General features: G+C 59.3%; 3 protein-coding genes across 15 annotated transcripts; all 3 read right to left on the bottom strand.

Moving 5' to 3' along the window:
* Positions 1 to 1,448: 1,448 nt before the first annotated feature.
* On the bottom strand, positions 1,449 to 12,443 carry MFRP (membrane frizzled-related protein). 6 transcript variants are annotated; one of them, XM_075909518.1, is made up of 13 exons: positions 12,282 to 12,443; positions 11,306 to 11,426; positions 10,667 to 10,807; positions 9,070 to 9,183; positions 7,876 to 8,110; positions 6,322 to 6,452; positions 5,853 to 5,978; positions 5,324 to 5,400; positions 4,355 to 4,488; positions 3,630 to 3,760; positions 3,305 to 3,439; positions 2,826 to 2,953; positions 1,453 to 1,753 (listed from the first exon to the last, which is right to left on the bottom strand). In XM_075909518.1, exons 1-13 carry the CDS (start codon positions 12,426 to 12,428, stop codon positions 1,529 to 1,531), a joined length of 1,845 nt encoding a protein of 614 aa, XP_075765633.1. In that variant the 5' UTR covers positions 12,429 to 12,443; the 3' UTR covers positions 1,453 to 1,528. The 6 variants fall into 6 exon arrangements, with proteins under 6 accessions (XP_075765636.1, XP_075765635.1, XP_075765633.1 ...); XM_075909516.1 differs by having other exon boundaries at positions 1,454 to 1,753; positions 4,355 to 4,503; XM_075909517.1 differs by having other exon boundaries at positions 1,454 to 1,753; positions 4,355 to 4,503; positions 10,667 to 10,795.
* A 4,524-nt stretch (positions 12,444 to 16,967) lies between these two features.
* On the bottom strand, positions 16,968 to 75,094 carry USP2 (ubiquitin specific peptidase 2). 8 transcript variants are annotated; one of them, XM_075909508.1, is made up of 16 exons: positions 74,944 to 75,094; positions 71,706 to 71,803; positions 69,043 to 69,123; positions 68,722 to 68,795; positions 60,979 to 61,760; positions 41,792 to 41,842; positions 35,234 to 35,357; positions 23,044 to 23,155; positions 22,832 to 22,942; positions 21,550 to 21,614; positions 21,071 to 21,174; positions 20,912 to 20,992; positions 20,206 to 20,284; positions 19,875 to 19,982; positions 19,025 to 19,145; positions 16,968 to 18,522 (listed from the first exon to the last, which is right to left on the bottom strand). In XM_075909508.1, the coding sequence occupies exons 4-16, from the start codon at positions 68,783 to 68,785 to the stop codon at positions 18,435 to 18,437; spliced, it is 1,890 nt and encodes a 629-aa protein (XP_075765623.1). In that variant the 5' UTR covers positions 68,786 to 68,795; positions 69,043 to 69,123; positions 71,706 to 71,803; positions 74,944 to 75,094; the 3' UTR covers positions 16,968 to 18,434. The 8 variants fall into 8 exon arrangements, with proteins under 8 accessions (XP_075765623.1, XP_075765626.1, XP_075765624.1 ...); XM_075909511.1 differs by lacking the exon at positions 68,722 to 68,795 and having other exon boundaries at positions 74,944 to 75,093; XM_075909509.1 differs by lacking the exons at positions 71,706 to 71,803; positions 74,944 to 75,094 and adding an exon at positions 71,859 to 71,995.
* A 288-nt stretch (positions 75,095 to 75,382) lies between these two features.
* THY1 (Thy-1 cell surface antigen) lies at positions 75,383 to 87,204 on the bottom strand. The gene is made up of 4 exons (XM_075909525.1): positions 87,055 to 87,204; positions 82,272 to 82,356; positions 81,604 to 81,939; positions 75,383 to 77,709 (listed from the first exon to the last, which is right to left on the bottom strand). The coding sequence occupies exons 2-4, from the start codon at positions 82,306 to 82,308 to the stop codon at positions 77,597 to 77,599; spliced, it is 486 nt and encodes a 161-aa protein (XP_075765640.1). The 5' UTR covers positions 82,309 to 82,356; positions 87,055 to 87,204; the 3' UTR covers positions 75,383 to 77,596.
* Between the last annotated feature and the right edge of the window lie 50,954 nt (positions 87,205 to 138,158).

Raw genomic sequence — 138,158 nt, 5'->3', positions numbered from 1 at the left:
AGAGCAGGCCATTGAGACAAGGGCTTCCTGGGTTGTGTGCTTGGCCTTGCTCCTGACCCTCAGGCAATTAAGGTCCCAGCTCCGTGCCTCAGTTTCCCCAGCGCTGACATGGGGATAATATTGACCTATCCCCCCAAGACAGCATGAAGCCCAATGATTATTTCAGAGGCTGTACAGATCGACCCTCTCTAGTCCAGCAACATCGGTGGTCCGGCGTGATTTTAATTAGCCGGCTGTCCGCTTAGCATGGGGGTGGCCGAGTTTCCCGCGGTCCCATAAAGTTTGTTTACAGCCCCCAGTCCTGGCTCTCGGGGCATGTCGACACTGGGGAGTTATTTTGAAATAACAATGCCTGCTTGTGACGAGGAATCAGCTTATTTCAAAATAGTTATTGTGGGAGTTGTTATTTCGAAATAACCTTGTCGGGCAGACGTAGCCTCAGTGTTCTGTGCTGTTATTTAGCTCTTATGTACCCAACATGGCTTCAAAGAGCCCAGTGAGCAGTGGAAGTGCTGGAAATGCTGCTAGACAATATTGACCTCCCGGGGTTTGGCAAATTCTCTGGTTCGTCACCTCTCAGGTCCCGAGGGGGCCAGACTAGAGAGGTTCAAGCTGTAGCTGCAAAATGCGGCAGCTGTTTGTTAGACGCACAGAGCCGTGCTAAGACCATGGAGCCCGCCCTGCGGCTCTGGGCAGGACGCCAGGCGCAGGGTGCCCCAGGCACGGCCAGCCAAGCGGAACACAGTGTGCCGGGCCTTCGCCCACGTGTCTGCACAGTGAGACAATCCACTCTTTACCCTGTGCACAAGTGGCATCTGAGAAAGGTGGAAAGGGCCGTCCGGCACCGGAACCGGGCTAAGGACCTGGAGCGTGCCAATGGGCACGATGCCCTCAGCTGCCACGGCCACGGGGAAGCAATGGCTGCCCAGCCAGGCCCAGGCATGTCTTTGGTTGGAACCGGGGCCATTAGGTGAAAGAGGGGCCCTATTGTCGGAGGTGGCGGGGATCAGTGCTTTTTTTGTAAAAAAAAAACCCCAAAAATGCCGGTACTCCAGGGGAAAAGCTGTTGAGCTCTGACTGGAGGTGCCAGTACAGCGTCTGAGGTGCCGGTACCGGGCAGAGCCGTCACAAAAAAAACACGGCGGGAACCATTTCGGGGTCAGCCGGGGGGAGAGGGGAATAGTTCTGAGCTGCCACCTTGCGGCAGGAAGTAGATGGAGTGGGGGGAGCAGAGAGGGGCCTTCCCCTCTGCTAGGGCAGCGGAGGCCACGGGGTGAGAGGAAGACTGACTCCAGGACTGGGGCCAAAGAGGCCAGGCACTCGCATTCCAGCCCACAGGGCCAGCACTGGGGGGCTCCCTTTGGGGACTATTGGGGGGATACCGTGGGGCGTGATGGGGCAGCAGGCTCCCCGGGGGTAGTTTCATCGTCAGCACCTTTATTTAGGGGTCCTGAGCCCCACAGGCAGAGCTCGGAGGAGGGGTTGCGCCCCCCCAGTCACACTGGTTGCGTCTCGGGCTGGCCTCCTCTCACGGCTGGAAGCACTCCACGGGGTCGTTGGAGTCGGGGAGGACGTTGCAGTTGATGGGCCAGAGGAGGCTGAGGAGGCTGAGGGCCTGCCGGCAGCGCTGCTCCGCCACGAGGCACACGGCCCGGCAGGGCTGCAGGACGCCCCCGTCCGGCGTGCACTTGGGCACGAAGAGGCTGCAGATGAGCAGACGCAGGTGCTGGTAGCAGGAGAGCCCCATCAGGGTCTGGGCGGAGAGAGGGAGGCCGTGAGCCCCACGGGGCCGGGCGTGGGGGCCCTGTGGTCAAGGCCCTGTTTCTGGGTGCACGGCCCCCCGGGATGTGAGCGGCAGGACGACTATCCCATAAGCTTAGCGGATGGTCGAGTGGTGACTCGACTAGTCGCTCCCTGCCTTTGCTGCCTCTTAGAGAGAAGCAGCAAGGGTGGGGGGAGCAGGAGCCGGTGCTGGGGGAGCCGTCTCCGCGGGGGTCGGGGAGGCAGAGGCGCGCGGGGGAACGGCACAAGCGGGGACAGTCCTCCCGGCTCCCGCCCGTTCCCACGGCTGCAGCTCTGCTTTCCAAGCGGAGCCGGGGCTCTGGTACGTCCCAAAGGCTGACGCGGCCGCAGGGAGCGCGGGGCCCGCAGGCGACTGCTTGAGTTCCCCTGCGGCGCTTCTGCCTTGGAAACGCAGCAAGAGCCCCTCCGCTCTTCTGCCTTTTCAAGGTAGCGAGAGCCGCCGGCCGCTCTTCCTCCATTGAAATGCCTGCGCCGGGGGCCCCCTTCGCGACTAGACGATGGACATTCCATCGACTACTCGATTCGCGGATTCATCGAGATGTAACCTCCCTACTCGGAGCCCCACGGCGCCGGCCCCCTGTGTCCTCACCTTCCAGCCACAGCAAATCCTCCGCCCTCGTGGGAAGCAGGTAGAAGAGGCAGGAAAGGCAATGCCTTCCCACACGGCCTGGCTAGCCCGCCCCCGCCCCCGCTCCACCCCAATCCCCCATTCAGGAGGCTCCCCCAGTCTCGTGCCCCACCAAAGCTGGGGGCGTGCTGCCTGCCCTCCCTGTGTTCCCGGGGCTGGGGAAGGATGGGGCCATGTGCCTCCCACTGAGTGATCTGCCCCTACAGCATGTGGGGGGGGGTTGGCTCCCATGGGGGCCCTAGGCAGAAGGGAGGGTCTTCCCCAGCCCAAGCTTTACCACCCCCCACGTCCACCCTGCCTGCTCGCTTCCCCCAGGAGTTTCCCTTCCCGCTCAGCTGACCCCCCCGGCCGCCTGGGCAGCACAGTCTCCCCACGGCCTCTGTGCTGGGCTCGCCTTGTAGTCTTGGAGCATGGTAGCAGCGCCCTGCTGGTCCGGGATGGTCAGCCAGATGTTGGGGAAGGAGGTGGCGGTGTAGTTGAGGCCCAAACACATCTCCACTTGGATCGGCTGGCAGGAGGACGCTGGGGGGGAGGGCGGGGGGAGGAGGAGGAAGGCAGGTGATGTGATTGGCAGCTCTGAGCTGGGGGGATACACAGGCTAGGACCTTGCTGAAACGGGGTGTCCAGACAGGGATGCTGTTTGCAAAGTCCATGGGCTCCAAAACCTGGACCCCAGCCCATTCAGAGTTGATGGGCACATCGGTGCATATGGACAGATGTTTCCCGGGAGCAGGGCTGAGACCCACCAAACTCCTTCCACGTGTGACCTGCACCAGCTGGGGGGGGGGGGGGGTGTTGGAAAAGGCCCCTCCCACCCATCGGGCCAGCGTCGATCGTCGCAGGTGCCTGGCTGAGCTAGGGGCCGTCACTCACCGACGGAGGGGGGCGAGAACTCAGGGCAGTTGACTTCATCGCTCCCGTCTGGGCAGTCGTGCCAGCCGTCACACACCGACTCCAGCGCCTGGCACTCCCCCGTTCCGCAGGAGAACTCCAAGGAGCTGCACGTTTCTGGGCAGAGGAGCGAGAGAGACGTTGGGACCCGCAGGTAGTCGCCCGCGTACGGCCATGGAGCGACGGTCACTGTCGCACAGAAACGCCGCCCAGGCAGGTCCTACTGCTCGGAGATGGGCAACCCCGCTGCCCAGCTGCAGAAAGCCCGGGGCAGCAAGGAGGGTGCGTTTCAGAGCCAGGGACCTACTTTCCGTGGCGTTGCGGGCACGGTAGGTGGCAAAGAACCCATCATCTGCCACGCCCTCGTCTGCCACGAACAGGACGGTCATGACGTGCCGGGAGGAGGTCAGGACGGGTGGCAGCTGGGAGCCGCAGAACCTGTCGGGAGAGGAAATGTGATTGATGGCCAGGGGGCTGAGCAGGGGAGAGAGACAGGAAGGAAAAAGGTGGTGCGGGGGGGGGGGGAGGGGAAAATAAGAGAGAAGTAGAGATGGAGACGGGGATGGACGGTGTGTGGGAAGCTGTGGCCGGCCCGTTCCAAATGCCTCCAGATGTGTATGCCTCCCCCCCACGTGCAGGCCATCTTCCTGCATTGTTCAGACTAATGGCTAGCCCTGTTGCCTAGTGGGCAGAGTACTGGCCCGGCACTTGGCAGCCCTGGGGCACTTTCTCAGCTGTGCCACCAGCCTGCCTTGGGCAAGTCACTTATCCCCATTTCACACAGAGGATGCAGGCCTGCTACCTACGGTGCCTGGGGAGCTGTGGCGGACCACAGGCTGGGTCTGGCAGGGGAAGGGCCTGGCTCTCTCCAGTGCTGGCAAGGGAGGCATTCAGTCGGGGCAGAGAGAGGTGCCTCTTCCCCCCTGCCCCAGGAGGGGGCTTTGCAAGCTGCCCTGCTCAGGGAGTCCTGCACTCCCCATCCTGTCAGTCTCCTAGGCCCAGCTGTGGCTGCTGGGCGCCGGGTGCCTGTACCTGCCCAGGAGGCTGGGGGGGTCCGTGCCGGCGCTGTCGTGCACCTCCACAAAGTCGAAGGTGCAGTCCTCCTGCCACTCCAGGCTGAAGTTGTGGAACTGCAGGTCGATCACGTGGCCCCCCGGCACGGAGATCTGCCAGAGACACAGCTGGCAGAGAGCAATGCCTGTGAGCCTGCGCCAGACACCCCTGCTCCAGCCTGGCTGGGCAACTGCCAGCAGGGGGCAGGCCGGCGGGGACGGCATGGGAATGACTTCGTGATATTTTGAATGAGTCGTGTGCGTGCCTCAGTTTCCCCCAGGTGTGGCTGACACCTCGCTGCCCGGAGCCCTGTGCCCATGGAGAGGCCCAGAAGACAACGGCTGCTCCAGTCCCATGGACATTTGGCAGGAGGGTCCCTTTCCCTCCAGGGGTGTGAACAAGGACAAAGGACCGAGCAGCGGCCGGGTGGGGTGGGCTAGTGGGGGCTACTGGAAATGGGGGGGTCACGCCTGGGCTGGGGCTCCCAAGGGGGCCCCGCGCTGCCGGGGCGCACGCATCTCCTGCAGCTAGGCGTGGCAGCGGCAGCTCCCGGTGGGAAGCAGGGGGGCTGCTGGCTCCGAGGTTTGGTCCCAGCCAGTGGAAGAGCCCAGGGGCGAACCCCAAAGTGCGTGTGCCCCCGTCAGGGCTCCTAGGGACCGTTCCCGAGTCGGGCGACCTGAGCTGGGGCAGAGCCATTAGCCCCCTGCCCCCCATCTTGGTGGGAGACAGGACTTCCCGGTGCTCTGGCGTTTCAGACAGGATGGGGGGGCATCCCTCTGCGGCCGGGACAGCGCAGGGTCCCTCACCGCCCCCCGGACCCCTCACCCCGGACCCATTGCACCTCCCCCATCCTGGTTCTTTCTGGTGCCAACAGCTGCATGGGGGAAGGTGTCCTCTGTGCCAGCCGGCCACACGACGCCCCCCCCCCCCGGCTCCGCCCGCCCTCACCTGCCGGTGTGGGTACCGCTGGGGGTGGCGTGGGGTGGAGAACTGCCCCTCTATGCCGGTCAGCGACCCGCCGCATTCTGCAAGGAGAGCGACGCCGTGGGGCCAGCTCTGCCCCCAGCCCTGTGACCCGGGGGCTCGCCCCACACTGTCTGACCCAGCCCCGGCTTCCCAGCGCTCCCCTCCAGCCCCCGGGCAAAACCCGGAGGGATTTGCACTGAGCCGGCTAGAGGGCCCCCACCTCACCCCACCGCCCCCCCCATGCCCTTCTCTTCCCACGGCTCTGCCCACGCCCCTCAGCCCTGACCTGCGGCAGCCCCTGCTTTTCCAGTCCCGGGTCTCACTTGCCAGTGCCAGCCTGGCCTCCTGCCCCGCCAGCCTCGCCCCGAGCCCCCCTTGCGACTCCAGTCCAGGCCCCCGCCCAGCTCCGCTGCTGTCTCCTCAGCTCCGCTGGCCCAGGCCCAGTCCCCCCACGGCCCAGCCCCCGTGTCTCCGAGCCGAGGGGGGGGGGGGGCTGCCCGGCTGCCCCTACCCTGGTGCCTCAGGCTGCAGTTGGCTTCGTCGCTCCGGTCGGCGCAGTCGTGGAAGCCGTTGCAGACCAGCCCCAGGAGGAGGCAGAGCCCCTGGTCGCAGAAGAACTCGTCCCAGGCACAGCTCTCTAGGACAGACCGGTGGACCGGGAAGACATGCGGGGACCGGCGGCGGGACGAGGGCAGCGGCACCAGGCAGTAGCCTCCTGCCCCAGGCCCGGGCCCCCTCGCCTGTGGGTCCACACGTTTGAAGGCCAGAAGGGACCCCACCCTCCCTGTAGGGCAGAGCCCCCCCCACAATGGGACCCCTGCCTCTCCAGGCCAAGCACCCCAGACCCTGTGCTATTTGCACCCCCTTTCGTGCAGGCTGAGTCAGTGACCCCCGGGGGCAGGGCGTGGGGTGGTCCTGCAGCCGAGGGCCCCACGCCCTGGGCGGAGAAGCGGGGGAGGGGGTCCGCGGGCGGCACTCACTGTTGCTGGGCGCGATGGCGCGGTAGCGGGCGCTGAACCCCAGGGCCCCCACGCTGTTGTCCGAGACGAAGGTGACGCGCAGCCGGTTGGAGTTGGTGTTGATCGTCGGGGGCGCCACGTCCCCGCAAAACCTGCCGCGAGCAGCAAGTGTGGGCAGCCGGCACCCCTGCCCCCGAGAGCCTGGCAGGTGGGGCAGGGCGCAGAGGCAGGCGTTTGCCCAGTCACCCCCCAGCTCTGCCAGCGCCCCTCAACCCGGACCCACAGCCACCCTGTGCCCCCAGCTCTGCCGGCGCCCCTCAGCCCTGACCCACAGCCACCCTGTGCCCCCAGCTCTGCCGGCGCCCCTCAGCCCTGACCCACAGCCACCCTGTGCCCCCAGCTCTGCCGGTGCCCCTCAGCCCGGACCCACAGCCACCCTGTGCCCCCAGCTCTGCCGGTGCCCCTCAGCCCGGACCCACAGCCACCCTGTGCCCCCAGCTCTGCCGGTGCCCCTCAGCCCTGACCCACAACCACCCTGTGCCCCCAGCTCTGCCGGTGCCCCTCAGCCCTGACCCACAGCCACCCTGTGCCCCCAGCTCTGCCGGTGCCCCTCAGCCCTGACCCACAGCCACCCTGTGCCCCCAGCTCTGCCGGTGCCCCTCAGCCCTGACCCACAGCCACCCTGTGCCCCCAGCTCTGCCGGTGCCCCTCAGCCCGGACCCACAGCCACCCTGTGCCCCTAGCTCTGCCGGTGCCCCTCAGCCCGGGCCCACAGCCACCCTGTGCCCCTAGCCCTGCCGGTGCCCCTCGGCCCTGACCCACAGCCACCCTGTGCCCCCAGCTCTGCCGGTGCCCCTCAGCCCTGACCCACAGCCACCCTGTGCCCCCAGCTCTGCCGGTGCCCCTCAGCCCAGACCCACAGCCACCCTGTGCCCCCAGCTCTGCCGGTGCCCCTCAGCCCGGACCCACAGCCACCCTGTGCCCCCAGCTCTGCCGGTGCCCCTCAGCCCGGACCCACAACCCCCCGCACTGGGCGGCTGTGCTGGCGTGTGCAAACCCCACACTGGCGAGGACGGGGTTAAGCTCTGGGCCCAGGTGGAGGCCCCGCCCCCAAGCCTGCCCCAGCTGGGGGAGGCTTTAAAAGGGCGGGGAGGGGCTGGGGCAGGTGGCCAGGGCTGCACAGCAGAGCTGGGGACATCCCGGGGCAGGGCTGGAAATGTGAGCCTCGCTCCCTGGGGGGGCAGTGGCCTGGGGAGGGGGGCTGCTTAGCACCCTAAGGTGCAGAGCCAAGGGGGGGCTGGGCTGGGCCCACCAGCCAGCCGCCAGATGGGCCCACGAGAGCAGCTTCCCTTGGGAGCGAGCCCCGCTGGGGGAAGCCCTGAGTCTGGAAGATTTCTCGGTGCCGGGTGTGTCTGGGGGGGCTGAGCCACAGGCCCCCCTGGCAGGACTGTCACAGCCCAGGGGGACGTGCTGGGGGGGGGGGACTTCCCCCTGCTCTGCTGTGCCACCGCCCCTCCCCTGCCCGTCTGCAGCCCCTTCGGAGCCGGGCCTGGCCCAAGCAAGGGGGGTCCCTACCTGGATGTCCCTCCCCAAGGGGAGCCGCCGGCCGCCCCCTGCTCCTCGTACAGCTCCACCCGGTCAAAGAGGCACCAGCGGGTGCCCTCCACCCTGAGCGACTCCACCTTCAGCTGGACGGCCAGCCCCTCCGCCACCTGGATGCGCCAGATGCACAGGGTGTTGGGCGGGTAGGGGGCGGGGTACCTGGGGGAGCTGAAGGAGCCCTCGGGGCCTTGCAGGGTCCCCCCACAGGCTGCACGGGGAGACAAGACACACGGGAGAGGGAGGGTTACGGTGGGTGGCGCCAAATGGGGTTCCCTCCCCACATCACCATGGGCAGGGGAGCTGTGGGGTGGGGGCCCCTCTCTGTGCCCCCAGCCCAGGAGAGAGGGGGAGCTGCGGGGTGGGGGCCCCTCCCTGTGCCCCCAGCCCAGGAGAGAGGGGGAGCTGTGGGGTGGGGGCCCCTCCCTGTGCCCCCAGCCCAGGAGAGAGGGGGAGCTGTGGGGTGGGGGCCCCTCCCTGTGCCCCCAGCCCAGGAGAGAGGGGGAGCTGCGGGGTGGGGGCCCCTCCCTGTGCCCCCAGCCCAGGAGAGAGGGGGAGCTGTGGGGTGGGGGCCCCTCCCTGTGCCCCCAGCCCAGGAGAGAGGGGGAGCTGTGGGGTGGGGGCCCCTCTCTGTGCCCCCAGCCCAGGAGAGAGGGGGAGCTGTGGGGTGGGGGCCCCTTTCTGTGCCCCCAGCCCAGGAGAGAGGGGGAGCTGTGGGGTGGTGGCCCCTCTCTGTGCCCCCAGCCCAGGAGAGAGGGGGAGCTGTGGGGTGGTGGCCCCTCTCTGTGCCCCCAGCCCAGGAGAGCGGGGGAGATGTGGGGTGGGGGCCCCTCTCTCTGTGCCCCCAGCCCAGGAGAGAGGGGGAGCTGCGGGGTGGGGGCCCCTCTCTGTGCCCCCAGCCCAGGAGAGCGGGGGAGATGTGGGGTGGGGGTCCTTCTCTCTGTGCCCCCAACCCAGGAGAGCGGGGGAGATGTGGGGTGGGTGGGGGGTTCAGTGCTTAGCCTAGTCAGACAGCAGTGGGGGAGCCCCCTGCCCTTAGCTGCTCTCTCCACTGGGGTTACCTGGGGCTAGTCAGGGAGGTGAGGATGGGGGGGGGGCTGTGCTCTCCCCGGTACAGGGTGTCTGCTGAGGGGCTGATGCTCAGGAGGGCTGGAGGCCCCAGGTACTCACCGGGCTCTGGGGTGGTGGCTGGGGGGGGCGCAGTGGCCGTGCCGGTGGTGGCGTGCTGGCGGTGGGCGGGTGCTGAGGCGGAGGAGGGTCCTGCCGGGCGCGGGGGCTGCAGCTCTGCTTCCACCAGGGGGGAGAACCAAAAGCAGGGGGTCAGGCGCCGGAAGGGGGGTGTCTGGGCAGGGCGCTGGGACTCCCATGCAAGGAGCGGACACTTGGGGCGCGTCCCAGGCTGCGGCTGCCCCCTCTGCTCAGCACCCCAGACCTCTCCCACCCACCCACCCTCCACCTGGTGGGGGGCAGGGGGCTTGGGAGCCTTTTCCCAGCTTCAGTGGATTTCAGGCTGCGGGTGGCTGCAGCTGGCATGGGGCCAGAGTCTTGCTGGGGTAGCCGGAGCTAGCGCCCGCTTCGGTCCCCCGCCCCTCACTGCCCTGGTGTCACGTTACTGGAATTTGAGGGAAGCAGCCGGATCGTGGCTGCACCCATAGGTGGGGGTGCTGGCCCCAACAATGATACAGAAGGGAGCCATGTGGGGTATTGAATGGGAGCTTGTTGTTTGCTGATCCTGTGTACGCTATTTATGTGAGTGTAGAATGTCTGTGTGTGTAGATAGGAATCTGTAATCTGTGTGGAAGCTGAATATTTCTCCGAATGTGGTTGAGCATTGCTATGGACAGGCTGATTAGTGAAGCCCTGTGGAACAATGGCACTTGATGGCCCAAGGACACACCTAAAGCAGGAGGGCGGAGACCTAAGAGCTGCCAGCAGAGAGAGGCTGAGGACCAGGTGACCGGCTGAGACCAGAAGAGGCCGGGAAGGGGGTATAAAGAGGCCATGTGGTCGATGCCATTTTGGTTCTCAGCTCAGCACTTCATCCCAGAGGCAGCATTGCAGGGATTGAAGAGCCCGGAAGACCTGTGAACCCATCCTGGTCGCAGGATGTGCAACAAGACCTTTTAAACCAGCAGCTGCAACATCTCTGCTAGAGCCTGCATCGAGGACTGGGAGATTCGGTGCATGTAACTTACTGTACTTTAATAACCTTACTCTCAGGCTTTTCTTTCTTATGTTAATAAACCTTTAGTTGTTAGATGCTAAAGGATTGGCCCAGCGTGATTTGTGGGTAAGATCCAGAGGGTAAATTGACCAGGGATCTGTGGCTGGTTTCTTGGAACCGGACAGAACTTGTTCGGGGTAGGTGGGATTGGGTGCTAGGACCCCCCACCTGTGTATGAGGCCCGGGGCCATCTGGGGCACGGATATTGCTGGGGTGTCAGAGGGGTTTTGCTGGGGAGGCTTCAGGCAGGCAGCTGAAGCGCTCGGTGGGGCTGGTTTGTGGCCTGTTTGGAGAGGTCACCAGTCTGGGGGCTGTAAGGAGCCCTGGATTTGAGCAATTCGCCCTGAGCGGACGCCCTCAGCTGCGCCCAGACCCGGCCCGGTCCGTCACACCTGGTCCTGGGGCTTTTCTGGCGTGGAGCTGGGTCGTGCTGCCCCCCTCCCCCACGCCCGGCTGCCCCCCTCCCCCACGCCCGGCTGCCCCCCTCCCCCACGCCCAGCTGCCCACCTCCCCCACGCCCGGCTGCCCCTGCCCGGTACTCACGGGAGAAGATGATCCCCAGCAGCAAGGCGAAGAGCAGCAGGAGCAGGGCGCTCAGCAGCCCGGCGCACAGCCAGGAGAACTTGCAGTCTGGCCTGTGGTGCCCGCCCACCCTGCTCCAGAGCGGCTGGCCTGCGGGGAGAGCTGTGAGCGCAGCGAGGGGTCACCGGGGAGTGTGGCTGGGGGCCCCTCCTTCCTAGAGCCCTGGGGGGGAAGTCTGGGGCACCCAGCACCTTGGAGGACCTGGGGAGGGGACCCCGTGGGGTACACGGGGCTCTGGGTACCAGCCCAGGAGCCCTGCAGCTAAGGGAGCTGTGCCTTGGGACGCCCCGTCTCCTGGCCCTGCAGCCGCGGTGTTGGGCAGGACTGAGGGGTCACCGGAACCCAGAGTGCAGCTGGAGAGCTGCTACAGGGCACAGAGCCAGCTCCGTGGGGTGCATAGGGGACGGGGTGCCCCAGCTTGAGGGCATGGTCCCTGCCGCCCAGTCCCGTGTGCCACTAATGAAGCATGACCCCTTTGGGGAGCACGCCGGGGCCTGCTAGGCCCATCACCCCCAGGCAGAGGGGGGTCCCTGGCCTCCCCCTCCAGCCCTGCCTGCTCAGCAGGGCAAACGGATGCTACGGCCCCGGGAAGGCTGGTACCGAGGCCGTCCCAGGAGGATCCAGCGCTGCTCCCATTCTCCCCCTCCGCCTGGTGCAGGCCGGGGGGTGCGCAGCCGGCCCCCTCGCTCTCCGGCTCGAAGATGGGATTGCAAAACTCCGTCTGCAAGACAAAGAGCGGGGGGCCCCAGCCATACTCCCCGGTGACTGGGGTGGGAGCATGGGGCAGGAGTGCGAGGGGGGGGGGCTGCAGGGAGGTGGCTGTGCATTGCCCGGGCACTGGGAAGGGGAGCTCGGCCAGGGGGGAGGCTGGAGTGTTGGAGGGGGCCAGCCTGGGAAGAGTAGCACGTGGCAGGGAGGGCTCTGGGCTGGGGAGGTGAAGCAGGAGGTTTGGAGAGAGGGGGGTGTCCATCCCCACACAAAGCAGAGCAGGTGAATTCCTCCTGGGCTGCCCAGCAGGCGAGCCGGGCCCCCCGGAATGGCAGACAGCGTTCAGGCACAAAGCGGAGGGGCTGTGTGGAGCCCTGGAGCCGGGGCAGGAGGGGCGGCAGCTTCAGGGCCCTCAGGGAGTTGGGGCAGCACGCTGGGGGGGTGCGAAGGCATCAAGAGTGAGGGGGCCTGGGGCAGTGGGCAGGCCTGGCTCCCTTTCCTGCTGCTGGGAGACGGGCCCAGGGCCTGGCCTTGGAGCGGAGTCCCAGGAGCCCTGGAGAGCGAGGGGGGATGCAGGGAAGCAGATGCGGGACCTGTGAGGAGCGAGGCCCTAGGGAGGTGCCCCTCTGGTGAGGGGATCCCAGGATGGGGGCAGCACCAGGCATGGGGGATCCCAGGATGGGGGCACTGCATGGCAGAGAGGGCTCAGTGGTGGGGGGGCGGGGAAGCACGTGGGGGGCTCAGGGCGTGGGAGGTGACTCTCGGGGGGCAGGGAGGGGACCCCAGCCATGGGAGCTCCGGGCCAAAGGGGTTTGCTGCCAAGACCCCATGCAGCCCCCTCCCCCAGGGGTCCGCTCATCGTCCGTACCTTGCTCTGCTCCAGCCTCTCCGGGCGCAGCGTGATTTCAGTGAAGTCCTTCATCGCTGGGGGCGATGCCTGGCAGGGTCTGGCTAGAATTGCTCCCCTGCTGCCTCCCCCGCCCTCTGGACCTGGTGGGCCCCGGCTCCCTCCCATGGCCCCCTCACGGGCATGGCAGCTCCTGGTCACCGGGGCAGACTTGGTCCTTCCCCAGCAAGGTCCGTGCTGCTCTCCTGGGGCCACGGGCACAGCCCTGGGGGTCTGACCCGGCGGTCTCAGCGGTGGGTGAGCTGGCCGGTCACGGGGAGCGCCAAGGGCCAGGCTGGTACCACGCTATGGAAGCCTGGGAATGCAGCTTGGGAGGGAGCGCATTCTAAAAGCGTTGGGGGGGAAAAAGCCGAAGTACCTACCCCCCCCCATCTCTCTTAATCCAACTCAGCTGAGGCTCCTGAGGTCAGGTCCCCTGGCACGGCAAACAGGCGTCTTAAAGGGACAGAGCCATTGCGAGATCTCTGTGTCTTGCTCCCCAGCTGCCGAAGACCCCAGCGGCTCAGGCAGCCAGATCTGGGATGCACAGAGGGGTCCCCTCTCAAGTTGGTGGGCTCACCTGGCTTTGCTTCTGCTGGGCTGCGTGGCGGTACCGTGGGCTGGTAAGCGGCCATTGTGCTCCTCCCCAGAAGCGATTGCTGTGTGGAGTTGGCTGTGGCAGAAAGCTCCCCGTGTTCATACCCTGCATGGCGTGGAAGTAACCTGTGTACCAAGCAGGCCTGGGGACGGATCATTTGAAAACCACTCACTTGTTTGTCAATAACTTGCGGTACAGTCCTGAAACCCACCTGGATGGTGTTGGCTGATGTTCCAAATGCCACGGCCAAAGGAGCTAGGGGTCCCCGCTGTAGAAGGGACTGTGTTTACTTGTATGCACACTGGGGGAAGCAGGGCCCTCAACACCGCAGGGGAAGGAGGTGGCAGGAAGCAGAACAAATTGCAGTTCAGCAATCAAGAAGGGGAAGGAGCATAGAGCCCCTCTGCCCACCAGAATCCATGGGGCATTCCTCGCTTTACTTTAGCCATCAGCAGAACCCGCACCAGAGGGTCACTGGAGTAGGAATGGGGCAGAGAACTATGTGATCTCTTCTGCTGAAGGAGGCCAAGGCACCTGTGCTTTTGGGTCTCTGGGGGAAGAGAAATTGACTAACCCCAGTTCCTATCTGGGGGTCAGACGCTTGAAACCAAACTTGCCAGCTTGTTTGCACTTTTAGCTGTTCCCTCTGGTTTGCTTGCAGCTAATTTCATCTCTTACACTTGAATTCCCTTAATCCTGCCTCTTTGTTTTAACCTAAAACAACCCAGTGCTGTGTGTAAACCCAACGGTGAGCTCCAGTTAACAGAACCCGACTCTGTTTTACAGGGGCAGCAGACCAGAGGCTGTGAACTGTTTGGACGAGGGCCGGGCCGTGCAGAACACGGGTCTTGGTTGGAGGCGGGGTGTGAAATCTGGGACGGAGTATGGAGGGAGGGGTCATCCTGCAAGGAGGCAAGTCTTCTGGAAATCAGTGTGTGGCAGGACCTGGCTGCTGCTCTGCACAGACCCTTGGAGTATGAAGGAGAGTCTGTTGGGAGCATTGCATTGAGCGAGGGAACCGTGGCCACCTTTGAGACACCCAGCAGGGTGTCTCTGGACTTTTCCATAACTTTATGCGTTCAGTTTGTGCCTCCATTTCATAAGAACGGCCACACTGGGTCAGACCAAAGGTCCATCCAGCCCAGTAGCCTGTCTGCCGACAGTGGCCAGCACCAGGTGCCCCAGAGGGAGTGAATCGAACAGGTAATGATCAAGCCATCTCTCTCCTGCCATCCATCTCCACCCTCTAGGGCTAGGGACACCATTCCTTACCCATCCTGGATAATAGCCATTTATGGACTTGACCTCCATGAATTTATTTAGTTCTCTTTTAAACTGTTATAGTCCTAGCCTCCTCTGGCAAGGAGTTCCACAGATTGACAACACGCTGTGTGAAGAAGAACTTCCTTTTATTTGTGTTAAACCTGCTGCCCATTAGTTTCGTTTGGTGACCCCTAGTTCTTATATTGTGGGAACAAGTAAATAACTTTCCCTTATTCGCTTTCTCCGCACCACTCATGATTTTATAGACCTCGATCATCTCTCCCCTCAGTCTCCTCTTTTCCAAGCTGAAAAGTCTCAGTCTCTTTAATCTCTCCTCATACGGGGCCCGTTGCAAACCCCTCATCACTGTAGTTGCCCTTCTCTGAACCTTTCCTAATGCCGGTATATTTCCCCCTTATTTTGCCTGGTTTCTGGGGGGAGACTCCCATGGCCGGCCAAGCGATGTAAGCACGGATGACACCTGATTCAGAACCTGACTGAGCCCATAAAGGAAAGGCCAAGGAGGATGACCCATCCCCAGGACGTAGACACCTAGCAAACAATGCCCCAGAGGGTGATGGATTTCCCCACCTCTGCAGGGAAGCTGCGCAGAATCCCCCAGCTCTAGGACCAGGAAGGCCTGCAGGGAGAGAGGGGATAAGTCGCCTGGGAAGGCAACTGGGTGCTCACCCAGGAGATGCCAGAGTGTAGAGGGAGAGTCCCTACAGGCTGGTTGGGCTCAGCTCCTCAGTGCTGGCCTAGGGACTTGCTGAGCGGTGCTCCCGCTGACTAATACGTGTCGGGTGCGTCTAGACTGGCAAGATTTTCTGCAAAAGTGACTGATTTTGCGCAAAAACTTGCCAGCTGTCTACACTGGCCACTTGAATGTGCGCAAGGACACTGACGTTCTAATGTAAGAATTCAGTGCTTCTTGCGCAAATACTTTCACGCTCCCGCTCGGGAAAAAGCCTCTTACGCAAGAACACTTGCACAAGGGGGCCAGTGTAGACAGGGAAGAACTATTTTGCGCAAAAAAGTCCGATGGCTAAAATGGCGAGCGGGGCTTTCGTGCGCAACATCGCGTCTAGACTGGCCACGGGTGTTTTTGTGCAAAAGCATCCGTGCCAATCTAGACACGCTTTTGCGGAAATACTTTTAACGGAAAAACTTTTCTGTTAAAAGTATTTGCGCAAAATCATGCCAGGGTAGACGCAACCGTCCTGTTTTGACAGGGCTGCTTGAGTCATTGTAAATGCCTGGTGAGGTGCATGAAGGGTCCTCCAAGTCTCTCCCCGAGCAGCTCTCGGTGGGATGTGCTGAACCCAACTCCCGCTGTAGAGCAGGAGTGCGGGTGACAGACAACCGAAGGAGGGAGGTGAGGCTGGAAAAGTGAAACCCCTTTGGGGCTCTGTCCCCTTCCAGGCGTTGCCCCTAGAGGCTGTTCCACGACAAGGGCTGGAGCACAGAGCCCATGGGAGCTGCGCCAGTAGGTCAGTGTGATTGTCCCTGCATTGCAGAGGGGAAACTGAGGCACATATGGAAAATCCATCCAGGTTCCTTCCTGGGCTAACGTTTCCTAAGGGGCCCAAGTTAGTCACCAATGGCCAATTGGTTTCCCCCCAAAAGAGCTTTTGGCGCCATTGGCGAGGTCGGCTGTGAAGTCACGTGTGTGCTATAGAAGTGGGGGCTCCTCCTGCTTATTACGGGGGCATCTGTGCAGGCAGCTGAAGGCCGGGCCATAGGACCCAGCAGTCCCACATCCTAGCTCTCTGCTCGGTTGCTCTGGCGTGGGTGGGTGGGAACTGAGGTCCAGCTCAGGCTCTGTGCTGGAGTGCGTCCGTGAGGGGTGCTGCCTGGAACCCAGCACCATGGCGGGACCAACCACGGGGGCCTGAGAAGGGAGACGGAGCCGGGGGCTTCTCCCATGGTTGGTCCTACCCCACACCTGCTCCTGGCCCGTGAGCCGGACAGGCAACATGCCAGCTCACCCACGACATGGCCCATGCGTGGGGCCTGCACCTTCAGCCGGCTCCGTAGGGGAGAATACGGCTGGGGCTAGTCTCCAACCCACTTCTCCGTCCCCTCTTCCCTGCCCCCCGTGGCAGTAGGAGCCAGAGTCCTGCATGGCGCCCCCCCCCCTTAGTGGGCCTGCACGTTGAAAGCTATTCCCTGCCCCCCCCGTTTACACTTGGCTGTCTGGGTGCAGCGTTTCTCTGGCGCCAGGGCCCAGCCGGTCACATTCCTGCAGCCCCTCAAGGCAAAGCTCTTTCTCGGTTACTAGGCAGCACAGAAAAGGCTCATTGTTCGGTAGCTTGCGGGAGAGCGGGGCTGGGCTCCGGCCAGGGCTCCCGAGCAGGGGGTGCGTCACGGCTGGGCAGCCAGGGCGTGTGTGGGGATTACAGAGAAGGGCTTTGCCCCGGGGCCTAGATCTCTGCTTCCCTAGCCAGCCCTGAGTCCCTTGTGCAGTGGCCCCGGCGGTCACGGCGCCTGCTCTTTTGTGCTGCCCAAAGTGGGGTCTCGGGGGCGCCGGCGGAGAAACATGCTGCCTGCGGCGGGGCCGGGGTCAATGTTGGTCCTGGCTTGGTGCAGGCCTCGCTGGCCGACTCCCCCCGCTCCGAGGGCAATGGGAATCCAGGGGCTGTTGCTACCAGGGAGTAGCCAGTTGCAGGGGAACCTCGCCTGGCTGGCAAACCTGCAGCTGCAGCATCCCTGTGCAGGTTAAGGGCTGTGAGCTGGGCCTCTGGCGCTCCCGTCTGCCCTCCCGTCCCCTCCGCGGCGATGCACACAGCGAGGCCGAGTCCCCCGGGTGGTGTCAAGCTCAGATTTTATTCCTGTACAAATCTGCCTTGTACGCGTCCGCGTTCCCCCCTCTCGCTTACACAGTAAACACGCACACACCAGCACCGCTCTGCTCCGGCCTCTCCTGCCCCTTGCGGGCAGGCTGGCCGAGAGATCCTGCCCCTCGCCCCTTCCCCCGCAGCAGGCCCTCCCCTCCCCGGCGAGCAGCTGGAACGTCCCTTTCAGTCTGTCAGCCCTGGTGGGCCTGTTCCTGGGGCAGGGTGCAAGGAGTGGCGGGGAGAAGGCAGCAGGGACTGTGATGCTCCCCCCGGGCCTCCAAGTCTGACTTGGGACTAGCTCAGCCCCTGGGCCTAATGGGGTTTGTCCCCCTTGCGACCAGATGCCCTGAATGTGGGTAGGGGAGAATAAATTAGAAAAAAGACTAAAAAGGCTCTTGGGACTCCCTGGACAGCCCAGGGCAAGGCCGGTGGGGCCAGCTTCGCGCCCCTGGGGGAGAAAGAGGCTGCTGCCCACCATCCTCGGGGGGCTCATGAACCCCCAAACAAAGCTGCCTCCCAGAGAGCAGGGGCTGGGATGCCCCACAGGCTATGGGGAACGTAAGTTCCGCTCACACGTCCGTCCCTGCTCCCAAGATGTTTTAAGGCACGATGGAACAGGAAGCAGGTAAAACCCTCCCAGGCAGACGCCCCCTCCGCCCTGCTGTTCCCAGCAAGAGGTGGCCCCTAGGAAACTGGCGTGGGGACACTGGATGGCGAAAAGCGTCTAGCGTGTCCCCCACATCGCTCAGATGCAGACGAGTCACTCTGGGACCTGGGCTCTGCGTGCAGCCCTGGGAACCGTCCCTGCCACGGGGCTGCTGCAGCCTGGCCAGGGTGCTGCCGATCCGGAATTCATGGCCAGGACTGCGCGAGGCGCCGCACCGCCGGCCGAGCTGGTGCTGAGTCCGTTTCGGAGGGGCAGGGTTTCCATAGTGCAATTCCAGTCGGGGTCCCTCGGCAGCAGGTTCCAAGAGGCGCAGGTGCCCATACAGAGGCACTCCTGGGTCCCAGGCCCCACCTGTCTCTGCCCCAGCTGGCTGCTTGGACTTAACGGGACAGGCAGGCTCCTGTGCCCCTCGGCATTTATTACACACCAAAGAAAGAGCAAAACAAGCTAAAAATCCAGCCCCTGCCCCCAGACGACAGCAGCCGGCCGCGCCGTCCAGCCCCCCGTTGGCCTCTCTCCGGTGTCAGTGCGGCCCGTGGGCTTGCGGCTTCGCTTCTCTTCAGCCTCAGTGGCAAGGGCCCTCGGGCAGGAGCAGTCTCCCTGGCCAGAGCGCTGGCCCTGTCTTAGGGCTGGTTTCTCTTGCCTCTTCTGGGTTTGGTTTAGAAACAACCGGCTGCGTGGACACCCTGGCCCGCGCCGCGGCAGCCCTGCCTCTTCCCGTCTGGGCGTGGCCGTGCCAGGCTCCCGGGGCGCCGCGCAGGGGCTGGGAGCTACATGCGGGAAGATGGGCTGGCCAGCTCGTAGAAGAGCAGGTAGGCGTCGCTGCTGCGCACGTGGCTGGAGGACATGGGGGTGACGCTGCAGGGATAAAGCGACGGTCACAGCACGGCCCGGGAAGTGGGAGCACAGGAGCTGGGGGTGGGAGGAGGCGGCTCCCCGACTATAATCCACATCTGCAGATCTCCCCCTATAGCCCCCAGAGCACATGTAGCTCCCCATCACCCCACGTCTCCCCCCATAACCCGTACAGCCTACCCATCACCCCACGTCTCCCCCCATAACCCATGCAGCCTACCCATCACCCCACATCTCCCCCCATAACCCGTACAGCCTACCCATCACCCCACGTCTCCCCCCATTGCCTGTGCAGCTCCCCATCACCCCCACATCTCCCCCATAGACTGTGCAGCTCCCCATCACCCCACATCTCCCCCACAGCCCCCACACTCATGCAATGCCCTGTCACCTCAGACCACAGAGCTGCTCCCCACTGCAGCCCACAGAACCCCCTCCCCACATGCCCATGCAGCCGCCTGGTGACAGTGCGAGGTGGGACCGGGGGGCCCTGGGCCAGCCTTACCGGGAGTCGTTGAAAGTGTGCCACTCGCCGGACACGGGGTTCCTGCAGTAGGCTGTGTAGTGCCCCCCCATGGTGGTCCCGGAGTGGTTTGAGACGGCGTACAGGTTGTAAACAGCATGGTCTGCAAGGAGCGGGCAGAGCAGTTAGCGAGGGCAGGGTCCATCCGGACCCCCGCTGCTGGAATTCCCTGCCCCGCGGGTGCTGTGCCCGGGGGACCCCAGCAGCAAGGGAGAAGGGGCAAGACCCCCAGGACTGAGCAGGAGACTGTGGGGAGCCAGGACACTGGGGTTCTGTGCGCAGCGCGGGGAGGGAGGAGCAGGTGACCGGGGCAGCCAGGACGACTCCGTTCCGTTCATGGCTCTGCCACGGGCTTAGTGTGTGGTGAATCGCTTCCCCCACCCCCGTGCCTCAGTTTCCTCCCCTGAAGCCCACGGCGGATGATCCCGACCCGCAGCCGGCGAGGTCTCTGTGCTAGGGCAGTGGGCAAGGTGGCTGCCGCTCGGCGAAACCTACGAGCTGAAGCCTCTACTGGGGATTACGGGGCCGGACTGCTGGGCGGATGTGGGTCACTGGGAGGAGGTGGGCGGGAGGGGGAGGCCATGGCAGAGAAGCCCCGAGGCCGCTGGGCATCTGTTCTGTAAGCAGCAGCCGTCCCCCTGCGCGCTGTGGCCGAAGAAGAAATCGGCGCGGGCGCGTCTGTGGGGAAGGGCCGGGCCAGGCAGCGCGGCGCACTGGCTAGCGACGGGGGTGCTCGGTGACACGCCCAGGTGCCCCGCGGGAGGGGTGTGCCGCTGCCCTGCCGGCTTGTCGCCCATGCCAGTGCTCCCCGCCCCCGTCCCAGGGCGCTCACTGCAGCTTTGGGCGGCAAACTCCCGCAGGTCCAGGTCCTTCAGCTGGAAGCTGACGAAGGTGGTGAGCTTGCTGGTCCGTATCCTGGCCTCGGAGAAACGCTTCAGGTCTGGGGGCAGAGTCAAGGAAAGGGGGCAGGGCCAGGATGGATGGAAGGGTGGGGGGGGAAGGGCAGAGCCCTTTAGTCTCGGGGGGATGGGGCTCAGGTTGCTCTGGTAGGTCCCACTCAGCAGAAGCTGGATCTGATAGTGCCAGGGGGTGGGGAGGTGCCGCCCACCCACAGCCCTTTGCCCCAAGACCCCCCCCAATGGCACATGCTGCCCAGTGGATACGAAGCACCAGGATCTTGGGGAACCTCTGGATGCTGAACTTCTTGGTGCACCTCGTCCTGGCTTTGCAGCGACAGCACATCTGGGGGAGACACACCAGGGTGAGGGGGGACCCCAAGAGCGTCACTGGGGGGGTGAACCCAGAGTCCTGGCAGGGCCTGAGGGGCCCACCGGCAGGACAACTACAGCCAACAGCCCCAATGTCCTGTGGAAACGGAGCCCAGCCCAAGCGGGTGCCAACTTTGTCCGGAGCCAAGATGGTGCCGTTCCCATGGGGATGGGATGGGGAGCTACTGCTGGAGCAAAACTGTGAATGTGGGAAACGGCTCAAAGCCGGAGGGTGGGGAGCTCTGTGCCACACACCCCTGGTCTTTAAACAGCAGTCTGTCTGTCCCGCCCTCCGTCCTTCTGTCTGTCCCGCCCTCCCTCCGTCCTTCTGTCTGGCTGCCCCTCCTTCTGTCCTTCTGTTTGCCCGTCCGTCCCTCCCTCCGTCCTTCTATCTGTTCGTCCTGTCTGCCCTCCATCCTTCTGTCTGTCTGTCTGTCTGCCCTCCCTCCCACCCTCCCTCCATCCTTCTGTCTGCCCGTCCGTCCCTCCGCCCTTCTGTCTTTCTGTCTGTCCATTCATCCCATTGTCCCTCCCTTTGTCCATCCCTCCCTCTGTCCCTGCCCATCCATCCCACCGTTTGCCCCCCCCCAGCCCCCCTCACCGGCTTCTCGTCCCCGTCCAGCACGTCCTCCTTGGTGAAGAGCCGCATGCAGTCCAACAGGGTCACTTCACTGTAGCTCTTCTGCGGAGAGCAACGAGCAAGGGTCAGCGCGGGCCCAGGCGAGGGGGGACTGAGCGGCAGGCGGGGCGCGGGCGTTACCTTGGCGATCGGCAGGGACAGGTCCCAGAAGGGGTCGAAGGCCGTGGAGCAGTAGCCGCACTCGCTGCAGGTCAGCGAGCTCTTCAGCTGCCCGACAAAGAGATCTGGGAAGGAGAGGGGGCGGGAGAGGCTCAAGGTGCTGCATGGCCCGTCCTCGCCGGGCAGAGCTCTGCCCCCCAGCCCTGCACTGCTAGGAGCTGGATCTATGGGGTGTAGCAGACCCAGCTCTCTGTGTCCCAGCTAGAGCCAAGGCAGTTCTGTAATGTCCCTGGGCTGTCGTGCACTAAGGCCATGAAGCGTCCTCCCCCTCACGCATGCCCTCCCCACCTCCCGACGCGACTGCCCCATGGAACCCCCAAGCCCAGCCCTCCACAGACACGGTGATCCCCCTTCCCCCCACTTCACTCGCTGGGCCCTGCGACCTTCCATCCACCCCCTGCACCCATCCCCTCCCCGGGCGTGGCTGCCCAGGCACTCACCCCCAATCCGGCTATCCTCCCGCTCCTGGTATCTCCTCCACATCTGCCTCCCTTTTTCATCATCGCTGCAGGGGACAAAGAGGACAGAGAGCACGTGAGAGATGCCCAGCGCCTCGCCCAGCTGCACTGCAGGCTGCAGGCAGAAGCATCCTGCTGAGAGGGAGCTAAACCCTTTGGGGTCGGATCACTGGTCCAGGACGGATGCTGGGAGAGCAGCTCTGCTCCTGAGGTCCATCGGGGTTGGAGCAGCTGATGGCTAGCAAGCTGAGTGAGTGGAGAGCCCAGAGCCTCACCCCCACGCCTCCAGCCTGGGGACTCCATGGCTGTGTCTACACTGGCGCGATCTCGCGCAAAAGCGGCCGCTCTTGCTCAAAAACTTGCTGCCTGTCTACACTGGCCGCGTGTTCTTGCACAAGTAAACTGATGTTCTACTGTATGAAATCGGGGCTTCTTGCACCAGAACTCTGACACACCCGCTCAGGAAGAAGCCCTCTTGCACAAGAGCTCTTCCAGAAGACGCCAGTGTAGACAGGCAACATGACTTTCTTACGCAAGAAAGCCCGATGGCTAAAATGGCCACCAGAGCTTTCTTACGCAAGAGAGCGTCCACACTGCCACGGATGCTCTTGCGCAAAAGCACGTGCCAGTGTAGACGCTTTCTTCTGGAAGCGTTTTTGCGTGAGAACGCGCCGGTGTAGACGTAGCCCATGTGTTTAGGGTCTGCAGAGCACTAACTCCAGGGCTAGCGCTGCTCTCTTGCTGCTACGCCCCACGACCTCCCAGCGGGCAGGCATGCAGAACGCCCCCCGGCCCCCAAGCCCACCCCGAGCAGTGCTTGTGCCGTGTGGGGAGAAGAGCGCCTCTCTCACCATCAGGCCTGCTTGGTCCTTTGGTGGGCAGGGGGCAGCTAACCCCTCCAGTTTGGGATCCAGGGTGATTTTCCTTCCTCTGGGCTTGTTGCTTAGTCTCCCCTCCGTGCCTGCAGCCCCCACGCCCCGTCACGGGTGGGTTCTACCAGCTGGGGAGTTTGCTGCCAGTGGGGTCCAGCCGCCACCAAGCTGGACGTGCTCAGAACCAGCCCATGGAAAGAGCTGGCCACGGCGGGCACTGCAGGGTTTAGCAGCTGGCACCCCCCTCTGGGAATCCCCAGGCTGGCAACGAGCCGGCGGGGAGCGTCGCCCCGGGGTACAGCCTGGATGCTGCTCTGCAGGGACGGAGGCAGCTCCCCAGGGTGCTGTGAGAGAGGCACCCTGCTCGCGCCGCGCCTGCGCTGCCTACTCACGGGAGGTGGTCCAGGTTGTCCAGGTTGGATCGGGGCCGCACTAGCACCCGGTTCACCTCGCTGTGGAGCCCGTCGAGGAGGAAGCGCAGGAATTCCTGTGCGTCCTGCTGGCTGGAATAGACAAGGGAAGGGTCAGGAATCTCCCCGGGGCTCCCCACGCCGTCCCGGGCCCCCTCCCGCCCCGTCGAGCCGCGGCTGCGGCCGGGCCTTACTTGTAGCCGACAAAGCGGGGCGCGTATCTCTGGATCTGGGTCTTGAATTCCGAGGGGCTCACTGCTTCGTTGGGGGGCGAGGTCCAGAGCAGCTGGATCAGCTTTGCGAACTCTGCCAAGAGAGAGGGAAGGAGGGTTCCTGGGGTTTGCCGCTCGTGCCGGCTCACCCTTTGGGGGCATGGTCTGAACCACAGCCCCAGCTACAGGCAGGTCTCCTCCCGGGGGGGGGCCGTGCAGCTCCTCACTTTGCTGATCTGCTCCCAGCCCGTCGGCACAGCCAGACCTGCTGAGCAGAGGAGCGGAAGGCAGCCTGTTCTGTTCCACTTGTGAGCGCTGCGATGCTGGCACGACTCTGGCAGAGAGCGCTGAAGCCTACACCTCGTACAGGATCCGCAGCAAAGCATTCCCTGAGCTCCAGCCAGGGCAAACCTTGGTGTCGGAGCAGTCGGCCCGACAGATTTAAAAAGGGGGTCACATGAACGAGTTGGGGGAACCCATCAGCTAGATCAACGAGAAGTCCAGTGGCACCTAACAGATTTATTTGGGCTCGTTATTTTCGCAGAGGCAGACAAACATGGCCCCCCCTCTGTTACTTAGCACAATGCAAGCCAGAATCTGGAAAAATATTGTTGCTACTACATGTTGGGCACCCAGCTAAGGTTTTTGCAGCTGATGGAAGTGGCGAAGTTACTCTGTACCATGTAATGTTCAAATGTTACCGGGCTTCCAATGTAAAAAAATATCATAACATCACCCAAAAGGCCGTAACTTGAAGAAACACAGTTTGGCTACGTCTACACTGGCATGATTGTCCGGAAATGCTTTTAACGGAAAAATTTTCCGTTAAAAGCATTTTCAGAAAAGCACGTCTAGATTGGCACAGATGCTTTTCCGCAAAAGCACTTTTTGTGGAAAAGTGTCCATGGCCAATCTAGACGCGCTTTTGTGCAAAAAAGCCCCAATCGCCATTTTCGCGATCAGAGCTTTTTTGCGGAAAACAAATCTCAGCTGTCTACACTGGCCCTTTTGAGCAAAAGTTTTGTGCAAAAGGGACTTTTGCCCGAACGGGAGCAGCACAGTATTTCCACAAGAAGCACTGATTTCTTACAGTAGGAAGTCAGTGCTTTTGCGGAAATTCAAGCGGCCAGTGTAGACAGCTGGCAAGTTTTTCCAGAAAAGCGGCTGATTTTCCAGAAAAACTGGCCAGTCTAGACACAGCCTTTATGTTTGACCCAAATGGGCAGAAAGCTTCTAAATGTAATTGCCTGTGCAATTATGTACTCAAAATAATAATGTTGTGGAAAGGTTGGGAAGTATTTAGCTCCTGGTGAGATATTTTATGTATTTTCTTGTACTGATCTGCCTTTGGTTAAAGGGAGCGTTTGTAGTCACACGACACAGAATGCCCTTCTTTGTACCGTGTAATACACACAAATAGGTGTCATTATTTGTGGAATGGACTGACTGGAGAAGATTTTCTGTCTGCTGTTTATATTTTATGAGTATTGGCTGCGGTGCGCTGATTTCTACACCAGTAGCTGATATTCATACAGTGTACACCAGGGTGAAATATTTTCAGGGTATGTTCCACTCTCAGGGCCAAGCCTGGACTTATGGATGGGGAAGCAAACTACAGCAAAGCACAGCTGATTAAGTGGAGGAATCGAACTGAATTTGACAGGGATGGCTTGCACCAGGCAGTGAATTTCCTGGGTGACACAGGCAGTGTGATGCAGGAAAGTGGATCTGAAAGCATCCTTATGGTACTCAACGTCTATGGCGCGTCAGTCTCTCCTTTGCATGACTGTGGTGTTAGGCTCTGCCGCCCTATGAGGACTTCCTTGAAGTGGGTGGCAGCTCCATGGACAGTTGTATTCTCCCAGAAGATGAGAAGAGACACATTTTGGAGAGAGCTTGACCTTGCGCTGCGGTGCTCGAAGATGTGGTGACAGTCTGCATAGAAAACACCATGCAAGCCGAGACTGCTGTGGCAGAGTTCGTGAACAGACTTCCCCTGCTTCATGAGCCCTTGACTCACCCAAGGAAAACTGTTCGGATACACTTTTGCCCTGCGAAAACTCAGCCACAGATTTCTCCCAACTCTGGCGGGATTATATAGCCGCAAAGAGAGATGGCAGCCAGCGCTTGTAGCTTGGGAGGTTGGCAGTGACTATTCTGTTTGCCGGGGAGGAGGGGGGGGGGGGGGGGTCATATGAACTATCCTAGATGAGGTTGCATAAACGGAGGAGATGCTAGATATACGTCCGGTCCAGCAGACAGCCAGAGTGCAGAAAACCAGACTGCCACATGTTTCCATGGTACATGATCACGGTGCAGTCACTCAACATGAACTAGGGGAAGCAGTTAAAGTTGCTTGCAGTGGTAAACATAAAAGCATAAGAACGGCCATATTGGGTCAGATCAAAGATCCATCGAGCCAAGTATTGTGCATGGCTGTGGCCAATGCCAGGTGCTTCAGAGGGAAGGAACAGAAAAGGGAACATTAAGGGATTCATCCCCTCTCGCCCATTCCCAGCCTCTGACAAACAGAAGCTGCCTGTTCTGGCTAATAGCCATTGAGGGCTCTTTCCTGCATGAATTTATCTAGCTTTTTTTTTAACCCTGTTATAGTCTTGGCCGTCACAACATCCTGTGGCAAGGAGTTCCACAGGTTGACTGTGTGCTGTGTGAAGGCTGACTGTGCATTTGCTGTTGTGTTTGTCCCAAGATATCTGAGAGGAAGGGGGGTGTTTTATCGGTCCAACTTCTCATGGTGAAAGAGACAAGCTCTTGAGCACCAAGCAAACTTGGCCCAATCAAAATATGACTTCGCCCACCTTGTCTCCACACATTTTAAGGCAGCTGTACCATCTAAGACAAGGCAGTTGCACGGCATGCAGTCTTCAGCCACAGATCTCCACAAAGAAACAACCACAAGAGGGCACAGCTGTGGATGAAACTGCTGTCCAAGATATTATGACAGTAGTGACTGAAAGAATGACAAAGCCTTTCAGCTCTGAACCTGAAACAAGCTCAGACATCTGATGGCCACTTGTGAACATTGTGGTCCCACCTGAAATGGCAGAAAGTTTGCATGATGGCAGAGAAGGCACACAAGAAAAGCAGCAAGTCATTCGGTAAGCTCAACCTAACAACTGACCAAAAGAAGCAGCAGCAAGAGCTGGAGAGAAATCTGTCAGTGATTGAGTGACCAACTTTTGATGAGTCATTTTAGCTATTACTGACTTCATGATGCTTCTGCAGGTGGTATGCACGGCTAGAGCCCAGTGCAAAACTTTTGGGGAGCTGTCCAATCAGCTGTTCAACATTGTCCTTGGAGTAAAATGTCAATACCCAGCTGTTGTGGTGACAATTGTGCACATGAAGAATGAGTCAAATCTGGCAAGAGAGACTGCAGGGGGACCGACCAAAGGCAAAATGTTTGGGACCCGACTGAGTTAATGTCACCAGCGAAGCAATGTGACCGAATTCAAATAATAAATCTAGCACCGCAAACGTTCATGAAGTGCAGATAGTGACGTGTACACAGAGATAGTTGCCTAGTCGTGAAGCGTGTTACCGGTGGCTTTCACAACCTCGCACGATGACTGGCAACTATTTTGTAACCCCAGCCCTCGAGGTAGATCACGAAGAAGCTGATTCAGGCGTGTTCTTTGCATGTTGCTCAAGCAAGGCAAACACTGAGAGTAAACAAAGCGCTACCATGGTGCCGTGGCCTCTGTCGGGTTGAGATACCGCGCTGCTCTTGGGGGCCAGATGAATTTCATTTCAAAACCGGGGCTGGCCCAGAGAAGAGATTAATTCCCACGCACAGAGCTGGGAACGGACTCCTGTCTTATCTCGCCGAACATCTGGGCTGCCAGTGGATGTGATGCTACTTCAGCTTTCGGTGGCACGGGGGAAAGAGCTGGTGGAAGACCACAGCTGAGCCGCAGAGAGAAGAGAAACCAAAGAGGGCTTTTGTCCCCTTTAAGGTTCCACGGCAGTCAGCTGGCTTTCTGTGGGCAGGATGGAACACCTACACACCAGTGTTTCACACTAGCCGATTTCTTCCTCTTTGTCCCCCTTGCTCTGGAAGCTGTTCCACTTGAACTATGTGTGCTTGAGGCCACTTGTAGCTCCAGTGTCCTCTCCGCCCCGGGGGTTGAGCCGTGTGCCTGGGATCAGGGCCGGCCCGAGCCAGTCTTGTGCTCTGGGCAGCGGGCGTGCGGCGCATGCTTGGCCCCATCCTGGGCGCATGGCACCTAATTGACGTGTACGGGGCGCAGCCCCAAATGCAGGGTCCCGCCCCCGGGTGACAACCTATGGTGGGCGCCTGATGCGGCGCCCCTTACCACTTCAATCAGGCGCCCCCCATAGGTTGGCGCCCTGGGCAGCTGCCCCGCTAGCCCCCCCCTTAATCCGGCCCTGCCCGGGATGGTGCCAAAGGGGATTCAGATCTCCCCTGCAGTTGATCTTTGCGGTACCTTTTGGCCTGCGGGAACTGTTCCACTTCAGTGAAATGTGCTTTGGGCCAACCTCATCCTCCAGCTCCCTCGCAGCCCCATGGCTAAGCTCCGCGCTTCTACCAAGGGCTGTGTGGGTTCACGTCTGTCCTGAGGCCTGTCCCTTCCTGTCGTAGGCATAGGGAGCCGTCCCTCTTGCCTGTGGAAGCCGTTCCACTTGAGTTCAATGTGCTGCCAGGGCAGGCGCCCAGCTCCCTTCACACTCTAGTCCAGTGGCTGGGATACTCGCCCGAGTTGGAGGAGACCCCCAGTTTGAACCCCACAGCCAATTGGCAGGGGATTGCACCGGGATCCCCTGCCTCCCTGTCCTTTGGGCTGGGCCATCCTTGTCCCCACCCCCTCTTTCTCAAGAGGCCGTCTGACTTCTGGGGAAAAAGGGAGGGGGTGGGGATAGGGATGGCTCACCAGTGACTCTCCTCAGGAGGTGGCCACCCCCAGGTCACACCCCTCCGAAGAGCAGGGGAGTGCCCTGGGGTGCCTGCCACAGCCTGGGTGTGTAGCCTGATCATGGTGGACTAAAGAGAGAGGGTTTTACTGCTCAGCAGCAACGCCTTTTTCATAAAAAAACGAGCAAGAGGGGCTGCAGATACCCTCCTGATGCAGTTCAAGGTCTCTGATCTCGCACCTCTGGATCAGGTGGAGTGGGGAGTTGATCCGGGGGCACCTGCACACCAAAGAAGCACCCTACCCCGCACACCACAGAGGGCTCAGGGGCTTAAGGGGGTCTGGTTAATATCTAGGCAAAGTTGAGCACTTGCAGCATTCTAACAACGTCCCCCCCGCCTGACCCAAAGCAGAAAGGAGACTGGAAGCAGCCCCCCTACACCTATCAGGCAAGTACCCAAGCCACATGGCTCCAAGGGACTCGCCAGAGTGCGCTTGCCCAATTGTCATTCAATATTTACTGAACGTTGCCCACCTTCATCAGAACAAAGACGGACAGAGCCCTCGCATCGGCCACCCGCTGGCCCAGCACTCAGGCCATTCAGTGGAGAGAGAAGCCATCGAGGTTCTAATCACTTCCCTTCAAGAAAAAAGGGGGATTTGAAGCCCAGCCTGGCACACCACAGGCAGCTGCCCAAACCACTTGACTACCACGGGCTGGCCCTTTGGGCCAATCAATGGCTGCGTCTAGACTGGCATGATTTTCCAGAAATGCTTTTAACGGAAAAGTTTTCCGTTAAAAGCATTTTCGGAAAAGAGCATCTAGATTGGCACGGACACTTTTCCGCAAAAGCTCTTTTTGTGGAAAAGCGTCCGTGCCAATCTAGATGCGCTTTTCCACAAAAAAGCCCCGATTGCCATTTTCGCGACCAGGGCTTTTTTGCGCAAAACAAATCTCAGCTGTCTACACTGGCCCTTTTGCGCAAAAGTTTTATGCAAAAGGGACTTTTGCCCGAACGGGAGCAGCATAGTATTTCCGCAAGAAGCACTGATTTCTTACAGTAGGAAGTCAGTGCTTTTGCAGAAATTCAAGCGGCCAGTGTAGACAGCTGGCAAGTTTTTCTGGAAAAGCGGCTGATTTTCCGGAAAAACTGGCCAGTCTAGACACAGCCAATATGTAAGGAGAGTGGTCCTCCTTCAACAGCCAAGAGAGCGAGCTGCTGGTTAGACTTCTGGCACCATCACTATGTAATTCCAGTGGATCAGCTTCTGCAGAAAAAGTCACAGGGACCTATGCTCCCCACCAGATCACCTCTTCCCCCGGCAGCTGGACTGTCACAGAAGAGCAAGCACATGGCTGCTCCAGTCCCACCGCAGCAAGACGAGGAAGGAGCTGCACTAGGGTGATCTACAGGCTGGGTGACTAGCCAAGCCACAGGACTAGAGGGCGATTACAAGCTGCAGGCAGGAAATTCTTAGGTGCCTGTGTAACTCTCTGCAAAATGGTATAGGGGGGAGAAAGCCTCCTGCGCAGCCTTGATCTGGTGGTTAGAGCCTTTGTCACGTTACCGAATTTGAGGGAAGCAGCCAGATCACTGCTGCACCCATAGGTGGGGGTGCTGGCCCCAAAAATGGTACAAAAGGGGGCCATGTGGGGTGTTGAATAGAAGCTCCCTGTCTGCTAATCCTATATACGCTAGTCATGTGATTGTATAATGTCTGTGTATAGTTAGGAACCTGTAATCTGTGTGGATACTGAATATTTCTCTGCATGTGGTTGAGCATTGGGCAGAGCCCGGTCTATGGACATGCTAATTAGCGAGGCCCTGTGGGGCAATGGCACTCAATGGGCCAAGGACACACCTAAAGCATGAGGGCTGACACCTGAGGGCTGCCAGCAGGGAACACAGAGATAGGCCGCTGGCCAGGTGGCCTGCTGCAGCCAAGAAGAGACCAGGAAGGATGTATAAAGAGGCCATGTGGTCGACTCCATCTTGGTACTCAGCTCAGCACTTCATCCCAGAGGCAGCATTGCAGGGATCGAAGAGCCGGAAAGAACTGTGGACCCATCTTGATCCTAGGATGCTCAACAAGGAATTTTAAGCCAGCAGCTGTAACAGCTCTGCTAGAGCCTCCATCTAGAACTGGGAGATTCGATGCATGTAATGTACTATCCTTTAACAACCTCACTCTCATGCTTTTCTTTATTGTAGTAATAAACCTTTAGATGTTAGATGCTAAAGGATTGGCTCAGCGTGATTTGTGGGTAAGATCCAGAGGGTAAATTGACCAGGGATCTGTGGCTGGTTTCTTGGAACCGGACAGAACTTGTTCGGGGTAGGTGGTATTGGGTGCTAGGACCCCTCACCTGTGTATGAGGCCCGGGGCCATCTGGGGCACAGATATTGCTTGGGTATTAGAGGGGTTTTGCTCATGAGGCTTCAGGTAGGCAGCTGAAGCGCTCTGTGGGACTGGTTTGTGGCCTGTTTCCACGAGGGTAAAGGGATGTCTCGAAATAGCACGGTATTTTGAAATTCTGCACTGTGCAAATGCACCAAATTTTAAAATAAGCTATTTCAAAATAGATTTGAAATAAGATATGCAATTTGTGTAGAGCAAATTGCATATCTTATGTTGAGTTTAGGGTGCTGTGTGCACTTCTAGTCTTCACAATATCCTCTGTCAAGGAGTTCCACAGATTGATTTATGCGCTGAGTCAAGAAAAACGTCCTTTTGTTTGTTTTAAACCTGCTGCCTATTTATTTCATTTGGTGACCCCTAGTTCTTATATTGTGGGAATAAGTAAATCACTTTTCCTTATTCACTTTTTCCACACCAGTCATGATTTTATAGACCTCTATCATATCCCCCCTTAGTTTCCTCTTTTCTAAGCTGAAAAGTCCAAGTCTTTTTAATCTCTCTTCATATGGGACCCATTCACAACCCCTAATCATTTTTGTTGCCGTTTTCTGAACCTTTTCCAACGCCAATATATCTTTTTTGAGATAAGGAGACCACATCTGTACATAGTATTAAAGATGTGGGCATAACATAGCTTTATATATAGGCAATAAGATAACTCCTGCTTGTGAAGAGACTGTAATTTTGAAATGACAAGCCCGTTATTTCAAAATAACGGGCGTGCTCGTGTGGACGCTCACCTTGTTATTTTGAAATAAGGGGAGTTTTTTCAAAGTAACTCCCCAGTGCAGACATGCTCAAAGTGTCTGTGTATTAACTGACGTCCCAAGGAGACCAACAGAAAGAGGGAATGGAAGGAGAAGAGGGAAAGAGCTGGAAGAATAACTCACCTCTGACACAGCCTAAGACCAGAGCTGCCAAGAACCCTCTGCATGACCATGACGTGCAGCAACCAGATGAGACTGACCTTGTCTGGCCAGCATGTGTATTCTGCTTTCTAGGTAATCGTTACTAAATAGAGAGTCAGGACGTGACTGTGTGTGTGGCAGCCTGACAGCCCTGCCTTGCCAATCAATGGTGATGTTTGCCTTAGAGTGCGGCTCTCTAAAAAGCAAAACCCAGGCCTGTCTCAAGTCTGGTACACGTAAGCACGCAGTTAAGGTCGAGGGAGAAGCTGAGAGAGGCAGGAATGTTTTGAATAGCAATGCAGATTAAGCTTGGTACGCGAGACCACGTCAAGAACACACGACAATCAACCTTGCGCTGGTACTTCTGTTTCTGATAAGCACAAATTACAGATGCTGCCATGAAACTGTCAACTACGCCCATAGTTTAGGCAACATCCCAAGTACCAGGATGTACCCCACATAGGGCATTGGGCATCTTACACAAAACATAATCAACGGTAAATATTATTAGAACGACCAAGTCTCGCTTTGCTATAAAATGGGCTTAGTAAGAAGACTCAATGGGAGGCTGTGACTTAGTGGGGGGAGCTGTCTGCTCTAGAACCCGGTGTGGTATGGGGGGGCCTTGCTGGTTGCTGGGCTTGGGCAGTGGGTGACCTCCACTGGCGGCTATTTGTAGCACGGCCCAACAGGACAGTGGATGGGTCACTAGGCCAGGGGCTCACAACCTGTCCGACCGGTCGCCTCCCATGGAGAGAAAAAAAGGGAGAAAGGCGGAGACCAACCCCTGTCGAAGAGGGCAGGGCTGAAAGAGAGTCAGTTTCCTGTCTGGAATCATGGAGGAAGCAGCCTAAGCATCGGCTGGGATTTAGGGGCCCAGTCTCCCCCATCTCAAGGGGGGCTGAGGCATTCTAGGCCTGCCCTGTAACCAGATGACATCTGTGCTGTGCTGTATCCTGGAGAAGCAATAAACTCCCCCCATTCTACTGGCTGGCGGAGTCTGTCCGTGCCACTACAGGGGTGCAGGAGTTGGGGGAACCCCGATGCGTCGTCACAGAGGGAGTGAGCAGGGTTGTTACGTCCTGCTCGATGCAACTAGAAGTAAACACGTTCCGACACGTGGGAGTCAAAGGAACCACGATCTCCTGCCTGGGACTGTAGATAGCATCCGGGTGAAGTGTAAGTGAACTAGGCTTTATTGTATTCTAGTAGATCTGCTATTCGTTGCTTTCGCATTGCTTTGCGCTGTGTTCATTGCTTTCGAATTTATCGTAGTTAACGTTTCCATTGTATAGTCATTGTTTTTAAGGCTTGTGAAACTTAAACAACAACGTTAACTGCTTAAAGCTTGTAATAAATAAGAAAGTGGTTAAGTTTCCATGGAGCGCGCTGGTTTCTCTTGGATCTAAAATAAATCGAATCACACGACACTGAGTAAGACTGGTAAAAGGTCCTGCAAACACCCTGAGCCTTAGGAATTGGACATGGGGGGTATTTAAATGAATAGGGTCACATGTGACCCTTAGGAATGGGTAAAGCTGGGTGCCCCTTATCATACGGGAGTGATAGAGAATTTTGTGCAGGCAACAGGATGCTGCTTCAGTTTCCCCCTTTGTCTTGTGGGATCTGACGGGGATGCTCCCTGATCACTGAGCTATGGACAATAGGGATGGGGTCTCCCTCAGTCCTGCTGCAATGCCACCAGCGTCGGTGTGCGTCCCTTGTGCCTGCTGGCATTTTATGTCGTGCTCACGGCAGCGCCATGGTGTAGAGACAAGGGGCAAGTCTCAGCGCACGTGGCTGACGGGGGTTGGGAGCTGGGTGTTGGGCAGTCTGAGGAAGGCTAGTGAGAGACAGTCCAGGTGAATACTTGCTCATTTCCCCCTGCCTTGGTGCAAAAAAACCCAGAAAGGGCTCCCTTCCCGGCCCAAGCGGAAGTGTGAAATTTCTGCCGTAGTATGTCAGAGACCCACCTGTGAGCCCTTCTCAGGTCCAAGAGAAGACAGGCTCAGATGGGGTCACACATCCGAGAGGACAGGGCTGCCCAGGAGGTAGCTACGTCTCTGTCTGTGGCCGGCTTTGTAAGTTAGGCCCATTACTTCACATTCCCGGCAGGGGCAGAGCTGGCCAGCCAGAGGGTCTGGGACGAACCCAGCAGCGGCTCAGTGAAGTAACCCTTGCTCTGAGTCCCTTGCACAATCTAAGCGCAGTCAGCGGTGCAGGCTGTCTCCTGGGGGTCAGCCCTGCACTGCCGCCCCCGCATCGCTGGATAACAAGGGCCACGAGGTGTTCGCTAAGGAGAACAAAGTGAGGAATTGCCAACAATGGTCCCCTTTCCGGAGCACCTGAAACGTGCAAATTATCAGTCCTCATGGGACCACACGACAGTTCAGCATCTCCGCATGGCCCCTACCAGCACAGAATGGGTGACAGACAGCACGGGACCGCTTGTCCCTACAGGGCGGTGCTGTCACCTGCTCCAGGGGCCACCCTCCCCTTTGTGCAGTGTGGGCGCCTGTGTAAGGAGGATCTGGGGTGCTTCCAGGCCCCCAACTGTGACGGGGCGAGTGTAACGGCAGAGCACTGCCCACAGCAGGGACGGGAACGTTTCAACTCCCTGCAAACGACTGAGACTATTTTGGTGAGTAACTATAGCTTGGAGCATGTGGCATTAGACACTCAATAGCGCGTAGTGCTATGGGGTTACATAAGAGCATCAGCTTCTCCTTTGCTATTCACACACTCTAGTCACACACGACACTCTACGGCTCATCTGCTAAGAGGCATTCCTGTTCGAGAAGGTGACATGGATTGCCATTGTGATAGTAAGAAGATAATTACCTTTGTGCTTTAGATGCAGGTCTCCAGCTGAGCAGAGAACATTAAGAAGATGCTTTCTAATTAGGAGGCAGAGATCTTATTATCTGCACAACTTATCACAACACCACACAGAACAACCTTTCCCCATCAGTCCATTCTACAAATAATGACTAATATTTTGGTGTGTGCATGCTGTCAGGTGACTACAGACTTCTCTTTTAACCGCAAACCAGTTCAAGGGAAATGCATAAGATATTCCCGGGGGCGAAGTATGTCCCACACTTTCGAGTACAGTAGCAACTGCATTGGGAAGTTTTCTTTCTGACAGTTTTGGTCAAAATGAGGCTGTTTTCTTTGAGTTATGTGGCCCCGTCTGTGAGTTTACGATGTTTCCACGGAAACTTTACGCATCAGGTGATACAGATAAGCAACATCACTTCCAGCATCTACAAACACCCCGCTGAGGTGCGACTAGCACAACTGCAACACAATGTTTCTAGCGGATGGGTTTACCCCTTAGTGCCCCGCATGGGTCCAGGCAGGCAGACTAGTGGCAAGTGTGTTACCAAGAGCTGGGGACGGTGTAATGTTGCAGGTTCCCCTCCCCCACCAGAGCTGAGTTTGCCACAGACCAGATCCTGACCCTGCCTGCATCTGCTGCACCCCTTGCCAAGTCACCGTTAAGCCACCTCCTCTGTTGAGCCACTTTTCTTCCTTTTTAAATGCTTTTAACATGGACTAAGCCAAAACGTACAGCTAGTGTGGGCTGCAAGAGAACTGCTGAGCATGCTCAGTGTGTCCGGGCATGCTCAGTGCTTAGAAAACAGCAGGAGGTAGCACAATCTCTCAAGTAGGAGCTTTTGGCATTACACCGGCAGGGGATGCAAGAAGAAAAGAGCCAACGTGACTCTTGCATCCCAAGGAGAGTTTTGCAGGAAACTTTTCCTCTGCCCGGTAACCTGAGCCCGGGTGACACGGAGCCAGAGGGCCAAGAGGCTGGGAGCCGCATCCCAGTAGGGTCAGTCGCTGGAGGGAGGCTGCACCGAATGGCCAAGCGCAGCCAAAGGGACGGGCCCGGTGGAGCGCTCCGGGTTCTCCAAGGCCTGGGTGCAGGCCCCTGGCTCCCCTTACCTGCCATTAGCGCGGTGTGCATGCGGCTGCTGTTGTTGAGGTCCCGCACGTACTGGTTCTGCAGGCAGTAGTCCCTCAGCTCCTTCGTGTTGCTCAGACACTGTAGGATGGAGTTCATGAAACACTGCAGGGGAGGCAAAAGGGAGACCATGGCCACCGGAGACAGGACAGTCCCCGCCGTGGGGGAGGAGCGCCGGTGCCTGGAGTGCCAGGAAAGACCACGGCCGCCTGGCGTTTCAGGCCACTGGAAGGCATTGGAGAGAGGGATCGTCTGGCCGGATCTGTCCTAGAGCGGGGGGCATGCAGCCTTCTCCAGGTGGCTTCTCACACTCAGCCAAAGAGGGGGGCCAGACCTATCTCCGCCAGACCTGGCTGCCGCCCTCCGCCGGCAGTCTGTACCAGGTGTGACGTAGTGGGGGTACCTTGCTGGTTGCTAGGCTTGGGCTGTGGGTGACCCCCACTGGCTGCTGTCTGTCCCACACACACAGTAGCTGATGGGACAGGGAGGTGCCTGTTCGACCAGTTACCCCCCAGGGAGAGGAACAAAGGAAGGTGGGATGCCGCCCTTGGCTGGGGGCAGGGCGGGAAAGGACGATCTTTAGTTTCTGTCTGGGAAGCAGGGGAGAAGGAGCTAGGGAGGGGGCTGGGATTGTAGGGCCCAGCCACCCCCCATCTCAAGGGGGGCACTGAGGCCTCCTAGCCCCAGTTCCTGTAACCGGATTAAATCTGTGCTGTATCCTGGAGAAGCAATAAACTCCCTCTGTTCTACCGGCTGGTGGAGTCTGTTCGTGCCACTACAGGGGTGCAGGAGGCGGGGGACCCCGACGCGCCGTCACACCAGGCACACCAGGGAGCTGGGGAGGGAGCTTATGGCGGGAGAAAGAATAAAATCAGCATTGTCTGGAACGGCCTCGGGGCCAACAAAGCCCTTCCCCTCCCTGCCTCCAGACAGAGAACCCATCCGCGGGCACCTTTCCCCGGGTCCCGGGTGGATGTGCAGCGACTGTGGCCTGCACTTCCCAGCCACGGAAAGGTGGTGTGGAGCAGGGTCATCCTGTGTGAGAGGTGCCCCTGGTAACATCTCTCAGGGAGCAGGGAGGGGGGCTACAGGAGGAGGCGCGTCCGTGCACAGGGAAAGAATGCGTTGACAAGCTGCACAGGGAGACCCCCGCAAGGTGGAGAGGGAGCATCTATGGCCCTGAGCAGATCCTCAGTGACCACAGGGCTCTGGCAGTCAGGGCGAAGGACTTGGAGGTGCAGGCCAGGTTCTCATTAGCCCCCCGTCACGGAGGGGACGGGGCTGGGACAGATACGTCCTGGGGACGAGCGCACGGCTGCATGGATAGTGTCCCCAGGGCGGCTCCCCAGACCGCTGGATGCTGTTCTGAGAAGGACTGCTGAGCAGAGATGGGGCTACCCAACCAGGAGGGGAGGAGTATCTTCCCAGGCGGTCGGGCTAACCAAGCGAGGCAGGCTTTATAGTAGTTTCGACGGGGGCAGGAGGCAAAAGCCCGCAGGTTAACCCTAAAACACAGAGACCCGGGCAAAGGGTCAGACTCACGGAAGAACACAGGCAATCAAAGCAGGGACAAAGGAGAGACCAGAGGGACTGCAGAGCATCTTAGCTGACTGCCTGTAAGAAGTGTGGAGACACGAATGGGAGGAACTGGAAATACTAGTGGAATAATCACATTGGTGACAATCGACAGCCTAGCGAATAGGGAGGAAAATTTGTGATTGGAATGTTGATAGAGAAGGGTACAGCTTGTCCAGGAAGGGAAAAACGAGAAGTGTTGCCTTGCATGCCAGAGATATCTACACCTGCACTGAGACTGACTTAGAAGGGGGAGGACGACCTGTTGAAAGTCTCTGGGTAAGGATAAAAGGGGTAAAAAACCGAGGGCGATGTCATGGCAGCTGTCTCCTACACATCACCTCATCAGGAAGACGAAGTGGGCGATGCTTTAAAAAAAAAACCCTAACGGGAACAGGGAACTTCAACAGCTAGCCAGCTATTGCTGGGAAAATAACCCAGCTTACGCAATGAGCTTTGGGGATGTATTGGAGGTAATTCCTTACTGCAGAAAGTGGAGACAGTGATGAGGGGAGTGGCTGTTCTAGATTTGATTTTGGCAAATAAGGAGAAGCTGGTTGAGAAATTGCAGGTGGAAAAGAGTGTGGGTGAATGATCATGAAATGATAGAGGTCACGATTCTAAGGAATAGCAGGAGGGAAAGCAGCAGAATAAAGACAATGGATTTCAGGAATGCAGCCGTCAGCAAACTCAGAGAACTGGTAAGTAAGATCCCATGAGAAGCAAATCTAAGGGGAAAGAGTTCAAGAGAACTGGCAGGTTTTTTTTGTTTGTCTGTTTGTTTTTAAGGACACATTATTAGGGGCATAAGAGCAGACCATCCCCATGTGTGGGAAAGAGAGAAATTATGGGAAGAGACCATACTGGTTTACCTGGGATATTTTCAAAGACCAGAAACACAAAAAGAGTCATACAGAAAGTGCAAACGAGGTCAAATTATGAAGGATTCATATATATTAAAAACCCCTACAAGCACACAGGGAGGAAATTAGAAAGCCAAGGTGCAAAACGAGCTTAAACTAGATAGCGACATAAAAGGTAACGAGAAACCATTTTGCACATTCATTACAACTGTGGTCCACAGACCCTCTCGGGATACAAAGACTGGGTGCTTTTGCGCAAAAACTTGCCAGCTGTCTACACTGGCCGCTTGAATTTGCGCAAGAGCACTGACTTTGTAATGTACAAAACCAGTGCTTCTTGAGCAAATACTCTGACGCTCCCGCTCAGGGATAAGCCCTCTTGCACAAGATACTTGCACAAGAGGGCCAGTGTACACAGGCACCTTCATTTTTTGCGCAAGAAAGCCCGTCTAGACGCAGCCACTATGTCTAAGATTTCCAAAGGGGTCTGCATCTCTATTCAAAACATTTTAAGGATCTGCCATTGAAAAAAAGATTGACCACTGCTTTACAAGCAAACGGAAGGCTAAGAACAGGGTAGACCTATTACTCACTGAGCAGGGAAGGACAATAAGAGAAAATGAAGCTATAGTTGAGGGATGCTCTGACCACAGGCGATGGGGGGACACTGCTGCTCCAAGCCACAGAGCTCGCTGCCGGTGGGGGGCAGAAGTTCCCTCTAATTTTTTTCCATCAGTGTGCAGAATAAATTTTGTTCTGTGCACCCAGGCATGTGTACCTGTGCACCACCAACAGAAATACTTGCGCCTGGCTCTGGACACTCTGCTAATCAGCTGGGCGGCATTTGAATCTCTCCTGGGTGGCCACCCAAGAGTTCAGCTTACAGGGAACATTGGTGGGGGTGCCCTGGAGCTCTGAGATGGGGCCCCTGCAGGTGCCCTGATGCTATGGGCATTGGAGGACCACAGAGCCCATCAGCTATGTGTGCTGGACTCTTCTCCCTACCCATTTTGCCATGGATAGTCTTGGTAAAAGTCAGGGACAGTGGCAGGCTCTGAGAATTTTTGTTTATTGCTCATGACCTGCCCATGACTTTAACTAAAAATATCCGTGACAGAGTCTCAGCCTTAGTTATCAATGACTCATAGTAAAGCTGGAAGGGCATATTGAGTGGAGTCCTGCAGGGATCAGTCCTGGGTCCAGTTTTATTCCGTAGCTTCGTAACTGACTTGGAAAATGGCAGCGCGACAGTTCCTCTAGAGTTTGCAGTGGATACCACGTTGGGAGAGATCCCAAGTGCTTTGGAGGGATGGGTTAGAATTCAGAAAAGATGCTGACAGACTAGAGAAATAAATCTGAAATAAACAGGATGAAATTCAATAGAGACAAATGCAAAGCTACTCCACGTAGGAAGGAACGATCAATTGCACAGATAAAAATAACCGCCTGGGTAGAAGTAGTGCAGAAAGGGATCTGGGGATTAGAGTGGACAGGGCTGGCGTTAGGCCGATTCACCTGATTCCCCCGAATTGGGCCCTGTGCCTAAGAGGGCCCCGCACCCTGAAGCCGGAAGCGTGCTGGGTGCGCTGCGGGAGGGGGCGTCGGCCCCTGAGGAGGAGTGTGGTGGTTCCCTGCGCCACAGGAGGGGTGAGTTGGGCGCAGGGGTTCCCTGCACTGCAGGAGGGGCAGTCGGCCCTGGGGTTTAGCGGGAAGGCGGGACTCTGCCCTGTAGCTGGGGATTTAAAGGGGCTGTGACTTTTTTTCTGTGCTTTTTTTTTTTTTTTGCTCAACAAAATATCCTGGTTGCCGGGGCCCTGTTGAAACTGTTCGAACTGGGCCCCACACTTCCTAAAGCCGGCCCTGAGAGTGGATCACAAACTAAATATGAGTCCACAAAGCAAGACAGAGAGGAAGACACATCGTTCTGGGGATATATAAGCAGGAGTTTTATAAGCAAGACGTGGGAAATAATTCTTCCCCTCTCCTCAGGATTGATAAGGCCTCAGCTGGAGTATTGCGTGCAGTTCTGGGTACCACGTTTCAGGAAAGATGTGGACAAACTGGAGAAAGACCAGAAGAGAGCAACAAAAATGAGTGAAAGTCTAGACAAGTTGACCTCACAAGAAAGATCGCAAAAACTGAGTTTGTTTAGAGTGGAGAAGACAGAGGAGAGAGATGATAACCAGAACATAAAAAGTTGTTGTAAAGAGGAAGGGGATAAATTATTCTCCTTATCCACAGAGGACAGGACAAGAAGCAATGGGCTTACATTGCTGCAAGGGAGATTTAGTTAAGATGTTGGGAAAAGGGCTTGGACAGGGTGGTTAAGCCCCGGAACGAGGAACTAGGGAGGTTGTGGAATCTCCATCACTGGAGGTTTTGAAGAGCAGATTAGACAGACCTGGGAGGTGTGCGGGGGACTGGATTAGACAACCTAGCCAGGTCCCTTCCAGTTCTACAGCTGGCCATGCGGGGGGCTGGCTGCACTCCTGACCGAGGCAGTGGGGACAAACAGCCGCTCCGGTCTGATAGCGGCAGGGTGGTCTGGGATTGGTGGAGGGAGTTCCCCGGGAAAGGTGGCCACGTGCCAACATCTGCCTGCACCTGTCGGCAGTCTCAGCAGAGGGTCCTGGTACCTCAGAGCATCAGCGGAGCAAGCGACAGACCCCTGGCCTGACCTCAGCGGGATGTGGGAAGGGAGGGTGCCCACCCGCCGGGGGTCAGCGCTGCTCCTATACCTGGAGAACGTACAGAGAGCTCCCTCTGTGCAGGACAAGGATGAACGAATTCTGCAGCTGGGGGCGGGGACGGGGCTGTGGCCCTGTGTGACAAAGCGGGGATTTTATTCCCCTCCTTATGTGGCATGTGATTTCTGTAGTGACCCTGCGGGTGTGCCTCAGTTTCCCTGGGCACTGCCCCAGTACCTAGATGCGGATGGGAATTTGGGTGTGGCAGCCTCCCGCCCATACACAATGACCCATCCCCTTTGTGACCCCAATCTGGGAGGGGGTGCAACAAGGTGACACCTTTTGCCCTGGGAAGCAGAACAAAAGCTGGAGGAGGGGCCTGGCTGGGGGGCTGGAAGAGGAGCTGGGTGGGAGTCAGTCTTGGGAGGTAGGGGAGGGCCAGCGCCCTGGCCCTTGGTCCCCCTCTCCTCAAGATGGATGGGGCTGGCTGCTTCTGGTTTCTGTGCTGACAAGTCTGTTCTACGCGGTGTCCCTGACGACTTAATAACCTTCTGTTCTACCTGCGTCTGAGTCACTTTGGACGGCGGGGGGGGTGCAGTGCCCGGGGACTCCCCCACACTTCGGTGCCACCCTGTCACCACCTCTACAGCCAATTAAAGGGGGCTGAGAGCCAGACACACCCAGTGCCACAGCTGGGCAAGCCCTGTGGGGTGGCTTTATTGAGGCCCCCAGCTCTCATTCAGGATGCCAACTCCTGGGAGCAGCTGATGCAGCGGAGAGGAAGGGTGGGTTTCCCTTGGGGGGGGACGCCTCCCCAGCAGGGAGAAGGTAAAGCAGTGAGAGCAAGCCCCTGGCTCCTTAGCCCCTGGGGGTGGTGGCAGGGCATCAGGGGGATGTTAGCTGTTGGGTGGCTTCTGGGGATCCCAGGGCTCTAAGCACCGGGGGGCAGGTCTGCTGGGGATCCCCAAGCTCTCAGCGTGTGGGTGGGGAATTGCCGGCTGATGCTGGGGGTTCCTCTTTCTCTGGGTGAGCGGCACGGAAGCGAGGGGTGGGGCTGCTGGCAGAGCGAGGCCCGGCTGCTGCCGGAAGCGGTTGCGGTGGGCGAGGCAGGCGGAGGGGCCGCTCGCAGGCCCAGGAAGGGAGTTCCTCGCGCGAGCTACCGTCTTTCCTGAGAAGGAACTGAGAAAGCCCTCTGCAGAGACGGTGCCTGAGTCAGGGCGGCGGGAGGGCCGGGTGCCCGTCTCTTGGGCAATGCATGTCGGGGAAGGGCGTGGGTGGGTGTCGGTGACGGGGTGCTGGAGCCTGACAAACCAGTCGAGCGGACGAGGCTGCCTGGTGGTGCAGCAGGGGCCATGCCGCCAGGCTGGGCACGAGGGGAGCCCAGCAGAGAGGTGCTGCGGGGGTAGGGACTCACCGTGTTTCCAAGGTTACGGAGGCCGGTCAGACCCTGCACCGTCTTGGAGTTCTGCAAAGAGACAGCACAGGGAGCAGGTCAATGGCAGGGCCTGCTCAGTCTCAGGCGAGCCGCCTAGAACCCCGGCAGACACAGCCACGCGGAGCAGTGACCGGAGAACTGGGGGGGCCAGGCCCGCCTTGCCCCTCTGTAACCCCTTCCGCCATGCTGAGCACCCAGGAGGAAACCAACAGGCAGCTGCTCATTAAACCCTGCACCTCCACAGCCCCCCCGATGGCACAGGACGGTGTCACTATGTCCATGTGACAGGTGGGGAAACTGAGGCACCGGGCAGGGGAGTCACCCAGCCAAGGCCACATGGTGAGTCAGTGGCAGAGCTGGGAAGGAGACCCAGGAATCCTGACTTCTTGCTCTTCGCTCAGGGTGCACCTCCTCTTTGAAACAATACTTCAAAGAGCGCCGCTGGCTGAGTTGGGGGAGCATCCCCTTCATCTACTTCCACTCTCAGGAGGGGACTTTAGCCCTCGTGGCAGCGTGACCTGTGCCCTTCCGCCCAGTGGCGATTAAGGGTCCAGGTGCTGGAGCACCCCCGATGACAGGAGCCTGGCTGAGGGAGCAGTGTCCCTGCCCCCCAGAGAATGGTGAATGTACAGGGTAACAGCCTACTACTGCTACCTCCGAGTGGAGTTATTCCTTCAGCTTGAGGGGCAGAGGCCTGTGCGTTTGGGCCTACGTTCACACCCAGCCAACAGGCGGGGGGTGGGGGAGAGGGGGCCGCAAGGGGCCATTACATGAACAGCTGAGGATGTTAAAAGCAGAGACCCCCCAAGAGAAACACTCCAGCCAGCAGTGCGGGGAGAGGCAGAAGCCATGGAAGATGGGGCTTCCCCCTCCCCTTGAAAGCACTGACGGTGCCACCGTCCCCCCCCCTCCCATGCACGTTCAGACTGTTGTGGCTATTGCAGGCAGAGACGGGCCAGACCCCCCCTCCCCCGATTGCCACCCCAGACTTAGCAGGTTCCGATTAAATGGGACCCGACTCAGAGGAGCTGAGCTCTGAGCACCCAGAGCCTGCCCCTCCCCTGGGAGAGAGAAGCAAGCTGCCCTGCCCTGCCCCCAGCATGGTGCTGCCTTGGCCGGGGGCGTGGGCCGGCTGGCGGGGTGGGGGAGGGACGTCGGGCATTCACCTTGGAGCTCATTAATTCAGGATTCCTCAGACCTTGCTCCAAGGGCACAATCCGGAGATTCCTCCAGGCACAAGGCGGCCCAGCCTTGGCTCGGCCCTGGGCTCAAAGTCCCAGGCAGCCTTTCCTCTGCTGCCTTTCATCTCCTGCCCGTCCCCTCCCACCCCCCGCGCACCAGGCGCTCCCCAGGAGCAGAGCTCTGTCAGCTAAGGCAGCCCCCCCACCTGGCCCCTGGGTTTCCAATTGAGCCGGGCCTTGCAGGCTGGGCACGGGACCATGCTGCAGCCTAAAGAGATCTCCCGGCTGGTGAGGAAGGATGGCCTAGTGGTTAAAGACTCTAATTCCCAGCCTCAAAAGTTCTGGTGTGACCTTGGGCAGGTCCCTGGGGGGGGGGGGGGGGTGTGCACTGCACAGGCGAGCGAGCCCCCAGCCCGGGCGTGTCCACACTGCGGTGGGGAGCGAGAGAATTTAAATGGGATTCCTTGGTCCTGACCCAGCTGGGAACCCCAGTGAGCGCAGGGGGACTGAGAGGAGCCGCAGGGGAGGGACTTAAATACCAACCCGCCTGTGCTATCGCCTTTCTGACTGGTTAAGAGCTCTGTCACTCTATAAGACCCAATGGGGGCTTGCCCCTGTTCCAGCCAGAGAGTGGAAAGTACAGCGTGTGAGGAGAGGGGGCGTCCCAGCCTTCTGGCCCAGCAGAGAATGACACAGGAGACTAATTCACTGGGTCTGCAAGAAGCATTGCGGGGGGGGGGGGGGGGGGGCAGCCATGCCCAAGGGGCCCTGGGCGGGGGGACTCCCACTGCCTCTACTGAACTAGGAAGTGAAAGACGCTTTCTGTCACTTTCACTCACCCAGCCAAACTTTCTCTTCCCAGGGCCCCCAGCTCAGGTGCCTGGAAGAGCCCCTTACTCGGCACGGGCAAGGGTCAGGCAACCAGAACTTTGGAACTCCCGTTTCGTGGCTAAAGTACACTTACGGAATTGCCACCCAGCCCGGTACAGCATGGCAGCCGGAAGTGCCATTCTTCCTGCCAGCCAGAGGGGCAGCGCTGCGAGCTTCCTCGCAGCAGTGCCCTGACACAACCAGCCAAAATAGTGATGCTGTGAGCTTCCTCACAGCAGTGCCCGGACTTTGCCAGACAGTGACCCTCTGGCTCTATCAGCTAGGAAAAGGCAACACGAGCCAGGTAGGTCTCCACTGGCCTGGACTCCCTTCCAGAAATGCCTCCTCATCCCTGGCTAGAACAGCCGGGGCAGGGAGAAGTGACGGACTCCTTCAGCAGGGCACATTGCACCCGAGAGCGCACCTGGCTGTGCTATCAGGAAGAAGAGAACAGGAGCAGGCAGAGCAACAGGCGGGGAGCATGCAACCGGGCCGGGACCAGAAGCCAGCCCCATGGAAGCAGAGAACTGCGGGGTCAAAGGGTGGGGGGGACAGACACAAGGAAAGCAAAAGACTTGGCCAAGGACAGAGAGTCAGCGCCAAACTGGGGACAGACCCCAGGAGTCCGCTCTAGGCACCAGACACCACTCCTTGCGGGAGCAGAGCCTAGCATCCCCTGCCTGCGCTCTCACCACTAGCCCAGCCTGCCCCAGGGGTGCAAGGTGTCAGACCTGCCCTCCCCACATCGGAAGGTCGGGCTGTGGCAGGGGAGCTCTCCAGACGCCAGCCAGCAGGGATGCAGCGCACAGGGGGTTAAGGAAGCGACCCCCCCCCCCATATGAGGCTTCATGACGTGACTGCCCCGTCCTAGCAGTGAGAGGAAGGGGAGAGGGGAGGTGCTGTGCCAGCAGCTCCAAAATAGCAGCGGCTGGTGTGTGTGTGGGAGGCCCCAGCAACAGCCCAAAATAACCCAGCTACAATTACACATGCTGCTTGGTGACAGCGCGGGCGTCACAGGCTGAGTCCCCATGGAGAGCGGGGCCAGGTCGCCCTCACAGGCTGTCCATGCCCGGGCCCTGCCTCCTGCCTCACCGGCCCTGTCCTGCTTCCAACCAGGACAACTGGGCAGGTGACGGCAGACCCTGATCTGATCTGAGAACAGCAGGAGCCTCCGGAGAGGAGCCCCCCCACCAGGGCCCCGGGAGCTGGGCCTGGCTGCCCCACAGAAGCGCCATCCCTGCCAACTAGGAGGCTCTAGTGATGTGAACTTCCCCCACAGCAGTGCCCCGATGGTCAGTGATGGGCGGCTTAGCCCAGACCCCTGGGGAGGAGGAGAATTCCCACGTCTGCGCTCACCCCCTCCCCCACGCTGTGGATCAGGCCGGCTGGCTGACACGTCTCTCCCACCTTGGTGAGTGAGCCAAAGGGGGGTTCACACAGCCCCATGGGTGGCATGATAAAGGGGGAGACTCTTGAGGGGCTGCCGTTCACGGAAGCGCTGACGGGAGCTTCTTGCTACTTCAGACCGGAAAGCGGATACAGCGTCACAGCTGAGCTAACTTGCCCCCAGTCAGCTGCAGGCGAGGGGCCTTTCGGACACCCGTACGCAGCCTCCTGGCCACGCCGCACAGCTAGCCTGCGAACGCTGCGAGCTTCCCCACCGCGGTGCCCTGACACAGTGGGCACCGGGCACCTCGTGCTGGGCCCATGAAGCAGTGACTGATCTGGCAGCTGGGTATGGAAAAACTGACAAGCGGCCTCCAGGATGATGGTACAGGAGAGCAGAGTGGGAGGGGCAGCGGGGGGGGTGTGTGTGTGCGTGAGCGAGCCAGGCATGCTGGTCGCCCCAGGTCATTGTAACACTGCAGGAATTCGGCTGCCTCTGTGCCCTTCTCAAAGGGGACTAATGCAATGGCAGGGATAAGGGCTCTCCCATCTTGCAGTAACCAGGGCCATGTAGGTGGAGGGGCTAGGCCAGTCAGACATCTGCCCTGGGAAGGAATCAGGAGATGGCAGTCCGGGGGGAGCCTGGATGGAGCAGATGAATCAGCGAGGTCTGAGCTGCCGGACGGGCCCGTGTCTAGCTGCGCCTCTCCCCACGCTCCCTCCTGGGGCTGACGTCCCACTTGCCACCAAAGCCTCTCCTACTGCGAACCAGCCCCACCGGCTGCCCAGGAATTTGCCTCCCTGAAATCCCATGGGCTGACTTTGGCCAGCTTCCCCTCCCCTGGCTGCCCCTCAGCACACGGGCTGGCCAGGCTGGAGGCGGGTGGGAGAGGAGGAGGGAATGACCAGCGGAGAACGATGGCACAGGGAGGGCTCCCGTTGGGGTCCTGATGGACACCCAGCTTCCCCAGGATGTTCCACAGCCCCAGGGGCTGCAGCGTGCTCCTCTAGTGCAGACTCAGGAGCCAACCTCGCGCCATGGGCAGGGAGCTTGCACGGCGTGAACAGCACAGGGAGCATGCAGCCTCTCCCCCACCCCTCACTGTGCCTCCTGCTGGGGAAAGGCCAGGACTGGAGGAGCTGATCAATGTTCCTCTAAACTTTTCCATCTGGGCACTCATTTTTTCCACCCATGTGTGGAATAATGTTATGTGCAAACCAACCAAACAACCGAGCCACCACCAACAGAACCGAACAACCACCAACAGAACCAACCAAACAACCGAGCCACCACCAACAGAACCGAACAACCACCAACAGAACCAACCAAACAACCGAGCCACCACCAACAGAACCGAACAACCGAGCTACCACCAACAGAACCGAACAACCAAGCTACCACCAACAGAACCGAACAACCACCAACAGAACCGAACAACCACCAACAGAACCAACCAAACAACCGAGCCACCACCAACAGAACCGAACAACCGAGCTACCACCAACAGAACCGAACAACCACCAACAGAACCAACCAAACAACCGAGCTACCACCAACAGAACCAACCGAACAACCGAGCTACCACCAACAGAACCACCAACAGAACCAACCGAACAACCGAGCCACCACCAACAGAACCGAACAACCGAGCCACCACCAACAGAACCGAACAACCGAGCCACCACCAACAGAACCGAACAACCGAGCTACCACCAACAGAACCGAACAACCGAGGTGTGGGCGCTCTGCTCCTCAGAATTTCTCCTGAGTGGCCGCACAAGCGCACAGCTGACAGGAAACACCCTAGCTGGGAGGTCCCCCTACAGTCCCTGCTCCTGCCTGTTCTGTACCGGGAGACAGACAACAAATGGAGCTGGAGCAACTGCTGTCCGTGGGCCGCGAGGGAGCAGCTTGCAGGAGATCAGCCGTTCCCTTGGAGTCCTGGCCTGCAGCCCCCTCGAGCAAAGGGCTGACAATGCTGAGGAGTTGTAGTCCAGCGGGCTCCCTTCCCCATAGTGCCCCCGGCCTTTTTTTGGGACACGGGCAGGGCATGGCGGGGCGAAATCCATCGGAGGAATATGGACAGCACAGGCAGAACACAAGGTGTCCCCACGCGGGGTTCCCTGGACTGGGAGATCGGTCTTGGCTGCAGGGACCCCCTCCCCATCTCTGTAGCCCCCCGGGTTTCCCTGCCGGAGCAGGGCAGGCGGAGCAGCGGCACCGGGCAGCACATGGGGAGCCACAGAGACAGAGCCATGCGAGAGCAGGCAGCTCTTACATAAGCTCCCGCAGCCTCACGCCCCCTTTGCTCTCTCCAGTGATCCCATCTAACAAAGGAGCCAGCCTGCCCTGAGCCTCAGGTGCTGCTGCTCCTGCCTTGGGGGACCCCTGCCCCGGGGCTCCACAAGGGGCCAAGGACGGCCCTGGTCACACCTCCCCTGGGGCCAATGTGGCCCAGGATTCTCTTTCTATCCTGAGCACTGAGGCTCAGGGAAGGGGAAGCGACATGGCCAAGGTCACACCGTGAGTCCGAGCTGGGGAAAGAAGCCGGGGTCCAGACTCCCGCTCCCTCCCTGCTCTGGCCACTAGACCCCGCTCCCTTCCCAGGGCCAGAACCCAGGCGTCCTGACTCCCAGATCCTCCTCGCACTAGCCATTGGACAATACTTCCTCCACCAGCAAAAGCCAGAGGAAACGGATGAATTTTCTGCCCCGGTGACAAGCAGCTCACACTCGCCCACGTGGGACCGATGTCCCAGCGCAGTACCCCGGCCTGCCCCCCACAGCACCTCCTCTCGCTCAGCAGGGACCGGTCCGGGGCGCGGGCAGGGGGCAGTTGCAGGCACCTTAGCACCAGAGGAAGGTCTGAGCCCTTCGGGCAGGGGTCTCCTCGCCGGCTGCCTGTTGCTGTCCCAGGACGGGTGCCCTGTGACAGAGCAGGCTGTCTGAGACTCAGACAAGGGAGCGTCCCTGCCCGCGTGGGGCTCGGAGCCAGGGAGCCTTTGCTCCAGGCTGCAAGGGGAGTGTGGGGCACAGACCCCAGGTGTCCCGCCAGCCTGCTGATGGCGCTCCCCGCCCCCCTGCCGGGCAGACCCCACTTCACCTGGGGCAGGAGGGGTGCCCTGACTCCCTCACATGCCAAGGAGACCCACTGAGGCAGGGCGGGGGGGGGGGAGGGAGGGCAGGTAGGACAACCCGGGCCGCGGGGGGGGGGGGGGTCAGGTCTCTCTACCTTGGTCCTGTTGAGTAGGAGCCCCACGAAGGCGGAGACCACCAGCGATCCCGGCACGGAGGCGCGGCTGGGGCGCAGCTCCTTGGGCAGCGCGGGGAAGGCGGGGGGCTCGGCGGGCATGGTGACGGTGTAGGAATTCCGCATGCTGCCCGGCTCCCGCGGTCACAGCCCGGGCAGGGGGGAGATCCCCGCACGGGGCGAGTCGGGGCGCACTGGCGGCGCGCCCAGGGCGCGGGGCTCTTGGCCGTGCGCTCCCCGCTCCGGCTCCGCCCCGCCTGGCTCCTGCCGCTCCGGGTAAGCCGAGCCGCTGCTGACGGCACCTGGCGGGCTCTGACATCAAGCGGGGGAGGCGCCAAGAGCTCCCTCCGACGGCCCACGCCGCCGCGGGACGGGAAGGGGGAGGCGAGGGGGGCACGCGTGGGGCGGCGCGGCAGGGCGGCCGGCCGCCCTTGTCCGCCCTGGGGGGCTGCGTGTCCCCGCGGCTCCAGAAAACTTGGCGTGGGCTGCCCAGGCCGCGCCCCCCTCCTGTAGTCTCCCCAGGAATTGAAATGGGGGGTGGGGGCTGAGACCATGAGGGTGAAGGGGGGCTGTATGGCACCATGGGGGATGCGGGGAAATTCGGGGGGGTATACTCCCCCATTGGGGGGTGCAGGGAAATCCCCGCCCCCCTCCCTTGGCATGCGACTCCTCGTGCTGCCTGGGGTCTGGCTGGTCCTCTCCCCCTGCTTCAGCCCCTCTCTGCGTCCCCACTTTGTACCGCCGAGGGCAGGGCCGCTTTTGGGTGGGGGGGGGCCACTGACCCCGAGAAAAATCAGTTGGGGGCCACGCTCAAAATCCCCTCACTGGTGGGGCGCCCAAGACGCTCCCCGCATTCCCCTGGCACACCAGAGCCTGGGGGGAGGAAGCCTAGGACATTTTGTGTTTGTGGGGCAGAGGGGCTGGAGCACACGCACAGGCTCCCCCCATGCAGTCAGGGGGGCCCACAACCTCGGGGGCCAAATCCAGGCAAGCCAGGGGCCACATCTAGCCCTTGGGCCTGAGGTTCCCCACCGGTGGCCTAGTGGAATGGGCTGGGAATGGAGTGCCGGGGAGCTCAGGTCATAACACAACAGGAACCGGTTTAGAGACTCTCTTGCCCTTTTCAGGAGTCTGCTGGGTCTCCCATCTCCCCCCCCCAAGTTTCTCCCGGCTTGCTTCTCAAATCCGACAGGCACATCCCAGCATGGCACAGCCCACCGCCCCTGACAAATTGTCGCGTTCTCCTTTTTACTGTATAATTATAAAATAAATCACCGGGAACGTAAATAGGGTGCTCACATTTCGGTGTGGAGCAGACGTGGGCAAGTGACAGCCCGTGGGCGGTGGCTGGACTGTCAAATCTTTGAAGCCAGCCCTGCTCCCAGGGGGGTTCCGACGCATAAGGGCAGGGAGCTCTGCATCCTACCCATGCCCTAAGCACCAGCTCTGCCGCTCCCATTCGCCAAGAACCAAGGCCAATGGGAGCTGCAGAAGTGGCATTTGCAGAGGGGGCAGCGCACAAGAATGAACAAGAGTGAGAGGCCTGTCTGATCTGGGTCTAAGGAGCCTGTCCTTGCCGTAGCCCATGAGTACTGATTGTGAGGCAAGCAAATATGATTATTCCCCTTTCAAAGCTGGGGAAACTGAGGCACGGAGTAGGGGCCAGGACCTGCCTGAGCTTCTCCGGTGAAGAACCCAAGCCTGCTGGGTTCAGGCATCACAGCCTCTCTCAATCACAGTAATACAGTGAGAATTACTGTCTGGGTGAGTCTGTTCCTCGCCTGGCCCGAGAGCCCCAGTGTATCAGGTGTCTTTATCTTCGGCTCTGGGTACATTTCCATTATCAGCTGCAGCGTGGTTCCCTCCTGGGTGTTTGGAAGAACAGACCGGCGGCTCCTGCCCAGCACAAACTGGCTTCCAAGCCTAAGCAACGCGGCTCACGCGAGCGGCCCAGGTCCGGCATGCAGCCACGGCTGTCCTCCTAAGAACCACACCGAGTGAAGCCCCGAAGCTGTGTGTCCTCCCCCCCCGCTTCCAGGAGCCAGGCATGGGAGAGGCTGGGTGGTTTTTTTAATGCTAATTGCTCCAAACTGAAGGCATCCTCCCCCGTCCCCAGATTGAGGTTTGTGCACAGCCAGTCTGGGGGAGCTAACTATTGGTTGGCGGGTGAGAGGACGGCACTATTTCTGGCAGCTTTAAAAATACCCAAGGCGGGGCCAGGTGGTGTTATTCGTCTGCAGGGGACTTAGATTTCTTCATCAAAGTGTGACAGTCGTTTCATTTAACACTGTGTATATGTACACACCGAGAGTATACTGTACACAGACATGGACGCAATGTGAACGCAAATGCCTACAGTTGCTCCCAACTCACAGCCTACAGCGTACACACACACACACACACACACACACTGCATCTGTCCATGCCCACATGCTGCACCCCACAGATGTAGGCGTAGCAGAATCCAGTTCTCCTGACACCGTTTTGGTGGCACTCTAGTTTCTTTTCCAGCTTTTCCTTTTTGAAAAAAGCATTTGTTTAAAAGTTCCAAATTGAGGGATATTACAGGGAGAGGAGCAGTAAGTATTGACCGAGAGTCGACGCTGTGTTTCAAAGCTCTATCACCAACAAAACGCACTGCCACCATCAGTGTTCCCTCTAAGGTTTTCCATCCATGTGCAGAATAAATTTTGTTCTGTGCACCAAGGCATGTGGGGATGTGCACCACACATAGAAACAAGGGGTCTGCAAATCAGCTGAGCAGCATTTGAAGCTCTGCTGGATGGCTGGCCAAGTGCATAGCTTACAGGAAACACTGGAACGTCTCATCAAACTATACAAAGTAAATATCCTCAAGTCAAGGTCTCAAGCAGCATTTCTCTTCCTTTGGCTGTCTGCATGTCAATTACTATAGAGGGAAATATTGTTTTCATTGGCTTGGGTGCATGTGTGGAGAAATCAACATTTATCAACAACCATCTAATCTTTAAAGCTTAAATAAACTACGCACACACTGTGTACACACATATTACATAGATATGCACACGGAGTATACTGTGCACACACAAACTGAGTACACAGCAAGAGACACACGAACAGTAGCATTTATTTCAGACATAGACACACACAAACTCCACACATACATCCGCACACACAGAGTACACGGAACACACACCCGCTGGATGAAGAGACACACACCGAGTCCCTGGGAAACCAGCTCAAACCCCAGGCTTCCAGAGGACGCCAGGCTTCTTAGAGCAAAGCTGCAGCCGACGATGCGGCAGGCAGCAGATGATGCTCTCGACACGGCGCACGAAGCCCAGAGGACGGTGCCCGTGCCACCGGCGAGCTCGGAAGCGCGGCGGCGCTCCCCACGGAGAGGCAGGCCGCATGGCCCGTGGGGAGTGAGCCGAGGGGCCGCCTGGCTGGGGGCGCTGCCGGTGTGGGTCTGTTTGTACAGGGCAAGCACAGAGCGGGGAACCCCAGACACCCTGAGATGGGCCGAACAGGGCTCGCCCTCGGTGGACTCTCCATTCACTCCCCAGGCTGCCGGTTCACCTGCAAACGCCCCTGTAATGTCCCCACGAGGGAGTCGGGGGGCGCGTGGAGGGAAGGGAGGGCAGATACCCTCCACGTGGCCCTGGAGAGCAAGGGGAACACACGCCCTCTCTTCGCCCTCCAGGCCGTGCTCAGAAACAGCCAGCTGGCTCTCGCCCACCCCAGGACAGAGGGTTTGCCCAGTGGCTCCAAGCCTGTCCCCTATGGCTAGCTCAGGCCCCCCTTCTAACGGCCCTCCCCTCTGTTGTTACACAGGCCCAGAGCAACCCACCAGGGGTGGGGGGGAGCCAGGCAGCCCCCCCAGTGCAGCTGTGGGGAGCATCCAGGGCAGATGGAGCCCAGAGGGCCAGGCTGCTCCGGCTCAGCAGGTCCTGCCGCATGACAGGGATCATTATGGGATGGAGCCCCCGGGGGTGAACCTGATACCAGCCCCAGCTCCCGCTGTGCAAACTCGCACTCCCAGGCAGCTCTGCAAGGAGCCCCCTCCCCCCCCCGCAGGGCCAGCCCGGGGCCAGCCGCAGGGGGCTCCCACCCCTTCCCCAGGCCTCGGGGCAGGTTCCCCTGCAGCCCCTGGTCCGAATGGGCCCATCTCCCATCCCAGCAATGCCGGGGCGAGCTAGTCAAAAGACGCCACCCCCCCGGCTCAGGGGCCGAGCGCACGTGCTATTTCCTCTCCAGCGGGTGCCGGCTCCAGTCCGGTTACAGGCGGCGCGGGCTGGGAGAGGGACCCTTCCCCTCCAGGGCACCGGGTCCAGCCTGACCCCGGGTCAGTCGGGAGGAACGTTGTTATTCATGGCAGGCGGCAAACTGCAGGGCAGAGCGGCTACTGCTGCCCCATCCCCCACAGCCCCGGGGGGCACGTGAGGCCTGGCCAGGGCCCCTCCCGCGAGGGGTAACAGGTCACAGGGCCAAAGCCACGCTGCTGCGGTGGCTGCTGGAACTGCAGATTGCCAGTCCGGCTTCCAGGAGCAGGGTTACTGGGAGAAGGCAGCAGGGCTCTCAGGGAGCAGCTCCTGGGGGCAAGGCGGGGCAGGCCCCATGCTGAACCCACCCTCCCCGCTCTCCTAAGACCCCAGGCACCTGCCCAGCCAGCCGCGGGAGGGCAGTGGGTCCAGGCACTGGCTGCAGGCCCATCCCGGGAGCGGGTTAGGAAGGGAGGGGCTGGCGGCAATTTTCTGGGTGGCCGCAGACACTGGATAGTGAATGTTCGGGGCAGTTAATAGGGCAGCACACATCTGGGAGCTCTCCCCACACAGCTGGGCCACTAGGGGGCCTGCCAACCCGCCTGTCCTGGGCCGCTAGGGAGCCTGCCAACCCGCCTGTCCTGGGCCACTAGGGGGCCTGCCAACCTGCCTGTCCTGGGCCGCTAGGGGGCCTGCCAACCCGCCTGTCCTGGGCCACTAGGGGGCCTGCCAACCCGCCCGTCCTGGGCAGCTAAGGGGGCCGCCAACCCGCCTGTCCTGGGCCGCTAGGGGGCCGCCAACCCGCCTGTCCTGGGCTGCTAGGGGGCCGCCAACCCGCTGGTCCTGGGCCGCTAGGGAGCCTGCCAACCCGCCTGTCCTGGGCCGCTAGGGAGCCTGCCAACCCGCCTGTCCTGGGCCGCTAGGGGGCCGCCAACCCGCCAGTCCTGGGCAGCTAAGGGGGCCGCCAACCCGCCCGTCATGGGCAGCTAAGGGGGCCACCAACCCGCCTGTCCTGGGCCACTAGGGGGCCTGCCAACCCGCTGGTCCTGGGCAGCTAGGGGGGCCGCCAACCCGCCTGTCCTGGGCAGCTAAGGGGGCCCCCAACCCGCCTGTCCTGGGCAGCTAAGGGGGCCGCCAACCCGCCCGTCCTGGGCCACTAGGGGGGCCGCCAACCCGCCAGTCCTGGGCCACTAGGGGGGCCACCAACCCGCCAGTCCTGGGCCACTAGGGGGCCGCCAACCCGCCCGTCATGGGCAGCTAAGGGGGCCGCCAACCCGCCTGTCCTGGGCCACTAGGGGGGCCGCCAACCCGCCCGTCATGGGTAGCTAAGGGGGCCGCCAACCCGCCTGTCCTGGGCCACTAGGGGGCCGCCAACCCGCCAGTCCTGGGCCACTAGGGGGGCCGCCAACCCGCCAGTCCTGGGCCACTAGGGGGCCGCCAACCCGCCAGTCCTGGGCCACTAGGGGGGCCGCCAACCCGCCCGTCCTGGGCCGCTAAGGGGGCCGCCAACCCGCCAGTCCTGGGCCACTAGGGGGCCGCCAACCCGCCAGTCCTGGGCCACTAGGGGGCCGCCAATCCGCCAGTCCTGGGCCACTAGGGGGCCGCCAACCCGCCAGTCCTGGGCCACTAGGGGGCCGCCAATCCGCCAGTCCTGGGCCACTAGGGGGCCGCCAATCCGCCAGTCCTGGGCCACTAGGGGGCCGCCAACCCGCCAGTCCTGGGCCACTAGGGGGCCGCCAACCCGCCAGTCCTGGGCCACTAGGGGGCCGCCAACCCGCCAGTCCTGGGCTACTAGGGGGCCGCCAACCCGCCAGTCCTGGGCCACTAGGGGGCCGCCAATCCGCCAGTCCTGGGCCACTAGGGGGCCGCCAACCCACCAGTCCTGGGCCACTAGGGGGCCGCCAACCCGCCGGTCCTGGGCAGCTAAGGGGGCCGCCAACCCGCCCGTCCTGGGCAGCTAAGGGGGCCGCCAACCTGCCGGTCATGAGCAGCTCGCAGACTGCCTTGCTCTTCTGCCCAAGAGGCCCAGAGCACTGAAATGTCACCGCTGGGTTGTCCCCAGTGGTGAGGTAAACTGAGGCACAATCACACGGTCAATGGCCCAGCTCCAGAATCGAACTCCGGAGTCCATGCAGCTTTAACCGCTAGACAACACTCTGCTCCAGAAACCAACAGAATTTGGGAGCCCTGGCTCCTCTGCCTCCTGCGCTAGCCATTAGGCCCCACTGCCCTTCCATGGCTGGGAACTGACTCCCAGATCCCTGCTCTAATAACTCCTCTGATCTCCGACTCCCATCCCCCAGCCTCCTAAATGACGCAGGCCGAGACGGAGGCGAAAGCAGCCCGGGGACAGAGAGCGCACAGCTTCAAAGACGCCAGGGCTCCAAAGCGACCGCGAGTAGCCAGCATGACCTACGCCTCCTGGTTAATGGAGCAGAACCAATGGGAGACCTGGGCCGGTAGCCTCTCCCACCCCCATTCACAAGCCACTTCCGCTGCTTTGTCTTTGTGGCTTAATTATTTTTTAAGATTTTGCTTCTTGGCTTGGAAAAAATGGGAGACCGGAAAGAGAACATTAAACTGCCGTTGAGCCCTGTAGCCTCGGGCAAGGACGGCTGCTCTCCTGCTGCACCGCCTGACTCCACCCGCCCCTGACAGTACCATCGCCACCTGCCTGCGCCCCCACGCCAGGACCAGGGCTGGAGCCAGGCACAACTTCTTTTTAAGACTTTTTTTTGGATGAAAAGTGCAGATTTGGGTCCACCCGAACATTCCAAAGCCTCGTGTCCATTGGGGGAAGTCGACGCCACGACAAAAAGTTTTTAAACCCCCCAAAAGTCAAAGCTTTGTGACCTTTTGATTCAAAATGACCTTCACTTTTCTACATTAAAAATGGGGGGGAGTAAACCTAGTGTCAAAATGCTGCATTTGAGCCAAACTTTTTTTTTGAGGGGGGGCGGTACATTTTCAAAGTCTCAGTAAATTTGATTTTTGATTCACCTTGAAATAATTTCTCCCCCCGGTTCTTCAGACTTGCCAGCGAGTGGAAAATTCCACTGCTCGCCCACTGGGCTAGGCGAGGCTCAGACCCATGGCTGGAAGTGGAGCAGGGTCCGGGCTGAGGTCGCCATTCAGAACATGCTGCGTGCTTTGTGAACCCCAAGGCTCCGCAGGGGCGATCCCCGTATGCTGGTTAGAGGAGCGGGCGCCTAGGATTGGAGTGACAAAAGGGAGAACACCCAAATCTGGACTGTGGAGGGAGTTCCTGGATCAGATCTCAGCAGGCAGGCATCGGTGGCTCCGGGAGGAGCCTGAAGACGGCCCCTCCTGCCTGCACAGTAGAAGCGGAGTCCCTTGCAGGGAAAGGAGGCACACGCCAGGCCCCTGGAGGAGGTGGGAGCGTTTTGCCTCTGGAGCCCAGCAAAAGGGGACTCACAGGACACCAGGAAGGGGCCTGTGAGGCCTCTGATCTGACCCCCCCAGCAAGCAAATGATCGCCGCGAGGGCTGCTGGATGGGTTGCTCCCGGCGTGGGTGCGGTGGCGTCGGCATGGCAGGGTGCCTACAGAGGGGTGGGTCAGAGCCACGCTGCTCGGAGGGGGGCGGCGAGCCCCGTGCTGCCTGTGCATTTCCGCTGGGGAAGCACTGGCATCGCTAGCGCCCCGGAGCCAGGAATTGCGGCTTCCCTCCCGCTCTGACCTACTCGTCCCTAGCGCCCTGCCTGGATACAAAACCGGTATCCCGCGTCTGCATCGACGGCCGGGGCTGTCTGCCGCCACGCCCCCCGATGCGCATCCCGGCGGGGGTAGAGCGGTACCCGTGGACTTGCAGGGCGCTGGGCCTCAGACCGGCAGCCAGGCTGGGCGTGGGATGTGTTGGGCGTGGGGGGGGGAAGCTACGCTGAATACGTCCTGCTCCCTCCTGCCAGGAGCTGCGCAGCGGCCAGGGAGAGCTGGCACCTGTGCAGAGCAGGTGTGTGACACACCCACCCTGCCCGGGGAGCACTGTGGCCCTCACTGGCCGAGCTAGCAGACCCAGAGCCGAGTGCTCTGCAAAGCACCCGGCCCCAGCCACGCTCACCCAGCCTGCACCAGACCACGTGGCCCCCGGCTGGAGCCTGCAGGGATGCAGCTAGGCCAGCGGCTCCTCCCCAGCGTGGGTCGGGTTTGGTTGCCCCATATCCCATCCTGCCCCATGGCCGAGGCCAGGAGTGCTAAATGGTTCCTAGCTACCGAGCGTGGGGGCAGACGGGCCAGGAGCAAACCAATCAGTTCCTACCCTCTCCCAGGGCCCGGCAGGTCATACGCCCAGGGGTTCCGCCTCTGCTGCTCCATGCAGCCGTCTCTGGGGTGGAGCCTCGAGGGGGCTGGCGTAGGGATTCAGGCCGAGAATCGCAGGGCAAACCTGTGTCTCTCCCAAAGCTGCCTCCTTGGCATCATTAACGCAGGGAGGAGCAGGGCTTTGGCTTGCGGGCCTGATTCCTGCACAGGGAGGGGGCTGCCCTGGGAAGGTGGCTCCAGGGGAGCCGTCCCCGCTGGGAGAAAGGCAGGAAGAGAGAGGGCAAGAGCTGAAACGAGAGAGAGAGTGATGGAGGGGGCACCCGACAGGCGGGAGGATTAAGGAGGGGTTAAGCCTGTTATGTAAGGCCTTACATGGCCGGGGCCTGCCAGGGAGGGCTAGAGAGCCCCCCCCCCACCACCACCTCCGTTCCCCTGCCAGGCTGCTGCACACTGGGAGAAGGGCTCAGCTGGGAGGGGAAGGACGGAAGGGGGGGGGGGGTCTCTCCTCCTCTGGGCGGCCCAGCAGTCTCCCCAGCCCTCCAGCGCGGCTTAGTCTCAGCCCGAGGGTTGATCAAGGAAAGGGTTGATCCCAGCGGAGCACGGTGCCCTGGCTATGGAGACCAGCCCTGGTGAGCTGCACGCTCGTGTGAGCTACCGTCGGCGGTGGGTGGGGGGCAGGGCTGTACGCACGTTTGTTCATGTGCAACGCACGCACGGAGGAAACCAGCAGCTGGCAAACCCTCTCCTGCCGCCCGGGGGCGGAGCGCCGCGGGGCAAGGTGAGTCCTCCGCTGCAGAGAACTGCAGGAGCAGCCAGCCGCTGTGAGGGGCACGGTGTGGCAGGCTGGGTCCGGCCCGCGGGCCATATCTGGAGCTAAGCACTACGGCCCAGAAAACCCCTTGGCCAACACAGCGGCTCCAAGCCCCCTCCTGTCCCCAGGGGCTCCCACGTCGCGCAGCTGGGAGGGGAGCGGGCGGCTCCGGGTCCTGGCCGGCGTCCCCGGCGCACGCGGAATGGTAACTGGCACGAGCCAAACCCGCCGCCGTCGACGGGCGTCTCCAGCTCCAGCTAGGGTTACCAGATGGTTTAAAAAAAATACCAGACACACTTGGTCTCAGATCGTGTGTGTGTGTGGTGGGGGGAGACCGGCCGGGAGGGGGTCAGGAGGAGCAGGGCTGGCCGGGGGAGATCGGGAGGTGTGTGTGTGGGGGGAACCGGCCTGCGGGAAGCAAGGCTGGCCAGGAGAGGGTTAGGGGGAGCGGGGCTGGCCAGGGGGAACCGGTCGCCAGGGAGTGGGGCTGGCAGTGGGGGAGCGAGAGCAGGGAGAACTGGCTGCCGGGGAGTGGGGCTGGCCGGGGGGGGGGGAGAGAAGCAGGAGGGGGGGAACTGGCTGCTGGGGAGCGGGGCTGGCCGGGGGGGGAGAGAAGCAGGAGGAGAGGGAACCGGCCGGCAGGGAGAGGGGCTGGCCGGGGGGGGGGGGGAGAAGTGGGAGGGGGGGAACCAGCCGGCAGGGAGAGGAGCTGGCCGGGGGGCGGGAGAGAAGCGGGAGGGGGGGAACCGGCCGGCAGGGAGAGGGGTTGGCCTGGGCGCACGCAGATCCCAGGGTGCTGCCTGTCCAGCGCATGGTCCTGGCGGGGCGCATGGGCGAGTCTGGCCCCGGGGATTCTATCCCACCCCCGCCCCCGCCCCGCACTGCCTGGCTGGCAGACACGCTCACGCCGTGCACAACTACATACTGAGACTCACGATACTAATAAAACCGTCACTAGAAAAGACGGGACATTTCTATGCCTGGTATTTTCTCCAGTTGTTTCCCGGGCAGAGAGCTGAGATACCGGACTGTCCAGTTCAAAACCGGACCCCTTGGTACCCCTCGGGGTGGCGCTGCCCAGCCCGGTGATGTCACCAGCGCACCCTTCCCGAGCGGGGCGGATTCGGGCGACCGCAGAGAAGCGACTGTGCCGAAGCCAGAGGCGGGGGGTTGGGAGTGGTGTCACTGTCTCCCGTGCAGTCCTGCCTGGCAGCGTCCCCGGGCACGGCGGCCCCTGCCCGGCTCTGCCAGTGCCCTCCCTCCGGCCCTGCTCTCTCCCCAGCCTGCAGGCCAGACTCCCCAGAAACCAGCAGCACAGACTCCCAGCGGGGTGAGCCAGGGGAGCTGCCGTCTCAGCCTGGCCGCAGAGGGAGGGGCTGCTGGCGCAGGGTGAAGACCTCCAGCGGGGTGGAGCCCCCAAAGACCAGAGAGGGAAGCTTGGAATTCAAAGGGCAAGTGGCTGGGCAGCTCACGGTGCCCCAAGCAGGTCTCCGCATCCGCCTGGTGCTCTCTCCGACCCCAGCGCTTACGTAACAGGTGTCATTGTGCAGGGAACACACTCACGCAGCCTGCCAACAGGCAGCCGCGGAGCGGAGCAGGGCTGGCTCCAGGCACACCTAGAAATCGCTCGGGAGCACGTCCCGGCAAGAACCCAGTGACCCCGCTCTGCCCTGCCCCTGCTCTCCGCACGGGGAGAGGGTGGGGGAGGGAAGCGCCCGCCGTGTGTCGCACAGGCCCGGGGTGAGCCGGCATGGGCCCAGGGCAGGGGAAGCGCAGGGAGGGAGGCGCACGTGTGTGCGTGCACCCGCAGTGAAGGGCTCTGGCACGTCTCGGAGTGAGCACGTGCACACTCGTCTCTGGCCACGGGCGCGTGTGCATTCACGTGGGTGTGCACGTGCGCAGGGACCTGCCCAACGAGGCACGAGGCAGGGCTCCACAGAGGATCTGACTAGGAGGAACTCGGCAACCCAGCCAGGGCCTGGGCCACACGTGGCCAGGCAGGAAGCAGGTGCCCTGCCACGGAACAGCGCTGCCTCCAGCTGGCTCTTTGCCCTGGGACGGAGCCCACAGACCTCGGTCCCACCCCGCCGCCGTGGCTGAGTCCTTCCCGGAGGGATAGAACCAGAGCGGGGGGGGGGGGGGGGAACTGCTGCCCGGGAGCCCCCCCCCAGGGCACACCCCTCCTCTCTGAGTGGCACGAGACGGAGCAGCCCCTCTGCTGCTGGGGGGGCAGATGGCTTAAAGCCCACAGGCTCCGCCAATCCAGCTGGCCCCTCTCCAGAGGTACGGGGAATCTGGGAGGAGCAGTTCGGGGCCAGGGCCAGGCCCGCGGCCGCCCTCCCTCCCTCCCCTTCCTCAGCCTTTCGGGCCTTAGCCACGTGGCCCAGAGGGACCCCAGGTGGCCAGACAGTGCCAGCAGCGGGGGAGCGAGAGGGGGTTTGCTGGTGGGAACTCAACAGAGCTGCTGGCCTCACCGCACCTGGGCCAGCCCCAGCTGCAGCTGCTGCTGGCCCAGGCTGTGTGGGGACCCCTAGTGCAGCCCGTCGCTCCAGGCCCCAGTTCCCCTGGGAACCCGAGGGCACGGTGCTCTGTCCCCCACGCCCCACCCAGCCTGGCTGCAGACGGCACTTCGCCAAGCCCCGGTGTGGATCAGCCATGGGCGGGAGGCAGGGCCAGTCCTAACCCATTGACGGCCCCGGGCAAACGTCCGGCTCACCCGGAGGGTTGCCAGATGGTTTAAAAAAAAAACACTGGACAAAAATTTGTCACCAGGGAAACCTGAGGATTCGGGAGGTCGGCCCGCCCCTAAGGCCGGCTGTCGGCAGCCCCTTGAAAATGGAAGGATGTTTTGTTCCAGCCCCATCCGCGAGTCCAGCCTGGCTCATCCCCTGCCAGGCTGTGGGGCCGTATTGCCCTGGCGGCAGGCAGGTGGGCTGAGTGGCGGGGGCGGGGCACGCACAGCGTTCGGCTCCAGATGTGGGGGAAAGGAGGAGGCGGCTGTGACGCGTGGATCAGGGAGTGGGTTTGCTCTAGTCTTGTCTCTCGCCTGCTCTCCCACCACTGCCCCAGGGACAGCCACGCTCCTCCCTCTCCCCGCGGTGCCCCCCCGCCAACACGAGACCCCCCGGGCTCAGACGGCAGCACCTACCGAGAGGTCCCAGGCTGGGGAGTCCGTCCGGCTCTCGCTCCTCTCCCACGGCTGGTTGGGGCAGCGGCTGCTGGGCCGGAGCGTGGGGGTGAGCACTTCTGGGGTGGGACTGTAGGAGCAGCTGGGGGTGCGGCTGCCTTTCCTGTTGCAGGACTCCAGGTACTCCTTGACGTACTCGGAGCGGCTGGCGGCCTGGTACAGGCTCTGCAGGGCGCACAGCTCCTGGCGGTTGCGGGCCAGGAGGGGGGCGCGGGGGGGCGAGTCCACACGGTAGGCCTCAGAGGTGTGCAGCCCGGCAAACTCCCGCGCCAGGTCCGAGTGGCTGCTGGACTTCTTGCGGCTGAGCACGGCCGGCGCCGCCACGTAGCTGGTGGGGCTGCCGGAGGTGCCGGCGTAGGCGTAACACGCCCCCCCGCTCAGGCCCCCGCTGCCCAGCGGCCTGGCCAGCGTGTGGCCATAGCCCAGGCTCAGCCTGGTGCCGGAGTCGGGGCGCAGGGCCAGCCGGCCCGCGTCGTAGCTGCTGGTCGGGGAGGCGCCCGAGGTCCGGAGCCGGCTGGAGGCCAGGTAGCTGCAGGGCGGGCTGGGCCGGAAGCTGAGCTTGTCCTTGTCCGGGTACGAGGTGGCATAGCCGGAGCTGTAGGAGGAGTAGGAGCCGTAGCTGGTGGGGGATTTGCTGTAGGAGGAGGCTGGGTAGCGGGAGGCGTCTCCATAGCGTTTCAGGGGGGAGGAGAGCTGGGACATCCTGGAGACCGGGGCTCCGGGGACACCACTGGCGGCATTGACTGCAAAGCAGGAGCACAGCGGGTGAGTCCCTGCCCCGACCGGCCCCCGCCCCAACCTACTGGCTACAGCCGGCCCCATGCTCGGAAGCGGGGGGGCTGGACTCCCTGTCCTAGAGACCCGGCCCCATGCTCGGAAGCGGGGGGGCTGGACTCCCTGTCCTAGAGACCCTGCCCCATGCTCGGAAGCGGGGGAGCTGGACTCCCTGTCCTAGAGACCCGGCCCCATGCTCGGAAGCGGGGGAGCTGGACTCCCTGTCCTAGAGACAGGCGGGGGCTAGACACCTGGGATCTGCCCCCACGCCCCAGACTGAGAGAGGCTGGAAACCCCCAGCGAGCCAGCATCCAGGGCAGGTGGCCCTACCATGGCAGCCTGGAGCCGACGTGGCCCACGTAGCTGTGCGGGTGCAGTCCCTGAAGTGGCACGACAGCCCGCCCCCCTCCAGAGGCACCGGCGGGGCTGGGGTGTTGTGGGGCAGGGCCCCGCACGCCCCACAACGGGGACACAGCAGCTGGCTGGATACGGCCCCATGCCCTGCACAGCAGCGCAGGCTCACTCCGCGGCAGTGGGACCGGGCTGCCGGAAGCCATGGCCGCCAGGCTCCCAGCGGGACTGATGACAACGGGGCTGCGAGCCAGCCAGACAGCGGCCAGCGGCAGATGAGGGGAGGGGGGACTAGCCGAGGGAGTGGGGCACCAAAGGGGCACCCTGTGTCCTGAGGGCTGGCTGGGAGAGGCTCAGGCGGGTTCCAGAGGGGATTAGACCCCCAGCCAACCAGCCCCACTGCCTATGTCCCCGCTGCCGGGGCAGCACCGGCTCCCGCGAGCCGGGTCCCAAACGCAGAGGGTGAGCAGAGCAGCATGTGCCACACGACCCCCACAAACGTGAACCCTGCTGACTCCATGGCAGGGAGGGAGCCACCTGTTTAGGGGGCTGCAGCTTAGACCCATTTTGCACTGGGGCCAACGGCAGCCCCATGTGCAGGGCAGGGCCGCTCACTCAGAAGACGAGGACCTTGGTGACTCTGTGGTGCTCTGGGCCCCTGTGCAATGCTGCAGCTGGGCAGTGAATGTGTGTGTGTGTGTGTGTGTGTGTGTGTGTGTGAGTGTGTGTGTGTGTGAGTGAGTGTGTGAGTGAGTGTGTGTGTGTGTGTGTGTGTGTGAGTGAGTGTGTGTGTGTGTGTGTGTGTGTGTGTGTGTGTGTGCACAAGCGGGGGGGATGGAATTCCTTCCTGACCCCATTCACCAGTCCACTTAAGCCTTGGAGCATGAGTGTGGCGGGCAGATTTATGGCTTCCCGTCTTATCGTGAGCCCAGGGCAGCCCAGCCTCCCTGCCCCCCTCCCCAGTACAGCCACTGCACTTGACTCGGTGACCTCTGAGGCTCAGAGATGACGCAATCGCTCGCTGATCCCAGCCGGGTTCACATCCCGCCGGGGGTGGGGGGGATGGTGACCGAGAGCTGGTCCCAGCTGGCAGCTCTTTGGTGGTCACATGGGAAATGAATTTGTCAGGTCTCAGGCCAGTTCCCAGGGGACATCCAGCACCACCAGAAATGCTGCGAGCTGACCCTTTGGGGGGGCACTCAGCAGAGAAACCAGGGACGGGATGGGTCACGGACCCCCCTCTCATTCCCAGCCCATCCCCAGCTCTGAGGTCCCCCCCCCCCGAATCTGCCACCACGACCCCACTATGTCTGGAGAGATGGTGGGAAATTGCTAGGAAGCTTGGCAGCGCCCCTCCCCCCTGTCAACCCCCCGCTGGGGGCGAGGACCTCACACACACAAGGGAAGTGCTGTCCTCTCAATTAGACACACAGCCCGGACCACAGCGGGTGCTGCAGTGACACCAGCCGGTGGCCGAGGGAGCCGCAGGGACAGGCGGCAGGAGAGCAGGAGTCTAAAGAGAAAGCAAGGGCCTGTATTCCGGGGGGGGGGGGGGGGGGGGGGTGCGCACAGCAGCCCTGGGGGAGCAGGCCAGGAGCAGTCGCCCCGGGCTCTTCTCTGAGCCCTACAATTCCAAGTGCTCTCTGCATAACCGTAACAACGGCGCCTCGCGCTGCCCCACAGAGACGCCGCTAACTCACTGCGCTTGGGTCCCAATCGCTCCCGAAGTGGAGGGAGGTTTGGGGGCTCAGGCCCTTCTCCACTGATGGGGAAACTGAGGCACGCGGTAGGGCACGGACTAGGCAGGCCCTGTGCCCAGGAGGGCTGGCTCTCAGCTCCCTGCTCTCACCCAGCATGTGGGAAGAAGGCTGAGAGGGGAACCACTTGGCCACAGGTTATGAGCCAAATCAATGGAACAGGGGGAAGAGAACCCCGATCTCACCCAGTTCTGAGCCTTACCCCTCCTCTTCCTCTGCCAGCGAGAGCCTCCTCTTCCCACGGACCACCCAGCTGCCCCCGCCTTGGCGCTGCCGGGCCCCGACTCACCCAGTCTCCCGCCCCCGATCTCAGCTCTGTCCCCTCATCTCCACGCATCCACAACCTCATTACAGCCAGCTCGCGGCCCATTCCTCCCTCCCTATGTGCTGGAAGGTGTGTGTGTGAGTGCATGCGTGTGTGCACGCCTGTGAGTATGTGTGTGTGTGCATATGACTGTGTGTGTGAGTGTGTGCGCGCACACGTGAGTGTGCGCATGTGTGCATGTGTGCAAGTGTGTGCGTGTGTGCGTGTGTGTGAGCATGTGTGTGCATGAGTGTGTGTGTGAAAGTGTGTGTGTGCACGCACATGACTGTAAGTGTACACATGAGTGTGTGCATGCTCATGTGAGTGTGTGCATGTGAGCGTGAGTGCATGTGTGCATGTATGAACATGTGTGTGCATGTGAGTGTGTGCAAGTGTGTGAGTGCACGTGTGTGAGTGTGTGTGCGCGAGTGTATGCATGTGTGAGAGTGTGTGTGCAAGTGTGTATGTGACCGCAAGGGAGGTGTGTTCCCCCGTCACATGGAGGGGCAGGCCAGTGGGGCTGGGCTCTGGGAACGAGAGAGAGGGAGGAGGAAGTGGGGGAGGTCCAGGGCCGGAGGATGAACCCGTGCCCGGGTGAGGGCCTGTGGGCCGGCGTGGCGTGACGCAGGCTCCCTGCTCCGCTGCACCTGACCCTGCCGCGCGCTAGCTGCTCCCATCAATAATTCAGCGCCAGGCTGGAGCCTGCGCCCTGCCTCCCCCGCCCGCCTGGGCGAGCCGACGGGATGCCCGGCTCTACGGGATGATTTCATCCGTTCCCACGCCCCCTCGCCTGGGCGGCGTGTTCCAGAGGCAGAGTCTGGGGCGGCTGTGCCACGCTGCTGAGCGGGCCGGAGAGCGTCCCAGCCGGAGGGAGCAGCCGGGGCCTGGAGCCGGCAGGAGAGCTGAGGGACGGGTGTGCTGAGCTGGGGGGAAAGGGCTGCTGCCCCGGACAAGCACAGCGCTAGGCAGGGATGGCCACGTGCCAGAAGCCTTTGCCACCTTGGGGACAGTTAGGACTCTACATACGCATCCTGGGGAGCTCAGCTGCCCAAAGGCTAAAGCTCCCATTCGGTCTGCAGCCCTCTTGGAGGTGGGGGAGGCTGCACCCCCCAGGGGGCATCAAGCACCAGCTGGGGGCCAGCGAGGCTCGTCTCTGGCCTCAGCATCCTGCCCCATCCGGAAGGGGTGCAGCCGAGCCCGCACTACAGAGAGCAAAGTGGAGCTCGGATCAGAGAGCTGCCATTTGGGCTGCCCTCCCACGTCTAGCCCCAGGGGACTGAGCCCAGACAGGGCAGGGGCCCATGGAAGGGCAAGGCCTGGGTCCCCGGCCTCCCCTGGTATCAAAGAGACACTCACCCACGGCCCCCGTGGTTTGGCGTGATGCAGAGAAGTGACTTGCCCAAGGCCACCCAGCGAGTCAGTGGCAGAGCTGGGAATAGCCCCCCCCAGGAGCCCTGAGTCCCGGCGCCCAAGAGCACACTGTACACTGCGGTCATATGGGAACACGGACGGGCATGCCAGAGGCTCTCTCCCCTGCCCTCAGTCACCCCACCAGCTGCCTGGAGGTCATGAATGGCGGGGCCCCCGGGCCCAGGGTGGACCGTGACCAGCACAGGACACCCCCTCCTGCTCTAAGCCCACCAGTGGCTCTCAGGCGCCTCCAGGGGAGACTCCCAAGTCCGATACCATCCAAGACCGGGGTTAAAATCCTGCCCAGCTCAGCCCAGGGACGAGCTGGGGCTGCCTGGGGACTGGGCCCTACCCAGGAGGGACACTTGCTCCTGGCACAAGTCCATTTGGGTCGGAAAGTGGCTGGCCAGGGCCAGGGGGAGTTACACCAGAGGGGGCTCCAGGGATTTACCTGGTGGCTGGGGGGCAGAGGGACCTTCCAGGCGGCTCCGCCAGCCCTGTCGCTCCCTCCCTTGGCTGGTTTTCAGGGCAGCGGCTCACAGGGCCAAGAGTCCCTGGTCACCAGGGAAACCATCCTGAGTCCAAGCCCTTTCTAGGCGGGCTCTCTGGGCGCCTGGACGCGCTCCAGCCTGGCACGCTCGCTGCGAGTGACAAGCACAGACAGGCTGCCCTCTGCTCCGCGGGGGGGCACAGCCTGCGGGACGCCCCCCCCCGACTTGTGCAGCGCCTGGTTTGGGGGATCTCCCGGCGCTTGGCGGAGCTGTCCACCGGGGTGCTCCCCCACGCCCAGGAAAGGGGTAAGCTGCTCTCCGTGCCCAATGCACGTGAGCTCAGGGAAGGGAGGGCCCCGGCCTGGGGACGCAGAGCAAGTCGCTGACGAAGGCTTGGGAGACTCTGACCACTACAGGACACTCCCTCTGGCAGGCAGAGCAGAACCCACACGTCCGGACCCTCAGCTCTGGCAAACAGGCTCGGGACCCCCTTCCAGGCTAGTAGCCATTGACGGAGCCATCCTCCTGGAACGTAGCCCGTTCTTTGTGAACCCTGTTCCAGCCTTGGCCCCCTAGACACCACTGCCCCATTCAGAGCCAGTCACAAGGCAGGAGTCACAGCGCTGGGCCTTCTGTTCTAACCACCAGACCCTACTGCCTCCACATACAGCTACAGGAAAGACCTCTTTGTTTCTCTAGACCAGGGTTTCTCAACTGTTTTTGTAATGTACCCCCTTTAAAAAAAATTCTAAGTACTCCCACTACCTACAGTTTTCAGGCACACAATTTTTTTCCTACCATTGCAACACATTCGTTTAAACAACTTCATCGTAGCCGGGCAGGGGATGACATTTTTGGGTGTAAAAAGTACAAAAAGAAGAAAGCGCTGTAAAACTTCCAACAAACATTCAGTTTTCTCCAAATTTCAGTTGTGTTGACGTTCCCCCCGGACGTCTCTCGGATACCCCTTGAGGGTACTCGTACCACTGGCTGAGAAACACTGCGCTAGACAGAGTGGGGGAGAAACTTCCCCCGTCTTCTGCACTGAAACCTCCAGCCTCATCCAGCAGATGCCTCCGTCCCTCCCAAGCCGGCTCAGCTGACTAAGCCATTCCCCCAACAGGCCATAAGGAGCCAAGATCCATTCAACCCACTCTGCCCACCATCAGCCCTCAGGACCGGGTGTGTTTCTGTGTCCCTACACCCGGTGCTGGAGGGGAACACCGTATCGCCCACCTGGCCTGCTTCCCAAGGGGCGGGGCCATCCTGTCAGGAACTGGGAGGGTCTCCAATTTCCAAATTTGGCTCTAGATTCCTACCCAGCTCCCTCAAATTCTGGACTCAGCTCTAGTCCGTCCTGATCGCTTCCACCGAGGCAGCATAAGACTCAGCCCTGGAGGCCCCGTCTCCAAGTGCACACTCACCCCACCTTTAAGAGGCGCCCCTGTGGTGCACCCACCAAGGCAGGGGTTCGGCGAACCAAGGCGGGCCCCGTCAGCTGGCAACACGCTCTCCAGATTTTCCACTGGCAGCCGAGTGAAACTGAGCCGTGGCCGAGTGTGAAACCGGAGTCAGCGGGAGGGAACGTTACAGATCCGCAGGGACAGGAGCTGTTTCACCAGCTGTGCTAACCTCGCGCAGGCGCTCCATTGGTCGGGGCTCAGCAGCGCCACCGGGAGCTGCCAGCCACCAGCGAGACGAGTTTCCCAGCCTCAGCCCACACAGCAACAGGACACAGACCCGGAGCGCCTCCCAGTCAGGCCCTATACAGGTGTGTGAGAGTCCTGTCGAGTGCAGGGAATCACTCCAGATCCGCATCGAATCCGACCTGCTGAACCACTTCCCCTCCCATCCAGGAATTTACCTGAGATCCTCATCCCCATAGTCTATTGTCCGCAGGATCTAGCAGATCTAACCCGGAACCTCTGGCGAGCCGTGAAGCCCCATGCAGCCACAGTGGCTGCCTGGCTGTTTGGCCAGCTCTCTTAGCACCCGGCTTTTTCCATGCCGCTGTCATCCCCGAGTAAGTAGGAAACTATTTATGAGCCAAAGCAAGCCCGAGTGCCCAAACCTGTTGGGCAAGGTGGCTGCGGGGTGAATAATCCTCCTGCAGGCAAACGCACCAGTGAGACACCCGGCTCTTCCCTGCCGGAGCTCAGCCCCTTTTGCCACGAGCGGGCCAGATGGGCTGGGCTTCCAGCAGGAGTTTCCCTCGGCCCCGTGATTTTGCTTCGAGGAATGCAGGAGGGTTACAAAGATGCCGCCTGCTCCTGGTGGAGGGGCCCCCACCCAGGACTTGGGGGCGCTAAACGCCATGAGAGCTCAGCCCAGATCTTGCTGCTGGCCGGCCAGGCTTGGAGCCAGCACAGAGTTTGCAGTGTTGAGTCCATGACAGACCCCTCGGTGCGGCACAGTGGCCGGTCGGTGCCTGCTAGGGACTGTCCAAGCCTCCAGGGACCTCCCTGGATCACTCTCTCTTCCCTGCTGCACCCTTGTCTCTGACAACCACTTGTGTGTCCAACAGCAGAGCCCCTTCCCGGAGGCTGTGCCAAGCTCTCGCCTCAACGCCACCCTGCCAAAGCCAAGTGCATAGGGGTAAAGGAGGGGCAGGACTTACCCCTTCGGCATGCCGGGGTCACTTCCCTCGCCCTTAAAAAGCAGCCACCTCTGGGGTGGAACATAACAGCTCATCTACAACAGCGAAACCGCTCTTAGAAAGAACACAGATGCCTTGGAAATGAAGGGGGGTGGGGGGGCTCTTTGGGATGTTACCCGAGGACACAGACTAACACCACAAGGGTAGCGAAACGGGCCAGATCTCAGCAGATCGGAGGAGGCAGCTCCCCAAGGTTACGCCTCACAGGGAAGTTTTCTGTGTGCAGGAAAGAAAGGAACTGCTCTACCCCCCCTCCCCCCGGCGGCGTCCCCCGCTGCTTACCGTCTAGGGCTGCCACCTCTCTCAGAACCGCCTTCCCTGTGGGGCTCACAGGGCCACCTCACACCATCCTGGTGCCCAGGGCTGCAAGAGACAAACAGCGCCCCGTGAGACCAGCGCCCCGAAACCGTCCGGCCGAGCGACTCGCGCCAGCGGCGTCTGGCCTCGCACGGCGCCTCTCGTCCCCAGCGGACACCGACTCAGCCTGCCCCCGCCCCCGGTGGGGGACGCACAGAGCGAGGACTCGTCGGGGCTAACAGGGCGAGTCAGGGACAAAGAACCCAGGAGTCCTGGCTCCGTAGCTGCCACTTCCGCCACCCTGCTCCCTCTGGGGAAGGTTAGACAGCTGGAGCACGGCTCCCCTCCGTGCAGCAGCAGGAGACGCCCCCTGCCTCCTTTCGTCACCCCAGACTCCCCCGGCCCCACCGACACTCAGAGACCAGGCAGTCACCCCGAGGAGGCAGCCTTACACGTGCCAAGGACATGGGGGGCTGGGTGTGAGACTTGCTCCCTGCTGCAGGGGGTCTCTACACGTGGGGCAGATTTGTGCAGGCCGGGGAGACCCGTATGGACGCCAGCCAGCCGAGCTGAGGCCAGGTCAGCCAGCCTGGGAGAGCCAGAGAACCACAGGTTCTGCCTGCACCCGGCAGCCTCGCTCGAGAGCATCACATCTCTGCTCTAGCACCTTCCTTCGCCCCCTCAGGTCAGCCCCGGCCTCTCCCCAGCCTGGGGGCTGGGCTCTCCTCAGGAGTCCCTGAGCCCAGCCGGTGTCCAGGAGGGGCCTGGCGACGAGATCCCGGGGTGGAGGAGCGGGGGAGCCCCAGAGCAGCAGAAGAGCCGGGCGGCTGGGCCGGGCGCAGAGGTGACCCTACGTCGCTGCAAATCTGTGGCACCGGAACGCAGCCGCCAGCAGGGAACACACGGCGGGACTGCGAATCCCCACCGCAGCTCATCTGAGAGGAGCCGGAGGGCAGGCCCCGGGGGGGCGGGAGGGGGACGCGCCTGGGTCAAATGTCTGCACAGGCCCTGGAGACAGAGCTCCCCCTTCCCGGCCAGGCTAAGGAGCATCAGTAGCTGGGTGCAGGGCAGCCTTCCTTGGGGGGCCAGTTGTTTAGTGCCGGGGCTGGGGGGGAGCAGGGACCCCCTCAGGTGGAGCGGGGGAGGGGTGTTATCTCCGGGTGGTTTGGTTTGCTCATTCTCCGGGTGGCCCGAAGCCTCCTCCCAAGATTAGCACAGACTCCCCCCCCCCCCCGGCTGGCCAGAGTCGCCAAGGGGATGCAGTTTGTCAACAGCTCAGAGAACACACTTAACCCCCCAGTGCTCCCTGCCAACTGCCCACGCCCAGCCCTCCGCCCAGGGAGTCCAGGGGCGGCAGGGCTGCATGTGATTTTGGTCGCGGGGCAGGTGCCAGCCTTGCAATGAGGTGGGCAGTAACAGAGCAGGCGCCCCACCTCTGCCCCTCCGGCCTGCCCTAGAAGTAGGTGCAAGAGCCCAGCTCAATGCCATGCCCTGTGTCTCTGGCCCCCATCACTGCAGTGTCTGAGCACCCCACGATCTTCACCACCCCCCAGGAGGCAGGGAGAGCTGTTACGCCCGTGGTACAAATAACACCAGCCAGCTCTTGTCAGCGGTAGACCTCAAAGCGCTTTAGAAAGGTGGTCGGGATCTGCCGGGGAAACTGAGGCATTGGCAGGTCACATGACTTATCCAAGGTCACCCTGCACAGGCCAGCAGCAGAGCTGGGACTAGTCCCCGGGACTCCTGAGTCCCCATCCAGTGCACTAACCACAAGGCAATACTGCTGAATAACTGACTTGTTCAGGAAGTTTATGGCACAGCAAGGAACTGAGCCCAGGTCTCCTAAGTCCGCGGCTAGTGAACTAGCTGCTCCAGCGTCCCTGTAAGCTGAGCACTTGGGTGGTTGCCCAAGAGATTCAAATACTGTCCAGCTGCTTAGTAAAGCAAGCACAGTCAACAGCAGGTGTTTCTACCAGGGGTGCACATTTGCACATGTAACAAAATTTACTCCACACACGGGTGGAAAAAATGAGAGGGAACATTGCCCCTTGCCCATCCTTCCTCTGCATTAGCTGCTAATTAGCACCTGTTGTAATGGTGGCTGTCGGCACAGGGACTCACCCATTGTGAATGAGGCCGAGACCACAAACGCTTTTCACATGTGCCACCGAACAGCTGCTGCTAACTCCCCAGGGCTGGGGATCCGAGCTGCTGACTTGTACCCGTCTAGCCCGCAACACTGCCCTAGCACTCAGCAAGCTGGGAAAATGCATCTCACGGACCCGCCCGAGCAGCCTCGGAAGAGAAAAACCCGGGGCTGAAGATCTCCCTGGCCAGAACGTGAGCGGAGCCCACCATGTGCTTCGAGATCTACCAATGGACAGCTCGGTATTATCACCACCACCAGCCTGGCCCCCGTCGAACGACAGCGGAGCCACTTGATTTGCAGCTCGGGCCGTTAAAGGAAGGCGACAAGATGGGCGACACAGAGAACACGGCCAGAAAGGCCGATCCCAGCCCCGTGCCGCCCGACCTGCGTTCCCATAGGACAGAGGAACTTGGCAAGTCCTCCCTGAAGTTTCTCAGCTTGTGTTTCGCCCTAGGACCCTCGAAGCCCGTCCTGGGGTTTCCAGCTGCTCCATACGCACCTGCATGTGAGGCAGCAAGGCCGAGGGGTAGCGGATGTTCATGGGGTGGCGCCCTAGCTGCTCGGACGGGTCACCTGTGTCCACACCGGGCCCTTGCTCTAGGACAGAAGCAGAAGGAGGGGAAAGGATTGAAAATAAACAGGGGCGACTAACCTGTGAGCAGCCAGCCAGGCCGTCTCAGGGCCCGGCGTCTCCAGCGGGCATGGGAGGGAGCTGGGTGAAGCGGCCGGAGGGGCCGAGCCTGAGTAAGCCACTGCAGAAATTCTCGGCTCAGCTTACCGGCTAGATAAATATAGTGTCTTATCTGACCTCACAGGGAGCTGGAGCCCTCCTCTCGCATTCCAGCATGGGGAGGCTTAAAGAGGCAGCTGCACAGAGCGCGGGAGAGGGGTTCCCGTGTCCTGGGGGCCGGGCCCGGCCTGGAGAGGGGGCTCCGGGGAGGGGAGGAGGCGGAGGCGGACTGGGGGAAGGAGAAGCTTTGGGAGTCGGCAAAAGGGAGTTGTAGCAGATTTCGAGGGGACGGGTTCTGGAGTGGGGGGAAGAGAAGAGGGGGGCTGGCGTGAGGGGGAACCACACAAGGGGAGAAGGGAAGAGAGGGGTTGAGGCCAAGGGAGGGGAGACAGGATTGCTGGGGAGAAGGATGAATAGCAGGCAACTGCCCACAAGGGACCCCAGAAATGCTGCTTGCTGGCACCCAGCCCAGCTCCGTCTGGGAGGAACAGCATCCTCCCCAGGAAAGCAGTGGACTGGGACATGGTCCCTCCTGCTCTCCTGGCAGGCAGATGCCACGGTGCTGAGTGTGGGACCCGGGAGGAGATGGTGAGGAGGAGCCCAGACAGTGCACAGCCCCACGCTGACCCCGAGGGGCCGGGGGTCCATATGGCACCCGTGGGTGCTTCTGGGATCCTCTGTGAGAGCTCCACCCCCTCTGCTTGGCCTGACAGCAGTGGGGTGGCCCTCCTGGGGGCAGGAGATGGGGCCCAGGGAGCTTTGTGCAAGCTAGGCCGTTCGCCCCCTTCTGCCCCTCCAGGGCTCTTCAGCGAGAGGGATGCAGCCGCTCCTGGCAGGCAGCAGAGCCAGGGAGGTGCCTGGCCAGAAGGCCCAGGGTCAGCGTCACCCTGGTGTAACTCCCCTGAAGTCAGTGCCCGCGTGAATCGGGGCTGCTCGGGAGCAGCGGAGGGCAGTGACTCAGTCCTGTGAGTAACGAGGCAGGATGCAATTAAGCTGCCACTTCCCTCCCTGTTCCCCTCACCTGGATGCTACAGCCCAGGTATGGCGCTGGGAAAACACTTGGGCCGCTTTTATCCCTCGGGGGCCCACGGGACGATGCCAGGGATCTATCGGGCGCTGCGACACCGGGGAAGGCCCCTTTTCCAGCAGCTCCACCCTGAGCCGGGAGAATGTTTCTCCTCCCGCTGTGCTCAGGGAGCCTGCTCTCTTCGGGCCCAGTCAGCTCAGCAGCTCTGCTCACGGGCGCCGGAGACAGGCACTCGGCCGGACGGCCCCTCTCGCCCACGGCTTGGGGGAGGGAGCTGGAGGATCCCGGGGCCACAGGGAGGTGCGTGTGCACCCGCAGGGCGTGCTGGCACGGCCCAGGTGCGCGTGCGGCGAGGCACGAGTGCACGCGCACGCAGGGGGGCTGCAGGCCTGGCTCTGGGGGGCTGGCGCTGATCTGGGGGAATGAAGCAGACTGGGCACGTGCCCAGGCCTCCCTCTGCCCAGACCCTGCCTTTGCTGTGGGGCAGGGGAGCAGCCGTGTCACATTCTCCCCCGTCCCCCGCCCCCCGCCCGCAGGATGGGGCACGCCCCTAACACCCAGATGACTCTGGCAGGGGCTGAGTGGGGGAAGAGATTTTCTCAGCGAGGCCCCAGCCCCATGCCCATCGCTTATACAGAGCCGAGCCGAGCCGGGGCTGGCACAACCCCCCGGGGCTGGCCTGGCCAGATTTGCTTTTGTGGGGTGGAGGCTGGCGGGAAGCAGAGGGCATGGCCTAGGGGGGAGGGAACCCTGACAGACACAGAGCCTCACTGCGCCATAAGGCCACATGGCCCCTAGAGCCTGCTCAGGTGGGGCTGGCACTGTGCCAGGGGGGCGGGCTCCCCTAGATCCCCCCCAGGTGGGGCTGGCACTGTGCCAGGGGGGCGGGCTCCCCTAGATCCCCTCCCAGGTGAGGCTGGCACTGTGCCAGGGGGTCGGGCTCCCCTAGATCCCCCCCAGGTGGGGCTGGCACTGTGCCAGGGGGGCGGGCTCCCCTAGATGCCCCCCAGGTAGGGCTGGCACTGTGCCAGGGGGTGGGCTCCCCTAGATCCTCCCCAGGTGGGGCTGGCACTGTGCCGGGGGGGGCTCCCCTAGATCCCCCTCAGATGGGGCTGGCACTGTGCCAGGGGGGGGCTCCCCTAGATCCCCCCCAGGTGGGGCTGGCACTGTGCCGGGGGGGGCTCCCCTAGATCCCCTCCCAGGTGGGGCTGGCACTGTGCCAGGGGGGCGGGCTCCCCTAGATCCCCTCCCAGGTGGGGCTGGCACTGTGCCGGGGGGCGGGCTCCCCTAGATCCCCTCCCAGGTGGGGCTGGCACTGTGCCAGGGGGCGGGCTCCCCTAGATCCCCCCCAGGTGGGGCTGGCACTGTGCCGGGGGGGCGGGCTCCCCTAGATCCCCTCCCAGGTAGGGCTGGCACTGTGCCAGGGGGCGGGCTCCCCTAGATCCCCTCCCAGGTGGGGCTGGCACTGTGCCGGGGGGGCGGGCTCCCCTAGATGCCCCCCAGGTGGGGCTGGCACTGTGCCGGGGGGGGCTCCCCTAGATCCCCTCCCAGGTGGGGCTGGCACTGTGCCGGGGGGGGGCTCCCCTAGATCCCCTCCCAGGTGGGGCTGGCACTGTGCCAGGGGGCGGGCTCCCCTAGATCCCCTCCCAGGTGGGGCTGGCACTGTGCCAGGGGGGCGGGCTCCCCTAGATCCCCTCCCAGGTGGGGCTGGCACTGTGCCAGGGGGGCGGGCTCCCCTAGATCCCCTCCCAGGTGGGGCTGGCACTGTGCCAGGGGGGCGGGCTCCCCTAGATCCCCTCCCAGGTGGGGCTGGCACTGTGCCGGGGGGGCGGGCTCCCCTAGATCCCCTCCCAGGTGGGGCTGGCACTGTGCCGGGGGGGGCTCCCCTAGATCCCCCCCAGGTGGGGCTGGCACTGTGCCAGGGGGACCAGGTCCCCCCCAGGGCGCACAGAACCGGGGGGGGGGCCGCCCCGCACTCACCTGGCTCTGGGCGGGGATGAGCCGGCGCCGGTCACCTTGGTGCAGCCGCCGGGGCCCGGCCGAGGCTGATGTCACAATCGGGGCGCAGCTGACGCGGGGCGGGGAGGCTGCTGCCGGGCGGGCCCCGTAGGGCCGGGACCGCGGGGATCCCCGCCCCTGATGCTACTCGGGCCCCCGCCCGTGCGGCTCCCGGGAGCAGCGAGGGGCCGAGGCCGCAGCCAGGCAGGGCGAGCCCGCACGCGGCCGTTTACAGAGCCCCTAGCGCGCCCTCCTCCCCCGGCAGTAGAGGGGCTAGGACACACAGCCCAGCAGTCCCGCTTGTCGCCACTAGAGGGCGGGCCAGCGCCAGGCCCGTCCTGACGGCTGCCCCCCGGGAGAGGAAACACAAAGCGCTTCTTGCCCCCCCCCTCCCCCGGCGGAAATAAGGAGGCGCTGGGAATCCAACACACAACCAGGGGTTTATTGTGCAGAGGTCTGGTCCTCCTCCCCCCCCCCCCCCCAACAGCATTTCTTGTACACCAAGCTGTGGAAACACGACAAATGGTCACGCAACGAGACTAGGAAACACCAGTGGGGGGTGCCTGGGTCTGCCCCCGCCCCCTCCCCCGCCATTGCCGTCAGGGGGAGATGCACAGGGCCGGACAGCCGGGCAGGGGAGCGCACTGGACAGCGAACGAGCAGGGGGCCTGGCGGGAAAGCGGCTCACCGGAGCCAGCCGCCGCACTGCGGTTGTCTCACACTCAGCACCCTCGAGCCGAGCAGGGGCTGGGTCCAACTCCCCAGAGCCGGGCACCCTTAGCCCTTCCGGCTCCCCCCCCCAGCTCGCAGGTCCGTTCCCATCCTCCTGCTTTCCCACGGCCCCACGTGTGCAGCAGGGGCCGGCCGGGGACCTCTGCTCCTCCCTCGCCCTGCGGCTCGGCCCAGGGGAGATGACCATGTCCGGGGACAGCAAGGTGAAGCCCCCCCCTGCTGGCTAGCTGGGCTCAGGAGAGTCCTTCACTGGGAAGTCCTAGGCCTCCATCCTGGAAGCTCCCTGCTCTGGCCTCAAGCTGGGGACTCTAAGTCTGGGGTGCCTGTCACACAGCAAACCGCTGGCCACAAGAAACACCTGTCGTGGCCTTTTCGGCTCCTGCGGAGAGGCAAGGCCTGCCCAGAGCCCGTCAACCTGCCAGGGAGGAAGACTGCCACCCCCCTGCCCTCTGGCCGGTCGTGCGCTAGCCCGATGCTGGAGGGAAACTACGCTGCAGGAGGAAAGCCAGGCCAGGCAAGGAGCTGAGCCAGCCCGTCTCACTAGCACCAGGGGACAAACCCAGAGGGCGGCATGCAGGGATGAGAGCCTGGCGCTTGGGGGCAGCCCCTGCTCCTGCCATCTACCCATGACCACTAGGGGGAGACAACCACGTGTGCTAATGAGCGCGGGAGGGGGGAACAGAGTAGCTTTGACTGGTTCTAGAGATGTGGGCTGCGGCAGCACCCCACCCTCCTGGTAGATCCTCTCTTGCCCAGGCCCGTGGCTGGACCTTCGACTGGCAGGCAGCTGCTCCCTCCTGCTTGCTGGGGAGAAAGGCACTTGCCTCTGCCTGGAAATCCCACAGCGAGCTGAGCAAGGAGTTTCTACCAGCTAGTGGCTGTGCAGGGAACTCTGGTGAAACCGCTGTCTCCTGCATTCCCTCCCGTGGGGCGAATTCCTCTCTCCCCCCAACCTCCTAACCGAACCGCCAGCCTCTGATCTTACGGGGGAGGGCTTGCTCCCGGAGCGATGGGCCTTTCTGCGTGGGCAGGGCTGCAGTGGCACCTCAGTCCTAAAGCTCCTTGCTCTTTTGGTGCCTCTGACCAGTCCGGCCCTGCGCCCCACACGAGCCCTGCAGCACCCCCTTGTGGTGGCTGCAGTCGGGGCTCCATGTAGCATGACCCTCCCCGCCCACTCAACATCATGCCTTGTTGTTTTAATGCTGGCCCTTCCCTCCGCTGGAGAAGCAAGCAGTGCCAAGGACCATGGCTTGGTGCAATGGGGGACTGATGGCTGCTAAAGAACAGAATAAGCGCTCACCTAAATTATTCTCCCTGCAGGAGTCAAGCCCAGCTGCCCCGGGGTGAAAAGCTACTGCACAGCCCCCCCCAAAAGCTTTCCCTTTGCCTGAGGTTGGCTAACCCAGGCCAAACCTATCCACAGGGGCACCCCTCCACTCCAGAGCGAGCAGCCGTTCCCAGGCTGGGGTGTGGCTAAAAGGCCCCCTTCGCTCCCTAACTCTGTGATCATCTCTCTTACCAGAGTCAGGTCCAGGGGCCCCCCTGGGTCTCCTCCTCCTTGAAAGACAAAAAACAGGACAAGCAAAGCTGCACCCTTGCCCCTGAAAACAAACCACCAAACTGGCTATGGAAGAAGCTGCACCATCTAGCAGAGAGCAAGGGAAGGCCACCATGCGTCGGATCCTTTAATACTGCTTAGAAACCCCCCCACCCCGGCCCCCAGCGTGGTTTGGACATGTGGTGTGATGGCAGCGGGGGGCAGGCGGTACCGGTAGCTATACAGATATATAGAGAGATATACACAGAGAGATTTCCTTGGTTTCAAATCGTTCTTCGTCTTCTCTTGCAAAGGGCCACGTTTGGGCGGTGGGGCTCGGCCGGTCGGTGCGGGCGCCTGTTCCGTTCACAGGGACATGAAGTCCACAGCTTGCAGGAGCGGCAGGGACAGGAGCAGGAGCAGCAGCCACGAGGTGTTCTGAATCAAGAGGCTGATGCCGGCACATTTCTCCAGCTTGTCTGCCAGGGCGGGGGGAGAAGGGGGGAAGGGAGGGGAAAGAGAGAAGAGGCAATGTGAGATCCGTGGAGAAAGGACCGATGGGGAGCCGTGAGTCGGGGCACCTGGGTTCTCTGCCCGGCTCTGCCATCGGCCAGCTGCGTAACCTTCCCCTCCCTGGCCTCTTTCCCCTCCCACTCTCTCTCTCTTCTCTAGGGGGCCTGTGAGCTCCTTGGGGCAAGGGAGCAGTTCCCACTGTCTGCCCAGGCTGGCCTGAGAGGGCTCCGCTCTCGCCTGGGGGCTCGTGGTCCTACTACAAGTCCATGCTCCGTGTCCCGTCTCCGACAGGGGCCAGCACTAGCTGCTTTGAAGGCAGTGGAAGAAACCCCTCGGGGACAATTATGCTTGATCCTGTCCATCCGGACGGATCTTCCTGACCCCAGGGGGCTGCTTGGTGGCACTCTGGGCTGGGAAGAGTCCCCAGAGGGAACCACACAATGTGCGAACAGCCCGAGGGGCTGGAATCCCCTCCCTAGAGATCAGGGTGGGCAGAGGTGGGGCTAACTGCCCCGGTGTGGGTCAGTCCTGGGTCCCTGCAGGGGAGGGCTGGCCCCTTCGGTCCTTGTCCTCTGCTGAGCCAGGGTAACAAAGGGGCCAACGAATACCAGCCCCGATGGGCTCTCTGTGTGTGACGTGAGCGACTGTCCACGGAGACTCACTCCCGGCCCACACGTGGGCTGCTGGGAGACGGACAAAGTCTAGAGATCAGGGCGAGGTTCAAAGGGCAGCCAAAGGCACAAGGCTCTGATCCGGCCCATTCCCCAGTTCACGGCTGGTGGCCCTAGGACTTCCAGGGCCCAGCGGAAAGTTGGATGGTAGAGAGTCTCCGAGAGATGTCTGCAAAGGCCCAGGGCACTGGAGGGCCAGATGGCCTTGGAATGTGTGTAGGGGAGGGAGACTCAGTGGGGTGGAAAGTCCTGGCTTACGGGCCGAGATCTCAGCCAGGGGTTGGAATCCCTTTTTGGGTCAGGGGCCGCTGCCCACAAGGGAGCAGCAACCCCCCCCCCACCCCAAGATAACCCTGCCCACCCACTGTCACTGACCTAGCCCCTCAAGTGAGGAGGAAAGGCACCACACACACCCCTTCTCCCTCACACGTGTGCCCCCCCAAAAAAGCAGAGAAAAGGGGCTGGATTAACTCTTCTGGGGGCCTGGTGCTAGCAGATTTTGTGGGGTCCCCCAGGCTCTAGGGTAGGGCAAAAGAGGGGTTCAAGTGTATGGAGGGGGCCACTGGAGAGCAGGCTGAGGTAGGTTGTTGGGTCGGGGGGGGGGGGGGAGGGAAAGTGCAGGAGCAGGTGGGGGTTTTAGGAGGGAGGGAGGGTGCAGGAGTGGGCGAAGGTTTTAGGAGGGAGGGAGGGAGGGTGCAGGTTGGGGTAGGGGCGAAGGTTTTAGGAGGGAGGGAGGGTGCAGGAGTGGATGGGGGTTTTAGGAGGGAGGGAGGGTGCAGGTTGGGGTAGGGGTGAAGGTTTTAGGAGGGAGGGAGGGTGCAGGAGTGGGTGGGGGTTTTAGGAGGGAGGGAGGGTGCAGGAGTGGATGGGGGTTTTAGGAGGGAGGGAGGGTGCAGGAGTGGATGGGGGTTTTAGGAGGGAGGGAGGGTGCAGGTTGGGGTAGGAGTGAAGGTTTTAGGAGGGAGGGAGGGTGCAGGAGTGGATGGGGGTTTTAGGAGGGAGGGAGGGTGCAGGAGTGGATGGGGGTTTTAGGAGGGAGGGAGGGTGCAGGTTGGGGTAGGGGTGAAGGTTTTAGGAGGGAGGGAGGGTGCAGGAGTGGATGGGGGTTTTAGGAGGGAGGGAGGGTGCAGGAGTGGATGGGGGTTTTAGGAGGGAGGGAGGGTGCAGGTTGGGGTAGGGGTGAAGGTTTTAGGAGGGAGGGAGGGTGCAGGGGTGGATGGGGGTTTTAGGAGGGTGGGAGGGTGCAGGAGTGGATGGGGGTTTTAGGAGGGAGGGAGGGTGCAGGTTGGGGTAGGGGTGAAGGTTTTAGGAGGGAGGGAGGGTGCAGGAGTGGGTGGGGGTTTTAGGAGGGAGGGAGGGTGCAGGTTGGGGTAGAGGTGAAGGTTTTAGGAGGGAGGGAGGGTGCAGGAGTGGGCGGGGGTTTTAGGAGGGAGGGAGGGTGCAGGTTGGGGTAGGGGTGAAGGTTTTAGGAGGGAGGGAGGGTGCAGGAGTGGATGGGGGTTTTAGGAGGGAGGGAGGGTGCAGGTTGGGGTAGGGGTGAAGGTTTTAGGAGGGAGGGAGGGTGCAGGAGTGGATGGGGGTTTTAGGAGGGAGGGAGGGTGCAGGTTGGGGTAGGGGTGAAGGTTTTAGGAGGGAGGGAGGGTGCAGGAGTGGATGGGGGTTTTAGGAGGGAGGGAGGGTGCAGGTTGGGGTAGGGGTGAAGGTTTTAGGAGGGAGGGAGGGTGCAGGAGTGGATGGGGGTCTTAGGAGGGAGGGAGGGTGCAGGTTGGGGTAGGGGTGAAGGTTTTAGGAGGGAGGGAGGGAGCAGGAGTGGGTGGGGGTTTTAGGAGGGAGGGAGGGTGCAGGAGTGGATGGGGGTTTTAGGAGGGAGAGGGTGCAGGTTGGGGTAGGGGTGAAGGTTTTAGGAGGGAGGGAGGGTGCAGGGGTGGATGGGGGTTTTAGGAGGGAGGGAGGGTGCAGGAGTGGATGGGGGTTTTAGGAGGGAGGGAGGGTGCAGGGGTGGATGGGGGTTTTAGGAGGGAGGGAGGGTGCAGGTTGGGGTAGGGGTGAAGGTTTTAGGAGGGAGGGAGGGTGCAGGAGTGGATGGGGGTTTTAGGAGGGAGGGAGGGTGCAGGAGTGGATGGGGGTTTTAGGAGGGAGGGAGGGTGCAGGTTGGGGTAGGGGTGAAGGTTTTAGGAGGGAGGGAGGGTGCAGGAGTGGATGGGGGTTTTAGGAGGGAGGGAGGGTGCAGGAGTGGATGGGGGTTTTAGGAGGGAGGGAGGGTGCAGGTTGGGGTAGGGGTGAAGGTTTTAGGAGGGAGGGAGGGTGCAGGAGTGGATGGGGGTTTTAGGAGGGAGGGAGGGTGCAGGTTGGGGTAGGGGTGAAGGTTTTAGGAGGGAGGGAGGGTGCAGGAGTGGATGGGGGTTTTAGGAGGGAGGGAGGGTGCAGGTTGGGGTAGGGGTGAAGGTTTTAGGAGGGAGGGAGGGAGCAGGAGTGGATGGGGGTTTTAGGAGGGAGGGAGGGTGCAGGTTGGGGTAGGGGTGAAGGTTTAGGAGGGAGGGAGGGTGCAGGAGTGGATGGGGGTTTTAGGAGGGAGGGAGGGAGCAGGAGTGGATGGGGGTTTTAGGAGGGAGGGAGGGTGCAGGTTGGGGTAGGGGTGAAGGTTTTAGGAGGGAGGGAGGGTGCAGGAGTGGGCGGGGGTGGCAGTACAGACCGGGCAGGAGAGGGATGCTGGAATGGGCTGAGGGTGCAGGGGATGAGGCACTTACCTGGTGCAGCCCCCAGCGCATGCTGCAATGAAGTGCTCCCTGCAGACCCCCCCCCCCCCATCCCCACCCCCGCCACTCCCAATGGCCAAAGGGAGCAACGGGGGCTGAAGCCTGCACAGATCACTTCCCTGCAGCGTGCAGAGCTGCTGCCTCCCCCCGCCAGGCAGGTGAGGCTCGGGGCTCTCCCCCGCAGCAGGGAGCTGGCGCTGGCACCCCCACCACGGCACCAGCTCACCGGTTCCCCTCCCCCATCCAAGAGGAGCACTGAGCACAGGGCAGAGGGTCAGAGGGCATCGGGCGGGCCGGCGGCGATCCGTGCCCTGGTGGGCGGGTGCCTTGGGCGGTCAGCAGCAGAGCCCTGGAGGGCAGAGGGAGGTCTCTAGCTGGGCGAGAGGCCCAGGAGGGGGATCCCCCGGGGGCCAGGCTCCCCTCCCCTGCCCACCTTTGAGGACGGTGATGTTCTTGACCTGGTTGCCGGTGAGGTCGCCGGTGATCTTCAGCTCGCAGATGTAGGTGCCCTCGTCCGTGTTCTCGAAGTTGTGCAGCTGCAGGCACACCAGGTTCTTGGACAGGGTGACGTTGGAGCGCACCTTGAGGCTGTTCTCGGCGACGCCCAGGGTGGACTGGATCACCCGCTTCCTGTTCTCCCGGAACATGCTGAACTCGTACGTCAGGGGGTTGGCGGTCTTGTTCTCATAGTGACAGTCCACACGCAGGCTCGTGCCCAGCAAGCAGGCGCTCAGGTCCCGGATCTTCTGGCAGTGCGCGGCCTGCAGCACTGGGACAGGCCAAAAGGGTCAGGCGGGGAGGGGCGGGGGGCCTGGCCGTTTCTGGCGAAACCACCTGCACACAGGGCTAGAGAAGCCAGGACGTCCCGCCTGCAAAATGAGGACTCAGCCACCAACTAGTGGAGATGCCGTTAGCCTGCAGCAGGTAAAGCCGGCTCGCGGGCCCTGTGGAGCCATCCAGCTCTCCCCATCCCTGGTTCTCGCCTGGCCCCCTGCTGGCAGGATGCGGCTTCACTCTGACGCGAAGCATTTATTAACGGGTCCTGTACCGCGCACCGAGCACGGCCACTAGATGGCAGCAGAACGGCACCGCCGGCCCTACCTGTTAGGATGACAGCGATGCTGATGGTGGGGTTCATCTCTCCTTCTGTGCTGGGGCTGTCAGCGGTGGAGAACGGCGAGGGGGGCTGGGCAGGAGGGGAACGTGGTGGTTAATGATGCAACAGAGATCTGTGCAACCTTGCGCATGTGCACACACACACACAGGCGCGCACACACACACAGGCGCGCACACACACGCACAGGCGCGCCCCTATAGGCATCTGGGAACACACAGACCGGTCTGTGCCTCGTGTGCGCACACGCACATCAACGCAGAGTGTCAGCCTAGGGACCGATGCCACAGCCCGCGGCCGTGAACGGAAAGACGCCCATTGCCTCTGCGGGCTTTGGCGCCAGTCCCACGTGCGCCTGCCCTCACCTTAGCAGAGAGATGGGTGTGCACATGCCCATGCAACGGGCCAGTGCACGCCCACAAGCTGAGTACACCAGATGCACCCCCGCAGTAGGTAGCACAGGCAGCCCCGGACTCTGCCACGAACTCACGTTTGTTAGGTGCTCTCGCTCCGGCTGAGGGCCCTTCGACTGTGCCCCTCACCTTGGTATCTGTGCACCACCACTGAGAGACATGAGTGGTGATGTTTCAATGGAGCTGGAGGGGGCTGAGGTGCCCCATGCCTCTCAGATTTCAGCTCCTAAATCCCTTAGGCATTCTGGGAACCACCACCCACCGTGTTTATCCCCACGGCATCTGAGCTCCGTCCTTGGCGTCGTGACACCCATTAAAGTAGGCCACACAGCCATGTCCACCACCACCTCCCCACCCAGCTCCATTGCCCTCATGTGTGGCCCCTGGGTGCCACTTCTGGCCCTTGCACAAGCACTTTCTGTGCTGGGGGCACATTTAGTGTCTCTGCACGTTCCCACACAAGCAACAGATGAACAGTGCGGGGGCGGGGCTGAGCTGCAGCTTCAGGCAGATCAAGCCCACTCAGCTCCTCTTTGACAGGCCCTGCCTCCACATGCCCACGCTCAGACACATAGGCCCCATTCCCAGCAGCCGTTGGAGTTGGTGGGAGTGAGCGAGGATGACTCCCAGCCAGGCAGCACCAGAGAAGGGCCAAGAACACAGCTGAGGGGGGGGGGGGGGGAGGAGGGGTGGCAGCAGCCAGACAGGGTGTGTCTGCTTCTGAGGATAACAGTGCTTTTGGGGCCACAGCTGGACCCATTGATCTTGGGCTAGGCAGGACGCAGGAACGGAGCCAGGCTGCAGCAACTCGGAAAGGAAAGCTCCCCACGTCTGGACGGCTTTCCTTCTGGGCTCCCTGCGGCGTGTGCAGTGGAGGAGAGCAGCCATTTGTCTGGCATGAACCTCAGAGCCTATTTAGCGGAAACCATGGGAAGGGAAGGGGGATGACACACTCTTACCAGAAAGAGAAATGATTGCAGGAACAGTTCAACCCCAGGTCCTGGGAGCCAGATACCAGTTCTGCTGGGGGCGTGGGGATGGTTGAAAGGGAAGTCTGAGAGAGAACAACCTTTGCCTCGTTAGCAGGGACTGGGGTGGGAAAGGCACACGTGTGTGAAAAGGGCCGTGCACGCACGCACACACACACACACGTGTGTGTGAACAGGACCCTGCCCAATTGCATGCTAAGATGAATTCCCCTGGCAGGAATGGAGCAGTCTGTCTGCCAGGCAGAAGGAGGCGCTAGAGAGCCGGGGGGCAGCATTACAGACATTCTGTGCCTATGCCAGCAGGAGGTGCTGCCAATGGGACTACCGAGTCCGGACAGGTCTGGAGCTCAGTCAGCAGGAAAATATTTTTGCAAGAATAGCAGCAGGGGTGTGCACACAAGGAATGGGGGAGAAGCTTCCAAACCTGGGACTACAGTGGCAGGGAAAGCAACCTCCTTCCGGCCCTGGGGCTGCAGGGAGGAGAGCGAGCGCCTGCCAGAGCCAGGGCAGAGGGAAGGGAAGAGCTGGATGGAGGGGTCAAAGTTCAATTTCGGCACCCGCCCCTGCGCAGCAGGGAGGAAATACCAAAAGATCCGTTCACACCCAGTGCCACGTGGAATTGGTAACTCTAGGATTCTCTTCCACCCAGAGAGAACGGCTCCATCTCCGCAGCCGGGGTGTCAACGGGCTGCCTGCAAGTTAGTCTCATGCCCCAAAGACGCTGCTTCTTCGAACGCCTCGGCCTTTCTGCTGCACCTGCACACGTGGGCTATGGCAAGCCCCAGAGGTCCCCGACCCACCCGGAGCGCCAAATTCTTCCCCCGCCTTCAAAGCTCTAACCTCAGCCTCTGGGGTTGGGGAGGGACCAGCACCCAGACGGGTCATGGATGGGCCCTGCTGGGTGAGCGGTTCCGCACAGTCCCTGCTCCTCTCTTGGGTTAGGTCTTCGATGCAGCTGTACGTCCGCTCAGCCTCGCTCCAGGGAGAGCCCCGTCGGAGCAGCTCATGAATTGTGCTCAGTGGAGCCGGAGCACAGCTCCCCCCCGCCCCTCCAATGGCCCAGCTGCAGTCACATCCTGTGAGACGCAGCAGCTCCACCGCGCGCTGACAGGACTCACGCTGTGGGCGAGCGTGGAGTCAGCACTGCAGTGGGGACCAGTCCCCAGCCTCGCCCATCTGCTGCCCCTCCCTCTGCCCGCAGGAATGTGCGCTGGCTCCCTCTAGCTCCCCCAACCCACCACGCTCTGACCAGCAACGCGGCCCCTCCGCTTTCCCTTGCAACCGTGAGGGTGGAGCCGCTTAGAGGCTTGGGGTGTGAAGGGAGCATGTCTTGGCTGGGGCGGGGGCAGGGCAGCCCTCGAAAGCTGCCCGTGGCAGGGGTGTTTGCTGAGGGATGAGTGCCAGGAAAGGGGTATGGCTGAGAACACTTGCAGGGGGATAGGTGTGTGTGTGTGTTGTGTGTGCCTGGCTACGGTGGCGGAGGAGGGGGGAGCAGTCCTGGCCCAGCTCCCCAGGGGCTGACATGGCAGGCTGCTCTCCCCCACTGCCCATTGAGTAGGGCCCAAGCTACTCTGTGTGCGTGTGCGCATTGTGCGTGTGCTCACGGACGCCTTCCTCCCTTCACAGCCCCCACACAGGGAACATGCCCTGTTCCGTGACTGACACACCAGACAATTTCCCCCACCCCTTCTGATTCAGATGTTTAAATATAAAAATTCGCCTTATTCCTCCCTCCAGCAGCTACATCCTGAGCATGTGCAGCACGGACCCTCTGCTGCCCGGCCATGCCCCAGAGGGCCTGAAGACATCCCCCGCTCCGGTGAGCCAAGCCCTGGGAACTCCCTAGCAAGGGGCGCGGTGACCACGGAGGTCCAGCAGCTCTCAAGGTGTTCTACTGCAGAGCGTGGGCATGACCCGCCCCGGCGAGTACAGCCACCCAGGTTACACAGCCAGGCCAAGTGAGGAACCCGGGCGTTCTGGCCTCCGGGGGGGGAGGGGGTGTCTCTGAACCCCAGAGCTGGGAAGAGAAGCCAGGAGTTCTGGCTCTAGCCTCGGCCACCACCCGGATGGGGGCAGTAACGGACAATGCCGACACCTGCCCTGCCCCGACCCATTGGACAGTCCTGCAGCAGAGCCCCCCCCTTGTCCCCAGGGAGAGAGACTGTGATCCGTGGGGATGCCCACAGCCTGCAGAGCCCGAACCCCGGCCGGTAAGTAAAGGAGAAACCGATTTCAAGGGACTGGCCTTACGAGGCCAAGCAACTGGCCTCTGCTCACCAAAATACTGAGCCTGTCGCAACCCGCCCTGAGCCCCACGGGCAGAGGCTGCAAAGCCCCAGAGGATTTGCCCTGGGGCGTGGGGGCCACCGGTTTGGCTGAGCACACAGCCCTGGGGGCCCTGCTGGCCAGTGGCTTGCAAAGTAGTGCAACGGGCCCCCCCCCCGATGGCTGTCCTGCTCCCTGGGGTTTCCACACCCCTTCATTGTGCCGATTCCAGCTCTCCCAGAGCCTGGTTTTTTATTTCTATCCCAGGATTTTCAGTGCCCCCCCCCCCCCCCCAGCGATGCTTTCTGGGAGCCAGGCGTGGGAGCAGAGATGAGTCAGGCTCATGAGGGGAGGGGGGTGCACAGGAAAGGAGGGGAGGAAGGAGGGGGCAGAGTGGGGCAGAGAGACGGGGAAGGGGTTCCCCGGCTCAGCGCCAGCTCCTCCCCGCCCTCATCTGCAGCCAGAGCACCCCACCTCCGCCGCCCCCCAACCCCCATCCAGCGCCCGCATTCGCAATCTACCGGCTCCTTCGGGGGTGGGCGGCTGGAGCTCCCCCCCCCCCAAACGCTCCAGCGCTCCGCAGAACGCCCCCTCCCTTGGCACGGGTCGCGCACCGCCGCATGCTGCACTGCAGTGCCCGCTCGGCAGCCTGGCCACGGCTCCTGGGCACCCTGCGGCGCTCGCAGGGGAAGCTGCGGAGCCGGATGAGGGGGGAGGCAGCCCCGCCGTCCTGAACCCCGCCCGGCTGGGCAGGGAGGCAAAGGCGCCCGGGGCTGGGCCATCACTTGCCCCCCCAAACTGGTGCAGGCTGGGGGGAGGGGCGCAGGCAAGCGCAGCGGACAGTCTGGCATCCCCCATGACGTCGTTGTGCAGGGGATGGGGGGCGCAGCCGCCGCAGGCAGCAAGGCACTGCAGGGGGGGTCCCCCCATCTCTGGGGTGCTGGTGGCGGCTCTGCCCGGGGCCCCAGCTCCGTCTCTCCAGCGCCGCGCCCCTTTCTCCCGCTGCCCGGCTCAGACCCCCTCTGTGCCCAGGCTGCGTCCCCCGAGCCGGGCTGCCCGGACCTGAGGACCGCAGCGGCCCCGCATCCCCGGCTGCGCCTCACCTGCGCGGGAGCGGCTGCGCTGCGTCTCCGCCCGCCGGCTGCTGCTGCTGCTGCTGCTGCTGCGCCGCTCTTGCGCCCGTCTGCTCTGTTGCGCGCCGCGCTGCGCCTGCAGTTTGGGGAGGGGGAGGTGCCGGCGGCCCAGCCAATCGGAGCCCGGCCCCGCCCCTGCACGCCCCTGCAGTGAGGACGGCCCTGCAGTCCGGCTGCTTCCCAGGCGTGTTGTCAGCCCTGGCATGCTGGTCCTGGCTGGGGGGCAGGTGCAGAGGAAAACGCGCTGCCCCCGGGCGCGCTCAGCCGACGTGCCCAGGGCTGTACAGCCCAGCTGCCAAGAGGGTGCCCCCTGCGCGCAGGGCAGTGAGATGTGGGTGCTGGTGATGGGTAAAAGGGAAATCAAATCCCCTGGAGCCATTGATTCCCCTATGAGGGGCCCGTACAATATACATACATTGCTAATACTTCGATATATTTGCTATTTGTATAGGAGTAAGACATGACAAAGGTCAAGGCCTGTCACAAGTAATAACTTATAAGGAGAGGAGGGGAAGTAAAACCAGTCTTCTGTTAAGTGGAGATATGGATAGATTCCACATCCTTTAAACTTGTGACCATCTCAAGCAGGAAAGGAAAAAGGGAGATATGGCTCGCCCATTGTTCAGCAAAAGTGAATGAATGTAACAGCTGTAACCGCAAAGTCAGCAAGTAGGCACTGTATTTAACCTCATTTGGAAAATTAACCTGACCTATAGGAATGCTAAATGTCAAAAATGAAGTAACCTATCATGTTAAGGCACCTAAACCAGGAAGGATGTTAACCCTATAAGAACCCCTGCCTATGAGATGTTGGGGGTCGGTTCTGCTTTGAACATTGAGTTCCTTAGCCGTACCTTGGTTGCAACCAATAAACTTGAGTTGGACCCAGCCTGAAAGTGTGACTCTCTTCTTGGGGTAAATCAGACTAGCCTCCAAGGGGACGAAACCTTGCAATTTATGCAACACTGGGGAGGTAGGGCTGGGGCAGCCCACGCTGCTATCCTCCAGCGCTGCACCCCATGGGCGGTCCCCGGGACGCGCCCCACATTCCACCCCATGTGCTGAGGACCCTCGCTGGGGGAGATGAAGGGCCCCGCGCTGCAAGATGGGAGCCTCTTCTGTGCCTGCAGCCGGGGTGGGACCCCCAGGATCAGGGCCCAAACCCACCTTGGCTGGATGACGTGGAGACCCTGCACCCTAAGAACAGCGAGAACCCCTGCACAACCCACCTCCCCGGGCCCCAGCCCCACCCGACAGGACACCCTGAGGGCAGCCGCGGCTAACCAGGGAGCTGACTTGGCTGCTGGCCGTGGCCCGTGCTGATGGGGAGGGTGCCCTGCTCCGTCCCAGCACCTGGGCCATGGGATTGCGGCCCCCAAGAAAGGGAGCAGGAAGGTGACCCTAGTGGCTGGCAATCGCTGCTGTGCCCAGTGAGCATCCCCGCCCGTGAAGGCAGGGGAGGAGGTGGAGGGGACAGGTGACGGCAAGGACACAGAATTAAGGCAAGGGCCAGACAGCACCCGGCCACATTCGCTGCAAGTCCCCATCAGGGCCGGGCAACAGCCAGCGCCTCTTTACATTTTGCCACAGCCCCACTTCTACTCCCATCTCTATTATTGTGCCCCCCCGCCCCCGGCATCCACCCACCCCGTTTTGTTCAGCCTCCCCCTCCCATCGCAGGTTTGGCCCCATCTTTGCAAACGGCCGGCTCCCTCCTGGAAAGCGGTGACGTCTCCCCAGTTTCCATGGGAATGTGGCTCTTCCCCCGTACAAATTTATCACAGCTCAACAGCAGGGGAGTCGTTTCCCTCCCACAGGCGGGCTGGTCTGAAGGGAAAACGAGAGGCCTGTTTTCTCTCCCCAGCAGCCCAGATTCCCAGCTGTGCTGTTTGCACCAGCCAGGCAGCGAACTCAGACGACCTGCCTTGCTGCCACCTCCCTCCCGCATGGAGGAGTGCAGGTCTCCCCGGGCATTAGCCAGTAGCAGACGGAATAAAACAGAGTTGACAGCTCTGTTTGACAGGGACCGGGCGGGTTACTGGCTGGCTCCAGAGCAGGAGATTCGGGGGTGGGGAAGGAAGTGGGTACCACAGTGACAAAGATTTTGCCCGTCCGACGCATCAGTGACTCTGCCAGCGTGGCAGCCCCTAGCCCACACAGGCAAGCGGCATGGAGCAAGCTCTAAGGGAGGGCTGGGGAATTTTTTTTGGCTCAGGGACCGCTGACCACAGAAAAATCAGTGGGGGGCTGCACAAAAGTGAGAAGCAACCCCCCCAAAAACCCTGTAGAGACACTCCCCCTTCCCCTCACACATCAGAACCTGGGGGGGGACCTGGCTAGTAGATTTTGTGGCCCCCCCATGCTGTGAGGGGGGGCCAAGAATGAATTCAGTATGTGGGTGCCACCAGAAAGCAGGCTTGGGGTGTGGGGGTCTGGGAAGGCAGGAGGAGGCTGGAGATGGGAGGGCTGGGTAGGAGATAGGATGCAGGAGCAGAGGGAAGTGTGGGGTCTGGATGGGAGGGGGCCGTAGGGCTGGAGCATCAGCTCTTCAATGCTGGGGTGGGGGGGGGGGGGCGAGCCTTGAGGGCTGGATCCGGCTCCTGGCCACCAGTTCCCCACCCCTGTTCTAATGCAAACAGGGATGCCAAGGCACTTTCACACTGAGTGCAGCTCAACCATAGCGCAGGGCCAGGCCGCCGGACTTGTGCCTAATGGGCAACACGCCCCAAGCCCTTAGCGATGCCGAAGCAAGAGGCCAAGGCTTTCAGAGACCAAGGCGCTGAGATGCCGCTGCGACTGTTGAACCTGGGCAGTGCGCCTGAGAAACAACCGTGTTCTTCGGCAGTGCACATGCCTCCAGCTGACCAGCGTGCAAGGGAGGGCTTGGACAAAACAGCTGACCCAGTGTGTGCTGTGAAAGTTGATACAGACGTCAAGAGTCTGCTCTAGCAAAGGCCGGTCCCCTGGCGCCAGCCAAGCCCTGAGAGTTTGCTAGCTGGCTGGGCAGCAGGATTTTTGTTCGATCCACAGAATCTTCAGCCACAGCTGTGGTCTCACAAGGCAGCCCTGTGTCCTGGGGGCAGGGGCCAGAAGATTCACCTACGACAGCAGAGCTGTGAAACAGCAGGGGGAGGACTCCGGATGCTGTTGGGCTTGCTAGCTCTGGAGAGGAAGCTGAAATGCACCTCAATGGAGAGCCAGACCCCTCTCTGCTGAGGGAGCCACTGATCCAGGATTATGATGGGGGTCTGCTCCTGTGTGAAACACACACAAAGACAGAGCACAACATGGACACCACTGCACTGACGCAGTGCTCTGTACTATCCAGTGACTCTTTCCCCGGATACCCGATTTGCCTGGTGTATTAGTACCCCCTGCTCACAGTGAGGGGCACTGCCTGCTCATTGGGGGAGCGACTGACACTGCTCTGAACTAGGGGTGTGATAGTGGAGTCAATAACCGATAAGCAAAAGCTTATAGGTGAATGCTATAGACCACACGCATTTCCCTCCCTACTTGCCAGTACATTTTTCTAGCAGGCTGGCCAGCAGCCCAGCTCAGTCCTGGCTTGCAACAGGTCTGGGACATATCCCTGCTGCGGCTCTGCATTTAAAGTGCATTAGGAGCCGGGTGGGCAGGCAGCCCGGCTCAGTTCTGGCTCATGCCGGGTCCAGCTCAGACCCGCCCACTCCCGATGGGGGCTGATGTCCTACCACGCTGCTGCCTCTTTCTCAGAGGCAGCTGCACAGGGTGACAGGCAGCTGGTTTGTGAGGGGAGCTGGTTTTTAAACCGGCTGCTCTAGCAGACCAGCTCCCGTCTGGCACCCCGCGCAGGATGGCAGGGGGCTCCTTGGAAGTGGGGCAGGAGCGTGCTGGTTGCCGGCTCCACCCCGGGAAGTATAGAATAATCGACTAACCAATAAGAATCAGGAACGGCTTGAGGCCGGCTGCGGCAGCTGGCACCCCAGGCAGAAGGTGCGATTGGCGCCCCCGCCTGCACGGCCGTCAATGGCCGTAACGTAATCATGGGGCACCCCGTGATGTCATCATCAGGCACCCGGGCCGGTGGTGCCCTAGGCAACTACCTAGGCTCCCAGGCCGCCCCGATAAGAATCCATGAGGTTACCCGACTATTCCATTAACCGATATTTAACATCCCTACTCTGAACTCCACCTACCCCGCTCTCTCCCAACGCAAGCTAGCAATTCACAGCCGGCTTGGTTACACTCCGCTGGCATGGCCCTGGGTCTTCTGGACACAGGCAGGGAACAGCGATCGGCTGCCTCCAGCGAAGCAGCGTCCCCCTACTTAGCTGATGGCACCTCAATTCAACACGCTTTTGCGTGAGGCACTTAGCCGCACCTATGGCAAGCCAAAGGGAAGTTTATTTCACAGTTTCAGATGAAGATTCAAACCCAAGCAAGGGTCAGGGCTGGAAAACACACCAGGGCTACAGAGCAAAGCCCAATCTACAGCCTGTACTCATCAGTGCCTGCCCTGCAGGGAGCTACCTGCTGCCAGATTCTCCTCCACGACTTTTGTACGGTTCAGGACTATTGTCTCTCTGCCCAGTGGGTCTCCTAGCCAAAGGTTTCTCATGGGGGTTCTTTTGTCTTTGGAAACTAAAGTCTCACATCTCAACCCAAGATCCCAGCCCCTTGGTCCCTATAAGCTGTGTGCTTGTGCGGCTATGCAGGAAAGATTCAAATACCACCCAACTGATTAGCAGAGCACCGAGAACTAGGTTTTTTACCTCCTAGTGGTGCACATTCGTACATGCCTTGGTGCACACAGAAACATTTATCCTGCACCTGGATGGAAAAAGATTAGAGGGAACATTGCACCAGACTTTATTCTGTGAGGCACTCTATCCCATGTTACGTAACTGTGGATTTTTCCCCCATGAAACCAAGGTCACAGCTATTGCGACATCAGCTGATTGTTTGCTTCTAACAAAGACCACATGGGACTCCTGTTAGTGAAATATGGAGAAGAGGGTTGGACATAGAGAACACTTGCCCAGGCACGTCTGGACGACACAAATCCAATCCAATTTAACGTGTGGCAACAGGCAGAGAAAATATAGATCCAATACGGTGTAGCAATGTAAAAACCAACACAGACACACACAACATGCCCGTGGCATGACATGACACATTTTCTGCACACAGAGAGCAACGTCTAACAAGCCACCACAAAGCACAGTGCAACATACAGCAATGCCCAGCCTGGCAGCGGGAGATGAAAAGCACTAAGTGAATTATAGGCAGGAGTGAGCGTGCAGTTTCTGGGCAGTGCTCTCTGTTTTTAATCAGCACCTTCCTTTAGTGGGTGTTTTGCAGCCATATGGATGGTAGGCTCTTGCAGAAGTGAATAGGCTGGAGACTTCACTGCAGACTAGAACCGGGCTCCCTGCCATACACCAGAGAACAGCAGCCACCTCAGCCCTCCTGGCCACGTTTGGTAAAGAGGGCAGGACTGGCAGAGAGAGCTAACACATGCGACCACTGCCCCTCCCCGCTGCTCTATGGAGGGGCACGGTGGGGTCCTGGGAGGAGAGAGGGCAGAAGGCACCCTCAGCAGAGGTCCCTTCTTCCATGCCAGCCAAAGGACCTCACCCAGGCTAGCCCAAGGCAGCTGGGCCGACCTGAAGCCTTAGAGGTGAGGGTAAAATGGGTGGGTGGGGGCCACGCTCGGGGCTCCATGGGGGTGCCAGACGCTAGGCAAAGGAGAATGACAAAGCCAAAGCAAAGGGCTGGCATAGGGGAAGGCCAAGGGGACAGACAGACAGACAGAGGGACCGGCATGGTGGCCCAGACGGACATTCTAGGAGGGCAGCCCAGCCAGCTGTCCCTGTACTTTCTCCATCCTGCTCAGAGTAAATGCCCCTCCCTTGATGCGGCTTGAATTCCCCTGGCAGGGTGATAGCATCCCCGGGGGGGCTCTGCCGTGCTGCTAGCATGTCTCTGGGACCCTTCTGGTGCTCGGGTTGCCCCAGGATGCCTGGGGGCTGGGATTTCAGTCCAGAGAGGCCCCTGCTCCCCCGCGTCGCTGCTGCCCGCTGAGGGGAAGTCGGGCCTGCTGGGTTCAAGGCTGCTGCTAGAAGGGCTGGCTGCCAGGGAACAGGGCCCGTTCCATCCGTCCAGCACAGGGAGACGTCCGGCTGCAGCGCGGCGCCCCACCGCCTCTAGGGGAGAGCTGCCCGAGCGCCAGTCCTGCGCCTCCGTATCCCACCAGCCACCGGCACAGGAGAGATCGGGAGCCCCTCCCCGGGGAGCAGGGGATGCTGTGTGGCCTTGTTGAGAATCCACCCCACGGGCTCCCCGAGGGGCCTGACAGGACGGCTAGAGGAGGGGCCACCCCAGCCCCGTGAATCGCAGCGTGGGGGGGGGGGGGGTTGTGGGGCCCACACGAACATGGCAGCCGCACGCCAAGCTGCGCCCACCACCACCGAGCGGCTGAGAGGCGGCCCGGCACGAGCCGAGAGCGTTCCAGTAGGAGGTCGCCCAGCCCTGCCGTGCTGCACCCGCTACCTGCTGCCGCCAGCCCTGGGAGGGGGGAAGCAGCGGCAGCTTCTGGGGGGGTGGGGCGAGCTCCTGCCGGAGGGTTTGGGGCTGGCTGCTCCGTCGATGCATCCTAGCCCGGAGACAGAGGGGGCACAGTTTGTGCCTTCCCGGTGCAGAGCTCCAGGGCATCCCAAGTTGTGGGTCTAATTCAGGGTCCCCCCAGGAGGGCACAGTCTTGGGGTGGAAGAAGTGTCCCGTCCCGTTGCCCCCTCCCTCTGGGCCAGCTCATGCCCATCCTGTGCTCTGCCCCTAGGGCTACAGAGCCGTCATTATCCCTGGGCAAGGGGTCCCCTGTGCTGGGGAACACCCTTGGCAGGCCTGTATGCTGGGCAACAGAGACTCTATTGGAACCAAGCGGACGTGGAGTCAGACCCCTCTCGGCCCTTCCCCGTCCCAGCGCAGGGGAGAGTGCACCTGCCCACAGAAGAATTCACCTGCCATGACTCCCTTTTGGGCGCCTCTCCCAGCAGGATGCCCTGAGGATAAAGGCAAAGCAAGAGCAGAGAGCCCCCCAGCCCCAGCTCCAATGTGACAAGGAGCAGAGCGGTCTGGCGGCATTGCACTGTGAGCCGGGGTCATGGAGCCAGGCCGGCCTGACCCCCGGCGTCCGTTGTGCATCTGACCTAAGCCAGCTGCCCGCTTCGCTCCCTGCACTGCTCTGCTACTGCCGCAGCCTGTGCCCGCCCTGAGCTGCAGCAGGCAGCCGGCCCCCGATCCGGTGAAGCGAAAGCTAATGGAAACCGTTGGCACCCTCCCTGCTCAGCAAGCGGCCAAGTAGTGATGGGACCAAGGTGCTGAGTCTGCAGGGGCAGAGCAAAGAGGCCGGTGGGAGCGGGAGGCGATGGAGGCAGATTGCGGCTCGTGGCCTGGCACGTTAACACCCCCACCCGAGCACCACAGCCTCCTCCACCAGTCCCTGGGCTGCATGGGAGAGTCCGGGGGCCCCAGCACGGAGATAGGTTTGCTGGGTTGCTGTAGGGCTGCGTCCTGGAGCCTTCCTGCCAATGGCAAACAGAGCTGCCTCGGCGGTGAGGGATTGTGCCCCCGGGTGAGGATGCAAAGAACCGTCCAGGGCAAGGGCTGAGCCCTGCAGACCCTCTAGGCCCCATGGCCCAAATTCTGCATGGACATGCAGCCCGTCTCTCCCCTTTCTTCTCCAGTTCTTCCAGATTTTCAGCCTGTTTCTTGCTGGACACGTGCACATATAAAAATGGGGAAAGGTGCCCGCCTTGGTGGCTGCCCTGTGCACCCCTGGCTACCCCCCATGCCGCATGCCTCCCTCCTGCCCTGGAGGAGCCACTGCTCAGCCTCAACTCCCTTCTCCACCCAGGCAGCGCCTGCTGCCAGGGGGAAGCCGCAGGCCAGGAATCCCACACGGCTGGGGTACGTGGGTGCAGTATCCTGATTTCCCACCAGTCCGATGGAGTGAGCAGGGGGCAAATCGAGCGCCTGTGGCTTTTGGGGGGCTCCAAGCGGGGGCGGCTGGCAGAGGCGCCCAGCACAGCTTGCATCCTTCTGTTCCCAGCCTGGCTGTCATGCCTCTTCTCCCAGCTCCTGGGGCTGGAGCCAGTGCGGGCGATGGAAAATGGAAACCGCCTCCATTCCCTTGCCTGACGGGCCTCCAGGGAAGGAGGCAGGGGACGAGCATTGCTTATTCACAGCGCAGTGCCCCTTCCTGCAGCTATTTGGGCTGGGCTGCAGAACGAGGGAGGACCGTGGGAAGTGACGCTTCCCTGACCCGTGGGAGAGGGGGTTGGTTTGGGGCATGCAGGGCCGGATTAAGGCGGGGGGCTAGCTGGGCAGCTGCCTGGGGTGTCAACCTATGGGGGGCACCTGATGGCAGCTGTAAGGGGCGCCACATGCCCAGGGCCGGGGGCCGCGTGGCACCCCTTAGAGCTGCCATCAGGCGCCACATGCCCGGGGGCCACGCAGTGTCCCTTAGAGCTGCCATCAGGCGCCACATGCCCGGGGGCCACGCAGTGCCCCTTAGAGCTGCCATCAGGCGCCACATGCCCGGGGGCCACGCAGTGCCCCTAAGAGCTGCCATTAGGCGCCACGTGCCCGGGGGCCACACAGTGCCCCTAAGAGCTGCCATCAGGCGCCACGTGCCCGGGGGCCACGCAGTGCCCCTTAGAGCTGCCATCAGGCGCCACGTGCCCGGGGGCCACGCAGTGCCCGTTAGAGCTGCCATCAGGCGCCACGCGCCCGGGGCTACGCAGTGCCCCTTAGAGCTGCCATCAGGCTCCACGTGTCTGGGGGCCACACAGTGCTCCTTAGAGCTGCCATCAGGCGCCACGCGTCTGGGGGCCACGCAGTGCCTGTTAGAGCTGCCATCAGGCGCCACGCGCCCGGGGCCACGCAGTGCCCGTTAGAGCTGCCATCAGGCGCCACCCGCCCGGGGCCACGCAGTGCTCCTTAGAGCTGCCATCAGGCTCCACGCGTCTGGGAGCCACGCAGTGCCCCTTAGAGCTGCCATCAGGTGCCACGCGTCCGGGGGCCACGCAGTGCCCGTTAGAGCTGCCATCAGGCTCCACGCGTCTGGGGGCCACGCAGTGCCCCTTAGAGCTGCCATCAGGTGCCACGCGTCTGGGGGCCACGCAGTGCCCGTTAGAGCTGCCATCAGGCGCCACGCGTCTGGGGGCCACGCAGTGCTCCTTAGAGCTGCCATCAGGCTCCACGCGTCTGGGGGCCACGCAGTGCCCGTTAGAGCTGCCATCAGGCGCCACGCGTCTGGGGGCCACGCAGTGCCCGTTAGAGCTGCCATCAGGCGCCACGCGTCTGGGGGCCACGCAGTGCCCGTTAGAGCTGCCATCAGGCGCCACACGCCCGATTGCAGCTGTAAGGTGTGCAGTGCGCCTGGGGGTGGGGCCACGCATGCACCGTGTGCCCAGGGGCGGAGCTGCACAAGCGTCGTGCGCCTGCTGCCTGGGGCGCATGAATGGCTCGAGCCGGCCCTGGGGGCACTTGCTGCGGTTGTCTAGGTCACCGTCGCCGGGCAGGTTTTGGTAGAGCTGGCCTGTAACTATCTTGCTCCGAAAGGAAGCAGAGCTAGGAAGAGGGCTGAGTCTCACCTGCCTGCAGTCTGTCCGGTCCCAGTGGCAATGGGGCTCTCCCTTGCGTGTCCCACCCCAGAGCTGGCTGCATCTCAGCGCTGAGGAGAGCGCCAGAGAAACATTTGCTGAGTAACCCTCCCGGCCCAAAGGAATCCTAGACGACTAGAACTGGAAGGGGCCTCGCGAAGTCCAGCCCAGTCCCCTGCCCTCCCGACAGGACCGAGCGCCTGGATCAGCCCTGGCGGGGGAAGGAGCAAGGCGGGCGGGATAACGCAGGAGGAGCAGACGCGGGAGAGCGGGGGACAAGGAACGGCGAGGGATGCAGAGTCCGCGACACACGCGCACCCGAGTGGCACTGCAAGGGCACTGGGCGGAGCTGCGGTCACTGGCGCACACACAGTGGGTCTCTTTAGCAGCCGCCCAGCTGCTCCTTACATTTGGCTTTGCATCACCGGCAGCTCCAGGCTTTTCTCGTCTCCATGCCTGTGAGCAGGGACAATGGGGGCATTTAACTGGGGAGAGAGATCCCCCCTCCACCCCCCGTTCTGTGCTTTCCACTTGGCGAACATCCCGCCCCCCACATGCCTCCGCTCCCTCCCCTGGCCTGTCTCAGAAGAGGCAGCCTTGGCCTGACCTCCCAACCCCCGGCTTTGCCCCATAGATGCCCTCTGTCATGGGCGCATTGGGCTGTGCTGGGAGGAGGAAGAGGGATATTCTAGACCCGTGGCTCCCAAACTTTTCAGCATCACGCCCCCTTTTTGATTTTTGAGGACTCCCCCCCCCACCCCCCATAGCAGCAAAACTTGAGGGGAAAAAAAAAAGGAATTGACCAGGGCTGAAAAACAAAAATAGCAGCAAAACTTGGGGGGGGGGGGGGGAATTAATGGGGGGGAGCTGGGTCACCTCGCGCCCCCCCTGGACTTTCTTCATGCCCCCCAGTTTGGGAACCCATGTTCTAGACAGGGCTTGGCCCTGCTGTGAGGACAGGGGACAGGACTCGGTGACCTCTCAAGGCCCCTTCCAGTTCAGAGGCAGCATTTACTTGTGACAGCGAAAGATTCTCCGCCCCCGCCTGGCAGCTACTTGAAGTTAATTGAGAAGATGAAATGGGGTGACAGCCCCAGACGCTGGCTTTAAGACAGAAAACTCCACCCGAACGCCGAGCCAAGGATCGATAGCCGTGCCCATTCGCCCGTGATGAGCACAGCGTGGCGGTTTCCTGAATTGTCAATTGTTGAATGTCAGGAGACTGTTGGAAACAGAAGGGACAGTAACGGGGACCCATCAGAAAGGAGTTCCTGGCTCAGTCTAAGTCAGTGGTCACCAACCTGGACATCGGGATCTCCTGGCAGATCTTGGCACCTCTGACAAGGGATCCTGACTGGTTTGGCGGGAAGCTATCAAGCGCTGGCACTCAGTTGCCCCTCCACCCACTGGCGTGCGGCTCCTGCCCTCTGCCTTGCAGCTGCCCCCCGGGAGGCTCCTATTTGCTGTGCAAGGTGTGGGAGGGAGAAGGGGGGTGCGGATGGCCGGGTGTTCCCCTGCACTTCTATACCCCATCTCCACCCAGAGAGAAGGGATGGAGGGAACGTGGCAATGCAAATCACTGTGTGTGTCTGGCATTCTCATGAACACACACCGTCCTTCCCGCTCATCTCCCCGCCCAACACACACGTAGGGGGTTGTTACTTCTTTTACCGCTTGCAAAGTGCGTTATCTGGGGCTTTGACTGGCCTGTGCATTTCATCATTTTCATTTCTCTTACGCTTACATTCAATTCTTGGAGCAGTGAGTTCTAAAATGCCGAACCCGTCGTGGCTGGAGTCATTATCCCCGTGGTAATTGCTGCTGCTCCTGGAGGTGACTGGTGTGTCCCTACAGCCCCTGAGAGAGGCAGAACAGGGGGGTCTCCATGTGCCGTCCTTGCCTGCAGACACTGCTCCTGCAGCTCCCATTGATCAGTAACGGGAACCGTGGCCAGTAGGAGCTGTAGGCTCGGTGCCTGTGGATGAGGGGCAGCATATGGCACCATGGAGCCGTTGCTGTATCTGCTTTCAGGAGGGGTGCAGGGCCAGGGTAGGGGTAAGCTGCCTTAACCCCACTGCCGCACTACCCAGAAGCCATCTCAGTTAAGTGGTGCCCAGCCACAGCGAGCTTCCTGAACCCCTGTCCCAGCCCTGAACCCAACCTCCTGCCCCAGATTCAAGGCCCCCTGCATCCAAACTCCTTCCCAGAGCTTGCACCCTGGACCGCAGTCCCACCCCCTGGGCCCCTCCCACACTCCAAACCCTTGGCCCAAGACCAGAGCCAGCACCCCGATCCCCTACCCCACCTTGACCAAAGCGAGTGAGGATGGGTGAGGAAGGGGGATGGAGTGAGCGGGGGCACGGCCTCAGAGAAGGGGCGGGAAGGAAGCGGGGCAAGGCTACTTGGGTCTGAGGTGGATCTTGCATTGCACTTCAATTGGAAAAGTGGCCTTGTGGTTAAAAAGGCTGGAGGCCACTGGACTAAACCATCTGGAAGAGCAGATGAACTCATAGAGCATTAGCTGCTGCCCTCATCGCTTTGCCACACCCCCTCCTTCACAACCATGGGACTTAGCGGCTATTTACTCCTGTGACTTCAGAGGGGCAGTGGAGTTAGAAGTGAGCCTGTGCCCACGAACACTCACGAGACCATCAAAAGCCTGGGCTCAGCCTTCAGCTCTGCCATGCCTCCCCCCGTGACTTGGTCAAGTCACTTAAACCATCTGAACATCAGTTTGCCCACCTGTAAAATGGGGAGATTCCTTCTCTTATTTGCACCTTTTCTTGTTTATTTGGACTGTAAGCTTCCCAGGACTGGGACTGTCTGTTAGCGTGTGTTTGTACAGCACCAGGTGCTCTTAAGCCCTGCTATTCAAGTGTCACCATAATATAGACCAAGTTTCTTCATAAACACTTTATCCAGTCTGCTCTTGCCATGCGCTGCCAGACTGCTACATGTTTAACAAACCAACACTAAATGTTAACGGCTAGAAGTTACCTGTGCGGATCCAGTTCCCTGCACCAGTTTGGGGTCAGAGTGCTGCAGGTGCTGGACAGCGCTTCCTGAAAGCTGAGCGCTTGTGCGGCCACCCAGGAGAGATTCAAATGCTGCCCAGTTGATTAGCAGAGTGTCCACGGCCAGCTCTGGTGTTTCTATTGGTGGTGCACATTTGCACATGCCTCAGCGCACCTACCATTATTCTGCACGTGGGAGGAAAGGATTTGAGGCAACATTGATGCTGGGCCAGAGTCCTCCGCCACGGCGTGATGCTGATTGGCAGCCACTGAGGATCTAGTCCTGAGGAGTACCTGCATTTCTATGGGGCAATGGAGAGCAGATTCCTGTGCCTTGCTAAGAAGCCCATTCCCTGGGTCAATAGCCTCTCCTCAAAACCCTTCCAAGTCAGTTGCTCGTTGGATTTTAAACCTGTGCACCCTAGTTCTGCTCAGCAACTAGGTCATTTGCCTATAGGCTGGTCCCAGTGGAGCCTGTGGCACCATTGTGAGAGGTATCGTGTGTACACACACACACGCACGCACACACGCAGTCCCCCTCCCCACAGAGTTCACAAGCCACACAAGACAGCTTAGGGTGGAGAGGAGAGAGGCACCCACAAACCAGAGCAGTCGAGAGCTGAGAGCACAACCCTAGTCTTCCGACTCCCGCCCTCATGTCTGTGCAGCCCCCGCACACAGCTCTGCTTGCTCCCTTGCCTGTAGAGCTACTGGTGCGGCTGGGGAGCACCGAACACGTCCCAGCACAGAACTGGCAGCCCACAGAGCAGGCCACATCCTGAACTGGGGCAGGTGACTTCAGTGGGCTCCCGCCCGTTGAGAATCTGGCCCCACCAGTGGTTCCGGATTCTGCTCAGGTCAGCCTTAACCAGGGGACCTCCGGGAGCCTGAAGAGAGTCACTCCGGATTTGCACCAGTGCAACTGAAGACGCGTCTACACTGGGGCGGGGGGTGTCGTTTCCAGCTCGGATTGAACGAGCCGGCTAAAGAACGGAAGGGCAGACGCAGCAGTGCAAGCGATTGGCCACCTCAAAGGGGGGGAAGGGGGGCGAGGGTCATGGCTGGTGTGACGGCGCGTCAGGGTTCCTCCTGATCCCGCAGCAGCAAGAACAGACTCCGCCAGCCAGTCGAATAGAGAGGGGTTATTGTTTCTCCAGGATACAGCCCAGCACAGACGTGACGTGGCTACAGGAGTCTGGACCAGGATGCCTCAGACCCCTTGAGATGGGGTGCCTGGACCCCGAAGCTCCCAGCCCCCCTCCTTAGTCTGTCTCCAGCCATGGTTTCCTTCCCCCTGAACCCAGGTGTTCGTCTCCACCTCTGTCCCTTTGTCTCTCCCCTGGGGGAAGAGCCTTGTTATCTGGTCATGCTGGGGCTAGGTGTCTGGGCCAACACATGTGGGTGAGCAGGGATTTCCCTACACCCCCACATTGGGGTGTATACCCCCCGGAATTTCCCCAATCCACCCAGTTTTGTGAACCATGGTGCCATACAGCCCACCTTCACCCTCTCAGACTCACCCCTCATCAGCCCTGACACCCCCCTAATTTCAATTCCTGGGGAGGCTACTGTGCATGAGTCAGTGGGAATCACATCACAGCGCAGGGGAACCCCGGGTCACGGAGCAGACAGCCCCCCACTACGCTACAGCCGGGTCTGTGACTGGGGGGGCCCCTCTGCCCCCGGGGGCAACCCTTCTATTTTTAGCATGCTAGCTGGCTCACCGCTCGCCTAGGCATGTCTCCTCCTGCCCGGACAGACCCTTAGACCAGGGCCTGGCCCCGTCACGCCGGAGGGCCCGGCTGCTCTGCTCCTTGCCTGGCACTGCAGACCTGTGGCTGTCCTGCAGAGCGCTCTAATGCACCGGCCCACGCAGCCCCCGTCTAATTCACACCGTCATTGCCAGGCAGCTAACAACATTTGCAGTGGGGCACCACCGTGAAAGCTAATTGCCTGCCAGGCTCTGCTCAGGCAGGCCGTCACCACGGAGGCATTGGTTTAATGTGTTCCACTTGCAGCACGCCGGCAGGCAAACACACCGTGAGGGCGTGCGGGGAGCAGAGGAAATACACCCGGAACGCTCTGCGCGCCTCTGGCTGGCTTTGAGAGCCTGGTGCTCCGTCGCCCAGTCTCTCTCACCCCCAGCCCTTGCAGGCTGGCTCCCAGAATTGCTGGCTGGATTTCTCCAGCTTGTGGTATGAAGCCAGGGTTGTTGACCCCGGGGTCCCTTCAAGCCTCCGCCAAGTGAGTGGAGATGGGCGTTCTGGCCCCGCACTGCTCCCTTTAGTCCTTCTCCGGGGCCCTCATGTAATAATTGCTCTCTGCTGCGTGTCGACATGTGGTTCCATAGCCCTTTGCTCCAGGCAATGGTTCCACGGGCATGCAGGGCCACCCCCAGCAACTGCTGGGGTCTTTTAGTCACGCTCTCAGATACCGGAGTCGGTGGCTCTCCGCCCGAACGGCTGGCATGCGCGGCCGGTGCCAGCCTCCCGAGGAGGGAAGGCCACGAGGGGCTAACCAGGCTCTTCCCCCTTGTAGGGGATTCTCAGGGCTCACTAGTATCGGGAGTCACACCACTCCGCTTGCACCAAGAGGCTGCAGCCTGGCTCCAAATACTGCCGGAGAATTCCCCCAAAAGAAGGGAGTGGCCGGCGGATGCCTCTTCGCCTCTCTCCTGGCCAAGGAGGTGGGATAGGAGAAGGAGGGGGATGTGAGAGGGCGATGGGGGCGCAGCACCAGGCTGATCCTCCCCCTGCTATCGGGACCATCTGCCATGATTATGAGGGTTAGCCAGCAGCCTGGGGATTAAGGAGTTAACTACACCTAGCCAGGTGGAGTGACCAGTAGGAATGTAGGTGGGACTTTCAAACTGGGACAAAGGAATTGGGGGTTTTTCCTTTCTCCCTTTTGTCTCTCTGGGTGTGTTCTCTGCAGCTACAGAGAGGGACAAGCATGTCTCTCTCTCTCCAAGACACCATTCTCCATTTTCTGTAAGTAGGGTAAAGTTTAGGTAGTTTTGTTAGGCTTTATTGTATAAGGGTTGGGTATGGGATCTGATGTCTGGCACTGCTTAGAAGATGTTTTGGCTTTTCTTTGTAACTAAGTTCTAGGCCCATGGAGTTTCTCCATGAGTATATTTTGTTATCTTCCCATCTAGTCATTATGCCTGCAACAGGAATATTGTTGTAATAATAAAAGTCTTCTCTTTTCTTTCTATTAACCTGGCCTTGGTTACTTGTGTGTCCTGATTTTTATAATAGGGGTGAGATTTCCCAAAGGATCTTTGGGTGGTGGCAGTGGAAGTTTTGTTCCCAAGATCTAGGTTTTTTAAAATTTTGGGGGAAGTTTTATACCAAAGCCTGGTAGATAAGGCTTTGGAGTACACTTGCTGGCCCCCATTTCTGCATTGATCATGCCAGTGTGGGGAAGGAGCCAGGACACCATCTTCCTGAGCTTATGATAGTTGTGCAGTTCAGAGTAACCCCTCATCTGCTCCCAGCTGGAGCCAGCTGTGTGTAGAGGGAGGTCCCTGCGGCTCCTGAACAGAGGAGTCTGATGCAGGCTTAGTCTTTCCAGCTAGGAAAGAAGCGAGCAGAGTTTTAAATCAGTACGGCTATGTCTACACGCGCGGCTTCTTGCGCAAGTATATGCAAATGAGGCTAAGCGTGGAATATCACTGAGCCTCATTTGCATACCTAATGAGCCACCATTTTTTTCAGAAGAGGCTCTTGTGCAAGAAGGAGCTGTCTACACTGCCCCTTCTTGCGCAAGAAAACCCCTCTTGCGCAATGCCGCTATACCTATTACTTTTCAGGAAGAACGGCATGGAGCAAGAGGGGTTTTCTTGCGCAAGAAGGGGCAGGGTAGACATAGCCTAGGTGTGTAATGGCTGCGGGTGTTGTGTCTTTCACGCTTTACATCTGCTATATGTTTTAGCAGCACTGCCTCCTTCCCTGCCGCACCCCAGAGCAAGGACTAAATGAAGATAACACTGATTTAAGGACCCGAGCGACACGGGGTAATTCTAGTCCAGTGGTTCCCAGCTGTTGGTCCGCGGACCAGTGCTGGGCTGCAAATTGCCAGCTGCCAGGCCACGGTGGCTCTGGGGGGCAGGGCTGGGGTACACTGCCCAGCGCCTCCCCTCCCACCGCCGCTGTTGGGAGAGGCGTGTCCTGCCCCATCTCTCAGCCAACCAGCAAGAGGCAGGGGCGGGACTCCTCCTGGATGCAGAACAGTGGTTCACTGCATGGCGGGAGGGCCACGTGGAGCCCAGCATGGCAGCCTTAGAGCAGCCGCAACCCGGGCAGTATCGCTCAGCTGATGGCTGAGAGGCAGTGCAGGGCTAGACGAGGGGGGTGGAGCAGGCACTGCGGCTCCAGGGGTGGGGGGCTGGCACTGGGGCATCCAGAGTGCGGAGCTGGCACTGGGGGGCTCTGGGGGCAGGGCTGGCACTGGGGGGCTCTGGGGATGTGGCTAATGTTGAGGATTGGGGGCTAGTCCTGGGAGGAGCTCTGGGGGTGTCTGGTGGTGGTGGGGCTCTGGAAAACAGGAGGCTGGCACTGGGGGTGTCTGGTAGTGGTGGGGCTCTAAGGGGCAGAGGGCTGGCACAGTCATTTGGGGGTGGGGCCTGGCACTGAGGGTGGGGAGGTGGCACTGGGGGGGTTGGGTGCAGGGGACTCTGGGGTCAGTGGCTGGTGCTGGGAGTAGTGGAGGGCTGGGACGGGGGGGTTCTGGGTCCGAGGTGTACCCCAGCCCCCAGAGCTGCTGTCAACAGCTTGCTTCAGCTGCTGCAGCCGCCCGCCACGTGGAGCTAAAACCAGCTGTTCGTGGTGGCTTTGGGGCTGGGCTTTTGGCAGACCTGTAACGCTTTATTTGCATATTCACTATTTGAATATGCAGATAGAATGTTAGTGATCCACCAAAAGTCTGTGAATGGGTTTGCTGGTCTGTGGTATGAAAGAGGTTGGGAACCACTGCCCTCGTCTGTAATAAGCTCCGGAACAGGCATCCAAGGGAGGCTGTGGAATCTCCGTCATCCAGGGACTTAAGAGCAAGTTGGACTCGCCCTGGCCAGGGTGATCATGGGTTACTCGGTTCGGGATGAACTTGTTGACCTCTGGAGGGATCTTTGGCTGCGTCTAGATTAGCATGATTTTCTGGAAATGCTTTTAACAGAAAACTTTTCCGTTAAAAGCATTTTCGGAACAGCGTCTAGATTGGCACGGACGCTTTTCCGCACAAAGTGCTTTTGCGGAAAAGCGTCTGTGCCAATCTAGACGCGCTTTTCCGCAAAAAAGCCCCGATGGCCATTTTCGTGATCGGGGCTTTTTTGCGGAAAACAAATCTGAGCTGTTTACACTGGCCCTTTTGCACAAAAGTTTTGCGCAAAAGGGACTTTTGCCCGAATGGGAGCAGCATAGTATTTGCGCAAGAAGCACTGATTTCTTACAGTAGGAAGTCAGTGTTCTTGCAGAAATTCAAGCAGCCATGGTAGACAGCTGGCAAGTTTTTCCGGAAAAGCGGCTGATTTTCCAGAAATGGCCAGTCTAGAGACAGCCTTTCAGTCTGCCCTGGGATCATAGCAAAATCCAACTACCTACTTGTGCAAGCTAAAGGCTTTGCTGAGTACACACTGCAGCCCTGGCAGGGATATGGGGATTTCTGAAACTCATTAAGACACAGTGAACACTGGTTAACGACTCTAATGGGATACAACCCAATTCCCAGACATTACAAAATGCCTGGCGCTTGCTTCTGAATATTGCCTGGGCTGGGGAAAGCAGGGGTGAACAAAGCCGAGATTGCTAGCCCTGGATCTGCTGCTGCATCTCTGCAATCCAATTCCAGAGATGCCTTTGGATTGCAACTCTGCCTGACCTGGCACATCAGTGCCGTTTGGAAGACAGACAGGGACCAGCACTGAAGGAGCAGTGCTGTGTCCCCACAATGGGCTAGAGTTGGGATACATGAAACTATGCAAGAAGACTTGGACGGATGGAGAGGAATTATCACCTCTCAACGGGATATTAAAACCCATTGTTTTACATGCTGGGAATGGTCTCGCTACCGGCTCAGTTTTCCATCATTTCTGATTTGGCCTTACATTGGCTAACGAGCAGCCGCCAAGTCTGCCCGTTGGCCCAACCCTGTAGGTTGTTCTGTGTTTGTACAGCACCTAGCACAACAGGATACTGCTCCAGCTCTAGGGGTGCCCACATGGAATAAATAATTTGCACACCCCTCACTTTGCCAGGGGCAGGGACCAGCGCCTCCCAGTGCAAACCACTTCCTGCAGGCAGGATCCCTCACTGCCAGCCTGAGGCACCCAAACTAGCCCCTCCCACCACACTGTGCTCCTTGGCCAGTCCAAACACCAGACTCCCTTGAGGGCTGCTGGTCAAAGACCAGGCCCCAGAGCAGCACTGGGCAACCCAGGGGTTGGGGCTGCCAGATGATTAAGCAAAAAAAATACTCCCCCCCCCCCCCCCCCAAAAAAAAAAGAGATGGGAAAAAATTCTGTTGAGAAAAAAACAAACAAACAAATCAGGGACACACACACACACACACACACACACACACACACACACACACACACGGGAGAAGACCAAAGTTGGGGGGGGGGGGGAAAGGTGCTGTGCCTTTAAATGCCCTTACACTCCCCTGCCCCCACCAGACATGGCAGGGGAAAGTTGTCCCCACCAGGCTTCCCTCTAAGAGAAACAGGAAATACTGGACATTTCACATGTCCAGTATTTTCTGTTTTTTCTAACCGGACAGGGGACCTGCACAGACAGACAGTCTGGGCAAAAACTGGACACCTGGCAATCCCAGGGGCCACATGTGGCCCGTCAGGGCTCTGTGTGGCCCATGAGACATTTTGTTCACAACTGCCCATGTGCAGAGTTGCCAGATTCCCCTAGTGTCCAGCTGGAGTTTTCCTACCAGTTTTACTCAAGTGACCTGCACATAAAGCCAGGGCACGTGCCAATTGCATACAGCTTTGACAGCGAGAGCCATGTGCTCCCTCTGCGTCCCAAGTGCTGCTACAATGCAATCGGCACCCCCCGCAAATTCTAGGTACCCAAGTGCAGCTAGGGTCGCCAGATGGTTTAACCAAAAATACTGAACTCCCCCCTCGCCCTCTCCCCCAAAAAACAAACAAACCACCAGCTACCCCAGAGAAATCTGCCTGGTGTTTTCATCACACTGCCCAGAGTTGGATCAGGCCAGAGCTCCCCAGCTCCGCCTGCCTTGCCTTTCCCCAGTTCTGCTCCGTCTCAAGGACCCTCTGTAGTGTCCAAGCAGCCAAGCTCTGTCTGCTCTGTAGCTGGAGCAAGAGAGAGCTGCTCTCAGCCCTTGCAGCCTTTTGTAGGGCCCATCCTGGCCCAAATTGGCCGACTGCTCCCCACCCTAATTGGCCAGCGTTGCGCCAGCCTCCTCTGGCTCGTCTGTAACCCCCTTCCTGCTGAGTGGGCGACAGCATTACTCCCGACCTGCACAGCGAGCTCTGGAGAGAGGCTGTAGCCTGATGCACTAGAAATCATGGAGGCCCTGGTTCTCCCGTAAGACAAAGCAGCATGGACCAGCACAGCAGGATTGAGCCTGGGCTATTATCAAACTAAGTCACTAATTGATTATACAATTTGCTGATCATCACAGGTCCTCCCCTCCCCCCAAGCACAATACAAATTGCTGAAGGGTTTGGTGTGACTCACATCGGATGCCAACAAATGCCGTAATAATATTGGGAATGTCAGTAATAGTATCCATCGCGTACATACATTTAACATCCTTGTAAGGGGGTGATGGGGAGGGGGGGAACGACACTTAAACCCACCACAGGAGCAAACAACTACACAAAAAATGAGGATGCCAGTGACATACCAATTAAAAGGAACAAGAGCTAAATGCCTGCAGCTGTATGGGAATTTTTTTAAAAGATCATAACAGAGGCTCAAACTATGTAGAATATCCTCCAAAACAGAGAGTAAGACGGTGTGGGCAACCTTTTGAGTCAAGGGCTGCTGACCCACAGGAAAATCCCGCAGGGACTGCACACAACAAAAAACGGCAATGACAACCCACAGACAACCACCAAAACAAAAACCCCAAACCTCCAACACCTTCACTGACTTGGAGAAGGAGAAAGACACTCCTCACAGTCTATTCTCTTCACACACCAAAGCCTCGGCGGGCAGGTGGGGGGGGGGGGGGAGAGGGGTCCAGGCTAGTAGATTTTGTGTGCTCCAGTCGTGTGGTGGGACAATGTGTATGGGGGGGGGAGGAAGGGGCTGGAGTACTTGTACAGGCTCCTCAATGCTGGGGGGGGCCTGAGCCTCAGGGGCTGGATTCAGGTGAGCTGGGACCACATCTGGCTCTTGGACCTTAGGTTCCCCACCCTTGCAGTAAGAGGACCCCCCCCCCCAAAAAAAAGCCATCAGAGTGAGAGAGGCGGCTAAACAGAGTGAGAGAGGCAGAGGCAAAAAAGGCACCCTTTAAAAACTGGAAGTCAAAACCTACTGAGAAAGATGGAAAGGAACCAAACCTCCGACAAGCATCAAAGCATAATCAGCCAGGCCAAAAAAGAATTTGAAGAGCATTTAGCACACGCTACACCAACTCACAGCGATTTTGTTCAGCACATCAGAACGAGGAAGCCCGCCAAGCAATCCGCGGGGCCACTGGAGAATCGAGGTGCTAGATGAGCACTCAGGAAAGACGAGGCCGTTGAGGGGAAGCGAAATGAATTCTTGGCAGTGGTTTTCATTGCAGATGATGTGAGGGAGATTCCTACACCAGAGCCATTTTGCTTAGGTGACAAACTTGAGGAACGGTTCCAGACTGAGGTGTCAAAGGACGGGTTTGGGAACAAATTAATAAACTTTTTTTTTTTTTTTTAAAAAGGACCAGATGGTTCCGCCCTCCCCCCCAGAGTTCTGAAGGAACACAGATGAAATTGCAGCACTACTAGCAGCAGTGTGTAACCTACGCTTCCCATCAGTGTCTGTACCTAATGACTGGAGGATAGCTAATGTGACGGCAGTTTTTAAAAAGAGCATCATCTGTGACTCTGGCAATTACAGGCCCGTAAGCCTGACATCAGTGCCAGGCAAATGGGTTGAAACGACAGTAAAAGCAGATTGGTCAGACACATAGGTGAACGTTTGTTGGCGAAAGAGTCAATCTGGTTTTTGTAAAGGGAAATCATGCCTCAGGAATCTAGTAGAATTCTTTGAGGGAGGTCAACAAGCATGTGGACAAGGAAGATCCAGTGCATCTTGTGCAGCTGTATTTTCGGAAAGCCTTTGACCAGGTCCCTCACCAAAGGTTCTTAAGCAAAGTAAGGTGTCACGGGATAAGAGGGAAGGATTTCTCATGGATTGGCAACTGGTTAAAAGACAGAAAAACAAAGGGGAGAAGGAGGATGGAGTGAGGTAAATAGCTGTGTCCCCCAGTGGTCTGTATTGGGACCTGTCCTAGCTCAGAGAGTCATACATGATCTGGAGAAAGGTGTAAACTGAGATGGCAAAACTTGCACATGATGCGAAACTACACAAGATTGTTAAGTCCCAAGCAGACTGCCAAGAGCTATAAAAGGATCTCACAAAACTGAGTTGCCTGGGCAACAAAATGGCAGATGAGATTCAGTGTTCATAAATGCAAAGCAATGCGCATTGGAAAACGTAATCCTAGCTATACATATAAAATGATGGGGTCCAAATGAGCTGTTACCGCCCAGGAAAGATACTGGAGTGACTGTGGCTAGTTCTCTGAAAAGACACCTACTTAGTGTGCAGAGGCAGTCAAAAAGCAAGCAGAATGTTGGGAATCATTAAGGAAGGGATAGAGACCAAGACAAAAATCATCATGTTGCCTGTATATAAAACCATGGCACGCCCACAGCTTGAATATCGTGTGCACATGGAACTGGGAATGATTCATAAAAGGGCAATGAAAATGATTAGGGGAATGGAACAGCTTCCATACGAGGAGAGTTTAATACAACTGGTACTTAGCTCGGAAAAGAGATGCCTAAGGGGTAATTTGAGAGAGGTCTATACAGTCATGGTGTGGAGAACATATACAAGGAAAGATTATTTACTCCTTCTCGTAACACAAGGACTAGGGATCACCAAATAAAATTAATATGCAGCAGGTTTACAACAAATAAAAGGAAGTATTTTTTTAGTGTACTGTTCACTTGTGGAACTCCTTGCCAGAAGATGTTGCAAGGGCCCAGATTGTAACAGAGTTAAAATAACTAGTTAAGTCCATGGAAGATAGGTCCATCAATGGCTTTTAGCCAGGATAGACAGGAATGGTGTCCCTAACCTCTGTTTGTTAGAAGTTGGGAATGAGCAACAGAGGATGCATCATTTGTTTGTTCTGTTCATTCCCTCTGGGGGCACCTGGCATTGGCCACCATTGGAAGACTGGATTCTGGACTAGATGGATCTTCGGTTTGACCCAGTATGGTTGTTCTTATTGTCAGTTTTGATGGGGAGAAGGCTAAATAGCAGAGTTCCTTAAGGATTTGTATTGGGACAAGTGCTGTTCAACATACTCAAAAGATTTGAAAAAGAGGGGGTAAACAGTGAGGAGGCAAAATTTGCCTGATACAGAACTACTCAAGAAAGTTAAGGCCAAAGCTGGCTGTAAAGACTTACAAAGGGATCTCACAAAACAAGGTGACTGAGCAACAAAATGGCTGATGAAATTCAATGCTGATATGGTAAATGCAAAGTAACGCACATTGGGAAACATAAGCCCAACCATGCATAAGCCCAACCATGCATACAAAGCGATGGGGTCTAAATTAGCTGTTACCGTTCAAGAAAAAAGATCTTGGAGTCGTGGATATTTCTCTGAAAATAGCTGCTCCATGCACAGAGGCAGACAAAAAAAAAAAAAAAAAAAGCAAACAGAATGTTAAGAACTATTAGGAAAGGAACAGAGAATATGAAAATATCATAATGCCACTATATAAATACATGGAACTCCCACACCTTGAATACTGAATGCAGTTCTGATCCCTCTGTCTCAAAAAGGGTATTTTAGAATTGGAGACGGGACTGAGAAGGGCAACAACACTGATTAGGGTCTAGAACAGCTTCCATGTGAGGAGAGATTAAAAAGCCTAGGACCAGTCCCCTTGGAAAAGACATGACTGAGTGGGGATAGGATAGAGGTCTATAGAATGACTCATGAGAAGAACGTAGATAAGGAAGTGTTATTTACTCCTTCCCATAACACAAGAACCAGGGGTCACCCACTAAAATTAATAGGCAGCAGGATTAAAACAAACAAAAGGAAGTATTTCTTCACACTATGCACAGGCAACCTGTGGAACTCCTTGCCAAAGGATGTTGTGAAGGGCAGAATTAGAACTGGGCTGAAAATGCAATTAGATATGTTAAAGGTGGATGGCTCCATCAATGGCTATTAGCCAAGATGGTCAGGGAAGCAACCCTATGGGGTCTAGTGGATAGAAGCCGGGACTGGACAACAGGGGGTGGATCACTGGACAATTGCCCTGTTCTGTTCCCTCCCTCTGAAGCATCTGGCACTGGCCACTGTCAGAAGATAGGATACCGGGCTAGAGGGACCATTAGACTGATTCATTATGGCTGTTCTCATGTTAATAGTCAATGCACCCCGCTCATTAACACAAGCACACAGCCGTCCAGTGCTCTCGCGCTGAAAGGTATCACACTTACACTCTATTAAGCCATGAAAAACAAAGCCAGAAGAGAACAGTCAGTGGAGCACGGCAGGAGGGTGGTGCCAGCCCAGGCTCCATGCGATCCTAGACCTAGAGGCACCCAAAGCAGCAGGAACATTCCAAATGTGATACCCTTGGGCTGTCCGGCCCATACGAACACAGGCAATACCCAGGGCCACCTCGACACACGTGGACCACGCAGCTGGAAATCCGGGGCACCACTGGGACAACAGATAGAAGCAGATCGGCACCTGCAGGAGCAATGTGGGGCAGCTGACTCGCTCCTGCTGTCCCAGGGGTGCCCCGAATTATGGGTGTGTGTGTGATGGTGCATTGGGGTTTCCCTGTCTCCTGCACCCCCATAGTGGCACGAACAGACTCCACCAGCCAGTAGAATAGAGGGAGTTTATTGCTTCTCCAGGATACAGCACAGCACAGATGTCATCTGGTTACAGGGCAGGCCTACGATGCCTCAGCCCCCCTTGAGATGGGGGGAGCCTGGGCCCCTAAATCCCAGCCTGTTGCCTAGGCTGCTTCCTCCATGATCCCAGACAGAAACCTAACTTCCTCACTTCCAGCCCTGCCCCCAGCCAGGGCTCCACTCCCCTTCTTCCCATTGTTCCGCTCCCTGGGAGATAACTGGTCAGACAGGTTCGAAGCCCCCTTGCATAATGACTCATCCCCTGCCCTGCTGGGCCGTGCTGCAGCCAGCAGGGGTCACTCAGAACCCACTGCCCAGCGTAGCAACCAGCAAGGTACCCCCACTACGTCACAGGGGGATCTTGGAGATGTGGGGGGGGGGGGGCAGTTACCTGATTGCCACCGCAGAGAGCCTGAGCCCAGGGCTGTGGACAATATTGCTGTGCCCCTGGGCAAACTTTGGGGGGGGGGCAGCCCCCCAGCCATTCCTTCATCGCTGCCTGGCTCGTGCTGCCCAGGGCTCTGGAGGCAATTTAAAGGGCCAGCCACTACCAGGACAGCGGCACCAGCTCTGGCCCCATTTAAATACCAGACCCAGGACAACCGCCCTTCTTGGCCCCTGCCCCCGAGGGTGGTCCTGTCTGAACCCTGCTCCCCCCTCACTGCAGCAACTTACAGTGACCCCTAGAGCCCGGGGGCAGCCTCCAGAGCAGCCAGGTTAACCCTTTTCCTACTGGGCTCTTCCAGGTAACATCCCATGGGAGGAGGGGAAACATGGGGGGTTGTGTAGGCAGAGACTGCTCTGGCAGGGATGGAGGAGCCCGTGGCGTGGGGGACGGGGAAGGGGGGCATTCCAGCTGCACTCACCCCCTTTAATTGGCTAACCAGTTAAGCAATATACCAACGGAACAAGATTTGACATCCCAACCTAACAGTACCCACCATCAGATAGAGAAACCCATCTTAAGAGCGTTAAAGAAACGGGCAGCCTTGTGTCTAGCAAGAAACCACTTAAGCACTGAGATTGTGAGCTCTGTATGTCTATTGTTTTGCCTTGACGGGCCCCACTTCTCTATTGTTTAGTCACATGGTTCTTGTTTGAGTCTTTTATTGTTTCTGTCTGTTACATAACTAATTGCACAGGATTTAAATCAAAGGTGGTGGGATAGGATTGGTTAGAACATAAAAACATAAGAACATAAGAACGGCCGTACTGGCTCAGACCAAAGGTCCATCTAGCCCAGTAGCCTGTTTGCCGACAGTGGCCAGTGCCAGGTGTCCCAGAGGGGGTGGACCGAAGACAATGATCAAGCGATTTGTCTCTTGCCATCAACAAACAGAGGCTAGGGACACCATTCCTTGCCCCCTGGCTAATAGCCTTTAATGGATCTAACCTCCATGAATTTCTCTCTCTCTTTTTTAAACTCTGTTCTAGTCCTACCCTTCACAGCCTCCTCAGGCAAGGAGTTCCACAGGTCGACTGTGTGAAGAAGAACTTTCTTTTTAGTTTTAAACCTCATACCTATTAATTTCATTTGGTGTCCTCTAGTTCTTATATTATGGGAACAAGTAAATAACTTCTCTTTATTCACCCTCTCCACACCACTCATGATTTTATACACCTCTATCCTATCCCCTCCCCCCATCTCCTCTTTTCTAAACTGAAAAGTCCCAGTCTCTTTAGCCTCTCCTCATATGGGACTGGTTCCAACTCCTTATCATTTTAGTTGCTCTTTTCTGAACCTTTTCTAATGCCAAAATATCTTTGAGGTGAGGAGACCACATCTGTAGGCAGTATTCAAGATGTGGGCATACTATAGTTTTATATAGGGGCAGTACTTTACACTTATCCACATGAAATTTCATTTGCCATTTTGTTGCCCAATCATTCAGTTTGGTGAGATCTTTTTAAGTCCTTCACAGTCTGCTTTGCTCTTGACTATCTTGAACAGTTTAGTATCATCTGCAAACTTTGCCACCTCACTGTTTACCCCTTTTTCTAGATTGTTTATGAATAAGTTGAATAGGACTGGTCCTAGGATTGACCCTTGGGGAACACCACTGGTTGTTAAAAATGGATTCCTACTGGGCAAGAATTAGTGAAAACCACTGTTTTGCTGGACTTCAGTTTTATAGCTAAGCAGGACTCAAGTTTCACTATCTAACTAGGTCCAAAAGAAAGTTGTTTGGAGCTTAAATCCAGGATGCGGCCCAAGATCAGAGCTGCCAGACCCTAACAGCCTGCCAACCACTTCGTGCAGAAGACGGAGTCCTTACATGACCGGATCCTAAATAGCAACAGGAAAAGCTGATCTGCTTTGTAGCGTGTGTATTGTGTTTCGGTAATAACTAGAGGTTCAGGATATTACTACATCTCACTGTCACTGGTAAAAGGCCCTGCAACACTGCAGAGGATTATGCTCTGAACCCTAAGAACAGGGTAAGGGCAGGTGTCTTTTGCCCTGGGCCTTAACTGCTTAACTGGGAAAGAGTGAAAGTCCCTAAATTAACTGGGTTATGTCTTGAGCCCAAGGAAGGGAAAAAGGTGTTGTGCAATAGTGTGTGTGTGTGTGTGTGTGTGTGTGAGGTGTCATGCCATAGTGTGTCTGTGTGCGTGTAAAGGTATCGTGTCATAGTGTGTGTGTGTATAAAGGTGTCATGCCATAGTGTGTGTGTGTAACAGACCAACTTCCCCTGGGGTACATTTACACTGCACACTTATTTCAGAATAAGCTATTCTGGAAGAAACACTCCAAAACAGCTTATTTTGAAATAGCTATTTCGGAACAGGCATTATTCTTGTGGAATGAGGATCACAGAAGTTGGAATAAGCTGTCTGTTATTTCAAAACAACAGTGTCAGTTATCTAGGAGTAACTGTGCTGTATTGATGCACCCTTGGTGAGAGACAGGGCCGTCCTTACCCATGTGTGAGATAGGGCCGTCCTTACCCATTTGCAGAATATGCAGTTGCATAGGGCACCTGAAAATTTGGGGCACCCCTGGGTCTTAATGTCCACCCACCCACCTCTTCCTCTCCTTGGTCTGTGGCTCTCCTTCACTTACAAGTCAAAAAGCCCAAAAGCGCCACACTGAACCCTGCGGAGCCGTTCCAGCAGTAATGAAGCCATTTAACAATCTCAGGTGCATATTGTCAGTTTCTGAAATGACCGAGGAGTTCTGTGCCACCTTTAGGACTAACTAATAGTCTTTAAAGACGCTCCAGAACGCCTCTCGGCGCTTTTGTTGAAGCCAATTCACCTTATTTGTTCCCGTTTAACTACAGGAATGTTAGTTGAAAATTTGCTTTAAAATGTGTCAATTGTGAGATCATCATCTTCCACAACATCTCTAAAAAAAATCACCCCCCACCCAGTCTGTCATTGGGCATAGGGACACCAGTTTCATAGGGCTGTGCAGGACCCCATAAATGCTAAGGAGGCCCTGGTGAGAGAGACAAGCTTGTGAGCTTACACACGTTCTGAGTTCTGCTCAGCTATCCACCACAGAAAGTGGAACCAACTCCAATTCTGCCACAACCCACAGACCACCACCTCTGGGAAGAACCATGGTTCTAGCACCTACCACAGGGACCCAGCACGACATCCGAATCCCAGCAATCAGATCAGAGGAAGGGCTCTGTTTGCAGCCAGAGTGGATCTCACTAACTAAAATTGGTCCAAAAATAGCAGCCGCCTCACTCACCTTTCTCTAAGCAATGTGGGTCCCTCAATTAACTCGTTCAAATACAGCAAATATGCCAGGTTCCTTGCAATGTGTTCGTTAATTGCAGCTGGCATAACTGCCTAGTAAGAAGGCTGCAGAGAGGCCCCATCTCCTACGTCAAAATAAATATTAAAAGCCTGTGGTGCCCCCAGAAGAAAGAGCTGACTACGAGCTATCATGGGAAGGCAACACAAAGTGACCCAGGATCACACCTGTGTCCTACTTTTCCTCAGATATGCGACCCACAAACAGCTGCCTGGTAGGACGACCTTAGTAACAGGAGGCTCTCTGAATACAGCCAGGCCATACTCCTGTGTGCGCTTCTTACTTGCTCCCGTGCACGCTCCGAGTGTCGATGCTAAGCAGCAGGCAGGCAGATAAAGGGGCCATTTGGGGGCGCACCCCCCCACTGATCTGGAATTGCCCCAGCCCCCCAGGTGCCATTTAGGGAGTTCAGGGAGAGCAGATCCCTCCACCCCTGAATTTGTATGGGAACACTGCTTGCTGTTCCCCTTCCCGTCAGGGAGCGAGAGGAAAGCCCGCAGTGTCCACACTGGCTGGGGAGGGGAGGGTGCAGAGGAGTGAGACTGATGAAAGGGAAACACCAAGCAGCCTCCTGGTATGAACCTTTGGGGGGGGCAACAGCCCTCCTTCCCTCCCTAAATAGCTCCCTGGCCCCCCCATGCTCTCCCTACACACATACCCCAACCTAGACTCCTGCACCCCCCCCCACAACCCCATCCCCTGCCCTGAGCCCCCTCACACCCGCACCCACCCCCATCCCCTGCCCTGACCCCCCCTTCCATCCCAGCGGGGATATGATGCAACACTCATTTTCAAATTACGGGTCATGTCCCAGTACTGGGGTGTGGCATGCCAGGCACTGGGTCTCCTTGGCTGCAGGGGATCAGGTGACCAGCAGGGGTGTTATGGTGGCTCCCTGCCTGCCTGGCGCTCCAGTCTGTGCTGCGCCCCAGAAGTGGCCGGCAGCAGGCCCGGCTCCTAGGCGGGGTGGGTAGAAGAGCGCTCAGGGCTCCGGGCACTACCCCTGCCCTGAGCATGAGCTCTGCAATCCCATTGGCACCTGCTGTCGGCTGCTTCTGGGGCGCAACCTGGTCTGCGGTGCCGGGAGAGGCAGGAAGCTGCCTTAGCCCCCTCCCCCCCCCGCTGCACCGCTAACTGGGAGCCACTCAAGGTAAGCCCCTCCTGCCCCAGCCCTGACCCCCCCCAAAGCCAAAGCCCCCTCCTACACCCCAAAGCTCCTCCTCAGCCCCACTCCGGAGCCCACCTGTAGTCAAATGATGTTGGGTCGCGGGGCATCAACAATCTCCTTCAACTGGGCCCTGAGACAGGACGTTTGCAAACCCGTGGAATACGGGTAAGAAACGTGTGTTCCTATCTCCTCTGCCCGGGGAGATGGCCTGCTGCTGCCCAGGGCCCGGGAGGGGGGGGGGGTGTGCCAGGTCAGGGCTGGCAAGGCCGCAGGCTGCCTCACGCCGCTGTTAGCCTCTGGGCGGCAGGGCCGGCCTTAGGGAAAACGCACTCTGGGCGGACTTGTATTTTGGCGCCCCTGCCCCCCTTCTCGGGCATGGTGCCCCCCATTTCCCTTGGCTGCCATGTGCTTCCCCCTCCCTGGACCCCATCGCCATTAACTCCTGCCCCCAACTCCTACACTGGGCCCTTAACCCCAACATTTTGCAACCTTCCCCTCAACCTCTGCACTTCCCTTCCGCCTGCACCTCCAGCCCCAGCTCGGAGTTGCCAGTGTGCCTACCACACTGCCCCCCTGCCCAGTATCACCCAACCCCCCATTCTCCTCCCACCCACAGACCCTCCACACTGCCCAGCACCCCCAAAACTGCCCTGTCCCCCAATTCCTGAGGGCATTTGGCACCAGCCCATGGGCTAGTCTGTGCCCAATATCTGAAAATGCTGCGAGCTTTATGGTCAATAAGTAAATGGGGAGGCTCCAGCATGGGAGTGGCAAATGCAGGCCCCTGGCTGCATGAGGGGGAGAAATCACACTGCACCCCCCCGCTCCCCCGCCCCACTCCAGTTTTAGTCTGCAGAAGTGAAGAGTGAGGGGGGATTTGAGAGCAGCCTTCAACTTCCTGAAGGGAGATTCCAAGAGGCTGGAGAGAGGCTGTTCTCAGTAGTGACAGATGCCAGAACTAGGATCAATGGTCTCAAGATGTGGTGGGAGAGGTCCAAGTTGGATATTGGGCAAAACTATTTCCCTAGGAGGGTGGTGAAGCACTGGAATGGGTTCCCTAGGGAAGTAGTCGAGTCTCCATCCCTAGAGGGGTTTAAGTCTCAGCTTGACAAAGCCCTGGCTGGGTTGATTTAGTTGGAATTGGTCCTGCCTAGAGCAGGGGGCTGGACTTGATGACCTTCTGAGGTCTCTTCCAGCTCTATGGTTCTATGATTCCTCCCCTAGGATCGGGACTTGGCAGTGAGATAGGGCTGAGTGTCTGGCAAAAGGCTGCAGGGAAGAATTTTACATGAGGGTGGAGAGATCAGCCATGACCCCAAATCCATCTGAATGACAAAACAGAACGAGCTCATTCTAATGACTGGGTCCAGCCCTCATCCAGGCCCCTGCCTGCCGTGTCTCTGGGCCCTCCCCTCCACATGGCCTTTTCATTTCTCTCTCAGCCTGAGGTGCAGAGGGGGGCTTGGAACATGCCGTTGAGTGAGGAAAGGAACCATCGGGCACCATCCCCAAGCAAAAGCAACGTCTCTTCCCCCTAAACCAAAGTTTTCATAAGCAAGTCCATCTTCCCGCCTCGAGGGCTAACAGCTCGCTCCCCAGTGGCATTCTGCAGCCCTGACTGCTGCTTTTCTGCTCCAGGTTACTGGGCTGGCCTTACTATGAGGAGAACTAGGGCCGCCTGAGGTGCCAGACCGGGGTGTGTGTGTGTGTGGGGGGGGAGGGTAGGACCCAGAGGGTAGAAATTTGTGTCTGCTGCTGGTGCATGTGTATTCTCTCTGCTCTGAAAGCAGAGTGTTACTGAACATTTTTTGAACAAGGCATTTTAAGTTGTTTGAAAGGTCTCCATTCTGCCTCCTTCCTGTTCTGCTCCGCTCGTGGGACTGCTCTGCCACCGACCCCACTGAAGGCGAACAAAGTTTTGGCCCAAGCGAGGGGGCATGGGGGCGTCACTTGAGCTCCCCGCCTCAGGGGCCAAAATGTTGTGGGCCTGTCCAGGTCCCCCTCCCCTATTGGTTTAGCGTCGATTCCTTGTCGACACAGGCATCCTGTTAATCATGGGCAGGTGCAATCACCTTTTATTTCCTTTCGGCTTCCCCTCCTCTGCAGCCAGGCTGGGGGTGTCTCCCCCCCCCAGCCCACCTCTGCTGGGGCAGGGAGGAGAGGGGCTCCCTGGCGTCTGGGCTTACGGTTCGGAGCGGAAGAGGAGTGAAAAGGAGATGGGAGCGACCGCAGGAAGTTGCAGGCGGGGCAGGGGCAAGGCATGTGGGCAGAAGGGGGGAGAGGGGCAGGTCGGAACAGCTGCCGTCCCCTAGGGGCACCCCTGGCGGCCCCAGCACATTCACTTCTAGCTCACTGAGCCAGACAATGCCCCCCCCCGTTTCCCATCCCCATCCTGTCCCCCCCCCTTTCCTTTCCCAGCCCCCCTCCTATCACGGCCATCCCCAGCCTGCCCTCCCCCCTACTGTTCCCTGAAGTCCCTGTGCCTGGCTTTACTCCCTGAGCTTGGCTCCCCAGCCTTGCCCGGCTGGGGAGAGGGGGGCGAGCTCAGGGAGTAGCCCCCGCCTGCTCACTCACACGCTGCATGTTTTTGCTCCGGGCAGAGGGGGCCCCTGGCGCAGCTCTGGGCTCACCAGGAGGGAGGGGCTGGGTAGGACTGGATCCCGCAGCTGGCATGGGGTCAGGGGAAGGGGAGAGAAAAGCCTATTGGGAGGCAGAACAAAGGAGCCAAAGGGGAGGGGTAGGGTCCAAGCCATTTGCAGCACCCTGGGCCCAGATCGCCCAGCCCTGCTGACTGTCAATTGGAGGTGACCAAGGCCCCGGCAGCGCAGTGTCGCAGGCAGCCAGAGGGCCCCTTGTCTGCCTGCGGTGTGGCCTGGAAAGCTTCCGCTCCAGAGGGGACAGGTCCGGAGACCACCACCACTGTGGGAGGCTTTGGATGGGACTCTGAATTGAAAAGCTTCTTGCTGCCCACAGAGGGGCTGGGTTTGGCTCCCCCGACCTAGGCCCGAGCTGGTGGCTGGCAGGGCCTGGGAGGAGCAGTTAGCGGGGCCTGGGACGAGCGCAACGGGGCTCATCAGCAATGCAAGGCTGACACCCAGTGCTCAGCTCCTGGAAGCGCAGGACATGGCTACCCGCGCAGCAGGGTGTGAGAAGGGAGGTATTTTAGAGCAGCCAGGCTAAACCAGCACAAGAGGCCATGGGGATGCTGCAATTTCCGCTTAAACCAGGCCCATTTCCATGCAGCCCAAATGAATTTGGCATCGCAAGCCTGACTCCAAGCTTTCACCAGGGGATTTTTCCCTACATCCCAGGAGAGTGTGGCCAGTAATGCGGCCCTGGACCACCCCGAGCTTTTACTGCCACCCCAAAGCCACCCCCCCTCTCGATAAATCTTCCCAGCGAGAAGCCTGTTAGTCACAGTATTACTGTAGGGAAGCTGTCATGGACCAGAGCCCCACTGTGCTAGGTGCTGTACAAACAGCCCGGAGCAATCAGTCTCTGCCCCAAGGCACTTACAAGCACAGGGCGTGTCTATACTGAAGCCAGGAGGGGCCCTTGTAACTCAAGGAGACGTACCCCTGCCAGTTCAAGAACAGCCCCCACGTTCCCCCTCACGCGTGAGGCATTCCCTTTCAATTCCTCCCACTTCATGACGTTGGCCTCAACACCAGGGCGGCGTCTAGACTGGCATGATTTTGTGGAAATACTTTTAATGGAAAAGTTTTTCCATTAGAAGTATTTCCGCAAAAGAGCATCTAGATTGGCACGGATGCTTTTGCACAAAAAGTGCTTTTGCGCAAAAGCATCCGTGCCCAGTAAAGACGTGTTTTTGCGCAAGAAAGCGCCATTTTAGCCATTGGGATTTCTTGCGCAAAAAATTAAGGTGCCTGTCTACACTGGCCCTCTTGCGCAAGGATTTATCCCTGAGTGGGAGCGTCGAAGTATTTGCCCAAGAAGCACCGAATTCTTACATTGGAACGTCAGTGCTCTTGCGCAAATTCAAGCGAACAGTGTAGACAGCTGGCAAGTTTTTGCGCAAAAGGGACCACCACTAGCTCAGCAGGGGATCTCAGTGCAACACACCAAGCTCCTGGGGAACAATTCCCCACCCTGGGCTACTTCCTACCAGACTCTTCCAGGTAAGCGTCTCAGCTCTTCCTCCCAGACTGGGGGCCTCACCTGACCTCCCCTGCAGATGAGCCTCTATAGCTCCATCCATCAGCAGTTCCTCCTCCTGCACTCCAGCAGCACCTCCTTCCTCAGCAGCAACTAGTCCCAACTGAGCGGCGCCACAGGCTTTTATACCTAGCCTCTGGTTGGAGCATGCCCAGCAGGGCTGTGGGGGCGGGGCCTCCTCAGCCAGGTAACCAGGTTTAACCCTCGCAGCCCCAGTGCGGGGTTGGTACACGCTGTGCCAGGAAGCTTGACTGAAAAATACACACCAAACAGCAAACGCACGCTAAGGCGTTAGTCACACGTCATCTGCCGGTGAGAAACCCATCCACATTCCCAACACCTTTCTCCTTGTGCTTGAGAATTGTGGCTGCTCCTCAGACTCCGTCTTAAATCCTCTGTCCTGACAGGACACGCCCCTCGCCCCCCAAACAAACACACTCCAGCGTAGCTCTTGTGGACTCTCCAAGTGTGCAGCCACTGGGTGTTTAACGTGCTGGACATGCCCAGATGTTGAGTTTTCTTTCTCTGGCAGCCGGGCTTAGGTATATAGCTTGGGTCCAGGCGAGCAGAAGCCTTCAACAGCTGAGAAACTGCCAGCCACATAGCTGCCCCATCTCAGGAGGCCTTGATGGCTCCATGCATGCAGCACCTCATCTTCGGACATTCCCCAGGCATCTCTGTACCCAGCATTGGTGCTTCAAGAGGCCCAGGAAAAGGACAGCCACCAACTTGCCAGGTGCACTGCGGGTGGATGCACCCAGATGGTTCCTCTAGGAACAGGGCCCTTATCATGGCTTCCTGCAGCTGCCTCTCCTGCTGGGACCCCCCCACACAACTCCCTCGTGCTCTGAGACCATAGATTGCCAAGTGAGGCAACGCCGGGGGTCTGTAGGCAGGCATGTAGGAGCAGGAGGTTGTAGGATTCCTCCAGGTCTTTCTCCCGTCTGAACTAGAAAGGTTCTCAAGGGGTCTTCCAGTCCCGTACCCCGCACTCATGGCAGGACCAAGCACCAGTGTTTCCTCTAAGATTTTCCAGCCATGAGCAGAGTGACTTTTGGCTTGTGCACCAATATTGAGGTCCCGTGCGCTGGTTTGGATGTGTGCCACACAATTCATTAACACAGACACATTCCCTACTGCTGGAGCAGAAACCCCCTTCTCCCCGGCCATGCAGCATGTCCTGTTCCTGGCCGCCAGAGCAGACACCACCTCCCTCCATGCGGTAGGTCCCGTTCCTGGCCCCAGCCGCCAGACCCACTGCTACTTGGCAGCACTGGCCACTGGAGCAGGCCTTCCGCCCCACCTCAGTGGCTCCCTCACCATGTCGTCTCAGCCAGCCCTGTCTGCCGGCACAGCTGCCTGCCACATGAGTGCTGCTGCACAGCTCTCCAGAGGTGGTGGGTGGGGGAAGAATTTTTCATGCGTGGCAGCACAGGCACACCCCTCAGTAAGAACTTTGCCAAGCACCATCCAGACCAGTATGTCTTTTTTTTAAAAAAAGTTATAAGTACCCCCAGTACCTACAGTTTTCAGACAATTGTTTTTCTACCATTGCAACACATTTGTTTAAACAACTTAATCGTCGCCGGGCGGGTGATGACATTTTTGGGCGTAAAAAGTACAAAAAGAATAGAGCGCAAGGAGAACAATTTTTTTCCTTCCTCCTTGTAAGAACCTATGATGTACTTGAAAACTATGATCACTTCCCCCTCCATCTTCTCTTCTTCAGACTAAACACGCTCATCTTTTTTCTAATCTTCCCACCTACATCATGTGTTTTAGACCTTTAATAATTTTTGTTCCTCTTCTCAGGACCTTCTCCAATTTGTCTGGAGCACCTGACGAAGCAGGTCTTTGCCCACGAAAGCTTATGCTCCTACACTTCACTTAGTCTATAAGGTGCAACAGGACTCCTCGGCGCTTTTGCAGATTCAGACTAACACGGCGACCCCTCTGATACTTGACTCCAATTTGTCTGCCTCTTTGCTGAAATGTGAATCTCAAAATAGGATACAGTACTCCAGCTGAGGCTTTATCACCATGAGTAGCACGGACGAATGACTTGTGGTGTCTTGCTTACAACATTCCTGCTAATATACTCCAGATGGTTGCTCGTTTTGCAACAGTGTTGCATGGTTGAGTCATGTCTAACTTGTTGATCACAAGTTGTAGCAGATCACATGTCCCTCTGTTACCAGATTGGCCTGTTACTTTGGGGCATGTTCATTTATTTGGGTTACTTTTCCAAAGGGAGGTGTCAATAATTCTGAGTGCTGCTTGTGTTACGTGTGTTCTCATACAGAGCTCTACTTCTCCCTCCTGCCCATACCCTCCCCATGGAGCTACCAACATCAGATGAACACCCACTTACAGAATACAGCTGAAAGGATGGGTTCATCAGCACTCACAAGCTGACCCCTTATATGTCCCTGGACTCAGCTGCATTGCACAGCAATGCCAAGCTGCAACCCTCGTGTGCCCTTGGACTCAGCAAACTGGGTTCAAGCTACCATGCTCCTACGCCCTCAAGTTCAGCATGTCCCTATCCCCCCCCTTCACATCTCAACCATGCTGCTAGTAACCCACTTGATGTGCAAACCCCACAGGACTTTGGGTGCTACAGGGGGTCTTCAGCTTAGGTACAAGAAGCATTGTTGCAGAGTGAATGGATGTCAAGGAGCAAGCCCCCCTCCCTGCCTCAGTGCCCCCTGACTGTCCTCACCTAGCCCCTCTCAGGGCAAGTTACAGCCCATATGGGTTGCTCATCATTGGCATCAGGGTTGTCTCAACTGCCCTGCTTACCTAGTCGGCATCGTGAACCGCCTCCAAACCAGGGTTTTGTCTTCAGCCCCTAGCCAGGGGGAGTCTTGGCTGGCTATCCCCAGCTTGTCTCCCTCCTAGGAGCACCTGCTTACTCCGCAGTCAGCCCTCCACTGGCTCTCCCCTAAGCAAACTGTGCTTCTCTATATACTGGCCAGCTGGGCTCTCACTCTAATGGTTTCAGCTGGCTTCTACCAGCCAATTGTGCTGCCCTAGATAGTTGCCAGCTGGGCTCTCCCTAGCCCAAACAGCTTCAGCTGGCCTCTCTTTCCAGCCCGGGCTCAGGGCCTGAGTCCTGGTCTTAAAGGGCCAGTGCAGGCAAGCGCCCTGTCACAATGGGGAATCCGAAAACAACACCCCCTGGATGGGGGTGGAGGCAGAGAAAAAGAGGAACCCACTAAACAATGAAAGTTGGTTATTTCCAGATACTAACCATATAAGAGGAGCCAAGCAACGAAACAGTTGCACTATTAAATGTAACTTACATCTATTACACAAGTCAGGGCTAGCAAGCCAAACTGATCACACAAGGCAGAGTCAAGAGGCTGTACCAAGAGGGTGAGTGAGTGAGCAAGAGAAGGAGAGAGAGAGAGAGAGAGAGAGAGAGCATCACAGAGTGGTGAGGTTTCTCTCTCTCTCTCTCCTCCAGAGGTGATGGTAGCTGGGTGTCTGGTCAGTTGGAGATGGGCAGAGCAGAACTCCAGCATGATCAGCGAGGAGAAGATGAAGTCCCAATGGGACTGATGCAGAATTTAGATCCAGGCATCTGAGTACCCGAGTGTGGGTAGGGGTTAGGGATGTTAAATTTCAAGTAACTGACTAATTGAATAGTCGATACAATTCGAATTACGGTAGTCGATAGGACACCTTCGCCTTTGAAGTGTAGCAACAGTCTCCATGCGGCGCTGTCGCTTTGAAGTACCGAGGTTTGACACAAAAGGCTGTTCCCAAACCACAGACGTCACAATCAGAAAATGGCCCCATGCAACATTTTAATAGTTTCAAAAGTTGTTTTTGTTTCTTTTCCCCAGCTGAAATGGGGAAATCCCAAATTCCAAACCAATTCACAAACAGGCCTGATCACCCTGAAAACTCCTCATCTAAAACATGCCCTCAGCTCTCATGCAAGGTTCTTTGCTGGCAGTAGCTAAGGCCATGTGGTTGTGCAGTGTATCATAAACTACCACCGCAAAACATACACAGCCTTGGTAAGCCAGGAACTGCCTCCAAACCCCCAAAGGTCATGCCTTCAAGGCAGACCTCCAGGGCTCTGGAAGCTCATGTCAAGATCTAGCATGCAATGAAGTTCTCAGCTACCTGTGTTTAACCACAAATTGTTCCTTGTTCCTGCTGCCTCTTCTGACCTCCCATGGGGCATGGAACCCCGCAAACACCTTAGGAAAGACATCTCCAGGGGGGCTATCATAAGGCAGCACCCCTGAGCCCTTGTCACAAAGCCACCCTTGACACCCCCCAGTCAACACACAAAAAAAGTGGAACCGTTTTTCCATCCCCTTCTTCTGGGCAACATCTCTTGCTCACCCACGTGGGAGTCCCTGGGGCAGTTCATTCCCAGCCCAGCGCCCCGCTCTCCACACCTCCCTCCTCTGCCTTCTCCAGAGTCCTATCAGGGCCCTAAGTCCCGCCTGCTGCTGGCCAGCTCCCCAATGTTACACTCCCCAACCTGGGCACCTTACCCTGCTACGGGCACAGGCCTCACGCTGGCTTCTAGGCTCAGCCCCCAGGCCATGCTGCATCTTCCTCTCTCAGTGAGGGGCCATTCCCCAAGCCTTCCCCACACCAGGTCCGGCTCCGGTCAGCCCTGGGTCTGGTCTGGCTCATCTCAGAACCCAGGTACCCCACACTGGGGCTCCCATGCAGCTGCCCACTGGAGACCCTGCTGTTCAGCCGGAAGCTCTGCACTGAAACAGACCGGGAGCCAAGCTGGCGCTGCACTCACGGTGGGCTTGGGGATAGGCCGGGCTCTCCGTGTCCTTGCAGGGCCCTTGTTGAGGAGGGGCCCCAGTGCAGGGCTTGGCCCAGCTGTGACATTTAATACCCTTGTCTCTCTTTGGGACGGTTTCCTGCGCCCCTGGGGGATGTCCCCATCTCCCGGCTTCTCCAGAGCCCTGTGGCTCCTAGGACACAGCTGGATGCTCAGGCACCAGGCGTGGAAACAGTCTACAAGCCCCGGACCCCAAGGCCAGGGTTACTAGACAGTGGGGCCTCTCTGAAAGGCCGGGCCCGCCAAGAGGGGGGCAAAGGGAGCAGCTGCTCCTGGACCTGGCCATTCAAAGGGGCCCCAGGCTCCCAGCTGCTGCCTCTGCTACTGCGGTGGTGGCTTGTGGCCCCAGGCCCTTTACCCCACGGCAGGCTCTTAGGGCGGTGTGTCCTCCCAACTTGCCTGGGGGCTGGTGGAGGCTGTTGGCTCCCCTTCCTCTCGAGCATCGTGTGGTACGCGCCGGGCAGTGCTGAGGGTGGGGGGTGGGGGGGGTGCTGTGCTCTGTGGCACTGACTGTCCATTCTGCCCAAAGCCCCTCCCCTTCCTGGGGGGCACAGAGCTGCCCCACCCCTGTGCCCAGGGTCCTGGCAAGGCTGTCGGTTCCCCTGTAAAACCCTGGTCCCCAAACCAAACCTGACGGCAGCCCTGAGCTATGGGGAGGATGTAGATCAGAACCAAGGGAGGCTGCAGCCCCACTTCCAGCCACCAACCCCAGAGACCCCCTCCCCGGCCAGCTGGAGCCTGATGACCCCCCAAGCCCACTTCCCAGCGGCCCCTTCCCACACACTGAATTCCTCATTTTTGACCCCACCCCAGAGCCTGGGGGGTCACAAAATCTACTAGCCAGGGCCCCCTAGAATGTGCAAGGGGAAAGTGGGGAGTGTCTTTCTGCTTCCCACATGTGTGTGGCGCCCCACTGATTTTTCTGTGGGTCAGCAGCCCCCGACGCCCCAAAAATTCCCCACTCCTGGCCTGGGTGAAGCAATCTCAGAATGGTTAGCGGTTACATTTGAGAGCTCTGGCGGATGGGAGACGTCCCAGAAGGTGGGTGAAAGGCAAACATTGTGCCTGGCTTTAAAAAGGGGAACAAGAAACCCAGGGAATTATCCATTGGTCAGTCTAACCTTGATAATGGAATCAATTATTAAACAATCAGTTTCTAAGCACCCGGAAGAAAATAGTTTTCTAAGGAACAGCCAGAATGGCGTTTTCAAGAACAAATCAACCCTAAACCACCCTCATTTCCTTCTTTGATAAGGTTACCAGCTTAGTGGTTGTAGGGGAACCAGGAAACATAAAGGCTGTGTCTAGACTGGCCAGTTTTTCCGGAAAATCAGCCGCTTTTCCGGAAAAACTTGCCAGCTGTCTACACTGGCCGCTTGAATTTCTGCAAAAGCACTAACTTCCTACTGTAAGGAATCAGTGCTTCTTGCGGAAATACTATGCTGCTCCCGTTCGGGCAAAAGTCCCTTTTGCGCAAAAGGGCCAGTGTAGACAGCTGAGATTTGTTTTGCGCAAAAAAGCCCCAATCGCGAAAATGGCAATCGGGGCTTTTTTGCGCAAAAGCGCATCTAGATTGGCACGGACGCTTTTCTGCAAAAAGTGCTTTTCCGGAAAAGCGTCCATGCCAATCTAGACACTCTTTTCCGAAAATGCTTTTAATGGAAAACTTTTCCTGCTGCAGCACCCGCCTCAGCCTCCCCTGCACCCGCGTCCCAGAGCCGCCGGGTCAGTGCCGGGAGCCTTGTCCTTCGCCCGGCTGAGTCTTCCCTCCATCCCCAGCAGGGGTCCTTACTGCTGCATGGATGAGCCAGGCTGCGCGGTGGGAGTCGCTGCTGCAGCTCTGCAGAGCTGCCCCAGTCGCCTCGTGCCTCGGTGCAAGCAGGCCTCTCGGGGCATCCTGGGAAGCCGTCCCCTGCTCCTCCCATGCAGAATCGATCCTCCGTCGTGCCGAACACCCGCCGTTCCCTCTGAGGAGGAGCTCGACCCCTCTGAAACAGCGCGGCGGCGATGGGACTCGATTAATAAAGGACAGAAGGAGGGTGATGTAATTAATGCAAAACAACCAGGCTTATGGAACACAGAGCCCGCCAGACAAACGAGGACTTTTTTCACGAGCTGACAAGTTTGGTGGATAAAGGTGACAGCGGCGAGGCGCTAGGCCTAGATTTCAGTCAGGCGTTTGACTGACATTTTGATTAAAAAGCTAGAACGACCCTGGCACACATTAAAGCAGCCACCTGACAGCTCTCAAAATGTAACTTTACGTGGGGGAGGGGGGCCATTCGCAAGCAGGAGGCTCCCTTGGCGAGGCCTGTGGGGATCAGCTTTTGGCCCCGTGCTATAAACACTTAAACTGGAAGAAAACACGGAGTCTTCACTGATTTCAGTTTGCAGAGGACACAAAAGTTGGAGGAGTGGTAAGTCATGAAGGGACCAAGTCATTGACTCAGAGCATTCTGTATTGGTTGGTAAACGGAGTGCAAGCAGACGTATTTTTAAGACCGCCGCATGCAAATACATACGTCTAAGGACAAAGGATGCAGGCCCTACTGCCAGGATGGGGGACCCGATCGTGGGAAGCAGGGATTCCGAAAAAGCGTCCAGAACAGTGGTGGGCAACCTATGGCCACAGGGCCACGTGCAGGGGTTCCACGTGTGGCCCGTGCAACGTTTTATTCACCACTGTCCACGTGCAAGGCTGCCAGATTCTGCTGGTTTCCATCTGTGAAGTTTTTTCCTACCTGTGTTACTAAAGTGACACACACAAAGCGAGGGCAGGTGACGTGAGGTGCGTGCTGGTTGCACATAACACTGACTGTGTTGGCACACCCTGCACCTTCTAGGTACACAAGCGCAGTTAGTGGAACTACACTATTTTGGGAACCATGTTGCTGACGACAATCTTGCGGCCCACTGAGCTGAAGGAGGCCACTCCTGCAGCCCACTCACTAGCCGAGGTTGCCCCTCGCGGGTCCAGTGTGATAATGGGGCCAGAAGAGTGAATATAATTTTGGGTGACAGAGAGAAAATGAAGAAGAGAGAGGTTATTTTACCTTTCCATTTGGCACTGCTGCGACCGCTGCAGGAACAGCTTTCCAGGTTTGGTGCCCACAATTACAGAAGGATGTTGATCAGCTGGAAAGGGTTCAGAGAAGTTCCACAAGAATCATTAAAGGATTAGATCCATAGACCTTGGTGAGAACCTCCGAGCTCAGTCGATGGAGCTTTTCAGAGAAGGTGAAGGGTAACACACGTTGGCTACGTCTACACTGGCACCCTTTTCTGGAAATGCTTAAAACAGAACAGTTTTCCGTTATAAGTATTTTCGGAAAAAGCACGTCTACATTGGCAGGATGCTTTTCCGGAAAAGCACTTTTTCCGGAAAAGCATCCGTGCCAACGTAGACGCGCTTTTCCGGAAAAAAGCTCCAATCGTCATTTTCGCAATCGGGGCTTTTTTGTGGAAAAGACTACTGTGCTGTCTACACTGGCCCTTTTCCGGAACAGTTTTTCCGGAAAAGGACTTTTGCCCGAACGGGAGCAGCATAGTTTTTCCGGAAAAACACTGACAATTTTACAGTAGATCGTCATTGCTTTTCCGGAAAAGCAAGTGGCCAGTGTAGACAGCTGGTAAGTTATTCCAGAAAAGCGGCTGTTTTCCCCGAATAAGTGGCCCAGTGTAGACGCAGCCGTTCTGCCTTAGTATCTACATGGGAACAAATGTTTCATAAGGGCTCTTGCAGTCTAGCAGAGAAAGGTCGCATGCGATCCAATGGCTGGGGGTGGAAGCCAGACAAATCCAGCCCGGAAATAAAGTGTAACTTGTTAATGGTGAGGATAATTAGCCCTGGGAACGATTTACCAAATCTCCGTCGCTGGCCATGTTTCGATCAGGCTGGGATGTTTTCCTGCCCGGGGCATGCATGGGGCAGGTCTCTGGCCAGCGATGCGCAGGAGAGCAGATAGTTACAATCGTCCCTTCTGGCCTTGGAATCTCTGAATGCTCGGTGGCAGGGGCGGGGAATAGGGAAGACTGAAGCCCTCGCCTGTCAGAGGACTGAGGCGGTTGGGACACTCTGGAGACATGTGCCCATCATAGTTCCCGCTAAGGTGTGCGCAGGCGCGGCAGCGGACAAAAACGACTCCCCCTGCCCACCTCCTCTGGAGAGCCGGGCAGCAGCACTCGTGCGGCAGGTGGAGCTCGCTGAGACGGCGTGGTGAGGAAGCCTGGGGGTCGGGAATACCGTGGCCACGTGGCTGTGACGAGGGGAGGCCTGCTCCGGTGGCTGAGGTGGCCACGTGGCAATGGGGATCAGGGCCTGTTCTGGTGGCTGAGGCCGAGAATGGTGGTGGTGGGGTTTGCTCCAGCAGCTGTGAATGGGACCTGCCACGTGGCCGGGGGTGGGAGGGAGGAGTCTGCTCCAGCAGCTGGGAACTGGACCTGCCACGTGGCCGGGGGGGGGGGGGGAGGGGGGCAAAGTCTGCTCTAGCAGCTGGGAACGGGACCTGCCACATGGCCGGGAGCGGGGGGGTTCTGCTCTGGTGGCCAGGAACGTATGTGTTAATAAATTGGGTGCCACGGTGGCACACATCCAAACCAGTGCTCATGACCTCAATACTGGTGCACAAGCCACAACTCACTCCGCTCATGGTTGGAAAATCTTAGCGGGAACCCTGGTGCCCATTGCATGAGGCAGGGGGACGGCTTCACAGGCTAATCACCAGGCACGCCCTGGCTGGCACTTATGGAATCACAGACTGCACTCCTAGGGCTCGCCTCCAAACAGTGCCGCCTTCCCAGTGAGGCAAACCAAGCCGGCAGTTACCTGCCTCTTTTACAGAAAAGGCTTTTCAAACCCAGTGCTCTCCCACGGAGAAGAGGGAGGGCCACGATTGTGTCTCATCCGAGAGGTGGCTATGCCATTCTTTGTACCCAGGCTTTGGCATCTTTCAGGAGTAAAGCTGAAGTGCAGGGGATTTGGGCACCCAAATCCCAGCACACAGTCAACCTGTGGAACTCCTTGCCAGAGGAACTTGTGAAGGCTAGGGTTCAAAAAAGAATTAGGTAAATTCATAGCCTAGGTTGTCCATTGCCGGTCCAGTGTGACACTGCAGCCAAAAGAGCAAATATGATTTCAGGAGATAAAGGAGAGGAGATTAGGACGAGAGAGGTTATTTTACCTTTAGAGTTGCGATTGCTGCTGGACCCCTACGACTTTCTATCCAAGGTGAGTTTTGCCCCAGGAACATCAACCTGTTGTGCACATGACTGTCACGCCCCACCCCAGAGGTAGCTTCATTTCAGCCATGCTGCCAGCTGCCGAGCTGTTTCAGGCCCTCGGCACACAGAGCTCAGCCTTATTTCCCGAGCTTTTGGAAATTCACCGTCTGCTCACTTAGCACCAGCGTTTCTGCACAGCTTCTAAGTCAACAGCCGCTACATACCTTGCTCCTTTGTGTGTAAAATAAAAGGGAAATAAACAATCCCTTGAGGGACAGAACTTCGTGCCCCTGCAGCCCTGAGTGAATTGTTATGCCGGGTTATAAAGCCCTAGTGCAGCATGAGCTTTGTAACATCGATGGCCTTCAGCGTAGCTGGTTTAATACCGCGCATCTCAGGGGATGGGATCAGAGGCAGATGGACGGTTCCAGCTTGTGCCAGCCTTGTGCAGGAGACGTTATCCTTAGGCTAAGAGAGCAGAGACTTTCTGTAGCATCTCCGACCTGCCTCCTTTGCTAGTGTGTGGAGGAGAGGGAGAGAGAGACCATTCGGAGATGGTACATGAGGTTAATCTTTTGCCAAGCTCAGGCAGCTAGCTGCTCTTCTCTGTGGCCAGAGCTCTGCCACCGCAGTACTGGTGCTGTGCGCTGTTCAGCAGCGAGTGTGTCTCACCCCAGAGGTAGCTATGCCATTCTTTGTACACGGGCTGTGGGATCTTTCAGGAGTAAAGCTGAAGTGTAAAGGAACCGGGCACCCAAATCCCAGAGCACAGACAACCTGTGGAACTCCTTGCCAGAGGATCTTGTGAAGGCTAGAACTTTAACAGGGTTCAATAAAGAACTAGGTAAATTCATGGAGCATGGGTCCCTAAACGGTTGTTAGCCAGGATGGGCAGGGATGGGGTCCATGGCCTCTGCTTGTCAGAAGCTGGGAATGGGTGACAGAGGAGGGATCACTTGATGACTCCCTGTTCTGTTCCGTCCCTCTGGGGCACCTGGCATTGGCCACTGTCGGCAGACAGGACACTGGGCTGGATGGACCTTTGGTCTGACCCAGCCTGGCCCTGCTTCTGTTCTTATGCGGTTCAGGTGTCTAACTCTTAGGGTGTGTCTAAACGACATGGCGCCGTCGATGGAGCCATGTAGCTTAGGCTGATCGGCAAAGGGAAATGAAGCCGCGATTTAAATAATCGCGGCTTCATTTAAATTTACATGGCTGCCGCGCTGAGCCGACAAACAGCTGATCAGCTGCTTGTCGGCTCAGCGTGCTAGTCTGGACGCTCCCCTGTCGATATGAAAGCCCTTTGTCGACCTCCCCGGTAAACCTCATCCTACGAGGCATAATGGGGAGGTCGATAAAGGGCTTTCAGGTCAGCGCGGGAGCGTCCAGACTAGTGCGCTGAGCCGACAAACAGCTGATCAGCTGTTTGTCGGCTCAGCACGGCAGCCATGTAAATTTAAATGAAGCCGCGATTATTTAAATCGCGGCTTCATTTCCCTTTGCCGATCAGCCTAATCTACATGGCTCTCGATGGAGCCATGTAGTTTAGACACACCCTTATAGATGCCTTAAAACAATGAACACCTTTTGGCTGGTATTTTTTACTTCCAGGTGCATTTTCAACAGGGGTGGCTACTCACATAGACACGGCAGGCTGAATGTATCTCCAGTGTATTGTGGGCCCACGGCATTTCCCTGTGCATAGCAAGTTTCATGGTAAAGATCCTTCCATGCCACACATGACTCAGCATGAAAATGCAGCCACTTCAGGGCTGGAATGTGTCAGCTGCTTAACAGCTCACAGCAATATTAGACACAGGGTCAGCCGCTCAGTCCTGAAAAAGGGATCAACTAACCCAGAGACCTGTTGTTGTTAGTTCAACTCGAGGTCGGTGCAAGGGTCCAACAGGGAGGACCCTTGTCCAGCAGACACTTGAGGGGGATGAAGCGGGGGGAAGAGGGGGTGCTGCAGTGAGCAGGGAATGCACATGTGGCTCAGGATTTGCTACAGCAGGGAATAAGTGGAGAGCCTCTGACCACCATCCTTAGCTGGCCAGGTCACTGGGACTTTTGGTGCCACTCAGAAAACTTGTAGGGTGTTTTCCCACTGGAATTGGCAGCATGTGAGGACATACCTGAGCTAGGTTGGGCTGAGCTGTGCACGAACAAGAGCTGTGTAGCCATCATCACACAAGCTCGCTGCCCTAGTACGTACATGGGGTCCCAGCTGGGACTAGACTTGGGTGGCTAGTGCATGCGGCCACTCATGGCTTCACGGCTATTCTTAGCAAGCTGGTGTTGGCTGTCCAGCCAGTCCCAGCGTGGGCAGAGGGGGGCAGGACTTGAATGCAACACCCTCTGCTCCCCAGGAAAACTCCAGAATCCACCCCACCTCCCTACCTGCAGAGGGTCACATCTTGGTTTGGCTGTCTGGTCACGCCCGGGATGGGGGCAGGAGGGGATGGCAGGGCTGCAGCCCAACACCCTGTGCTCCCCAGGTGAATGCCCTGTCCCCTAGCCCACTCCAGAACCCAGCCCAAACTTCCTCCCTTCAGCGGGTCTCTTATCCATGCTGCATCTGTGCCTTCTGATTGCAGAGCAACCCCTACTGCGAGGCTCACCCCAGGCTGTGCCCTCCTCTGCCCCCTTCCATTCGAGGAACTCAAAGCCCTGTACTGACATTGACACATTAACCATCCCATTCCCCTTAGCCATCGCTGCCCCCATTTTATGGACAGGAGAAACTGAGGCACAAAGTGCCTGTGTGAGGTCACATGCAGGCTGTGTCAGAGCTGGGGGTGTCGCTGCCCTGGAAGACTGAGCTTGGGTCCTGTCTTGCACAGCCAGCGCCGCTACGGAAGAGCCAACCCTCCCCCTACGCTCCACCCATCAGCAGCATCCTCGGGGCCAGCTGGACGTTAAGGAAACACAGCCTGCTGGAACTCCGGCGGAGGGCACGCCAGGGAGCCAGCAGCTCGGTCTGGCCCAGGTTAGCTTTGGCTTGCAAAGTGAGCACTGGGGAAGATTCGCCCCTGGACCCCACCATGCTGCCCCGGAGTCACCGTGCCTGCTGTTCTCTACCGGAGAAAGGGGTCGGAGGCTGGCTTCTTGGCAGAGGAGATAGAAGGGATTTGATGGCTGGAGATTTCTTGGCTCGGTGGTGGTACCCCCCCTCGGCTCTCCACTGCCTGCAGGTTGGCTGCTTTTCTTCGGTAGCCCTCGGATCCCTCTCATAGGAAATCCTGCAGGATTTCGCTCCCAGCTACCCATCCTGCTGGCAGCAGCGGACCATCAGCTAACCAGACATAAAAAGGAAAGTGTAAATCCCTCTCCCAGGGGGCACCGCAAAGCAGGTTTAGGATGCAGGCCATGGAGCGCAGGAGTTTGCTGTAATCACAAACGAGGCCTGATGAACTCTGCCTGCCCAGCCTCCCCCCCCCTCCCGGTCCCCACCAGCGGAGGAGCAAAGCGGGAAGGAGCTGCAGAGGCTGCGGAGTGGGCATCTCTCCGGGGAACGCAAGCCAAGGCTGAGTGCTCAAGGCTGTTTCCGCCCATTGCCGGGGCCTTGCTGCAGGAGGCTGAAGGCCGTGACTTGCCAGGGATTAACTCCAGGGAGCTGTTGGAAACTCAGCAGGGGAAGATGCTACAGGCGGCGGGCGAAGACAACTGGGCTGGAATGCAGCTTGTTACCGCAAGAGCGTCAGTCGCACGGATGGAAGGAGCCTGGGACCCACATGTCCATCAGTTTCCGAGGGAGCTGCGGGGGCGGCAGAGAACCCAGCCACACGGGAGGCCGCACCGTGACAGGTGCTGCCCAGACGCAGTGACAGCCTCCGCCCCGAAGGGCGTAGCCAGGATGATCCCAGCTGGGGAACCGAGGCTCACAAAGACTGGGAGAGCCTGGGTCAGATTTCCCATAGTGTCAGGCATCCAGCGCTCCCAGGAACATCAGACCCTAAGTGGAGTTGCTGGGGCTGAGCCCTAGTGAAACCCAGCCCTGACTGTGTGTGCCGACCAGCGGCAACCCGCCCTAAGGCTACGTCTACACGGCGGGTTTTTTGTGGAAGAGGAAATGCAAATGGAGCGCTCATTTGCATATCTCATGCTCTCATTTGCATATCTCATACTCTCATTGCATATCTTCTTCCGATCCTTTTTGCGGAAGAGGTTTTTGCGATAAAAAGCCCTGTGTAAACACGGCCATGTGTCGGGAAAAAAAGCCTTTTGCGCAAGAGCCCTTATTCCTCAAAAAATGAGGTTTTCAGGCTCTTGCGCAAAAGGTTTTTTTCCCGACACGTGGCTCCGTCTACACGGGGCTTTTTAGCGCAAAAACCTCTTCCGCAAAAAGGATGGGAAGAAGATATGCAAATGAGAGCACACGATATGCAAATGAGCGCTCCGTTTGCATTGCCTCTTCTGCAAAAAAGCCACGGTGTAGACGTAGCTTGAGTGATTTGTGCCAGCACTTCGAGAGTCTGTTGCAGGGCTGGGATTTGCAGCCCTACCTCCCAGGTTCCAGGCCAGAACCTCCACCTCCAGCCCCTCCCCCTGCTCTCAGGGCACCGTGAGGATGCTCCTGTGATCCTTGGCTCAGATGCGCAGCAGAAGGCAGCACTGTAGCCGGGAGGGGAAGCAGCTCGGCCCATCAGACCCAGCTTCTCAGTCTTAGAAGCCCCAGACACAGACGCCAGGACAGCCTGGCTGCGGGCCTGGGGGAAGCAATGGAAAGCTGGTTGGATTTCTGGAGCCCGGGAGGAACAGAGGCTGGCTGCAGCCTTTGGGAGGAAGGGCACCTGGGCCAGGTTCTGGCCCTACCTGGACAGGGCTGTGGCCTTCCAAACTCATGGGAAGGGCTTAAACAAGGTGAGATTTTCTAATAATCCCCCCTGGTATCTCCCTCTCCTTCTTGTCTCTGAACCTTGTGAACACGGGGTGTGAGTGGGGGGCAGCATTCGTCACAGCCCCCCAGGAGCTGGCTGCTTTGCCCTGCTAGCAGGAGAGCACCCCCACGGCAAGTCGTCTCATGCTGCTGTCTCTTGCGGCCTGGCTGCGGGGAGAGAAGAGCTCTGTGAAAGGCCAGCTAGCCGCAGCTCCATTGGCGTGACCGGAAAGAGGGGGCCAAGGAACAGGGTGCTCTGTGTGGACTGGCTTGGTTCCGCCTTTTCCTTCCCTCAGCCTCTCTCCCCGTCCCTGCTGCTTAGCCCTGATAGCTCCATGGCTTCATGCCTGCAGCCCAGGCCTCTTACTGGCGCTCTCCCCGGCAATGCATCCGCCCAGTCTTACAGCCCTCCCTCAGCCATGCGTCTGCCCGGGACTGCATGGGGTTAGCTGCAAGTCCAGCACGTGGGTTCCATGGGGGCTCCCTGTGACGAGCACCCAGGGCCGACGGACGGGGCAGGCTCAGGATCTTGTTTGCCCGTCTTCTGAAGCAGCAGCGCATCTCCCTTCCAGCCGCGTTTCCAGATCACAAAGAGCTGAAAGGGCCCCCAGGGCCGTTGAAAAGCAGGAGAGACAACTCCGCTTTGGTGCCTCTCCCCTCTCCGGTTCCTCGAGAGGAGCCATGCAAAGAGCCTGCGAGCTCCCAGGCGCTCCCCGTGGATTAGGACAGGGGCGATGGATGGGGTGGGCAGTTAAAGGGCCTCAGCCCTGGCTGCTCTGAGGAAAGGCCCCGATTCCAGCCCGCAGCGTAACTGTGCCTGTGTAGATCCCAGCACAGGCAGACCAAGCTGTGGCCCCCCAGGAGTCGTACCCGGGAGACGTAACCGGGTTCCACACTGGGGTGAGCCGCACGGGTGCAAATTGCGCTGCGCTCCTGAGGGTTGCCCTAGGGGCTTGCACGGGGGAGGAGGGGGGAGCTGAAATGCAGACCGGCAAGGCACCAGGGGCACTGAGGCAGATCCAGGAGATTCACACCAGCATTGCCGAGAGGAGTCTGTCCACATGGGGCATAACTGACGCCTGGCCGGCAGGAGCGGGGAGCAGGAAAAGCCACTGGCGGCCAGGGGGTGCACCCAGCCACCCTACTTCACCGTCCCACCCCTCCCGCCTGCTGATACACCCCTGCCACATGCTCTGGGCCACCTCCCGGATTGCCTTGAAACCAGGCCCATGCCCTTCTGCTTGCCCACTGGTTGCCATGGAGATAATGTGAGCTCCTCCTCAGGGATGGACTGCACATTGGCCTGAGCAGTAGGGACCTGTTTGGATGCTTCCGCCCCCAGATAACAGGGGGGACCTGCACAGGCGTGTGGGGAAAGGAGCGAAGCAGCTCTGGGCACCTTGGTATGCAGGGATCCCTGCTGGGCCTCTCCGGGCGCTTGGAAGGGACACAGCTGCTGCACGCCATCACCCCCTCCCCATCTGCACTTCCAGACCTGCCCTGCTTGGGGGGCCTCAGAGCTAGAGACTTCCCCCCCTGGCTCCTTCAGAGCAGCAAGGGGGAAGGGAGCTAGGCCAGCTGGGGTGGGGCGGACAGAGCAGAGAGCTACAGCTCAGCAAGCCAAGCAGAAAGAATCAATAGAGCCAGTGTGACTGGATGATCAGCTCACCTGATTGGAGAGGTGTGTGTGTGTGTGTGTGTGTGTGTGTGAAACAGCTTAGATAGGGAGAGAGAGAAAAATAAATAGCTGGACATATGGGGGAGGAAGAATGAAAGAGAAGAGAAAGAATGGAATAGCTGGTCTACACTACGGAGTTGGTTTTTTTTCAGAAAAATGGCCGTTTTTCTGAAAAAACGTCACTTACATCCACACTGCAATTGCAATCTTTCGAAAAAAAATTGAAAGAACAGAGGGGTTTTTCCGACATTGGTAAATCTCTTTCTACTAGGAAGACGCCTTTTCGCGAAAGAGCTCTTCCAGAAAAAGGCGTGTGTGGACGGGGAAGAGGGAGTTCTTTCGAAAGAAGAGGAAAAAGGAAAAAGCACAGGTGCCCTGGTGGCCACTCTGTCCATAATAATCACAGCTGAAATGCGAGAGAGCGTTCATTCAGTGTGGATGCTATCTTTCAAAAAAGCAGATCGCTTTTTCAATGCGCTTTTGCTGTGCAGACGCGCTTGTTTGGAAGAAGTTTTATTAGAAGATCTCTTCCAGAAAAGCTTCTTCCGAAAGAAG

The sequence above is a fragment of the Pelodiscus sinensis genome, chromosome 26, assembly GCF_049634645.1.
Source record: "Pelodiscus sinensis isolate JC-2024 chromosome 26, ASM4963464v1, whole genome shotgun sequence".
Taxonomy (NCBI): Eukaryota; Metazoa; Chordata; order Testudines; family Trionychidae; genus Pelodiscus; species Pelodiscus sinensis.
This window is presented reverse-complemented; position numbering and strand designations above follow the sequence as displayed.

Coding starts and splice junctions, on each gene's coding strand:
- THY1 (XM_075909525.1), bottom strand. CDS start 82,308: ATGAACCCCACCATCAGCATCGCTGTCATCCTAACAG. Junction 81,940..82,271: donor CATCGCTGTCATCCTAACAG/GTAGGGCCGGCG, acceptor GGCCTGTCCCAG/TGCTGCAGGCCGCGCACTGC. Junction 77,710..81,603: donor GAACATCACCGTCCTCAAAG/GTGGGCAGGGGA, acceptor CCGCCCTGGCAG/ACAAGCTGGAGAAATGTGCC.
- USP2 (XM_075909508.1), bottom strand. CDS start 68,785: ATGTTCCACCCCAGAGGTGGCTGCTTTTTAAGGGCGAGGGAAGTGACC. Junction 21,615..22,831: donor GACAACCTGGACCACCTCCC/GTGAGTAGGCAG, acceptor TGTCCCCTGCAG/CGATGATGAAAAAGGGAGGC. Junction 19,146..19,874: donor GTTTGCCGCCCAAAGCTGCA/GTGAGCGCCCTG, acceptor CGCTCCTTGCAG/ACCATGCTGTTTACAACCTG.
- MFRP (XM_075909516.1), bottom strand. CDS start 12,428: ATGGGAGGGAGCCGGGGCCCACCAGGTCCAGAGGGCGGGGGAGGCAGC. Junction 11,427..12,281: donor AGAGGCTGGAGCAGAGCAAG/GTACGGACGATG, acceptor TTTGTCTTGCAG/ACGGAGTTTTGCAATCCCAT. Junction 9,184..10,666: donor GCTGGGGATCATCTTCTCCC/GTGAGTACCGGG, acceptor TGGTGGAAGCAG/AGCTGCAGCCCCCGCGCCCG.